The sequence below is a fragment of the Phaseolus vulgaris genome, chromosome 1 (assembly GCF_000499845.2).
Source record: "Phaseolus vulgaris cultivar G19833 chromosome 1, P. vulgaris v2.0, whole genome shotgun sequence".
NCBI lineage: Eukaryota > Viridiplantae > Streptophyta > Magnoliopsida > Fabales > Fabaceae > Phaseolus > Phaseolus vulgaris.
In genome coordinates, this window is record NC_023759.2 from 40,748,201 (window position 1) to 40,855,671 (window position 107,471).

The following is a 107,471-nucleotide window of genomic DNA, read 5'->3' on the forward strand; positions in this document are numbered from 1 at the left end:
ACTCACCCTCACCCATCTACAGATCCAAACGGGGGTGGCACCCAACATCCATCTGCGCCTACAGTGCCACCCCCAAAAGCAAACAAGCCCTAAGGGTGTGTTTGGATTAGAGGGTGTGGGGGAGTGGAAAGTTGAGGGTGAGTGGGAGTGGAAGTGTGAAGAAAGTTGAGGTTGTTTGGATTGGGGTATGTTAGAGTGGATGTGTGAGGAAAGTTTATTGGAAATTGTGAGTGATGTGATAGTTGTAAGAATATTATAAATTATTTTGAATAGTAAAGTTTGTGAGATTACAATTTTACCCTTGTATATAAAAAAAGAATAAATAATGATTAATCCTATTTCATATTTTAGTTAATTATAATTTAAAATTAAAGTATAATTATATTATTTAACATTTTATTAATTAAGAATTATTTTTTATTTAAGTTAATTTATTTACATAATTTTAATATTATAAATGATTTTATAAATTATGTTATGTTATATATATACAAATATATATAAAATTAATTTTAATAATAATTTCCATTATTATGAATAGCAAAATGAATATATTTTAAAAAGAAAATAGAAATTTAGAATATAACATGAATATTAAGTAGGTGTCAAAATATATAATATAAAGTCATTACATGAAGAACATAATAATGTTAATTAGAAAAAGAAAAGACATTCCCAGTAATAACATTTGAATCCTTCTTGTGGAGACCTTCAAACGGTTTTCTAGAAGACATATCTTATTCCGTTTAATGATAATAATTTCATCTTTTTCATCGGCAACGTCTTCAATGCACCATTTGAAAAAATTACAGCCTAGAACCATGCCACTTCTAATCTGTTTTGAAGAAAACAATAAAATTGAACAATGAATAAGTTTAAAATAACCTTCTTAAGTTTGTTTGAAACCTAATTGAATAAATTTTACCTTGTAGTTGGGACAACCCCAAAAAAAATTTCCAGCATTTTTTTGTGTTGTCGCTATTCTCAAAACAGCAAATTGTCCACAATCACAAATAGGATCAACGAAGGCACTTGTGCTCCCAGTAGCATTGGTAAAAGTACCACGTTTTTGCACACTACAACCAGTACAACTAGATGACGACGTGTTGTGATACGCAGACATTAATGACACTTAACCAATGCTGTCGAAGTAATAAGATGGTAAAAAAGTTGCATTAAAAACAATATGATTATGTAAATAAGTAGCATGAAAAGTAGCATAAAACCTTAACAATAACAATGTCAACGTCAAAAATAACAAACACAATTCATCAATGTTCAACATGAAACTTAGAAATAAAAATAACAATGACAATAACATAATAATAACACACTCAATGGCCTTGATGACGTCGAATGTCAGCCAGAGTAACCTCCATTTTGTCCATTCGGGTATTCATGTTTTGTATGCCGGACAAAATTTGATTTAACAATTCCCTTTGAATGGGGTTTTCCTCCTCAGGTTGACCACCTTCAACATCTTGTGGTGGCAATTCATCCTCTTCATCATCTTCTTCGTTTGCATGTTGGGGTCTACCAAGTTGCCATATGCCATTGACCCGGAATATATTTAATTTTGTCATACTTTTTTTGCCAAAGTAATGATTCCAGTCTAGCATTATTGCTTGTTCATTGGACAAGTCAAAGCCATACACCTGCAAGATCCTCGTTATCAAATTTGCATATGGGAGAGGCATCTTGTTATCCTGGCATTTGATGATCTGTTGCATTATGTAATGAGGCCAACTAATGTGTACATTATTCTTGATTAACCACATCATGAAAATATCTTCATTCAGCAGTTGTGCATAGTTGCTTCCTCGAGGGCACAAGATATGCACCCATGTGTAATGCAACAGTCGGTCATTCATTTTCAGACTACCGACATTTTTCAGATTTTGACCTTCAACATCTTCACGAATCATGGACGATAATGCTAGACCTCGATCAAAATTCAGTTCCTCAGGTATCGTCCCAGGGGTTAACTTAAGACTGTCATACTGTAGATGAGCAATGGTCATCCAATCTATTTCTTTAATGTGTATCATTTTTCCGCAAATCTCAATGGCAAGGTGACCAGCAGGTGTGAATTTTGCATTTGTATAAAATACTCTTACCAAATCCTCATTATACGGAAGATTAATTCCAAGGAAAGGTTGTAAACCTTGCCAATTCAGAAGATTTTGGAATTCAAATCCTGGACCAACAAAAAATGGAGTATGCATCACTTTTGGTGGTAATACTTCTCTTGCGTGAAAGTTCTTTTCAAAAACCACCATTTGACGCCTGGTACTGAAGTATCTTGAATAATCAAGAACTTCTGGAATCCTCGTTGGTGGAGGAGGAATGTCAACATCTTCTGCTGGAGATTTACCCTTACGGGTTCTGTTACGTTTGTGGGATGATGATGCCATCTATAATGCAATTACTACAATAAATAACTAAACAGAAGTTAACATAATATCATAAAGCAATAATGCAAGTTCAAAAACCAAAATATTACATTGCTAATGAAAGTAGAAGTTCACAAAGCAAAATATTACATGTCCAATAACTAACACAGACAGTCAAATATTACATGCCCAATAACTAAGAAAGACAGTCAAATATTACATGTCCAGCTACTAACAAAGACAGTCAAATATTAGATTAATAATAATTATAGGTAACCCCCACGTAGAGATATGAAATCAATGCCTAGTCATAAATCCAAACAATTTTGTCATTCGACGCTCATATGGCATCCCAAATAGTTGCTTAACTCTTCCGGGATGGTCACATAAAAACTTATAGCATTGATCCATGAGTTGTTCATCTTGAATGTTTAGCTCCACGAGCATTGCCCAAATATCAGACTCTGAGTACTGGTATGAGGCATGGCGTCGATGGTGGTGTACATGCTCAGCATATAGGTCGTTTCTTCGTCTAATTTCGGCAGCTATATCTTGAGTTGTCGTTGCCTGTGCATGAGCAATATTAACCAACTGAGAGGCATTTTCATTTCCATCCTTCATTGATGACACGCATTGTTGAAGATTAGTATTCAACATTGCAAATTGTTCATCAATGCCGTACATAGTGGGGCCTTTTCTCTTTGATCCTCGGGATGAGGATGTGCCCGCAGAGCCAGCAGACGACATAGAAGGAGTGTTTGATGGTGTGTCTGAAGGAGTGTCACTAGATTGGAATTGAGCAGCAGGTGATCGTGGGACGTAGTCATCCGCCTCCTCAAAGTTCGGTTGTTCGGGGATATAATCCATATTATTCTCCCCAAGGTTGACACTGAAATTGGTCATGTCAGGAGGTGAATTCATGTCACGGGCTGTCCTCACCCGACTTCCCGTGGCTCTATCATTAGACCACAACTCCTCCATGAGGTCATAATGGCGAATGGGATTGAAACGCCATTTTGCCGCAGATGGTTTGGCCTGCATACATTTCACATATTAGTATATCATTCGAAATGTGAAGTTAAATGTTCATGTTACGTAAAAGAGTACTTATCATTGTACCTTAATCAGCTCACTCCAAACTTCGTCCTCGGCTTCAAAAAGTTTGGTGGTCTAGTTCCATGCAAAACCACTCAATCCACCAAACAAATCATGGATTTCCCTCCACCTATCCTTCAGGCTTTTCTGCCGGTTCTTCACATTATTTTTCTTAAGACCCGATAAACCAGCCTCATTTAAAGCCATAACTATGTTAGTGTATCCTTGAGTGGTCCAGCTACCATCAATTCTACACCCTTTTCGTACCTCATCAATCATTGCATTGAGCAAAATTAGGTTCATCTCCGCCGTCCACTTGGTGAACTCTCGATAAGAACCTGATGAATTTGAAGCCACATTTCTTCCGCGATCCATCTAATTAACTTAAATAAAGTTAGGATGACAAACATTGAAAAATGGTAGAAAATATATTATTTCATTAAATTAATTGTTTACATAATCTTGCCACATTTTGTTTGCTATAACGTCCCTAATATCACACCCTATCCTGTAATCATGTTCACGAGCATGGGTGGTGCTTGGTTGGACATCTTGTTCTAACAATTCATTATCTACTTCTTCAAGCAGAGACTCATCATTGTCGATCCCGCGTAGAAAGTTATGCAGAATACAACAAGCTAAAACAATTTTTGTCATACTATCCACATCATAATGTGGCTCAGTCCCACTGGCTATAATTGAAAAACATTTTTTAAGCACCCCAAAGGTTCTCTCAATTACGTTCCTAAGTGATGAATGTCGATGATTAAACAACTCTTTTGCATTTTGTGGCCCTCTTCGCGAATATTCTTTCAAATGGTATCTCACCCCGCGATAAGGTGTTATTATATTTCGTTTTAACATAAAACCTGCATCACCAAGATAGTATTTTCCTACAAAGATTGTGGAAAACTGGGTTAGTATATATTACTACAACCTTTTAATTTTTCTGCACACCCAATCCCCTATAACTAACCTTTTGGAATAACCAAAGGATCGCCTCGTACCAAAGCATCTTTCAATATCCTTGAATCGGAGGCAGTTCCTTCCCAACCGGCTAAGACATATGTGAACTTCATGTCAAAGTCACAGGCTGCAAATATGTTTTGGGTTGGCCAATCTTTTCTCCCTCGAAAACAAGGCGCATCAGCACGTGCAACCTTAGCACGTACATGACTCCCATCTATGGCCCCTAAACAATCCTAATGTAAACAAAAATTCATAACTTTAATTAACCACAAACTAAAGAAGACATTACACATAATTTCAAGTAATGTTTTTATCAACAAACCTTAAAGTAGGGGAAAAATCGACTGTTGTTAAGGATGTGTGGTTCTACAACCGTTCCATTTGGTTGAATTAAGAATTCCCCCTCAAACCTTAAAATTGCACTCAAAACATTATGAAAATGACGGGAAACTGTTTCTCCAGACCGATGGAAAAAGAATGACACACTTCGATTCTTCACATTATGCCCAATAATGAGCAGAAATTTCGCTACTTGTTCTTCCACGGTTGATCAATATGCATCTTTAACAAGTCCAGTTCCCCGTATTCGTTCACATAATTTAATGAAAGCTTCCGGTCCCATGTGAATAATGTGACGAGATTGTTCAGTGTGAACCAAGTACTCCATCAATTCTTGTCTACGACGCTCTTTTTGTGGTTGAGACTCACTGATACAGTTGCTTGTAGTAGGCACCGTGCGTAACAATTTCAATCCAAAAGCAATCATACAAAGAATCATGACTGATGCACCTTCATTATTTTTTTTTATTTGTTCTTCGATTTGTGAAATTAAATTCATGTTCCCCGCAACAAAATCGTCATAAATTGCAATTGTTTCCTCAAAATGTACCATCTCTGCCTCGTCATAATGTATGAATGCAGTTACCGTATCGGTATAAAAGTACACCAATACAGTTACCCTAAAACGTACTTTTAATTAATTTTAATAAAAAAATTCATAAAAAGTACTATATCATTCAATAACATAATTTAATCAAACAACAAATAAATATAAACAAACCAAATAATTTATGTACAATCTCAAAAAATATACTCAACACTTTGACTATTTTTTTAAATTACTACAAATCTTTTTTAATGTTTTTAATTATAACATTAATAAATTATGTTAAATCTACAAAAATGAAAATCCTATAAAAATATTTTTAAAATTTTTAATTTCATTCTGTCTAAATTAAATTTTGTAAATCTTTATGAACAATTTATTTTTAAAAAAATAATAACTTTGTAAATTTATTATTAAAATATAAATTAAAAATACAACTTCTAAAATATCAATTACTTTTTAAAAAACCTACGAATTACAAATTCCTATTTCAAATTGTAAAAATATTCATTCTACCTTAATCATTAATTTTATTCTTTAATCTCTACAACATTCTATAAAAATATTATTTCTTATAAACAATTTAATTTTGAAACACTAATAACTATCTAAAATTATTATTAAAAATTCATATTTCTTATGTAATGTTTTTCTGACTTTTTAAATTACTATAACATTTTTTTTTATAACATTTAATTCTAACACCAATAATTAATGTGAAATACAAATTAAAACAAATTAAGTCAAAATTATATTTTTACTCACCACTTTCACTGTTTTTTTTAATTACTACAACATTTTATTTATTTATTTAATTAGAATATTAATAAATTATGTTAAATCTAAAAAATGAAAACCCTATAAAAATATTTTTAAAATTTTGAATTTTATTCTGTCTAAATTAAATTTTGTAAATCTTCTTTATGAACAATTCATTTTTAAATAAATAATAACTTTGTAAATTTATTATTAAAATATGAATTCAAAATACAACTTCTAAAATATCAATTATTTTTTAAAAAACCTACGAATTACAAATTCCTATTTCAAATTGTAAAAATATTCATTTTAAAAACATTAATTTTATTCTTATAAACAATTAAATCTTATAACAAAAATTACTAAAACAATTTTTTTAATACTTTTAATGATAATATTAATAATTTTGTCCAATCATTTTAAATAAATAAATATATTCTCTTATAAACAATATTTAACTAAATTTTTGTTTCCATTCTGGAAATCATTCATTTCATACAAATAAATATTTTTTTAAAATCTTACAAAAATTATAACTATCTACAAAAATTAAAACAATAAATCAAATAATAACATTAATTTACTAACTCCTTAACATAATTAACTAAACTAAAGTCTAAACAAATTATATTACAACCAACATTAATTTACTAACTCCTTAATATAATTAACTAAACTAAATTCTAAAGAAATTATATTACAAAACCATAATCATCCAAACATAAATATAAAACAGAAATAAAAAAAAAAATAACTTTACATAAAAAAAATTAAAAACCTGAAGATAAGCAAGAACACCACAATTTAGGATGACTGATAGGATGAAGAACAGTGCCTGAAAATCACATAAAAAATTAAGAAACGCAGAATTCCAAAAAAATTTAGAACATAATCGATTATGCTCTTAGTTATACACAGATGATAATCGATTATTCATGGATAATCGATTATGTTGGTAGGCAAAAATACAGCATAATCGATTATGGCACTCAATAATCGATTATGGCCCTTTTTCAACACTCCAGATAATCGATTATGGCTGTAAATTTTTTTACAGATAATCGATTACCAACTTTGAAAAATCGATTATCTGCACCATAATTGATTATCTGACTGGTTCTAATTGAGGCATAATCGATTATGCACCATTCCAAAAAAAGCTCTCACCTCAGACGAACCCAGATGAACCCAAATGAATCACACAGATCAACCCCAAGACGTGAGATGAACAAGGTATCCTAACACAAACTATGATGGCTTATAGGAATCTCTCCAACCACACTACAATGCACTCTCTGATGGCTCGGTTTCTTTGGTTTTCTGTGAATGGAGGAACTACCTTCATGCTCTTAATATAGCCAGCTTCACGCCCACCTACCTCACCCACTGCATTCACTCTCCTTTCCCACTTTCACACAGATTCACACAGAGTCAAACGATTCCTGAGCCAAGTCAAGAATCTCATGGCTTCATGTGGCATGCATGCAGAGCCATTGTTGCTCTTGATTCCGGTGAAATTAAGGGCAACGTTGTAACTTCCTTCGGATGACTTGGCACTCCCACTCTACAGTGCAACTTTCTCTTCATCTTTGCGCAGAAAGAGAATTCACTCAAATTGATCCTTCCTTCCACACTCACCCGCAAGCATGCATGGATCCAAACGGGGTGCTGTTGTGACTTCCGTCGTCGACAACAGTGGCACCCCTGGATCCAAACAAAGCCTAAAGGTTTGTAATTTTTGTCTTTCTCTTTTCATTGTTTATCAATATTAACTTTTACTTTTTATTGAATTATAGTGTAATAGACAACCAGGAAGCTATGAGTGTGGCTATTAGATTATGTAATGGATGGTTACCATTGTAAGACTAGGCCTTAAAAGTGATTGGGATGAGGTAACATGATGGTAAATGATTTTTATAATTCTTTAACATATATGCATCATAACACTAATTTATGTGAACATTATTTTGTAATGCAGTTCTTCACGGATGAGTGACCAATGTCTTCGGAAGCCATAACATATGCGAGACATTCTTGATTCACATATTTCCTAAATTTTTATAACTCGAGGATAGTTGTGGAATAGTATAGGAATTAGATAGATAGATAGACATATATTATTAGTGTTTGTAATACAATATATATAATTTGATTCGTATTTGTATGGTTGGGTTATAATTGAACAAGTCAATTTAGATGAGAATTAGCATTAAATAGAATGTACTAAAAAAATAATCATTTACAACGCGCGACTATTTACCATAGTTGCATTCTTATATCCATCGCAAAGATTTATAAGGGCGACTATGGTAAATAGTCACATTCTTAAATGCGATTTATAAATGTGGCTATGGTAAATAACCGTATTCTTAAATGCATTACTCCTCCCTTTTTAAAAATCATTAAGAAGTATATAAGAATGTGATTATTTACCATAGTCGCATTTATAAATCGCATTTATAAATCGCATTTATAAATGCTACTAAATAACCGCCTTCTTATCTGTTGGATTTAAGACTACATGTACATCAAATGTGGCTAGAAAGCCGCCATTTTAAATTGAAAATAGCGTAGTCTTTTAACCTTTCTGCACCAGTGACTTCAAAAAACCTACATTTGAAGTTTCTGTATGAAAAGGTGAAAGGGGCCAAAAGACATGACCTCGGCTACCTAATAAGGGACAACCCTACCTATAAAAATGTAAGAACATCTTAGGTGCCAGCCTTGACTTTAAAAATCAACACAACAGCCAAAAAGTCTGCATCGACACCCAACTATTCAAATGTAACGGTTTCGGTGAGACGTTTAAAACTCGTAGCATCCCCATCAAGAACTCGTCCAACAGGAACTAGACATGAAAGTATGTTATTAAGCAATAATAAAAGTAAAAAAAAATTCGTAGACAAACCTTCTCATCCATGACATTCAATATCAAAAGACTTGCCTTTACGCAATAATATGATACCATCTGACACATTGTCCTCTAAAATATCGACACTTGCGGCGAATGATTGGAGCATGGATGACCACTGATACTTCGAGAAGTGCTTACGGACTCTGTCATCCACCCAACCATAGTCAACCTCGTCGGCGTGATTATCGCCTGACTTCTCAACCTTGACTATGGATGTCACTCGGGGATGCTCAATCTCGGCACTGATAGTCCCCTTAACACCTATCGCCGACTAATCCGAGAAGACACGATTGTGTTCCTGAAATCACTATAATCAAAACTAAACAAATCTACAAAATAGTCAAGCACCCCCTTGTGACACCTTGTAAAGCACCCAAAACCAAACTACTATCGGAGGAGTAGGAAGAAATGGTTACCTTTAAGAAGATCTTCAATCAATACACTTTCGGACACTAAAAAAATTATAGGAAAATAAAATGAGGTGTGGAACCCACACCCCATGCTATTTATAGGCACAAAAAATAGGTGAATATGAATTGTCATAACAACCTTAATCGTCAGATCACTCCATCACCAACGACCTAGATCGCGTGATCTTTCACATCCTCTAACACATGTCACATCTGAGAGACTTCACATTCTAAACCCTTTGCAGGTCATACCTACTCAGTCTGGAGGCCAATATACAGAACCTTCTCGACGACATGTCAACATGTCAACAAAACGTCGACAAAGAAATGAACTCTTCTTTCATACCCAAATATTAACAACATGCCTCATATTATCTTTTGATTCAGACTCTTCGCTTCCCGTTTGACACTAGGGGTCAGTGTGTTGTTGAGTCACTGAGATGCCATCTTGACTGAATGCATTACTAATCCAAGATGAATGCCTTAACGATGTAATGAACAAATGTTGAACACTAAACCACCTACAAAAATTTTATTAAAGACACTTGAGTTTGTGTGGACCTAACTTAATTATTCGTACAATAGGGGTCTAATACAATAATTATAAATAGGCGAGCACCCTAAGGTTAAAAGGTAATAAATCTTTGACTTTTTACTGATATATACATCATTTACTCAAACCAAAAACTAACTTGAATGTCAAAGTATAATCGTACTTCTGCTACAAGACCAAGGGATCGAGAATCCAAAGACCATGAAGATCGAGAACCAAAAGACCAAAAACTGGAACCAAATATCTGAAAACAAAAATGTCAAATGTTTAATTCTACAGAAACAATAAAAATCTTCTCAATCAGTCATGTATTTTTTTTAACTTTTAAAGTAAATGAAGAAAAAATTTATAATTTATTTAAAGAATTAGTGCAAAATCTTTTAAGTAATGTAAAGTTTCTTTAGCACATTTAGACTTAAAAATAAATGAAACTTTCTTTAGCATAGACCTTAAAAGTAAATGAAAGTTTCTTTAGCACATTTAGACCTTAAAGTAAATGAAGACTTTTTTTAAGCCATTCCAAAATTTGCTTTGTAAGAAAATAAAAAATATTTACTTTTATTATTTTAAATGTTACATTTGAATTTTTTTTAAGAAAAAAAATGTTAATTTCTATAATTTTTAAGTGCTACATAATACAATTTTCTACAAGTTTAAAAAAAAGTTAGATGAAAAGTACTTTTTAACTAAAACACAAGATTTAAGTTCACGGATAAAATATAATTTTTTCCTTTAAAAATAATAATTTATCTTTAATGTTTTGTTTGGATTAGAGGTTGTGGGTGTGTGGAAAGTTGAGGGTGTGGGTGAGTGGAAGTGTGAAGAAAGTTGAGGGTGTGGGTGAGTGGAAGTGTGAAGAAAGTTGAGGTTGTTTGGATTAGAGTATGTTAGAGTGGATGTGTGAGGAAAGTTTATTGAAATTTATGAGTAATGTGATAGTTGTAAGAATATTATAAATTATTTTGAATAGTAAAGTTTGTAAGATACAAACCCTTGTATATAAAAAACAATAAATAATGATTAATCCTATTTCATATTTTAGTTAATTATAATTTAAAATTAAAGTATAATTTTATTATTTAACATTTTATTAATTAAAATTTATTTTTTATTTAAGTTAATTTATTTACATAATTTTAATATTATATATGATTTTTTAAATTATGTTATGTTATATATATAGAAATATATATAAAATTAATTTTAATAATAATTACACAAACAAACAAGTTATCACAATAATTAATTTACTAATATAATTAATAAATTTCTCCTAAATATTCAGATCTAAAATTACAAAGTAATTAACATGAATAATTACTTTCAAATAATTTAAACAAATTCAATTCCAAAGAAAATTTAAACATAAATAAAACATACATTTTTAAAAAAATTACATACCTCAAGAGAGCATAACAAAATCACCACACAATGCAAGTACCAGCAAGATCAAAGTCTCCCTGGAAAAATATTAAAAAAAATATCAAAAATTCATAAATATGAAAACTATGAACATTATCGATTATTACTTCCCTTCAAAAAGCCACATAATCGATTATCCATAGACATAATCGATTATGCTTGTAGTGCAAAAACTAACATAATTAATTATGGTCAAAATAACACATGACCCATAATCGATTATGGTTGCCAAAAATTTCCAGATAACTGATTATGTGAGCAAACATGAAACTGAAATAATCGATTAGGGTTCAAACTGAAATAAAAAAACGTAACCCAGGGCACACATGAACCACCAATGCAAAAAGAGTTATTGTGCGTAATGTGAATAAGGGCAACATGATAAATGAAGGAATCCTACGTGCCTTTCCACCCATCTCACCCTCCTATCTTCTCATATTACAGATGAACCAAAAACTACTCTCATTTTCACTCATCCTCACCCTCACCCTCTCCCAAAACCAAACGGGGTGGCCACCCTATGAGCCGTCCCCGCTACACTAAATGAAGACTTTTTTAAGCCATTCCAAAATTTGCTTCGTAAGAAAATAAAAAATATTTACTTTTATTATTTTAGATGTTACATGAGAATTTTTTTTAAGAAAAAAAAAATTAATTTCTATAATTTTTAAGTGCTACATAATACAATTTTCTACAAGTTTAAAAAAAAGTTAGATGAAAAGTACTTTTTAACTAAAACACAAGATTTAAGTTCACGGATAAAAAATAATATAATATATATATATATATAATTTTTTCCTTTAAAAATAATAATTTATCTTTATCATGCTTATATGTCATGTAGGTCCGTTAAATTTTTTAAAAATTTAAAACGTTATTTAGTGTTCTTACAAAAATGTAGGGAAGAGTGGGTTCAGATAATGCTTCTCCGGTTACTTGTTCTTTCTTCTCGGCTACTTAATATCTGTAGTGATATTTTGGTATAACATACAACGGAGGTATCTGTAAGAATTCTTCAAAACTTAAATTAATTTTAGTTTTTAAATATTTATTAATTGTTTAATTATTAAATTAAATATATTATTATTATACTAATCATTAATAAACATAATAAATATTAACTACTTTTTTTAGTTAATTAGTATCACTAACAATGTTGTGTCGGAATAGGTCCACTACTTTTTTTAATATTAATTAATTAACATTTGTAATTAAACTTTATTTTAATTTTTTAATTTAATTAATAATTAATCTTTTTTTGTTATATTTACGTGTTACTACCTTAAGAAACACAATTGCATTAGGCATTATTTAATAAACGATCCTAAAAGTCATTACCAGTTCATTTTGTTTCTTTAATTATCGATGCGAATCACATTATTTTTTTAATGCAATACTAATTAAGTGTTATCAAATATATTTATGAAAAGTATTAAAGGTTTTTAATGAGAGTACTTTTAATATCAACACTAAAAGCTTTCCTTAAGAAAACATTAAAAACTGAAATCATAAAGTGGATGAAAGAATGCAATCAATAGGACAAATAGAAAGAGTTTTCGCACATTTATTATTAAATTTTATTTAACTTTAGGCAACTAATTAAAAAAAACTATGAATTTAGTTCCAAAAAAAGTTTATTCCCCAACAACTCAAAATTTAATTAGGGATAATAAATATTTTAGTTTTCAAAATAAAAATTGTTATGAATAAAAGGGAACGTTACTCCCTAAATTATAAGTTTACAATTAATTAAATTCTTTTTTCAACTAATTTAGAAAAAAAATTGTTATAATTACTCTGAACCCAAGTCTTTCCAATACTCAGGAAAAAGTTAATCACTAAACCAGACAAGTTCTTTAATCATATTATCATTTTTATTATACTTATTATTATTAACATAATTTATACATATTAATATAATTATTATTAATAATAATAAAATAAATTATATTCATATTTTTAATATTTATTATTATTATTATTAACATTATTATTAATATTATTACTATAATTAATATTATATTCATATTATTAATATTATTAATACTAGCGGGAACACAGGCACTCACGTGCTTGTATATCCGCATTTTTCATTTTTACTATTTATATATTCATATAATTTTAATAAATATTAAATTATATGAGAAGATATGTAAATTATCTAAATGCACCATTGATAATAGTTTCATTAAGATTTTATGTTAATTTTTTTATATTTTTATTTTATTATTTTTGAATATTAAATTTTGATTTAACTTGGGTGTAATCTTGAACTTTGTAAGGTTATCAAGATTAAAATTAAGGTTTAAAAAAAATGGACCAGCAAACAATGTCAAAACATAATTCAAATGGTTGTATGTTGGAAGTTGTAGAATCTATCACCATATCAATTGAATCCACATCTTCCATGGCAAAGAAGTTGAAAAAAATAAAATAATAAACTAAATACAAATTACCAAACTTCCAACTTATGTAATATCTAATAGATCAAAGCATCAGTAGACATAAAAACTTTGCCCGCAAAGCTGACTTAGGATTCATACAAAAATATAAAAAAAATTAAGAAAGCAATAGAAACAAAAATGTTCAAATCCTATAACAATGAGACACATATCTGCTTCGAACGCTTTGGGAAGTGCGAGAAGGAGGAAGCAATGGTGGCTGCTATTGTACAGTGGTGATTGAAGAGGGACTAAGATGGGTGAGAGTAGGAGAAGAACATGGAACGTGAAGGAAGAGAGTTCAAAATGTGTCAAAATTTATGAGCATTTTTTTTCTTTGGAGGCAATTGGTGAAAACTACTCCTTATAAGGGAGTGGAAGAAAGTGATAACCGCTCAACTACTCCTTATAAGGGAGTGGATGTAACTGGTGAAAACTACTCCTTCGTAAGAAAGTTGATGTAAATGGTGACGGTGAAAACTAGTGAAGAAAGTGATAACCGCTCAGTAATAATCAAATTGTTCACGTTTGACCACTACTCACATCTCCTAATATTTATTTCTCTCTCATAAAACGGACACTCTCTCTCATTATGCAATTAATTTTCAAAATAAATTATCTCTTTCAATTCAAACGGTTGCTCCATTTATTTCAAATATTTTATTAAATTTATTTCTCTCTCATACAACATACACTATCTCATTATGCAATTAATTTTCTAAATAAATTATCTCTTTCAATTCATAACCACTCCTCCACCTCTCTTTCAATTCGTTCATCCACCTCTCTTTCAATTCATAACCGTTCATCCACCTCTCTTTCGATCATAATTGTTCCTCCACTTCTCTTTCAATTCAAACCCGCTTTTCAACCTCTCTTTCAATTCAAAACTGCCCCACTACGTATACCAAATATTGTAGAAAAAATAAGAAAGGGCACAATGACCATAATACAATAATAAAATTAAATATTAATATAAGGATAAAATGGGAAAAAAATTGAGAGCAGTTAAGAGGGGAATAAGAAATGACACAATGACCATAATACAATAATAAAATTAAATATTAATATAAGGATAAAATAAGAAAAAAAAATTAAGAGCAGTTAAGAGGGAATCCCCTTTATATATAGGTATAGATTATTCATATTATTAATATTTATTAATATTATTCATATTATTATTATTATTATTATTATTAATATTATTAATATTATTATTAATATTATTAATATTATTATTAATATTATTATTAGTATTATTATTAATATTATTATTAGTATTATTATTAATATTATTATTAATATTATTATTAGTATTATTATTAATATTATTAGTATTATTATTCATATTATTAGTATTATATTCATATTATTAATATTATATTCATATTATTAATATTATATTAATATTATATTCATATTATTAATATTATATTCATATTATTAATATTATATTCATATTATTAATATTATATTCATATTATTAATATTAATAATGTTAATAATAATAAGTATAATAAAAATCATAATAATACTAAAGCATTTGCTTGGTGTAGTGGTTCCCGCTCCATGGTACCAAAAGTAATTCGTATGTAATGTTCCGTATGTAATTCGCGTTTTTCTTGTAGTGTGTTGTAACAACATTCTTTCACAAATTTCACTAGTCAGAGATCTACATTTTGATTTTGCAGTACTCCTTATTACCATTGACTGTTTTTTACTTCTCCAAGTGAGTATATTACCACAAAAAATTTGTTTTGTACTTAGACTCATTTCAGCACCCTCTCTAATTGTTCGCTTAATGTGGAATGGATATTGTGGGCTCGTTCTCGCCCAGCCAAGGACAAAATAATTTTTTGCTGGTAGCCATTAATTACTTCACCAAAAATGGATAGAAGTCAAGCCGTTGACCGAAATCACAACTAGACAAGTCCATAATTTTGTGAGAAAGAACATCATATGTCATTTTAGAATTCCTCATCCCATCATTATTGATAATGGAAGACAACTTACTGATAAGAGGTTGGCCGAGTTTTATACCAATTTAGGCATTAAGCATGCCACGAGTTCATTCGAGTACCCCCAAACCAACAGGCAAGCGAAGTGATCAACAAAGTTATACTTACTCAGTTGAAGCAAAGATTGAGAGTTGCAGATGGTAAATGGATCGAAGAACTACAAGAGGTATTATGGCTTATTGGTGTACTCCACAAACTTCAACAAGAGAGTCATCGTTCAACTTAACATATGACATTAATGCCATCATCCCAATGGAGATTGGGGAGCCAAACTTGTGGCAACAATTGGTAAATGAGGACTAAAGTATGTAAAGACTCGACCAAAGGAAAGTTTGCGACTAACTAGGAGGAACCTTTCCATATCAAAGAAAATCTCGACAACGGAGCATACCACTTGCAACATCTTGGTGAGGAGGACATACCCTAAACATGGAATGCAAGTCACATAAAGTTTTATTTTAGCTAGAGTTGCATGTCTCATTGTAAATTCTTGTGAAAATGAAATGAGAAATCAACTTCTGCCACTATCAAATCTTATACAACTCAAACCAGGACGCTTTCACAAAGTGGAATCCTTCTTAAGAAGACTCAATCTTATACGACTTCTTGACCCATGACGTTTTCATGATCACTCTTACACAACTTCTCGACTTAGGACATTTTCACGAAGAGTGAATCCCTCTCGAGAATTTATATCCTATACAACTCCTTGACTCGAAAAAAGATTTTATGAAATTAACATACAAAATTGGACGACTTATAAAGATGAACAATTTATTTAACTACCAAACTAAATATGAATCTTACACAAACACCCCTCGAAAGTCACACATTACAACTTAGGATGTTATGAACTTTGGCATAACCTAAAACTAGGTCATCATTCTATCTGACGATAGACAAAAGTGGACAATAAAAGGGATAAATAAATGCTAAAACCAAATTAAATTGTATTAGAAGACAAACTTTACATCACTAATAGTCGTCATATACAAAAATATATAATTGAGACAAAGAGTCAAAAAAATTGCAATTAAAATCACTCGATTTGGATAGCTTGATCAACGTCACCCTCCTCGAAACCTCCTCGTGTGGGAACCTTGACACTATCCTCATTTGGGATATCCTCAATCGACACAAGCTCTCCCTTATAAAAGTCATTACCAACATCAAAGTTGCCCTGATCAAAAGGAATCTTGTAAAAATAGGTAGCATGGTGAAAAGCCTTTGTGAAATCCAACTCATGTTGATCAAGCACGAATTGTTGAGCCTCCTCCAACTCCTTCTCTAGCCTTTCCTGCCAATTTTACACAGATTGATTGGAGAGAGTCATGTTAGTTAGGATTTGACGTAGCCCTTCTATCTCTTCTTGAAGTCTCTCCTCTTCATTCAACATTTGGGACACCTTCTCGCCTGATTCCTTCTTCTCGATGTCACACCGAGACTGAGCATCAGTCGAAGCCTTTAGTTGGCTACCCAAAGAAGCATTAGCATCTACGACAATTTAGAGGGAATGACCCGAGCCTACAAGCTCATTCTTGAGTTTCTCAACCTTGATAAGAGAGACACATTTGTCGACCTCTTCCAACCTCTTGCACAACAAGATCGTTCAGGTTGAGAGCTTCACCTTAGCATTAACTAAGGCACTGGAAGATTTCAATCAGTACAACTCCCATTCAGATTTGTTCAAGCTGAATGAGAACTTCTCTGGCAACTTCATCTTTGTGTCGAAGAAGCCCCCAAGGAAAGGAGTGGAGGAACCTCCAAGACCGTGTTGACTCCTTTTCAACGAAAAAGTAGACAAATACTTCACACCATGGGACCGACTAAAGGTTTTCCTTCCTTTTGTTCTTCCTAATGCATGTCGAGGATATGAAGTTTGTCAGGCACCAACTCCGGGAGACATACAGGTGTAAGAGCATCGACCACCACTTTGCCTTTCTTGGGGGCTAACCCTTATCTCTTCAGGCAGAGGTCACAAAATTACGCCTTCCTTTTTAATAAAAGATATGGTGTCTACATTAGAAGGAAAAATTCAAACGATGTTAAATTGGGTAAGAAACGGAAAAAATGTCGAAAATTATTTGTAACGTTTAATCACCCCACTGAGACGAAGACAGGTAGGCTCATGAGAATTTTTAAGTTGAGAGTTGTCAGGGGAGTTTCTCGAGGACCGATAACGTTTTTAGGTCCTCAACGTTCATCTTAGATTGAGGCCACAAGTTGTACCTCAAAAAGTTTCTCGTCTGGTAGAAAGGGAACTTGGGTTCTCCACCCTTATATTTTTTCCCTAGCATCCTCCACTAGGACCTTGAAAAATTATCTTTTGAAGTTTTTGTAAGAGAAAATAAAAGGAATCAACAAACAAAAGCTTTGACTTATTGATAAGCGATATCCAACCCACTTACTTCTTAGGATGAATGTTAAAATAATGGAGGAACACTTGAGGAGTCTTTCGCGAGTTTAGTGTCCCTCACAAGAGCTGAGCCTAAAGAAAACTATTAGAATAAAATTGTCTCAGGTCCACATTCAAAACTTGAAACATGCCTATTGTGAATTCATCAAACGGGAACCAGACATGCACGCCATTCAACAAGCATGTGTAAAAGTAGAAGAAGTCTTCATCTAATCCCTTTTGGCCATGATAAACATTGTCAATAGCCCGACATCATCAAAATGCAATTACTTCCTCTGTGGCGCTAGGATCGTATACATCCACATTGGAAACAAATGAATGTAACATTGACGACCACCGATACTTTGAAAAATATTTCCAAACATTGTAATTGGTACACTTATATCCCTTTCTCAGGCTATAGCTTTCCTCGACCTTCTTGACTGCCTCTTCAACAACAAGATCAGGGGCATCATGAACCCTCTCATGAGGACATATAATGGACTCAAAGTTGATCTCACTCATTATTTATAGGCTCAAGTATAAGCAAGGTGAACCAACCGTCACAAACCTCTAATAGTTAGATGTCTTGGCATCTAATAGTTTAGAGAACGTGACGTTTAATATTGTTCGTACCACTTGACATTTTTTACACGCTACTCAAGAAAGATACGAATCTTTGCAAATGACAAAAATTCTTGTTGCTTAAGCCTAAGGTCCATAGGGATATATATGATGATCTGAATCGAGAAGATCTCGTTGTGCCAACAATGCCAAAAGAAATGAATTTTTATGTCAAACAACTTTGCATCCTCATAACATTCAAGCTCAGGGGGTTAGTGTATCGTTCGACATCTCAACCTCCCGGGATGGGTCCCCAAATAAAGAAGCCTTGGCATAAAACGGATTCTTGACCTCTCAACCAGATTGGCTCGGTGGACGACCATCAAATCACCATTCCTGTCACTTTGACCTTAAACTAAATCAATTATTCACGAAGATAAGATCACAACAATAAGAATTCAATTAAAAATCTTAATCGGAAACCAGATCAATAAACAAGTTGTAAGCATGGATTAACAAGGATTGACCTGAACAAGGCTCACAACAACAAAGACCCATCGCAAAAATAATATAAAATAAGTACGAGTAAAGGTTATGTTTAATAACATTTATGACTCATTAATACACTATACTGACTTCTGTGTTATGGGACCTTTGTAGGTAGGTAGTCCCATCTTGTTAAACACTACGAGGCCTGGAAGACCGAAAGCAGAAACTCAAGAACTAGAGGATCAAGTGTTGTAGATTGAGAAATGAAAGATCGAGAGTAAGAGGAACAACAAGCGTGTAGGTAGTGGTGTACTTAGACTCATTTCGACTTGTATAAATGTTTATTTTTATATAATTTGTATTTTTTACATGTATTAACTTAAATAGTGGTTTTTATGTATTTTTATATCTTAAAATCAAAAAATTTTAATCAAATTTTAAACCTAAATTTTATTATTTTTAAAATTTACATAGAAAAAGTATTATATACGTTTTAATTTATATTTATTAATTATTTCAGCAGATAACATTTGATGTATATTTACTTATCATCACACAAACACATAAAAAAATGGAAAATAGAGTTAGCGGAATCACATATGTAACTTTTGAAAGTATAAAATAATGCATGTAATAGGTTCTTAGTTTTTGACAAGTTTATACAACTCTTAGAACTTTGAAAATTATATGGATTCATATCTTATTTATGACATGGACTAATTTCAACTTTTAAGAATGATTGAGAACATATATTTTCTACTTAATACTATTATCAATATTGTCACATTATCACTAAATTAGGTTATTAAACCATCTCCAAAGATATTTATTCAAATGTTTAAATAAAGTAAACAGCTGTTTGAAACAGCCTTTTATTCTAACAATTGTTTTAAAAAAATATTATTTTAATAAGAAACAATTGTTTATAAATAAAACAATATTTATTTTCAGCATGATATATAGAAAGAAGATAGGAGAGTAAAAGAGAAAGAAAAAAAAGTAATAAATATAGTAATGAATTACTTAGAATTTTAAAAAAATAAATTTGATTATAGTTTGCCTAAATTGTGATATATCTCATGCCTTTTTAATTGAATCATTAGATCTCAATTATAGTAAATAGGTCTCAGAATTATGGAATTGATTACATGATTATCCAATTGAATCCGTTTTATTCTAATCATATTGATCGAGATAAAATATTCACACCATGTACCAAATAATCATTCCAAGTTTATAAAACACACTAATTTTTTAATCAATAATAAATAAATTGTAACATTTAAAGTATGCTTTTAAAACACAATACATATTTTAGTCTCTCTTTAGGTAGACTCAAGGCTTATGTATAACTTACACAACGCTTCTTTCTCTATTGTTCTAATTATATGCCATGATTAATAGACAATAATAAGAGCAATTTTGTTTTTGTTTTACATTTTTAATCTCTTCAAGATATTTCTCTTTTGCTTTAATTTCAATTTTTAAATATTCTTGGTCACTTCTATAATTGAAAAATTATTAATTTAGTTTTTTAAATTATAATAGTCTATCAAGTAGGTTTTTCAAATTAACAAAACAGGAATATAGTCTCTCAAATTGTACATCTTTAATAAATTTAGTTCTTGAAATTATGATGGGTAGTCAAATATATTAATGAAATAAATCAAATAACAAAATATTCTTAAAATTATAATTTTTTAATCAGGTTTAAAATTATAATAAAAAAAAATGCTGTACATAATTATAAAGGCTTAATTTTATGCACACATATGAAAATTTTTGGATTTAGAATATCAATCAACAAGTAACATTGTGAATGAGCCAACTATAATTATATTAATAGTTTAACCTATTAATAGAAATAATGACATATGACTAGTTTAGATAAATAAGTCTCATTAAATCTTCCTTCAATTTTACTGATTAAAAGCACATTTAAGTTAAATCTAACGGATTGAAATCAAAATTGATCAATTCAGAACTCTTAAATCATGATTAAAAGTTAACTTAACCTTCCAAATTATCAAATGTTAATCATACTTACCATGCATGCATGAATTATAACCCTATAATAACAAAATAATAATAATAAAGAACCAATAGATCATACACAAAATTTGCAACTAATGAATTAAGTGACCAATCTAATCCAGTAATACATGCAAGTGATGATAATATTAAAGTCCTTCACTTCTCCCTTTTCCTTAAATGAGAAAAAAAAAATGATTTAGTTTCTTCAAGCTTGTTTAATGGTAGTAGAAAAAGTTTATAATTTTTGTGGGCTAATATGGATTGGTTTAAGTGGGTAGAAAAATGAAAAAAAAAAAAAAGATAGAGGGAGAGGAGAGTGCTGTTGATGTTTCTAGTTAGTAATACAGAAAGAAAATTAACAAAGTGTTTGTTTTGTATAAAAATTATTATGTACATAAATAAATTATTAAAGGTTAAATCAATTCATTTTAATTCAAAATGGTTACTATTATCTGTATATTTACCAACTCTGAGTTTTATGCTACTAAAATGGACTTTTGGGCTAAATGCACGTCCAGGCCCATATGTGTCCGAAGAAAAAAAATATATTTAATATTAGTTTGTCATAATTATTTATAAAATTATATATATTTTGTATAAAATATTTAAATAATCCATTTTATTTTACGTTGATTATAATTTCCAAATTTGATTTTTCTATTTCAAATTATCATGTAAAATAAATAAAAAAACAAGTAAATTATACAAATTAACCTATACATAAAGTAATTTTAGTTTATAGAAAAATTAATATAAGTTTTCCTTCCTATTTTTTGTTTTGTTTTAGAAATATTTAACAAACAACTTGAGGTTGCTTAAGCTAGGTCTCTTCTTGCCAAACAATATATCAACACCTGAAATTCTTCAATTAAGACTTTCCTTACTGTACACTGTAGTGTTGGATTTGCACAAGTGATGCCTTTTATAGGCAAAAATTTAATAATAATAGAATAGTAGGAACTTAGCAAACACGTCAAATAAATTGATTACAACATATTTGTTTCTTGGGTACAATAGTAACATAATTAATTCATTTCATAAACATCTCAACCTTTTATTTCACATTAAAGTAACTTGTTATATCTTAGAAATTATAAATGTTTAGAGAAATATAAACAAAGATATGAGCGGAATTTTTCTTAGACGTGTTGTTCTCAGTTTTTAAGGCATAGGCTTCTTGATCTTCAATTTCTCTCGACTTTTCGGTCTTCGAGTCCTCGACAGGGACACTTGTGTTTATATTTTCACGCTTAAGTCAATTCTTAGTCTGAGTAAAGTATGTTAGTTTAAAATTAATATTACCTTTAGCCTTAGGTGTTTTTCTATTTATACTAGTTGTGTTAGACCTTTGGTTGTATGGATGATTAGGTCGGACTCAATAGAATTCAATTGTCTTTCAATCATGATTTGTATGTTACCACCATGAAGTACTTGTTAATGACGCTTATATGTTGTTCAGGATACCGAGATGACGGATAGTTCTCGATACTCGACAATACATTAGTACTTGACAATACACTAAAATCTCACAATTTTGATATTTGATTGTACACTGATACTTCATCATCATCTTAGCATTCAGTAGTACATTGATGTCAAATAATTTTCAATACTCAAATACTTACATCAATTTTCAATACTCAATTACTTAAGAGTACAATATAACATTAACATTCATAACGAACGTGTATGGATAATAGTGTTGAATAAAACAAAAATAAAAAATAAAGAATTGTACCTTAACTATAACTATAATATTTATTTGGTGATGTACTCACAAGAAATGGTTCCAATTTTACTGTACAGATTATACCTGAATGGTCTCATTAAACTAATAATTGTTACAAAATAACAGAGAAACAAAAACAAAGGGTAAATGAAAAATATAAATTGGCAAACATAATAATTGTTGGATCTTGGATGGTTGCAATTGGACAGTAGGAGGCAAAGAACATAATATATTAAAGGTGTGTAAAGATAAGTTTGTTGATTTTTTTTTTATATAATTTTTATTTCTTTTTTCAAACCAGTGAAATGACTGGTGTTCTAAGTATATGTAATATGCATTACGGTTGGCATTGGGATGCAGAGTTAATATTGTTTGGCTTTACTAGTATGGAAGGAAAAGATTGATAATTTAGAATAGTAATGACTAATAATAATTAACAAAAATTCTAAAAGAAGGTGAGTGTATATAAATACTTGGATTTAGATTAGTAGTAAGATGTGACTGATTAAAATTTTATTATTTTAAAAATATTTAAATTAGAATGTAGTGCAGAAATAGATTGAATAGTTGTATAAAGAAGATGTGGGAAGGAAAGATGCTTGATATGAATTAGAGGTTGTTTCCAGGACGTAATTGATATTTAGATAGTTATGGATGGTGTTAATAAGAAATAAATCAAGGAAAGAAGGAGAAAAGAAGTGTGTAGTAGAAGTTCCGTAGTGAGTAATAGGAACAGAAATAGTTGGAAAAGGGGAGCAAGAATGTAAATACCAAAAATAGAGCCCCTTTTAAAAAAAAGAAAGAAGCTTTTTGTAAGCAGGATAAAGGCACCCACATTGTGCAAAGTGGGAAGCTAACTACCCAGCAGAGAAAAAAAGCAGAGTTAAGTGAGTGCAAGCTCGCCAATTTCACTTTCCGCTTCATGTAGTTTCTGAGTCGCCCGATTCAACTTCACTCGTCCCAGTCCAAGCTCAAACTCCTGCTCATGGCTAATAACCCTTCCGACGCTCCCGCCGACGATTTCCTTGAACAAATTCTCGGCCTCCCGACCTTCGCTTCTGCCGACTCAGGCCTCTCTGCCGCCGATGTTGGCCTCTCCGGTACTACTTCTCCGACTTCGATGATGCTGCAGCTCAACTCTGCCGACGCCAACGCTCACCTCACCGGCGCCGCCTTCCACGCGCCGGTGTATCAGTTAGGTCTTAGCTTGGACCAAGGCAAAGGAGGGTTCATGAAGCCCGAGGAAGCCTCCGCTAGCGGAAAGCGGTATCGTGACGACGTCGTTGATGGTAGAGCTAAGAATGTAAACCTCCACCTTTTTCGATTCTCTTCTTTTTGGATATGATTTTAAATTCAGACTGAGTTCTGTGCTTTGCATCAATTAATTGTTTCGGTCTAATATGAGAGTTTGTTTCAGGGGAGGTTTTATATGCTTAAGATTACTTTACTTTGATTGCCATGTTCGAATTACCTCCATTGCATTTACATCAAGCAAAGAAACGGTTTTAAAGGTCGATGAAAAAAGTACCTAGGAGTGGAATGGTGTTTTCCTTCCAAATTAAAGTATATAAAAAATTAAACTTATTGGAGTTTCATGTTGACGGATTTGTTAGGTGCGCAGTTGTTTTTTAGGGTAGTCAACTTGGTATAGACGCGGCAATAACATGGCTGTTGGGTATATTGTTAGATTTCTTAGGTTTGCATATGATTTATTGAGTTAGGTTATCTATACCTTTTGTAGGCACTTATGGTTACCTTCTGTAATCTTTAAACCTCTTAAATCATGTAGAATGTTTATGTTTGACTTTGAGTAATCCTTGAATGATTGTTTTCTTGTGAGAATCTTCTTTTTCTTTTCCCTGTTCTTATTCTTACTGGATCAAGTAGCATTTGTTATCCGGTTGGTAATTCATAACCCTCTTGTAGGTTTTTCATGGGCAACCCATGCCTCCTACTATGCCCGCTGCTCCACATCCTCCAGCAATACGCCCTAGGGTGCGGGCCAGGAGAGGACAGGCTACAGATCCACACAGCATAGCTGAACGGGTGAGCTTTTAGATGCTTGAATACAGACTGTTTGCTGGTTATGATACTTAACCTTTAAACTGTGGGTTAAGGTGGTAGCTCATTCTGTCTTCCATGTTACCTTTTGATTACAGTTGCGCAGAGAAAGAATAGCAGAAAGAATCAGGGCGTTGCAAGAACTTGTTCCTAGTGTCAACAAGGTATGTGATTTCTCTTGCGTATCTTCTTATTACTAAATGTGGTCTTGCATTTGTCATTAGCAAGTGGAATAGACTTTGGTAAAGTAAAGTGTATTAGCATGCTGTTAGAAATGATAAAGAATATCAAGTTAACATTTACATAAGATGTGTATTTGTTATTATTCCCTTTAATTTCTAGCTTGTTGATTTTATAATAACACAGTTTATGATCAATTTCAATTTGTGTTTAAGTAGATTCATCTCTTGCTAATAAAAATGATATTTGTAAAAAAATATTGCAAAAATTAAAAAACAGTGCCAAAAGTGGACCCTTTTTCCAGGTTTGCTTGTGACTTATCTGTCTTCTTTCTTGGGGGATATTGTTCATTACATACTTGTTTTGTACTTAACCATCTCCACTTACACTGTTGACTTTCACACATTCTGTCTTCCTTTTACAATACACCTTAGAAAAAGATGCCATTACTTTCATACTTTATTGTGAACATTTAACTTTTACAAAATAGGAAGCTTTTGCATGTAAAATTGCTTCAATTTATTGAATATTTATGGCTTTTCAAGAGCTTTTTTTTGCACAAATAAAGCAATGAGTTTGTTAAAGCTGAACATTTTTGTAAATTCTGCTGAGCTTGCCCGAATGCAATGTGTTAAGTGTAAACTACATGATCTCCCTTTCCTGTTTGGGAATTTTAAAGTAGGCATTATTGTTCAATGGGAGGAATTTAATCCAGGATAACTTTAAAAAATTGGAATAGCATCTGCATAGTGTGCATGAAAATTGAAATTTTAAGAATACTTAGTATAATAGTATCAAATAATTGAACTAGATTTCAGCCATGGTTTTGTATGATATGTGTGATATGATAGCTCTGTTTTGCTGCATGGCTGCTGAGTGTTTGTAGAAAAAGAGAAAATTCCTGAATTATTTTATTTTTTCTAATATTATGGTGCATTTCTACTATGTTCAGACGGATAGAGCTGCCATGTTAGATGAAATTGTGGATTATGTCAAGTTCCTAAGGCTTCAAGTGAAGGTAAAATGCTATTGTTCTCCTCAGCCATTCTGCTTTAATTTTTCAAGTTAGGTCTCAATTTGTAATTAATGACAGTTTATAATGATCTATCATAATTTGCTGGGTATTACCTGTTAAATCTATTAACCTTCACGGTTTTATCCCCATCTCAATGAGGTCAATTAGTTAGGATTCAACTCATTATCATGAATCCCACAATACTGTGGTTGCCACTTGCCACTTTGGATGAGAACTTGTTGGCCAATTAAGACTGGAAAATATCTAAATACAGTCAAATGGTAACATTTTCCGGCTGCTTAATGCGCTGTAGTTATTTTAAACCGTCCAATAACTTTTAAGGGTTTTTTGTTGGAATGCCATTATTATTTGAACCATGATATCAATATAAAAGCAGAAGGCTTTTCTCTCTAGCCAAATTTAGATTTGTAGCAGTGTGAAATTGAGACTGCAAAGGACTTCCAATGACTTGATTCATCTACCTTTCAGGTTTTGAGCATGAGTAGATTGGGTGGAGCGGGTGCAGTGGCACCACTGGTAACTGACATACCATTATCATCAGTTGAGGTGATTATTGTGAAGAAATAGTTGAAATAATTTTGTTTTTAATATCTTCAAGAGATATAACGAATTTGGTGATGATCAGGAAGAAGGTGGTGAAGGTGCAAGAAACCGACCAGCTTGGGACAAGTGCTCAAATGATGGCACAGAAAGACAGGTAGCTAAGCTTATGGAAGAAAACGTTGGGGCTGCCATGCAGTTTCTTCAATCAAAGGCTCTCTGTATAATGCCCATCTCACTAGCATCGGCAATTTACCAGTCACAGCCACCGGACTCTTCTAGTATAGTCAAGCCTGAAACTAATCCTCCTTCTTAGACCTGAGGCACATTTTTAGCAATCTATTATTGGTCCCCTCATGGGGCTCACCTAATACTGCTGGGACCCACGGCTAACGCGTTATTTGTCTGTTCCAAAACCCATAAATAAGTCACTGGAAAGCATCAAGTTGCAATCAAAGTCAGATGCCATAATTCTTCCTTTTTCGCCTTTGTTTCAGCTTTTGTCAATACAGGGTTCGATGTCAATGCCTTGGAAAATACAAACAAACCCCTATCTTGTCTTACCGAATTTCAAGTAAAGAGGAAGAAATTGTCAAAAGTTGAATTGATATGCTTCTCTTTTTGTTTGTGTCAAATGGTGGGTAGTGGACCATGATGTAAGCGCTTTTGTAGTGGGCTGTGGGACCTTTTGAAAGGTTAGGGTGGTGTGTATACTTTTAATAGGGAAGCTGAAATGGACACTAGCTGCTTTAACAATGTTGGGCTATGGCCAGTCCTGCAAAAAAATGATGGTGCTTTTTGTTTGTTTAGGGCGTGTGTGAGTTGTTTACTCAAAATTAATTGGCAGCTTTTCTCTATTCATCTGAATCATCATTAAATTTTGATTCATCAGACGGAAATGGAAGCAGAAATGTGGGTGCTCCTTTCACCCAATCCTTGTCAATGTATAAACTATAACCTTATTCAAGTGACTGGAAGCCTTGACTTAACTCATCAATAGGTAAAGAAAGGCAAACAATTTTGATTTAAGGGGATATTCAGTTGAGTTTTCCAAGTCTTTTTCTACCTGAGCAAAATTCTTGCAGATTTTTGAAGTTTTTTTTTTCTTTTTGGAAGAATGTAATGGGTTTTTTAAGTTTTTTTGAAAGATTTTTCTGATTATATTTGTAATTTAGATTTTAAAAGATTTATAAAATACAAAAGAATTTCATATGTTGTATAAGAGAATTATAAGTATTATGTATATTTGACTTTTTTCATGGTGAAATAAAAATCACCTATCTTATTTATTAAATTATATCTTATGTTTTTTTTTATTAGAGACTCGGGAAAAAGTATATGATGTTGAGGTTATTTGGTTGAAATTTTAATTTTTTTAATTGATAAAAAAGTAAAATTATAAATTTGTTTTTATATTTAAAAATAGTTGAAAAAGTTAATTTATTAAATTGTGCATTTTAGTTGTTTTTAATTAAAACAATATTTTCAATACTGTCTAAGAACTAATTTTGAATAAAATATAAATTACGTAAAAATATCAAAACATGACTTTAAATAAAATATGAATTAGTAAAAATGTTGAAATATGAAAAGTTATCATAAATTATTATTATTATTATTATTTTAATATTTGTAATCGTTAAAGATATGTGCTAAAATTTAGAAATACATTAAATTTTAATAAGTTAAAGTAATTTAGAAATACATTAAATTTTATAAGTTAAAGTAAAATTATCTATAACAAATATTAAATGCGCATGGTACAATTCATAATATGAATAGAAGAAAAAAAGTTATAATATTTCAGTTAAAAAAAGTCAAATATTTCAGTTAAAAAAATATTACTTTTTATTATATGAAAATTTATTAAATAAATATAAATTACTATGTTCTATTAAATTTAAATAATATTACTATTTTCTATTAATTTTTTATAATTAATATTATTATTACATAAATTTATTTTTATAATTCATAGTTATATTTATTTATTATTATTCATGCTACCATATTATTGATAATGAATCAATATTAAATAAAAAAATAATATTAAAATATTTGTAATTATAAAAAAATTTAATAAAAAAATAATTTTTATATTATATTCAACACGTCAGTCACTGACCCATTTCTGGCTCCCACTTGCAAGAACTGTCGGACCCTGGAACAACCTGAGAACAAACACTCTCCATATTCAAAAAGAAGAAATTTTCTGGAGAAGTTTCAACAGCTGGAATACTGGTTCTCCTAACCCACTGTCGTTTAGGAACCTCAGTAGCATGACCCGTGCTCCCACTGCCATAAGTACCTCTGACTGGTCTACCTTCATTCTGAATCTGACCTATGGCTCTGGGTTTCTCTCTTGTAAAGACAACCCTCTTCTGCCCACGAGATTCTGTAAACCGGACTTTGTTTATCTTCTGAACTGAGATGGTCACTCCCTCAAACGGTAATCCGACCATATACAACGAACCTCTCTTTCTTCCGCAGGCTATGACAAGATTTCCCTTGACAACCTTCCACTGTTGATTTTCGAACTTCACTTCATGTACCTGTTAGTCCAACTGCCTAACACAAATCAAACTTTTCGTCAAGCTTGGAACAACTCTGACATCCTTCAAAGTCCAGAAACCAACTGGTGTCTTCAACACTATGTCACTCATGCCCGTAACATCAAGAGTTCTGTTGTCCGCTAATCTTACATTTCCAAAGTCTCCAATAACTAGATTCTGCAATGCTTCAAAATCCATGACCCAGGAATCCACACTGCTATCCGCGCAACAGACTAAAAGGTCCTCATCTGCGAAGTCTTTTGCAATGTTGACTTATTTATCATTTGGGCATTGATTCCTGAAATGTCCCACCTCCTTGCAGTTCCAACATGTTACACTTGAGCAATCCCGAGTCTTTGACTGACTTTTTCTTTTGTTCTGGCTCCCACTATCTCTTCTATTTTTCTTACCTCTGATGACATATAGCGATTCACTACATAATTCCCCAAAACTCCTTCTTCGGACATCATCGCCAAGAATGAGATCACGAATCTTCTCAAAAGTGAATCCATCGGATCTCGCTGAACTAGTAAATGTTGTAATCGTTCCGGACCAACTGTTAGGAAAAGACAATAGCAGTAGTAAAGCTTGAACTTCATCATCGAACTTAATGTCCACTGACATAAGTCTGGCTAAGATCAAATTCATTTTATTAATGTGCTCAGTAACTGAACTGTCTTAACTTCGTGCCACAGCGAAAAACAGTCACACCCCGCGCCTAACACCGCACCGTCACTGCTACACCAGCAGAAAAAAGCACGCACCACCCTGCGTCTTCCGTCATTGCCATTGCAATGCACCTTCGTGCCGTCTTGCTCACCACACGCACCTGCACCTGTTCGCCGCGAAACGCGATCCGTCGCCGCATTGACTGGACATGACCATATTACGAGCAAGCCATCTGCACAAAGTCGCGAGCCGCCACCACTTCTGTTGCGACCCACACCACTACACGTTGCACCGCCTACTGCGTGCACCTGTCGCGAGTCGCAGGTTTGGGTTGTTGCGAGTCTTGGGCCACCGTGAAACCCTAACTTTGGGACACCGCTGAAACCCTTGTGAAACCCTAGCTTTGGGACGCTGCTGTCGCCGCTGCGAAACCCTAACTTTGTGACGCTATTGCAGCCCCTGCAAAACCTTAGCTTTGGGACGCTGCTGCCGCCTTTGCGAAACCCTAGCTTTGGGATGCTACTGCCGCCTCTACGAAACCCTAACTTTGGGACGTTGCTACCACCTCTGCGAAACTCTAGTTTTGGGACGATACTGCAGCCACAATTTTGATGTCTCGTAGATTAATTTTGCTGATCGGATCTCTAGTGTGTAAACGAACCAAGCTCTGATGCCACTTGATGGGAAAAACGCACACGTAAGCAACACACACAATCATGAATCAACTGCAGACAAATAAACGACACAAGATTTAACGTGTTTCGGTCGCCAATTGCAACCTACATCCACACAGACAACTATTAGGTTTTCATTCTATCTTATTGCACACAAAATTACAAGCACAATGATATTTTAAATAGAGATAATAAAGTGGACACAATGATTAAGCTCACTTACTAAACATAGTGTCTAGTCAGCTCATCGCAATTTGTCATGTCTTCATACCCAACAAAATATACTCAAATTTTATATTGAGTTTCATTAATGAAGTGAAGCTAGTTCAAGCTTTGCAAAAGCGATATTAACAACTCGTGAATAATTTGTTTATATAAATTAATAAAAATATTTTCGTAACCTTTGTTATTTATATATTTATGATCAAAATATGTAGATTTTGTTCAGAACCTTAAAATTCGTTTTGCAGTTCTTTTTACTGGTCAATAGTTATGAAACAAATTATTTACTGGATCATGACAATGTAATAGTTTAGAATGTTTCAATTCCACATGCCAAATGTACATGTTGAACACATATTTATCGTAAATTGTCATCTTGAATTAAAATGTGTATTAAATATTGAATTGATAACTTGTTAAAAATAATTTTAAACTTTCGTAAAGGGGTGTGTTCAAAAGAGTGTAAATGCATTATTTGCTCATATATAATATTAAACAAGCTATTTCTAAGCTCAATTTAAATTTTCTCCGCACCAATCATAATTCTAAAGTTATAATCTATTTAGTTAAAGTTTAGGAGGCCAATAATAATTAACCAAACTTAATTAACTATTATTTTGGGTCACTAGTTAATAACTAATGTGTAATTTCTTTTATAAATATTAGATTAAAATTGAAGATTTTACAACTAAACTTCCGTTTAATTTTTGGGGACCATATGTTAAAAGGTAATTTTGGTATTTTTGAAAAATGTAAGGGTGCAGGAAGAAAAATGTAGAGGTGCAGACCCAAATCTCTATATCATATAAAAAATTTGAGTAATTCACCAAGGGTACAGGCCCAACACACAATACGCACTTCGTTGTCCGATTTGACCCAAATCCAAATAATACGTGGGGGAGGACCTCAAATTGAATGAAAAAAGTTTATAATTAAAAAAAAAAAAACATTAAATTTGAATATTTTTAACTAATTTTTTTTTTAATGAAGATAATAATATGCATGCAACACATTATAAACTAAGATATCCCAACAAAATTGAGGTATCAAACTCTCTCAATCAGTTATATCATGTTAAAAATTGTTTAAAAAAATATACATTAAATCCAACCTACTTTATTTTTCTAGCATGACCGTTTGCGTTAATAAACTTCAGGATTGAAAAATCTAACAAAGAATTATTCATATAACCCTTGACAAAGAACGAGCGTGAGTAATTAGTACTTTAGTCATATTAATAGCTTTTGTTTATATTACGTAACTGCCAAATAGTACAGAAGAAAAAAAGAATTAATAACAACACAAAGTAACATGTCATAAACACTGTTTACCATACATAATTTTTCTTAGAATATAATAAAAGAAAGTGAAGTCTAATTTTAATTAAAACGAATGTTGCACCCAATGCCATGCTGGTATCAAGCAGCGCAAGAATAGATTGTACTACCTCAAATGCCGACAACCACAAAGTTAAGAAAATCATGTTATATCTCAGCACTTCGGTTTTATGTTCAAGATATCACTATATCATTTGATGTATATAATTGTGATCTAATCAAGTGATTAAAGCTAAACAAAGCTCAACCTTTAAATATAGGCATATGTAGGTCTCTCCTAACAACTTGGAATAGGAGTTGTGTAGGTTAATTAGGTTATACAAGATAATATATGATCCAGAGTCTCACATGAAAACATGCAAAATTTGCAATGTGTTGTTGAAATTGTATTATATAGGTCCATTGTTGGTCCTTTTCAATATATCACATTTTCTACACTCGAGATTAGTTATACTCTTAATAAAGTCAGTCCATTCATGAAACAACTTTTATTAGAGTATTGGAAATTTATAAAACGCGTATTTCGCTAATTAATAGGCACAATCTCATAGTGCATCTCCTCCTAACTGTGGTTACAATTTACATGTTTACTGTAATGCATATTGAACCTTTGAAGTTGATGACCAATTATCTATTTCTGTTGCTGCATCTTCTTCGGCCATAATTTGTTCTATTGGTGGTACAAAAGCAAACTCAAAATGCTTATTAAGTGGTGTCACGAAATATAATCATTAAATAAAAATTAATTTAAAAAAAAAATTTAGAAAAGTCCAAAACTTCATTACAGTTTTGTTTTTTTTAAATCTTCAATTGTAAGAGAATATTTTTGTCCTCACATACAACACCTAATATTTCAATCTTAAATTCATGGAGATAGCATTATTAGAATTATGTTAAACATCTTCTTTGTTGACGAGAAAGTGCTAAATCATGAATTTTGTTATTCACATCTTTTCATGCGAACAAATATTTGACAATTTTACCAAAACTTTCTCAAAAGCTCGATTTTGTCTCTTGCATCATAGACTCAATAAACTTAATGTTATCAATAACGTTAAGTTTGAGGGGACTATTAGTGTATATGTATTTATGTTATTCTTAGCATAATATTGTTAGAATATGATTGGTTACTTTGTTATTTATCTCGTACCAACTTTCTCTAGTAATAAACCTCGTTCTTACAACGAGACTTCCAAACATTCTTGTTGGCAACAAGCCATGCAAGATGAGCTTTCTGCTCTTGCTTCCAATAATACTTGGCAACTCGCCCTTCTTCCTCTCGAGAAGTGACCTATTGGTTGCAAGTGGGTATACAAGAGTGAACACAAATTTAATGGCATTCTTGAGCGCCACAAAACCTGCTTAGTTTTTCACGAGATTGAGGGTCTAGATTTTCTAGATACCTTTGCCCTTGTTGCTAAATTAACTACTTTACGCTTATTACTTGTTGTTGTCACTTCCCAAAACTGGTTTTTAAAACAACTTGATATTAATAACTCTTTCCTCCATGGTGATCTTAACAAGGAAGTTTACATCACTCCTCCTCTTGACCTCTCTATCCCTTCTCCTCAACATGTTTGTAAACTCCAACACTCTCTTTATGGCCTATGTCAATTAGGTAGACAATGGTATTCCAAACTTTCTCAATTCCTCTTAGATAACAATTTTGTTTTATCTTCGATTAATCACTTATTATTTTTTAAATATAATGTTCACTCTATTACCAATGCTCTGGATCACAACTTCTAAATAAAAAATTTGGGCAATCTCACCTACTTCCTCAGGTTTGAGGTTGCTAAAAATAGCATTGGCATGCACCTCAACCAGTGAAGATATACCCTTGATCTCTTACAAGAAACCGGGATGCTCAACTCAGCACCAGTACCAACTCCAATGCCTCTGTCTTCCAAACTCACATCTTCAGATGGTACAATCCTCTCACTCGAACACACTTTAGCATACCGACAACTCATTGGACGCCTCATCTACCTCACCAACACTCGTCTTGGCATCGCCTTCACTGTCAACACTCTTAACTAGGCCATCTCTGCCCCATAAACATTACACCAACAAGTTGTCTCACGACTCCTACGCTATTTAAAAGCCAACCCTGGTGATGGTCTCTTTCTGCCCAGCACAAGCTCTCTTCATCTTCGTGGTTTTAGCGACTCAGAATGTGCCACATGTCCTGACACCTGCAAGTCCATAATCAGTTACTCATTTTTCTTGGCAATTCCTTCATCCCTTGGAAGTTCAAGAAGCGGCAAACTATCTGTTGTAGCTCTTCTGAAGCTGAATACAGAGCGCTTGCCACCACCACTTGTGAGTTACAATGGTTGACTTATCTTCTCATAGACCTCCGCATCACCTTTGCCCAGCCAACCACTTTATACTGTGATAACCAATCTGCCATACAAATTGCTTCCAACCAAGTTTTTCACGAACGAACCAAGCACATCAAAATTGATTGCCACCTTGTTCGGGAAAAGCTCATTGTTGACCTCATCAAACTACTTCCCATCACTTCCGCAAAACATATAACATACATTTTCATCAAACCCCTTCCTCCACTGCAGTTCCAAACCCTCAAATCCATGCAGTTCCAAACCCTCAAATCCAAGCTGGGAATGCGCAACCTATACTCCCAGTTTAAGGGAGTGTTAAAGGCCCGTTTTTATTTTACTATTGGGTCTGGCCTGTCTTTTATTTTTTCTTTTGTTGTCTTTATGCCAACTGCTTTTAGGCTTTTGCTTTTTTCTATATATATGCACCTCTCTGTTTTACTTTTCAATAAACAAAATACATTTTACGCTTTACTGATTCAGAATCTCTCTTTCCCTTTTCCCACTATCTTTCTTCCTCTGTTCTTCGTTCTCACTAGTTAGCTATTATCCTCTTTGCACACACAACTTTTCACCATTGCAATTTTGCTTCTCAAACTCCAATAAATCATTAAACTTAAACTCAGTTTTTTTTTTTAAATTTAAATAATTAATAATTTTTATTTTTAATTCTAGTTTTAAATGTTATTTATACTATAATTTTAAATATAATTTATAGTATAAATATTATCAATAACATTTAAAAATTAAAAAGTTTATTATGAGACTATTTAAAAAGATTGTATTGAAAATGTGAAATGGAGCATTTAGGATCTAAACAATTTTAAGATAAACCTTGTTAGTTAATTAGATAGCAGATCAAAAATTACTTATTAATAATAAAAATTAATTTAGATAGTAAAAAAATTATAGTCTCTAAAACAATATTTAATTTAGTAAATATAACAATTACTTTTTTTCTTTAAATTTAATTTATATTTAATAATTTCTTAGTAGTAAAAAATTCTAAATGTTCTATTTAATTTAATTTATTCTTCACCGATAAAAAAATGTGTTAAATATTTTGTAATTTTGTCAGTTTATTATTCAATATATTTATGAGAGTAACTTATTTTTATAATTATAATTTAATTTAAAAGATAGAAAGAATAAATCTTAAATAAAAAAATTAGAATTAAAAATTTTGCAAAAATCAATTTAAATCAAACTGTACTAATTGGTTTGGTTCGATTTTTTTTTCTTTTAAACTATATATCATACATTTTATGTTTAATTTAAATATATTTTTAACTAAAAATGGAATCAATTGTACATCAAATACGGTTATATATTTAAAAGTGTTCTATCATAACTAATACGTATTTTTTAATTTTAAAAAGTAAGGTGATTTGAGATAAGTTAACAATAAAGGATACAAATATTATTATTTTATTATATGTTCTAATTTTGTAAAATAACACAAAAGTGTACGTATAACATTTTCTTGGTTATTAAGTTGTTAAGTATGATTGTCCCATATTCCTCGTGTTTGATAGGGTGATATTCTTTAATAATGAATAAAAAGTGCTTCATTGTGAAAAATTGAATGATGAGAAGTCCTCTATTATTCTTTTACAACATTATTTAGATAGATTAGGTGTATTTCTAAATCCTCTAATAATATTCTCTATTCTCTATGATTTCTTCTATTCTTTTGGATAAGAATTAAATAAATTTATATTTATAAAAATAAACATATTTGCTTTTCATTTAATATCTTTCTGTAAAATAGTTGAAAATTTTGTAGGACAAATTATTAAAAGTTATAACATTATCATAATTAAATGAAGTTACTAGTTTTCGTTTTAAACTGTAAATCTGATGTGTTCATTTTCCCATATCAGAAACATTTCCCACTTTATTCAGGTGTTGAAAAAAAGCGTAGCTTTTAGCTTCTTCACCAAGCTGGGTAGCACGCATCATATTTATATAAATATTAAATTATTGAATAAAATCTATACCTATTTATATACTATAACCGCTTTTTTTATGTACATAAATTGTTTTCAATCATAAAAAGAGAGTATATACTTTCATATATTTTTAATGCAAAATCTCACATATATAATAAAATAATATTTATTTTCAATCACGGCACTATTTAAAACTATTTTTGTATTTATATTAAATTTCTATTATCATAAAAATTAAATAAAAAAGAAAAATACGGATAAATAGGCTTGCGTGTTTCTGGTAGTATTAATAAAGGTAGTTGTATGATGGTTTGATGGATGTGAAATATTATATCTAGTTAATTAATCGTATAAGAATTAGTTAAGGTCCTAAAAACATAGCATTTTTAACTATATAACAATTTCTTCGTTTATAATAAGAAATCTCCATATGTAATATTTCGTTGTAAGTATGGATCCATTTTCATTAGCCAGCTGCCTAACAGATCAAAAGTATATGTCTATATATATGCATCTAGCGCAAGAGAACATCTTGCTTTTCTGTTCATAATTAATCAAAATATACACGAAACCAAGCTTCTGAAAATTTCTTTCAATGAAAATCCAAAATCATAGCAGAAGTTAAGATATTGAAATTTTTAAGGTGGCACTAGCTTTCGAATAATTAGTGCCGTTAACTAAGCTTATAGAAAAGTATGGGGTTAAGTAATACACATATTGGACAAAGAATTATCATCTTTTGACTTGATATCTATCTGTTGGTGCTCATCCACTCACATGGTGGTGGAATTCTCAATATTCTTATGGGATATTTGACTCCTGTTTAAAGAGCACCTTTTTCCTTTCTTTCGTTTCATCCCTTGATTGTTCCAAGATCGAGTAGTTATTAATTAACATCAAATTTTCTAAAATCAAACGGAAAGATATATATGATCAAAAGAAGAACTTCTCCCCATAAGCATATTTTGCGAGGACAAAATGGATTCTTATTATATTCTTGATCTGTACAATACAGCATTAGCTTTTCTTATATTTCTTTCTCTTTCAATTTTTTTTTTCCAGTTCTGTTGATTTTTTTAGAAGACTACATATATAAAGAAGCAGACCTCAAAGCCGCCTCTGTTGAAATCAATAAAGGAAAAATAATGTATACATATAACATCAATCTATTTTTCTGATAAACTATGTATGAGGTCTCTTCTCATAATCACCTTGCACTTAACAGAAAGGATTTTGTCTTTGAAGACCTCTTCACTATCCTCGGTCATAAACAACCCAACCCCTTTGCTTCTGATCCTTTGATTATTCTCAGCCTCTTGCAGGAGGATACAAACATGCTGCAATTAATAAAACACAGCTCTATGAGATGGAGAATATACAACAAATATGATAAAAACTATTCAATTATATAAATATAAAGTGAAAGAAAGAAATAGAACAAAAGACTTACTTCCATGGAACATCTCCAACCAGCATCCAGTCACCATCCTTGTCTTCATAAGTAGGGGCGAATTCAGATCCGTTGTATCCTTCTCTTTCTGAATATTCACCTGGATAAAAATTAACCATTGATCATTATTCATTTGCTCAACCTTCCACATATCTCATCAAGTTCTATTTTTCATTTTTCTAAATCAATTGCCAAACTAAAACAAAGTTACGTACCAAATGTGCACTTGAACAAATTTTGCAAGGCCATGAGGAGTTCTGGGTAGCTTTGGTAAACCTTTAGATCTATCTTCCTCAAGTAAGGTGCACCAGCCATGCTGACTTTTACGTACATTCCAGTTCCATCGCCCTGCTCCACCTTCTTCTGTTGTAGACTGTTCTTCCTAAAAGATCTAATTGGTGGCCACCCCACTACTTGTACCCTGTAATCCATTCATTTTATTCACCATTAATTTTCATTCGTTATATATATACATACATAAAAAATAAATATAAATATATAAGTGGCTTACTTTGCAGGCTGGACAGTGTCTTGGTCGTGATCACTTGTGGTTGTGGAGTCAGAAGTGTCAGAGTTAGTGTTGGTTTTGCACCTGGATTCTTCCACACTGGATTCTGGTGAAGATCTCTTGTTGCTGCTTCTAACAACAGAGCCACTGCATGAACGTATCTCTTGAGGCTCATCACTCCCAGGCAATCCCAACCTCAACTCTGTGGCCTTAAGATTGAGCTCAGTTTGATAGCTCCCCATATTGAATTCGATCTCAATTATTTGACGAGTTCACACAATATATGAATTAAATAGGTAGATGAACACCTTCAATTCCGAATCCAAAGGTTGATGGAAAATTCTGATTTATGGGAAGGAGAGAGAGATATATAAATACAGGTAGGAAGAGATTGATAGAAGATAGGAAAAAGATGTGGTGGCTCGTCAATTTTATAGAAACGTGTTAGTGAGGGACGATAAATGTAGCTCACATATGCTCAGGGTGCATGAATTGCGCATAGCGAGGGAGGGATAACCTAACCGACCATGTCTCGTCTGTGACACGCGCTTTTCACCAACCAATCAAAGATTGACAAGGCGTCAGTGGGGCGTGGGGCCCACTCCACACGGTGGAGGCGTATGACAGATGTGACTGTCTGTCACATGAAGGACAGGAAAAAGCAGGTTGTCGAAATGGGAGGGCACAGCGGGGCAACAAACACAGCCAATGACAGTGACAAACGTGGACCAGAAACCAACGGTTTCGATGGTGTGAGCTTTTGGGAGTCGATACAGGAGCGTTGGATCTGTATGCGAACAAATCCATGTGACAGGGGTGTGGGACCCACTTGGGTGTCCTTGATGGGATGGGCATGACCATGTGGATGTTGGCCAGTGGGTGCTTGCCACGTGGATTTGCATGTGCTATGCTCAACTCCTCCTTCCTTCCATCCTATCTCTACATTCTCCAACTGCTCTTTTTTCTTTTAATATTAATTATATAATACACTTTTAATCTACAATATATAGCATTCATTGAAATTCCTGTGGATTAGGTCCTTTCTCAACAATGCATCTTCGTTTCATATATATGCTGCCAAGTAATCCAATCCTAATCCTCACCATAATCAAATATGTCTATTTAATTACATAAATTGATTTATAACTATAAGCAGATATCCGATTTTTCTTTTAATTAATGCAATTCCAGAATTTATTTATATGTATTGTATAAAAAAATATGAGTTACTAATCTATCATTATCCTTACAACAAAAAGAACAATGAGATCTTAACTCTTACACTCCTAAAGTCTCAAACTGCTCTAGACTTGCACAATTAAGCAAAACTCTAGCACAAAACTAGTTCTTTGCACGCATACTAGCAGAACCTATAGTATCTCTTACAACCAAACAAAAGATCACAGCAAAAATTAAGGTCTTATCTTACCATTCATGAAAAAAACGTTGGTTCTCATATTGCCTAACTCCCTTACAAGATTACCCTGCCCATTCTGCTCCCACAGAGTAAGTTTAGCAGTTGACCACACTTTAAGCCCAAATTAATCGTGATTTGTCACCTAAAAACCAAGAAATGAAACAGAGGGAGGAGCTTGATCTTATAGGAAGAAAAATAATAAGTATTAAATCAGGTGTTTAAAAAGATGGTGTTTAATCATCAAGACGTTTTAAAAAATAATACTTTGAATATAGTGAAACATGGAATCTTAAAATTTGTTCCTCGTACTTTATAAAGGGAGGACTCGTGAAAATTTGTGTATTTTGATTACATATCCAATAGATTCTACTTTGTCGAAGTTAAAACATAGTTCGTATTGGAAGTAAATTTTCGGAGGGAATAAAAGGAAGAACAACAAAGTTTATTAAAACAGTATGATGCCGTTTATACCAATTAAGTGTGTGCTTGAAACTTGATTCCATCGAACACTTTTCACGTCTCCAAAAGCAAATATTTATAGTTTCTATAAATCTTTTGGCCTATATATATCTGATATAGATACCAAACACAGTTAGTGAATAAGTTTATAGAGTCCACAAAAAAGATACAGTAAAAGGACGTTAAATTTTATTACTTTGATTAATGGGCAATTAGATGTTCACTCAGCCAATAGCTATATATTTTAACATGTTACTTTATGTAATTATACACGTGTAGTATGAAGTACACTTTTTTTGGTGATTATAACTCACGTACACAAACAATATTTAACTACATTAATTGGTTTCTTATGTATTTATTAGGGTTTGATCAGACTTCATGAGAAATCTATCTAGTTCAATGATAGACGTACCCAAGTCCTACCAACAGGGAGGATATTAGGGTTCCTCATGAGTTCCCTTTTTTCACATTAATTCTGCACATTCACCAAAACGCTACACACAACACGAGCCAATTATTGTTTGGGCCACGCCACAAATTAAAGCATAATGAAACGTCTCCAAAGCCCCCACTCGCATACTCGCATGCATGATAGATGTTAGGTTTGTAAGCAAAACGGTTAAACATTGGGCAACGGCGATATGAAAAAGTGTGACGTTTACATGCAGAACCATTTTTTAAAACGAAATCACAGGGGCATCCTTTTCTTGACCCAACTCATGCACTTCCCTTCGGATGCAAATACTCTCATGAAGCTAAGTAGTATCAATTGGTTTCATTGTTTGTCACCTATCACTACCAATGTCTGTTATATAAGTTAGGTTCAACACTTGAAAAACGAACTACATGGCTTGGAAAATGGAATCGGTTCATCGAAATTAGAATGGTGAGGGATTTAACTCTAAACCAAATTTAGAAAAGTGTGTGTTGTTTTGTTGAGTAGCCTAGGTACAGGGATGGAAAAGAAAAATATATAGGCACGTAATAGAGGAAGAAAGAAGGGAAATGAGATGATAAATAGGGTTGTGGAAATGGAAAAAGGCGGTGATTAAAGTAATGTAGTGTTTAATTTGGAAGCAGGGTAGTGGCAGGTAGCGTGGGTATGTGGCGTTTTATGAAAACACACACGAGCGATGTATTTAATTTTGATGGTGATACAATGTGGGCCTTGAGGCACACGTGGGTGATAAGATTGAAGCCTTTTTGTTTTGATGTTGCAGGAGGTAGTGAGGAAGGCCCAAGTTAAGTTAAATTGAAATGAAATGAAATTAGATTAGATTAAATGAAATGAAATAAAATTTTGTTGGGGAGTCCCCACTCCCACACCCTTGTTGCTTCCTTGTTCCCCAGGATGCGAAAGCATTGAATATGATTGATTGTTTGGGCCACACATAGGGCATGAAAGGGTGTGAATGCACCTTCATTTATCATATCTCATCAACACCTAGCACAGACAATTAAGCAACGATGTAATACAACTCTATCTCTCATTGCCGCTCAACTCTTCAACTTAACGTCCACTTTTTAATCATTCACAAATCATATTTAATAGCTAATCGTTTTACCATTTCTATGGATAACTTTTCATGCATGGTTCGTTACCTTTGTCTTCAACTTTTCATATGTTCTTTTCTAAATTTCCTTTGGAGTTCTTTTTTTTGGATTTAACACATATTTTATTACTACTTAGGATTGTATTTGGGTTTCATTGATATTGTTAATGATTCTTAAATATTCTCATCAGATAATTCAATTTAAACAGTATTAAGACTCTAGATGAGGGGATCATTCAAGTGTATTTGTTTGGCTAACTAATATCGGAGAAGTTAACCTGAAGCTACTTCACAGTTATTCAGATTACAAACATCTCTCGTTATAATTGAACTTATCTTCTCCACTAATCAAAATTTCTTGCCGATCAAAAAAACATCCTTCATGGGTCCACATTTATAAATTAGAAAATGACTTAATATCTATGATCATTTGGTTTAACAATACAAATCCAAAATACATATAGTTCAATCCATCCCTGAGCCAAAACAAGCTAAACTGAGTATAAAATATATTTATATTAATTGATAAAAAATTCAACCATTGGAAATGGGAAAAAGTCAAACCCATGTATAAAACAAAATTTAAATTTTATTACAATTTTTGCTAATTTTTTAACTCAAAGTATTATTGTTTGTTTTTATATAAATCTACACTAACAAATTTTACAGAAAAAAAAGAGCCTTTCTAAATATATTTTTCTTACATAAAATTCAAACTCAAAATTAAAAAAAAACTGCAAACTTCAGATATTGTCCTATATAGAAAAATCATTAAATAAAAATCAATCTTATAGACAAAAAATAATTAGTTCCTATATTGACAAGATTAGATACTATTTTAGAGACTAAAAAAATTATTGGTATCTAAATTAGTTTTTATTATTGATAAATATTTTCTAAATTGGTATCTAATTAGATACCAACTTTAGAATTTAAATAGTTGATAGCTAAATGTAGGTAGCTAATTAGATATCAATTTAGAAACTATTTATCAATAATATAAACTAATTTAGAAACTAATAATTTTTTAGTATCTAATTTAGTCAATATAGAAACTAATAATTTTTTGTCTCTAAATTTGGTTTCTAATTAATGATTTTATAATAGTGATAGTTAACTTCATGTTTGAGTTGTCATGAAACATAAGTTGTCACTTTTTTTTTCTTGCATTTTTTTCTAATTTATATATATATATATATATATATATATATATATATTCAGAAAAAACTAAAATTGATATGTTAATTTTTTTCTCGAACTCTTAAAAACTAAACTCAAACATGCTGCAATATTATACTGAAAAGGTTAATCCTTATGCGCTACACTACAAGAAATCATGAAATAGAAATTAATTTTTAAAAATAAAAAATAATTAGTTACTATAATAACTAAATTATAAACTATTTTAGAGACTAAAAAAATTTAGTTTCTATTATTGTTAAATAATTTATAAATTAGTATCCAATTATCTACTAAGATTTGGTAGTTAAAACCTTAGTAGCTAATTAGATACTAATTTAGAAACTATTTAACAATAATATAAACTAATTTAAAAACTAAATTTTTTTAGTCTCTAAAATAGTCTATAATTTAGTCACTATAGCAACTAATTATTTTTTATTTCTAAAAATTGGTTACTATTTCATGATTTTTTTTTTGTAGTTTTGGCTAATTTAGAAAATCTTCTAATAAACTTTCTATAGTAGCTTCACTAAGAAATTATGTAACTCTGATATTTTTTTATAGTTTCCAATGAAAACACTTGAATCTTTGAGAGGTCAATTGCAATGTCACTTTAAGATATCACATATCCTAAAAATTGAACTTGTTCTAACTATAACTCACACTTTGATCATTTCCTATACAATTATCTTTTTGTGAGAATTTGTAACACAATCCTCAAATGTATCTCATACTCCTCATTATTTTTTTGAATAAATTAAAATGTCAACAAAGAAAATTACCACAAATTTATCCAAAAATTCATGAAAAATACAGTTCATATAGTTTATGAAAATGGCAAGAGCATTAGTCACACCCAAAGGTATTACCAAGTATTTGTAATGATGACATCTTATCCTAAATGTTGTCTTTTAAATATTTTCTGGCTAGACTTGAATTTGATAAAAACCAAATTTTAAGTCAATTTTGGAGTATACACAACACCTCTCAGTTTACCCATCAAATCATCAATCAATATCCATGATATTTGTACTTAATGGTGATTTTGTTAAGCTGATGGTAATCCACACATAACCTCATAGTTTCATCCTTTTCTATTAACTAGCAACATTGGAGCTCCCCAATGAGAATCACTAGGTTTGATGAACTGTTTGTCCAATAGTTCCCCTATTTGTTTTTTCAACTTTGCTAATTCTAGAGGTGACATCGTATAGGGATTACACACATAAGTTCTAATCCTGGTACCAAATTTATCGTAAATTCTATCTCTCTTTCTGAAGGTAATCCAGGAACATCTTCAAGAAAAATGTCAATGTACTAAGAAACAACATGAAACTCACTAATGAATGAAATTTTCTTGACTTTTAAAGACATTAAGATCATGTATACTTGAGATTCTTTTTGGAACTTCATCTTGGTTGATAGTATAGTCTCTTTAATTCTTTTGAGTCATAAACTTCACCAATGTTTAATTTGAAACATTAAGATTTTATCATGACAATTTAGAAGAACATGATTGGAAGATAACAAACCCATTCCTAGAACACTATCCAAATGAGATAATGGTAGACATATAAGATTTATATAAAAATACCTATTGTCTATAGAAATACAAGAATTGCAAGCAAGTGAAGTGATGAGTGGGACATTGGTATGAGTATATACACTAAAATCACATGGTAATAAATAGGGAGATAATTTTAGATGTTTCACACAATTATGGAATATAAAAGAATGAGTAGCACTTTAATCACATAGTACATTGACGAGATGACCATTTATGATGCATTTACGTTGGATTAGGTCTTTAGATTGAATGAATAATACCATTCAAAGTGAACACTCTTTCAGCTATCTTAGTTCTTCCATCCTGATTTTTTCTTCCACCGTTACTTCCTCCATTTTTTTATTTTTTATTTATCAGCAAGAAACAACTAAATTAAATCAGCCCACTTAAGGGGTGGTTCAACCCTCATACAGAGTAAGAATGAACAAAAGGACCTTTCCACCTACACATTTAAATCATAAAGAATCTCCTACTGCCTTCCCCTACACTACCAGTCACAGAACGAAAAATTCACTGACGGTATCTTTGAAACATTCCACCTTAAGCTGTGCTAGGGAGAAAACTTTAGAATGATCAACCACACCACCTTTAAATAAGCAATTATTCTTGTGTCTCCAAATTTCACTAACCAATGTTATCCAAACATTACCCATAATAAGATTAACTGAAGTAGATGCATCTAAGATTTTGAAATGTTCAAAATGTGACCCAGGGATGTTATGATCAACCGAACTCAGTCCTAACCAATCATAACAAAGATTCCAAATTTGTCAAGCAACTCTACACCCAAAGAATAAATTATTTGTTGACTCCTCTAACTGCCTGCAAAAGCAACAAAGATTGCTCTCGATCCCTATCCCTCGTCTCTCTAGATTTACCTTGGATGCAACCTTGTTTTCAATCACCCTCCAAGTTGTAACATGAGCTGAAGGAAGCGCCTTAATCCTTCAGAAAAAATTGTACAGTCTCAAAACTTCCTCTCCTCCGTCTCTCCTTAAAGACCTATAAGCCGACTTGACTGAAAACGTTGTTGTCTCACTATCCTTCCAAACCCAGCTGTCCTCTGACTCCACCTCGAGCTTCTTGTTAGAAATTATCTCAAGGAGCTGACTTACTCGATCCTCCTCCCAAGCAAAAAAAAAACCCTTCTCCACTTTAAGTTCCACTTCTAGACCCCGTTAACCCAACTTCCAAAATCACGTAGATTTGTCTCCTTAAGAATAAACAAAGAATATAATCTCGAAAATTTGTTTTTCAAGACTCCATAGGCTACCCAATTGTCTGACCAAAATAGAATATCTCTCCCATTTCCAACCTCCCAATTAAAACGATCTTCAAACTTCCCTCCTCACTCCTCTGAATTCCATACCTTCATCAAATCTCTCCACCACAAAGAGGCCTTGCAATTATTAGAAAGTTTATCCTTCAGGCCTCTCCATCCACCATACTTGGAATCGATGACTTTCCTCCACTACCCCTCTTGTCCAAGTTACCTTGCTCCTTCTTTAACTCTCTGCATTCGTTCTGATAATGACCCAATTTGTCACAAAGTAAGTTACACTCTTATGGTGCAATTCCTTAATAGATAGAGTCTTTCAGTAAAAATATAAAATATTTAATAGGATTAGTTATGTCCAAAGTGTTCACAAGAAAGCAAATTCTAACATAAATTTAGAACTTTACTAATATCAGAGTCTCATAATTTTTTTTTTATTTCTTTTATACTACTATTATACTCTCATAAAGAAAAAGAAAATGTACTTTACATATATAGATTTTTTAAATAAATTTATCATCCGTTCATTCTATTTATTTATTTTGTTTAGATATATGTTACCCATTATTATTCGATATGATTATAAGCACGTGAAAGCAATCACAACTAAGTTACCATTAAGATTATACAACTTTCTTAATAGTTATATATTTAAAAGTTGAAAGTTCAGACAATTAGATAAATTTACTAGAACAATCTAATACTATTTAATTTGTACACACTGCATTCAATATTAAAATATTTTATTTTTAATAAGGGGATTAAAGATTGAGAATCTCAAAATTAATACACCAAATCTTAGTGCGTAACCACCAAGTTATTTTCTTTAACTTGTAACATGGGTTAACGTAATGTTCTTGGTGGATGTTGGCTTTGACCACCACCCCAACTTACATGGTTTTGTTGGGGTTGAAATCACATATTTTGTCAAACCGACAACCAAAATGTGGCAGTTTCTGATCCATGTAGAAGTAGGATATTGAAGTTGACGATACATTAATAAAGAAATAAAATCACTTTCAGAGACAGAGAAATTAAAAATGTTGGCACTCATTAGTTCATTTCCTTGACAGTTTCTGCACGAAAGAGGGTTAGGTTGGTCCCCCAGTTTCACAGCCATGGTCAAGGGCGGCCATGCCAGGGGTACGTCACTGCGTCTATCATTCACACCTATACTTCACCTGTCCTTCAAACTTTTACTTCTTTTACTGATGTACTGTCATCACCTTCATTCTATTTTTCTACTGTAAAAAATACTGTTCATCTTCAATACACTATATTTTAATTCTATATTAAAAAAAAGTTTGTTGAGAAATGAAACCAACTAAAATAAATTTTATGAGAATGATTATTTATAAGTGAAACTCCTAACTTGGTGATTTTTTTTTATCTTAACTGTTTTGGTTATTGAATTTTATAAAATTATACATATTATTGAATAAACATAAAAGATGAGTCTTACTAGTTTATAATTTGAGTGTGATTCTATTTTGGTTTGGAGTGCATTTTCTGCTACGATTAATGTTCCTTAGATGCTTTATAATAGGTGAAACACTTGTCCTAACTTTTTTTATCAGCAAGAAAAAATAAAATAAATATGAGTCACTTTAGGGGTGATCCAACTCTTATATAGAATTCAACACGCAAGACCCATTTATCCCCTTCCAATTATCTATACCATACACGACTTACATAAAATCAAACTACCCAACCAAAAGAGTTAATAAAACCCTTCTTACAAAAACAAACTACCGCAAAAATCAAAGTGACTTAATCAAATACATACATGCCAGAGGGTCGATGCACCACTCAGAGTAAGAAAAACAAGCAGGAGCAGATTTAGACGTTATCCAAGACCATACCTTTAGTTGAGCCAATGTGAATATTTCTGAATGATTTATCACTCCACCTTTGAAAATATGCTTATTCATGCGTTTCCAAATTTCACCAACAACTACAATCAATGCTTCCCCAAACCACGTTTACCTGATTAGGGACATTTATTAATTTGAAATGTGAGAAATGTGATACAGGATTTCGATGATCTATAGACGTTAACCCCAACCAAGCATAACACTTATTCCAAACCAGCCAAGTGACCCTACATTCGAAAAACAAATGTCTTGTTGACTCCACTTCCACCCTACAGAAACAACACAGGTTACTAACAATTGCAACCCCTTGTCTTTCCAAGTTGTCTTTAGAAGTAATCGAATTGAGCAACACTCTCCAAGTAGTGAACTGGGCTGAAGGCAGAGCAAAAGTCTTCCACAGAGAAACAAACAAACTATCTCCCTCATAAGTACCTCTTAAAATATGATAAGCAAATTTTACTGTGAACACACTATCCTTCCAATCAAACAGACCTCTCCTTCAGACGAGCTTCCACTCTCATCTACCATTAACCAACTCCCCCACAGGACTCTAACTTACCTTCTTTGTTACTACACTAGGAAAACAATCTTGGGAATCTACTCTTCAAGTCTTCAATACCCACCCAAACGCCTTTCCAAAAAAAGACTTCCTTCCCATTTCCCACTCCCAACTCGAAACAATCATCACATTTCCTACCTCAATCCTCCATCCTCCAAACTCCCTTCAGATCTCTCAACCAAATAGAATCCTTATTATTAATCTTCTGCTCTCTCAAACTCCTCCAACCTCCATACTTAGACTCGAGTATCTCCTTACACAACCCACTCTTTTCAGATCCCAAATACCAAATCCATTTCCTGAGCAAAGCCACGTTGAACAACCTTAAATTCAAAATACCAAGATCGCCCGCTTCTCGTGGCTCACAAGCCTTCTTCCAGGAAACCCACACGATCTTCCTCCCTTCCGCACCCCAGCCCCACATAAACCTTCTCTGAATTTTCTCAATCTCCTTCAACACTGAAGAGGGCAACTTATACAAAGAAATGTAAAACAACGGAATATAAGAGAGAACCGACTTAATCAGATAAACCCTCCCAGCCAGCGAAAGAAATCTACATTTCCACCTTCCCAATCTACTTTTGATTCTCTCTATCACACCATCCCAAAACGAAACTCTCTTGTGACACCCCCCCATCCCCCCCCCCCCCCCCCCCCCCACACACACACACAAGCATCCCCAAATATTTAAAAGGAGCTTTCATCACTTCACAATTAAGAATAGCTGCAAACTGTTGTACTGTAATGTGATCAACCCCCACCCCACCAATTCTATTCTTTGAGAAGTTCACCTTATGGCGAGAGGCTAATTCAAAGTAGTGCAAGATGGCTTTCATATTAAACACGCTTCTTGTATTGGCTTTACAAAAAAACAAAGTATCATCCGCATATTGAAGCATATTTACCTTAACCTTCTTAGCCCCTATCTTCACACTCTCAATCTGGTTCTTCTCAACTTCTTCCCTAACAGCACCTGCCAAACCTTCCGCCACTATAAGAAATAGAAAAGGCGCTAAAGGATCGCCTTGGCACACACCCCTTTGATAAGTGTCTAATTTCAGTAATATTTCATATTAAAATATAGACACTTATGAGGATTTATTGCTAATTTACATATAAAATAATCCCTAATTTATGAATTTATACCTTTTTACATTTTTTATGATCTTTATTTGAATAAGAGTATTTTATTCCCAAATTTGGTGTTAATTGCAGATTTCTAAGGAAGATTGGAGATTTGGATTAAAGATGAATGATTTGAGCTTAAAAGATAAAGATAAGAAGGTCCCAGAATGGAAAAGATGCAAAGAAAGATTGGACCTTTTTTATGTTTTATCATTTAGCCCATTAGCGCGACACAATAAACAACCTAACCCTAGAAAACTAGGATAAATAGAGGGCTAGAGGCTCAACCTTAGGGTGCCAGATTGAGAGGAAAACATCATAGAGTGAATTGTAACCAATTGGGAGAATGGAAGGTGCTAGAAGTATGCGTGGCTAATTCTACCCTTTGGGATTGGGAGTAATCTACTCAAACTCTTATGTATTGAGGTGATATTTTATATATTAATATTCAGTTCTTGATTGATTATTGGTATTGTTGTTTTACTTTTAATTTTCCGTGACAAATTGAGAATCTTAAATCTGACCGGGAGGTATTTTTAGGGTTCGGACCTAAACAACAATACTTAACATATTTGAGTGCTAGGAATAGACTTGAAATGTTAATTGCTATTAAACGTCTGAGTTTCGTTCTAAGTTGTTCTTATAATTATGCGAGGGATCGATAGTTAGGGGACATTCTTAAGGATTTTATATGCGAGGAATCGATATAAATGATTTTTATACGGGCATCAATCTCAATTAAAGAACTTAATATTAACATGCTAATCAAAATACATGAGAGTGAGAGAGATGAAACTTAATCCCAATTTTTCCAATTGAAGCAACTAATTCTTTGTTTGTTTTCTTATTGATCAGTGCCAACATAATCACTTCAAACTCTTTTTTATTGTTCTGTTGTTATATTTAGCGAATATTGTACTCGATGATTCACTGTTCTTTGTGGGATCGATATCCGTCCTTAGGGACAATTATTACTTCTGACAAAAGCGGTGCACTTGCCAAACCTTCCGCCACTATAAGAAACAGAAAAGGCGCTAAAGGATCGCCTTGGCACACACCCCTTTTCGGGTGAAACTCCGTAGTTGAACTCTCATTCACTAGCACGGACACAAAAACCTAACCTTCCCAGCATGTAGTATAAGAACTCCCAATTAACATAATCGTATGCCTTCTCGTAATCAACTTTTAAAAACAATACAATTTTTCTTCTTCCTCTTCACGTCCTCTAAAACCTCATTGGCCACTAGGACGCTATCCAATAATCCCCTTCCTTCGAGCAAAGTTGATTGCCTATAATCAATTAACTTACTAATCACCTTTTTCAATCTCAGTGATAAGACCTTCGAGATTATTTTGTATAAGCAACCAACCAAAGATATAGGTCTGAAGTCATCCAGCTGCTGTGGATTATCAACCTTGGGAATCAAACAAATGAACGAAGCATTTGACCCCCTAGGTCTACTACCTCTAATCGTAAACTCGTTCACAACCTTCAAGATTAGGGTTTCTCTTATTTTTCGTGAAGGAAATGCATGTGCTAATAAACTTGCTAACTTAGGTTTTATTCATAAAGAATATTTTCATCGGTATAATAGATTTTCATTTAGTCTTTTCTTATAGTTCTTTATTAATATGTATAAATTACCTATATACCATTTTTGTTAATATATGAGTTTTGGTATAATCCATGTATTTTCTTATATTTCCTTTTTTTTAATAATATTTTTTTCATATAGTGGTAGATAATTATTGTTATTTGAGATGTCAGTATAACTGAGATGTCAAATTTCATAATAATATTTAATGTAAGAGTTTTTATAAAAAAAATAATTGAAACTAATTGGTTCTCTTCATCAATATTATGGTGACTTGAAAAAAATTATATTTATGTAGTATTCGGTAGCATAGAAATAAGAAAGGCAAGTAGAAACAACCTTTGTTTATTTTTGGTTGAATGAAAATAAAGTAAAAACAAAAGGTGAGTACATCAACACTTTTTTGTACTTTATTGCACATCATTTATCATTCTCTTATTTTATTTTTTTTTATTTTTTTGAATGAATTACTTTAGCTACCGATTCATAAACTTACACGCACTTTTTTCTTACAAAAATCTCTTATAATAAAATTGGTCTATTTTTTTAAAAAATAATTAAGAGAGGGCAGTGTAATTTTTTCAAACACTTCAGAAGTATTAACACAAGATAGAAAAAGATCAAACATTTTTATGTAATATATCAGGAAACTTGAGAACTATTTATGTAATTTAATTCCTTTTCTATTTTTCATTAAAAATTTAATTTTCACTTTATCTTTTATTTACTTCTATTAATTAACTTATTATTTTCACTTATTCCATAGTCATGTTTTCTAGCAGAACACCATTCATATTTTGGTTATCTTTGCCAATTCTAAAGTTTATATATATATATATATATATATATATATATATATATATTCACAACATTATAGAAACATCAATATATGTATATGTGTAATTGAATGAATTTACTTGTATTAGACAGAGCGATCCACTATAACATTCTCTAATTACAAATATATTATTTAACATTTATTTATAATATTCACCATATTATATTTATTATTTTGAAAATTTCAAAATAAATTTTCTTTTTCGTAGGAAATCAAAATACATATATACATAAACATATTTTAAGAAAACAAAAAACATTCCCTTTCTCTTTTTGCATGTATGATTTCTTGGTCGGTCGCTTCCTTTCGCTTTCATGCGGAAGGCCCGTAGGGTGATATCCTTCCTTTGATGCTTGGCTCTGGACAGGGAAGAACCCGGATAAGACTTCAAAGTGAAAGGGCAGTAAGCGATACAAAACATAATAAAATTATTTTCAAAATTCTTGACTTATATTGTAACATATTTTCCTCTCATCCAACACACGATCATCTTGATAAACAAAATGCAAATAAGAAAACATCTTATATTTAAAAAAAAGCAATGTATGCATACCTAAATTCAATCATATACTCATATGTCATCCATATATTCTAATGGATAGAATTTCAATTCAAAATATTAACATTTATCAATTTATCAAAATCAAATGTCAAAATCTCAACCCAATTCACTATCTCTTAAGTCATAACTCAAAAACATTAAAATTCAAACAAAAAATTATTGATTTACCGACACAAAATTACTGATATAAATGCATTTTATCGACAGATTTAGGATCATTAGTAATTACGAAAACTATTTTTTTTAGTGCAAATCAATATTCGTCAGTAAACTTACCAACAAACACAAATTTATCGGTAATTGAACGCAAATCAAAATTCATTGATAATATTCGTCGATAAATGAATATTATGCGTCGATAAAATTCATCGTAATTTTCACAATATTAATATTTTTATAATAATAATATTAAATAAGATAATAATAACAATAATATTTATAATAATAAAAATAATATTATATTATTATATTATAAATAATAATGATATTAGTAATAATAAATAACATTAAAAATGTAAATACAAATTAATACTATTATTAATTACATATTTATGTGCATCGATAATTACCAAAAGATCTAAATCGTTGATAAATTTACACAGAAACATATTAGTGAGGTATTTTTGAATGTCGCTTTTGCGTCGATGATTTTCATTTATCGATTCATTTTGACCGTTTGTAAAATCATATTTTCATATAGTGATCATAAACACTTGAGTCTAATTCTGGAAGACTCTTACAATTAATTCGATTCAAAATAATTGCACATGTGATACTATGTTCACTAAGTTATCACTACAACAAATTTCTATAATAGAAAATAGTCTCATAAGACAAGGTAAATTTATTATGACCTACCATACAGTTTTTGCACATTGCAGACTAGGTCATAGGAACATCCTTCAACTCTCACCACTTAATATTTGTCTGAATGTGAGTCCAATATTAATAGATGTAGGAATATCTCTTTAAAATTTCCAAAATTAATACACAACCTAAACATTTCAACATAATATTTCATCCTTGAAAATAAGTATATTCACAATACATTGCATGTTATATCACAACCAAATCATCATAAATTTTGATTTACACAAACACATCCAACTCAATTCAAATGCTAATAAATTAAAAGTTCATCATCCATTATATTATAAAAATGTTCAAATACAATATATTGGTCAAATATAACAATATAATTAAAGATAAACATTTTAAATTTTATAAACATTTAAAAACATGTTTTTTCAAAGTTTAGGAAACCTCCTATCACTCAATCAACATTTGGCTCACCCAGTAAATTAAGCACGTGTTGCAATTTGCCAAGCCACCATTCTGCTCACCTACCAACCGACATCATAACGTCCAATAACCTTTAGCCGTCCAACAACTACACCATTGGAAATTTTTCATAAAAAACCTCTCGCCTACAAACCAAAGCTCTCAAGTTTTCAGTTAAATGAATTTTGTTCATCAAGAATTGGCTTACCTAACGACCAAATCATTAGGAGTTTTCATTTCAACTACTCTTCTAGCGAATTTGGCTTGCCTAGTGAATTTGGTTTTCCCAACGGTCAAAGCTCTCATGTTCTTAATTAAATGAATTTTATCTCGCCCAATGACCAATCCACTTGTAACTTGTATTATATAGCTCATCCAACGACCAAAGTTCTCGGGTTTTTGAGAAAACAAATTTCGTCGAGCGAGCACGTATCTTGTCGAACAAATTTGCATGAAAAATATGTTTTTTTAGAACCTAATAGGTTCATTATGATTGAAGCTAGTTTTTCAATTCCATTTCATCCTATCTTTGAATAAGTTGATTAAAAAATATCAACTTGAATCACTTGTCTATGTTCAATATTATAACATAAAATTGACAGATGCACACAATATTTCAAAAGCATTCAAAACAAAATAGGGTTTCATTTCAATCAAACTAATATCACAATTTCAAGTGAACTTATTCAAATCACAAATCAACCAATATATAATTCAAAATAAATCTGATTTAAATCACAAATAAACAAATACGCCAATTCATGCGAGAATTTTAAAATAATATGATCACACCACATTCACATCCAAATCATCTAACCTAAGGTAGTATTAAACATTAAACTAGTATCCCTTACATTTTTAACTTTCTCAACACAAAATCCATCACCAACTTCACAAAACTCACAGGAAGCCTAAACATGTACACAGAAAATCCTGATCAATAATTTGAACACACCCCTATGATCCTAACATGCAAAACTTCTCAAAATTAACTCAAATGAAAAAGGGACTAAGAATAATTTACTCTAAAGAAGATTCTAATCAATAATTTTCATCTAGAATTCCTATGGCAGGTCTTGATCTTCAAAAAGATGAACACGTTAGTCAAAATCTGAGAGAAAAGTCAGGAAAAAACAAAAAAGAGTTCGAAAGATGATTATTCATTTTAAAATAAAATTTAAATAACTAACTCTTACTATTTATAAATTTTACACTTTAATAATAAAATATTCATAATTAATCTGAGTTATATATTTTTATTTTTTTAAAAAGTTTTATGTTCTTACAATTTCTAATTCAAACTAAACATTATAATTTGAATATATATTGTCATTCTATAAAAAGATAATTGGAATTTATTGAACTTTTCAAGAAGCGTCAAACTTACAAGAAAGTCAATTCGGAAAAACAATTTATTTGAAATCGTTGTCTCTTACTTCTATCCTTCATCTTGTCTCACCATTTAAGACCTTGTAGTTAAAGCATAAGACGCACTTTTCTCCATCTTATTTCATTTGCAATGTTAAAGTAACATAAGTTTTCAAAAAATACTATAACAAATAATTGTTTATAATTTGCTTACTAAAAATGTAGAGTTAAGTGTAAATTAATGCAAGTGTTAGGATGTAAAGAATGATTTTTTTTAAAACAAACATATAAATAATGCATTTTTACTTTTTACGAGATGATAAATAATTTGAGACAGACTATAGTTAAATAATAATGTATTATTATGATCGAGATATAGACATATTTAGATAGTTTATACAAGTTCTTTTATCAAATTTTGTTATCTTACATGTATATGAAACAAGTGACAAAGTAATAAAAATCATGAAGTGTCTTTTTTCTTACATGTGTTTTTTGAAAAATGATTCAAGACCCCATCATAATGGTTGACAACACTTGGGGAGAGGAAGACAGAAAACATGGAAATTTGTATTATATGAGAAATAAAATTGATAAAAAGGATAAGTATTAGCAATTAGAGTGTTTGTAATATTGAGTTGTGTGTTAATATTCTTCTTTTTAGTTGAAGGATATAGGGAATGTGATTCAAATTAATGTGATTTATGTCTGTGAAATATTGGGTCTACCTAAGCTAGTGAACCATGAAACGCACATTAAACCTAAATTCACGCAACACGTTCAAGACGACCGTAGATAGCTAAGCCTACGCCATTGTCATGTGCAGAACTGACACAAACTGAATGTGAAACATTGACAAAACAAAAATCTCAGATTCTTAGTACCAAGGGGGTTCAGATGTTGAAAATGGCTAAGGTGGTGCCTACACTTTTTGTTAAAAGAGAAATCATGTTTTCACATAACTCATTTTTAAGAATAATATGATTATTAAAAAAAAGAATTTTTGTATTTGTAGAAGAAAAGAAAAAATAAAGGATTAAAGTAATAGAAGTGTAAAAATTTATTGGTATAAAAATATATAATAATGAGTTTTGGTAAACATAGAATCGAATTTGCACTTGGTCATGGAGCTCAAGAAAGCACAACATTGGATCTGAGATCACGCAAGATCCAAGAAAAAGGAACAACTTTTTACGCATTGAAAAGAAAGTTTAATTATATATCACCAAAATGATGATGGCTTAGGATCTCTCTGCACCACCAAATGCCAATAATTTTTAATGTAATGTCTTGATTGCAATCTCTTTTTGATTTTTTTTTTTCTGTTCCTGGATAGCCCTCGACCCCCTGAAACGAGACCCTATCTGGGTCTAATCTCTGTTTCTTTAAAAAAATATTTTTTAAAAATTAGGTATCATACATGTTATATAAATGTTAACCACCGCCCATTGTTATGCTTGCTTAAGCAGATTATGTTGTCATAGAATATTTTGACATAAGAATCATGATTTAATTTATAATTAAAGATTTTTATGCTAGCTTACACTTTTTAGATGATGTATACAAAAGAGGATCATACTTGTTATTAGGATTAAAGATTTTTATGTTAGCTTACACTTTTTAGAGGATGTATAAAGAGGAGGATCATACTTGCAACTGAATATTCTGTATAAAAATTAAAACATTTTTGTACGTATCCGTGTCTTAAGATCGGAATATTAAAGAATTTGCGACGATTATGTTTTTAACTGAATTTTTATTGTATCCTAAGTAAAATAGTTTAATAATGAGTCTTAAATAATGAAGGATTATTTATTGAATAATGAATAGTAGATATATGACTAATCTAAATGATTCATAAGGATCCATTCCAAAGATACTACCTGATCAATTTATAAATATCCATTTTTCAGGAAGTACAATTTATATTGTCACATACTCTTAGCTTAACTTTGATACTGTTAAAAAACTTATTATCTTTATACTTCTACTGACTTAATTATCGAAAAGTCTTTTTCAGGTGGATTTCTCCCATTTAGTGGAGACCAATTGAAAGTTCTTTCATCCTAATCGAAGTTCCTCCGAAATTATTTCGTCAAAACTGTTTCATTTATTATTTTTTACTAATAAAAAACACTAATAAATATATTAAACTAGCATATCTCTCATATATAATCATTACAAACTTATTTCAACAAAACAAAAAATAAAAAGGAAAATAAATTATTTCTCTATAATGACCACTTATGGTACGATGTAACTCTTACCCTCCAAATTAAATGCCATATCAAAATCATATGAATTTATTCAAACAGTTTAATACATTATTGATTCTCGAATATAAATGATAATACAAATATAGAAATATGAATTCTGTATATATGTAAACTATTGTTTATATACTAACTTCTTTCTCCGAGTAAGTTCGATTGTATACAATACATATGCGGTTATAAGAAAACGCGGTATGATTTCTTAAAGAATTTAATTTTTTTTTATTTCTGTAAGTATTTTAAATATTTTGGTGGGTTAATTTTTTGTGTCAATTTTTTTAGAAAATAATTCTAAATTAATATAAGGTATAGTTTTTGATACAGGTTGTGTGAGAATGTCCATAATATTAGATTCTGTTTTGGGAAGTTATATAAGAGAATTTTTTGTATAAAAGTTTAAGTAAATATCTTTATTTATTATTTTATTATTTGCTAATAAAAAAAATTCTCTTATTCGATAGTTTGGCAATGTGAAAAATTCCAATGGCTTGCAAGGGTGCAGGAACACGAATATGGAATTGTTGTCAGAATTAAATGGGTAAATTGATGGTAAAAGGTTGTGAGATATGAAAATTTAGTGTAAGGGATAATAGGGCTTTTGAGGGTACATAATTGGGATGGTGAAGGCCTATAATTTTGAGAATAAGAAGTTATAATGTAAGGGAAATGTTTGACAATAGTGCAACTCTTTTCCCCATTTACATGAAGCATTACTATTGTCCCTATATTGTTGTGTCTCTTACTTGTAAATGGTAAAATAAGAAAATGTAAGATAAGAATAAAAAGAAGAGTTAAAAGGTAAAGGAGAGGGAGAGAGAGAGAGAGAGAGAGTGAGTGGGGTGCCCTCCAGCGGCGCACATGGGATAGGGTTTGACACCTAGGACTACATAAGGCCAACAAACCCACATGGCCACTTCCGTGGGACCTAACAATTCTTTCCAATGAATCTTACCACATGACTCTGTGACATATATTGGTCCCACCCTTATGCCTATACCCAATTAGACCGAAGTGGGAAAAGGGCAAACTCAACTCAAATCACCTCCTACACCATTTTTGGTATTCATATTCTTCCATTTTCATCAAACTTCACATGTTTGACCATCACCTCCCATTTTCCTATATTCTAGACTCTACAATTCTGGATGTGCCGTTTTAAGGACTTGTCAATTAACTTCTTTTAGTATTCATTCTCACCTTTAAGATTTTTATTTATTATATATATCCTTCATATACCTATTTTTTTATGCCACTTTCTTGCACATCTTCAAATAATTAAAACAATTTTTTTATAACTTTGTAGTTTTAAATGCTATTTCTTTCTTTCTTTTAAATATCATCTCACGGAGTTTGATCTATGAAATGCAAATAAATATCTTTCGATAGTGAGTTTCTATACATATTAATATCTCATGCATGATTTTAAGCCTTCTAAAAAGGAATCGAGTTTCTTCTGCTCAACCCGAAACATGCATTTTGATGCTTTGAATTTTAAATTTGTTTCTCTATCATGATAAGATAAATTTCGGATTAAAACATTTTTAAGTTTGTAGAGATTCAATAATGATTACCAAACTATACAAACATTCGAACTCTTAAAAGCAATATACGAAATGCAACGGGAAAAAAGAGAGAAACCTAAAAACAGTTCAGACTTTTTGTTTTAATCAAATATTAAAGCTTACATGTTTAGTACAATAAGCCTATGTATAGGTGTGGTGCATAGAGGGATTTTTAAATAAAATATTATAAATTATAAATCATCTATATATATAATTGATTACCATTAATTTAAGAGTATACATACAGTAGCATGTTAGGTTGCACATAATAAAGAAAAGTTTGTGTAGAAAGATATAAGTTTTGAAATTATGATTATGAAGTTGATAAGCTGGAAGACTGTTGATAAGAAAATGGATTTTCTTTGAAATGATGTCTCTCAACTTGCGTGAATGAGGATCACAGTCATCCCACAAATTAAAAGCCATTGCGAAAACAAGATTTGGATGTCTGAAACTTAACCTGACTCGAATATCAACCACGATGAGAAGGTCTTAACATAATCTTGGACACAATCTTTTCAGTTTCTTTTCTCACTGTCTAGTTTGACAATCCCAGATGTTGAAGGGAGAGGACAATTGGGGCAACATGAACGTGGCCACCATGTGTGCGTGCAATTCTCAAGTAACGCCTCACGGATCATACCTCAAATCTTTATGTGTATGTACACAGTAACAACAAACAGTTAAGTGTTCCTGTCAAATAATTGCACACCTTCATTTATATATGCTTTTTTTCACCACAACTTCCACTGTCAACCTCCTTTAGCACATCATCCCAACAAAAATTTAGTCTGTCTATAAAGTGCGCTCAGTACTTTTATTTGTAATAATTATGTACAGTAAACAACGTATTAAGTGAGCATTACCTACTACAATTAAAAAGAAAACCACACTCATGTCTTTCATTTTTTTTATATGCTTTATTTTTGTTTCTGTGCCACTGAACAGTATGGTTATCTCATAGGCAACATGCCTGCCTCACAGAGAACCAAGGGGTTAAGTTTGACAATTACAGAGCTATAGATATTGATGGACAGAAATGAAAGGGTTTAGCTTATATAGTCATGTATACGCACACTGAGCAAAATGTTGGAAACAAAAAATCTTCTTGTCATCAGAGATCAAGTATCGTCACTTTCAGTAATGTATGTTGATTGAACACGTACGATATGTGTTAATTATATATGTATGGCTACTCTGATTGACAGCTCTAGCTAAATAGTGAATAACTTTCTATTACGGTGAAACATTTTTTGAAATTATTAATTACACTGTATGGATTAACTGTATAAAAACAATTGATGCAGAAACTAGGGAGTTAGTATATGTCTATTCCTGATTATTAATGGTAAAATATATTAGAAGACCTTTCTCTAACGCATGCATCCACGTAAGAGTCCACTTGGGAAACGAGTACTTCTTGAGTTTGGAATCTTTTTTATCGATCCTAGGTGGATTATCTATCTAAGACCAATAATAATGGTGGCTAAACCCAAAGATGAATAGTGGTGTTCACCTCTAACGATGATCTTTGTTTAAGAAAGGGCATCACAGTTCAATGAATGCAATTGAATTTGAATATATATCATTACATAAAAGTCGCAAAAGGTACACTTTTGAAAATTTTGCTTTGGACCATAACATGAACAGTTACTGGTGTATGGAATAATCGATCTTGCGTGTGCATGCAAAGAAGTGTATTATAAAAGTTATAGTTGTGAGATAATAGACATGAGTTGAGAAGGGAAACAGGAATAAAAGTAGAAGAATAATTTAGAATGAAAAAGGCATGAATGCAGTGAGTGAGTTACCCTTGTGTGTGAAATGACGAAACCCTAGGATGAATAAAGAAATGAAGTGGTGTAAGCAAGCAACATGGGGTGTCCACTTCCGCTTCTTCCACTCAACAATCATAGGAAGATAACATCACCTTGTCGTCACCAAGGCCAGCATGCACAGAAAAGTCCAGCTCACACATTCCTCCACGTGTCAGAAACCCATTCCCTCTAAAAAATTTCGATTAAAAAGACAGGACGCACCATGCGTCCTTGTATTAATGCCCACCACGCCCAAACGCTACCCTCCTTAAACGTCCCCTTGTCCTGCCCCTGCCCCTATACCATAGTACATTAGTACCCCCACCTCCTATCTTTCACTATTATTGCCACATACCAAACAAATAACTGAATGCTTAGAGAGAGAAAGAGTGATAAAGTGATAGAGCATATAAGAGACTGAAAACTCATGGAGGTTGGCCTGAAGAAGGAGAACATGGGGTTTGAAGAAACTGAGCTAAGGCTTGGACTGCCTGGAAACGCTGCCTCAGCCACTGAAGAAGTGCTAAGGAAGAGAGGATTCTCTGAGACTGAAACTCAGGATGACACTGCCACAGTGGATTTGATGCTTAATCTTTCATCCAAGGAACCAACCACTGGAGCAGATCCAACTCATAAGCACAACACCTTGCCTAAGGAGAAGACCCTTCTGCCTGCAGATCCTGCTAAGCCTCCAGCCAAGTAAGTTTTTCATTATCACAGCCAAACAGTTACAAATTTTCCATGCTTTTATTTTATATTTATATAACAGAGATTATTTAACTTCTTCTTTCTTTTCTAGCTAGTTGTACCTTTCATGATACAATATATATAAAAAGAGAGAGAGAGAGAGAGAGAGAGAGAGAGAGTGTTAATAAGCTTGTAAAGAAGGCTTATAGTATTTATATACTAATTCATGGTATGGTCTAGGGCTAATAAGCAAGTAATTTTTTATATATGACGCTTGGTGTGGAAAAGATAGAAACGGTGGGAAGAGATGAGATCGTGGTGGATGGAATAAAGAAATGAAAGAGACTGAAACATAAACTTGTGATAGAGAGAGGGGGTGAGAGTGATTAAAAAATATGCTTTTGTGAGTTTTGTCCAAAAGATATATTTTTATTTCCTGTATAAATAAATAAAATGCAATGAAAAATAAGACGTTCTCAACTCTCGTACAACATAAATATGGAATCACGTACGGGTTCATGCCAAAACCGTGTTCTACTTGTCTAGCCAGTTATGGAGAAAAGTGCAATAATTTACAATTATGTCTGAAAGTTTTGATGATATGTAGTACACCAGAAAAAAGTTACACCTTTCTTGTCCTGATCAGCCATAGCATAATTTCTTCTTCTGCCGATTCATTTACGCAGTGATGTAAAACACTGTATGGGTTATTAAAGGGTAAAACTACACCAGTAAATATAAAGGAAAAGGAGGGTTGGATTATAATATAATAAAACAGAAACATAAATTTTTACGTGCTTAATTAATCTATTTTTTATGCAAAGTTATATGGCTCCCAGCCTCTCAGTCACCACCAACTCTATTTTTCTAATTTGCTTATATACATTAATTAAATCTTCAAAGAAACCTGAAACGCTTCGCTGTAGAATTGACTTATTTAATAACTTGGTTATATAATTAACCTTATTATTATGTGTTGATGATGCGTTGTATTGTATTGATCGTAACAAAGTGATGGATTGAAATGAAATGCGTAGGGCACAGGTGGTGGGTTGGCCACCTGTGCGGTCCTTCCGGAAGAACATGTTAGCTGTACAGAAGAGTGTTGGAGAAGAGAGTGAAAAGAACAGCAGCCCTAATGCAAGCTTTGTGAAAGTTAGCATGGATGGAGCACCTTATCTGCGCAAAGTGGACTTGAAGATGTATCAGAGTTACCGCGAGCTCTCTGATTCTTTAGGCAAAATGTTCAGCTCCTTCACCATTGGTAAGTAAACACAATCTTTTTTTTATATTTCAAATGGAATGAAATCTTTGCATGCATGTAAATAGTTAGAAGCTTAATTTGGTTGATGATTAGGGTTGTAATGATTACCAATTAATGCTGCATGATGTGTGCAATGGCAGGCAATTGTGAATCCCAAGGAATGAAGGATTTCATGAATGAGAGCAAACTGATGGATCTTTTGAACAGCTCTGATTATGTCCCAACCTACGAGGACAAGGATGGTGACTGGATGCTTGTCGGTGATGTCCCATGGGAGTAAGTCTTTCACCTCTGCTCTATATCACCTCAAATCAATTCACCACCATAATTGAACTTTGTATTATAACTTCAAAGAAGACTCTATTTAGCAAACTAATTTACGTAGAAAATCATATCATTTGTAGGAATTAAAAAGATTTTTCCCATAATCTTTTAGCATTTCTCCTCGGCATCAGAAGAAATGCCTCCTTATATAACTGCCAATTTATATTATTTGTATATTATTAATTATATCATCATTACTATTATATCACCATTGATGCACCTATTGAATGTGACTTTTGGTGATAATGAAGTCATTTTGGTATAAAATCTTAGACAAAATAATAAATAGTATAACATGGATTTTGTTCATGTAAACCAGGATGTTTGTTGAATCATGCAAGCGTTTACGCATTATGAAAGGAAAGGAGGCTATTGGCCTTGGTCTTGGTAAGTGCCTGGTCTTTAAACTACTATCTTTTCAAGAGAGAGTTTCTGTAAATTACTAATTATTTTAGGTGTATCATTTATAAACCTTGTATTCACTCACGAAAGTGTTTAACTAATTTATGCATGCAAAGTCTAGAGATCTTATTTCGATACACATTATAAAAAAAGTTGTTTAAATTTTATTATTTCAGCACCAAGAGCCATGGCAAAAAGCAAGAACAGGAGCTAGAGTAGTGGCACATTGATGACCTGCTCCATCCTTTGTAATTGTGGTGCCCAAGTTGGGTTAGTAACTAAAGTAAGGATAAGCAGCAGCAGACAGGGATGGACATTGCAGGGTGTTGAATTATAGTTAATTTGTGTATGATTATGGTTTGTTATATGATATTTCAAACAAAACAATGAGATGCATGTCTAATTAAGTACTAATGATGAACAGAAACATAATGACTCTGAATTATGTTGTTGTTAGAGTTGGCTTTCTTATATATCTTTGGTTGTGTTGTGTGAGTGGTTGCTTAATAATAATTTTAAGATGTGTTTGTCTGTTGTAGTTGTAGCGACATATTATCATGCTTTACATTTAAAATTGTCTTGTAAAGTTTTCCCTTATCATTATGAGATTCCTTGCTATTAATCATATTTCATATAATAACAAAACTGTATTTATTGCATTTACGTTAGTTTTTGTTTTGATCATCAAGAGCCGAATAGATAGTACCGGAAATGTTCCCTGAACATAGTGGATGGGAAACAACAACATGTGCGTGTGCATGGAGCATTTATGCATGCCCATTTCAAATACCTTCTTTAATTTATTATTATATTCCTTCAAGATATTGCTGTCTAATTTTCCCTATAGAGAGAGAGAGTGTGTTAGTGTGTGTGTGAGTGAGTGTGGTTTCTTGGTCAAACTTAATTTTATAGATTGACGAGAGGGGGGAAACATCAATATGCGTAAATAATCCCTCGTTTAACTTTTCGTGGCATTTACAAATGAAATTTAATTTGGTCGTACTTTTTTTGTTGGATGATTTGGTGATGTTTTTTTTTTTTTTTTTGTTTGGTTTAACTCGTGATATTGAATTTCAAATTTAATATTATTTTTGTATTTACAATACATTCATAAATCCTTTTATGTATATCCTTAATTGCCAAAATTTTACGGGAAATCCAATATGTCAAGCAAGAAAATTTAGATGAATATTTCTCACTAAAATTGATAGAAAATCGTAAAATTATTTATTACATGTCTTAATTATAAGATTAATTTCATTATTGAGTTAAGAAAAATATTCTTGAACGTGCATATTTTTTTGAGACATGACTCAATTTTAAAGTATTTTTTTTATCAACAATAGAAAATGAAATAAATAGAAGTACTAGGGGTACTCCAACCTATATACAAAAGACTTCTATCAAGGTATAGAAATAGATGTAACCCCAAAAAAATTATACAAGACATCAACCATGACAGGAAGAAGAACATCCTAGCCACAAAACACACTACATTCACCTATGAACACTAGTGTAGAAAAGTTCTTAGACAACAATTTTTAAACGTCTTAAACAGCGGTTTTGACACCGTAGTCTATCAACACGTAGTTTATACTTTCAACTTATAAATGACGGTTCACAACTATAGTCAATAAGGCCTTATAGACGACGGTTATTTTAACCAACCGACAACTATAGTTCACAACAAATAAGGTCAAAGTATACTAGAGAATGGTATAGACTGCGGTTGTTTTCAAAACCGTTATCTATACGACACTATAGAAGACAGTTGTAGACACAATCATTTAAGGTTTAAGGTATAGGGTATTTTATTTTTTTTTAGTTCAGATTGTTATATGTGTTTTCTCCTCTTATTAACGTATTCATTTGAAAATCCAAATACAGATTTAGACAGATACACATTTTTCAAATAATAAAATTATATATATTGATAAATTAATTACAACCACCAATATATATTTCTTTCTATCTAATTTTCTACACATTAGAATCATGATATATTACTCAAACCTATATACTCTTAATTAGCTATCCTAGAGTTATAGAAATTAATGAAGTATGTAGCTCAAGCATTTCTCACATAGTTCATTGCTTTGAATGTGATACTTGAACATCCGTAAAATACTACAATACAAAATAAGTTCAAATTACTGTTAAAGTATATATACTTTTATTATAAAGAATAATTTAAATATTGTCACATGTTTCCAATTTCTTTGAATTCCTATCCTTATGTAGTGGTAGTCATCCATTTCATAATATAGTAGTCATACTCATACCCTCATGGTTGTTTATTACACTACAATTCAATTAAAAATTAATATTGATATTTTGACAAGCAATAAAGAGAGGAAGACAAAAAATTACAAACTTTTAGGTTTAACCATGTCAGCTTTTGATAATTTGCATTGGGTTGACTTCTGAGTATGCTCTATCTACATCATGCCCTAATTAATAGAAAAAACTTTGATAGTAAACGTTTAAGTATTATACGTAGGTTTGATCGTGCGATGGTCGTACTTTATTAATACTAATTAAATACCCTCATATTAATTATTATATTTTATTAATATTAATTATATCATTAACTAAATATTAATTATAAATTCTAATTTTTTTATATAATCATATTACTTTATTTATAAACCCTAATACTAATTATAAAACTTTAATCATCGTAATTATATAACTAAAATAACATTAGCTAAAATAATTTTAATTATAAATCCTAAAATTACTTATTATTATTTTTTTACTCTAATAATTTATATATTAATGTACTCATAAAAAATAATAACCCCAAAAAAATAAAGAAAAATATTTAACAATAAATAAATAAAAACTTGACCAACCTGGTGGTGGTGGACAGCGATAGCTCGAAGGAGCAAGGTAGAAGAGACCAAAACGCAACTAAGAATATGTCCTGCATAGTGGAGAACCTAAAAAATCAATGATGAACACTGCAAGAATTGAGGAACAACATACAAGTAATATAATAAGAAATTACATAGAGAAAAGCAACATGCAAAGAAGCAAAGTGCAAAGAGAGCAAGGCTCTAGGGAGAGGAGAGCGCAAGAGAGTATGAAAACGAAAGTGATAAGAGCGTAAGTAAGGTGAGCTCTAGTTAGGGTAAAATAAAAAGCAAATAAACGACGGTTCTTACTAATAACCGTTGTTTATGCTGAAATTCAAAAAAAAAATTACAGTTTTATGATAAATGTTATCTATGTGAGGCTCATAGACAATGGTTGTTGATAGGAGTCGTTGTCTATGTGTTGGGTCATAACTATAGACAGCAGTTTTATCATGAATCGGTGTTTATAAGTTCTTTTTAATTTTAAAAATGTCACTGCGTTTTAATGCAAGACTTTTGATTTTGAACCGATGTTGTAAGGATGTCATTAAATAGCTTTTATGCATTAGTGAAAACTCATTACATAAAGAAAGATAGTCACAAATCCATAGATTACAAAATTGCACTTCCAAATCTCCTGCAAACCCAAAAAACGAATCCCAACCAACAAAGATGATCAGTTGGCTTTACAAATCACCTTTGCATCTGATATCCGAGGAATACTAATTGGAATGCACCACCCCTGATATATATTCCAACACTACAGGGTGTTCCAACTAATTCTTCAACTTGTGAGCCATATCCATCTTCTTCTAACATCTTCACTTCCCCTGTTGAGCTTACATTACTGCTACATTGACAACTTGTCCGCACCTGCAACCAAAAACCTTCCTCACCCCTAAGCCAGGATAAGAGATACATATCATGAAAACATGTCAACAATTAAAGCATACACATCATCTAGTATACTAATGTACACTTTTTACCCCTTATAGACTACCAACATTGATGTTGAGAACAGAGGAGGAACTGCATATCGTGATATAAAGTTGCAAAAAACTTAATAGTAAAAGTGTGCATGACCAAACCATTAGGGTCACATGTGACACTACTACAAGAAAATCATTAAATAACCACTAAATTAGAGATAAAAAATAATTAGTCACTATATTGACTAAATTATATACTATTTTAGAGACTAAAAAATTATTGATATCTAAAGTGGTTTCTATTATTAATAAAAAATTATAAAATGGTTTCAAAATTGATTCTAAATTAGCTACCAAGATTTTAACAACTAATGTTTTATATTCTAAATTAGTCTTTAAAAGACTAATAGAGACTAATTTAGAATATAAAGTAGTAAGTAACTAAAATCTTGGTAATTAATGATTAGATACTAATTTATAAACTATTTTATAAAAAAAAATAATAAAAACTATTTTAGATGCCAATAAACATTTTTAGTTTATAAAATAGTCTTTAATTTAGTCAAATAATAATTAATTATTTTGATCTCTAAATATAATTTCTATTTGATGATTTTTTTTTTTATAGTGTGAAAAGCAATAGACCAATGGCAGTGGCAAAAAAACACAGTTGGAAACTTCAAACAGGAGACATGATCTCACATATCTTCGGATAAGAAGAATCATGATAGTCTCCTCATACATTTCATATATGTGAGATACATTACATAACCCATCTAAACCCAAAATACAAACCTCATAAAACCCAAAAGCAGTCCTCTAACACTACTCTTATGTTTTACTTAAACATTTTTAAACCGTAATTATGAGATTAAGGTACTATTCAGAATAGGAAAAGGATAATATGGAATATTTATGATCAATCCAGGTCAAGACTTTAATTTGTGCATAACGAATATTTCATCCACCACAGTTCCTTTATGTCCTGTTTGCTTCTGCGAATGAGGTTGGAGCGAGGATTGACGAACGAGTGACTACCTTGTTTGTTTCCACTGTTTTGGAGGTGCATGTGCGGATGGAGGAGCGAGTAGGTAGCAAATTGTCATCTTCACACAAATGTGCGGATTTGAGAGGATTACACGTAGGAGCATACGTTTTTACGTTGATACCATTGCCCTATCTTGTGCATGAATCACAATTTTCTCAGATTGGGCACTGTTCAAGGAAACAAAGCATTCTGGAAAAGGTAAAATCAATTTTGCATGCAATATGTAGAGAACGAAAATCGATTTTGTCATACAGGAAAGTTGATTTTGGAGATTTTGTATGGAAAGAAGAATCTATTATTGTTTAGCTTTTAGTCATGAAAATCGATTTTGGAAACTTTGTACTCATGAGAGAATCGATTTTCATATCTTTGTAAAACACTCACAATTGATTTTGCTCTCTTTGGTGTCATTGAGAATCGATTCTCCTTACATTTGAACTGCATAGAGAATCGATTCTCTTACTGTGTTTCTTTTTTTTCGTTTTTTTAATTTTTAAAAATTTATATTTATATTTTCTCTTTCTTTTCGGGTTAGATCTTGAGTGCTTGGAGTTGTGTAGTTGAAACCTAAAAAAAAATTGATAGTACTTCAAACCTAAAAAAAAAAATATCATAACTCATTATTTAAATATTTTTAATAATAGAGTTAAATTTGAAACTTACATTCTACACCTTTAAAAAAAATTATAAATTCTATTTCAACTATCACATCACTCACAAATTTCAAATAAATCATCATCACAAATCTACTGTATTATCCTCAATCCAAACAACCTCACACATTCTCACACATCCTCTTTAATCTTCACAAATTAACTCTCTCTTATCCTCACAAATCTTTTCTCCAATCTAAACATACACAAAAATTACATTATTTCTCTGATTTCATATTCTCAGTTCTAAAGTGTGATCTTACTTTATAGGTTGTATATTCAGTCAATGTGACCAAATAAGTAGGTGTCTCTTTAATATGTCAAATTATTGCTTTCATTTTCTGTGAAATTATCATAAGCATAAATATTTGGAATTTGTTTTGAAAATATTATATGTATGCATGTGGTTGGATCGGAATTGGGAAGTAGATTGGAGCTACCTCATCCATGGGATCTTAACTAATTGCCAAATGATAATCTAGTTGGTGGTTTAGCTATTTTCATTTATTTGGTGTCCCTCTTTTTTTGTGGTGATTGATGAAACTAACATGCAAATGCAATAAACCGATGATGACAACTAACTACTATCACATATGGTTGGGAAACTAACATTTTCCCGTGGTCTCCACCGGAACACTTGAGAGGTAGTGTTGCGGATCCAAGTCAAGTTCATTACGGAACTTCAATCACTGCGATTAGATTTGTCGCTAAATTGGTGAAATACGCATAAAGAAAGTCTATATATAGATAAAGTTATGAACAACAAATAAAACTAACATCAGAAACGAAGGACGCAACTTTTATTTCCTATCCTCAAGTTTGCAGATAAAAATATTCTCTTTTAAAATTGATTATCAACTTTATTTACTATTTTGCATAAAATTATTTAGTTAGTGTTGCATTTCATTTATTTAATTTGAAAATATAGAGATTATTAATCTAAATTAAAAAAAAACCTCACAATTGCTAAATGTTTCAAGGTTAAGTAAATTATATATTTTTTAAAATTAAAATAGTTAAATATTTATATGATTTAGAAATAAATTTTCATCTTATGTAATGTATATATCTAGAATATTTAGCAAACTTCACAAGTATTAAAAAAATCATTAAATAAAAATTAATTTTAAAAATAAAAAATAATTAATTACTATATTAACTAAAATAAATAATATTTTATAAATTAAAAAATTATTGATATTTAAAGTAATTTTTATTAAACTATTTTTTAAATTAATATCTAATTAACTATCAATATTTTACCTATCAATTATTTTAACTATAAAAAAAACATACAATGCCTTTAAACTTTGCACATGCCACTTTGATACTATATTGCATCAGTTGAATTTCTACAAAACATATACATTGTTCCTTTTTTTTCTACTACTTTCTCTCCTTTTATCAATACTAAAAGTGAAAAATTCAATTGGAGGAAGTAGTTGATTTTCTTTAAATAATTTCTCGAAATCTTCTCTCATTTGTTAGTCATGGTGCAAGGTACAACGTTGTCCTATGAGATAATAATGTTTTCAATCTCATTCATTTGCGTGGGATGTTCTTGAAGTACATGTTCAATCACCATTGTGGTTGCTAGAAAATAAAATAAGTGATAATTTATTTCAGAAAATAATTATTGAGTAAATAAATTATTGAGTAGAAAAGAAGAAAAAGTTAAGGCGTTGATTGGAGTGATGCTAAACGAAAAGGAAATTGAAAGGGAAAAAAGAAGAGTTGCAATCAGCAGTAACGCGTCAACAGTGGTGGCAGGAGTGACAACGAGTGTGTGACGGCGGCAGCACTACACAACAACGCAAGTTGGACGAATAGGTTCAAGTTGAGTAGGGTGCCTAGGTTAAAGTTTTGTTCTAATTGTTTGGTTTGGGTCGGGTTATATGGAACAACCCCTTTCTTCAAAAAAATAAAAGCACAATATTGGAACCCCCAGGAAAATAAAAAGCGAAGAAGATTAGGATTGACTAGTATTTTAACTCGTCGTTAAGTCGGGTCTCGCATGAGAGCACCAAGCCAACACGGCAGCCATGAGCCACCGTGCAAAACCTGATTCACCACCGTCATGTTGTGGCGGCCGACGAAAAGTCGACCACCAAAATCTACATCCGCAATGACAGTCATGACTGCTTTTCAATGACGCTGCTTCTGAGAAAAATATTATTGCAAACCACAAGTTATGTGTAACTTGTAATGCATGATTATCCACATCCCGTAGGTAATCATCTCAGCCATTCTTTCACAATTTTTATTTTTATTTTTTCTGTTGAGGTTATATATTTTTAGTCGAAGGGACAGAACACGAGAGCAGTTATTTGAGATCCCCCGACACACCCAAAATCAGAGCCAGCATTGGCTTTCATGTCATGTCTAACAGGTACTTGGACCCACTGCCAAAATATGTCAGGTAGGCTATGGATAATTTTTAGGAACGGTTAAGATAATTTTAGTAAGGCTGAGGAAAAAAATTAAAAATGCACTAAAATCTGTTGTGTAATAATAATTAAAAAAAATCAGTTTGTTTGACTCTGAAAAATCAATTCTTTTATTAAAGAAAGCCCTTCGAAGGTTTTTCATAATACTCTCCTTGGGCTTGACTTGGCGCAAAACAGATTCCTCAGAAATCAACTGACTTGATAACTATATCAGCATTTTTCTTGGACTTCATTATAAGTTCTGCGTTGAGCCTGTCGTTGTTCTCTATCTGCATCATGAGATTTAGTGATGCATGCAAGTGTGTCACTCAGTGCCAACAAAATAAATCAAATATAAACAGAAAAATTAACATCACAAGTTGATGAGTAGTTTACCCGTTGTTTAGCAATATCTGGAGGTTTGCCTATAGATGGAGAAGGAGACATTAATCACAAGTACATTCAAATGCCCTCCTTACGGAGGAAACTGATATAGTATATTGGGGAAAAGTACAAGGTAAATACCAGTTGAAATATGCCTCTTTAAAACTCGCTGCATAGCTTTGTCAATGTCAATATCAATAAACCTAGAAAAGAATAAGAACAAACAAATTATAAAAAAAAGGATATCCTTGACAATTCTCTTAAGTTCAAAAGCAGAAATCGCTATCAGATTAGGTTGCAGCTTTCTTGATTCATGTAAAGCCATTTTCTACAGATCTTGAAATTGCCCAACTGTCATTCTAGAACATAAACCACCAGTCCCAGTCTTATAGATTATGTAGATCTGAAACAAAATGCAGAAAAATGAACAGCATAAAACAGTGACCGGGACTAGAATTCGCTACTTAAAGATTTTAGTGAACTCTTTCAACAAATGGTGCAGCTAGAAAGGCAAATAGTCATGCCAAAACAATTATACTAAACTATGTATCCCAATTAATTTCTATCCCAAGGCATTTGTATCTTCATGGGCTTCGGAAACCAAAGATCTAGCTAGTAACAATAATGACATGCATGAAACAAGCACAATTAATGATCGGCTGAATATTGTGGTTCAGTAACATACAATTGTCTTTCACAAGAACAATTTTCACAAAAGAATTTTCAAGCAGTAATTTTCAACACCTGAACATACAAGTTTCAAACCTATAAAGATCAACGGGAAGTATACGAAGACATATGTGCCTTGGTAAAATCAATACTTGCCATTTCTCGTCAAACAAAGATGATATCTCCTTCCATACCCCATCTTCCAAGAGCAAATAGTTACCTTCTACAATAACAACCTTGTGCCTAAACAAAGGAAGAATATAAAGAAATATGTTCATGCAGTATATCAACATATCCGAAATAACAGACAATGTAAAGTAGTAACAACTTTTAAATCAATAACCTTGATTTGTGAAAAGACGTCTAATTGGGGATTTGGGGATAAGCAAAGAAATAAGAGTACAAGTCTTACAGAAAAACTTCCCAATACAAGATATTGTTGCCTTTAGCATTAATATTACAAGTTATCAATAACATAATGATCAACAAAACTATTGAAACTAAAGACTGCCCGAGGCTTAATCTGTCAGAATTGTTATACATGTAGTACACTATCATAAAGTTAAATTATATTTGGTACATTTTCTCAACAGAAAGTTCTTGAATATGTAGACTTTCACTTGATCTTCTGCTTAAAAAATAGTTACTATATCTTGGACTTCGTAAAAAATTCAAACATAGACACAATTATGTCATCCGGTGGAGAATCTGATTATTCCCTGTCAAACTTTATCCTCTAACCTCATTAATGACGACAATTTCTCTCTAAATGTTAGCTTTAAAATATTTATCTTTCATCATTTGCTTTTGTTCAATATAAAATTATAATGTGTCAAATTATTAAAATAACCACATTTCAATATTAAAATACTCACTGAAGGTTCACAAAGATATCATCTTCCACTGGGTCCCCAACACCATGGTCAAATGATGGTACAGAAACTGATCCCTAAAGATTTTGTTTCACCAAAATGCAAAAGAAAAAAGGAGATTAGAACTCCATCATGTCAAGGAATTGATGCTAACTGTTCTTTCTGTGTATCCCAATTTTCCCACAGAATTAGCCCATAGAGATAATCCACATAATTTGAGCTAGAAAAAGGTTATGGTCATGAACCAATTCTAAAGTTTCCAAACCTGCTGATAATAATGCCACTAATAATGATAAATCTTACATCAATTTTTAGATTCTTGAGACATGTGAGAAGTCGCAATGGATTGAATGTCCAGGGAGCTGATATACCAATTGAAAGATCAGTGATTTTCTGATGAATACAATTTCTGGAACTAACGACTAATAAAAAAGTACCATACCTCCCCTTCTGGCATGTGCTTCCTCAGGATTCTATTATCAAAAAATCAGTCAGAATGTCAGAATTATAATTCCTCATGCTATCGACAATAAATAAGGACCTCATTTCACATGTATTTATACAGTTTACTACATGTAGTTAACTCTAGAACTTTTATTTTTATTTTTTTGTAAGGTGACTAGTTCATGGTCTAATCTTCCAATAATGTGTAAGTAGCATCACAACCCCAAAGGAAAGAGATCAATAAGAAAAATACATGACATGTGCACATCCCACAACCTTTTGAATACTTTGTCAAATGGAAAATGACAAAAGATCACCCACTTATTGCCCTTTCAAGTACAACTGGTTTGACTGTACGCTCTAACTAGTCAACTCTAGATCATCACTAAAACAATGAAATGAACCTGGTATAACATTTCACATGGATAACAACAAAAAATGTTGAGCAGCAGAAGGACACTAACCTCCATTGCATCTAGTTCAGAACGATAAAGATGAAAACCATCCATAGGAACCACAATCGCAACATCTGGAGGTTGCACCTTAGAGTCAAAGGAAGAAGCTTTCTCTAGCCAAAGTTTGTTTATGCGTCTGGCTACTTCATGTGCTACAGTGCTTTTTCCAGCACCCGGAGGACCGGCCAGGCCAACTAAAAGCCTATGCAAGTATCACAGAAAGCATGACTATCATGATTAAAAAAGGAGGGCACAAAAGGATGGCATAATTATTTGATGCTTGATTATATCTTCTACTTCACAAACTTCACCATTCCCACCCCCACGACCCATAAAAAAATATAGTAGAGGAGGGCGCTGTAACCAGTTCATTAGATTTAATATAATAAATAAATTGCCAAATATAGGATAGCACAAGACACACATTTAATTGAAGATAACATCTAGTGCAGAATGGCAATCAGATAAGTAATATAGCAGTTTGCACAACCTAACCAAGGCTTTCACAATGACAGAATTTGGTGATTCATGAGTTAAAGGTTAAGGTATAAATGGCAGTATGGCTACGACAGTCACATAATACTTCAAAATCATGCAGTGAATAGTAAGATACGACAGAAAATTGGTGGAGTGTACACATTTAATGATGCAACATGATGAAGGATATACATCATTCTGTACAATCGCAGCATCACTCAGAATAACTTCTGTTTATGTAATTCCACAAACAATAACTTACTTGTGATTAGGATTTGGTGACAGTAGCACCAAAGGCAGAAGTCTTGCAACCAATGCATCATATAACTCATCAACACGACTGCACAGTACAAGAACCAGAAGTAACAAAATTAACTCAATTCAGACAATCTATCCATAGCTTTTTCTACCACAAAAAAACTACGTAGCCAAATTTTAATGCTATGTTCATCTTTGTGTACTGCCTTTTACGGGTTCACCCAAGCAGTTTTCCCTGAGAAATCAACTGCTCTGTATATTGTAATTAAGCTCAACATGCTTGATGAATATGCAAGAGAACTTGATAGAGAGCTTAATGAATAAACAACTTTTGTTATTGATCAGCAAAAAACTGCTATAAAAAAATGGAAAGTTCATTTACATACAAAGATAAAATACAGAATGAGAAAGAATAACTAACTGATTATGTTTTACTATCAATGATTGAGAACTAACAATAGAAAAACTACCTCATTCTGTTTTACTATGGATGATTGAAAACTAACTTTAGATAAGATCCCCCCACAAGCTGGGAATTGATGTTTGACATTCCCAGATTGGAGTGAAATGTGCAAAATCAGCAGGTAATAAAGCCTTTATGTGGACACCAGTTAACTGAAGATATGAAGAAACTGATAACAGTTTGAGTAAACCCGAGTTGACCTTTTTTTGAACAATATGACAATAAGTTTCAATGTGCTTTGTTCTTTCATGAAAAATGAGATTGGCAGTGATATAGAGAGGAGAATACATCAGCCACTAAAAATTCACATGTTGTGGTAGCAAGGACACAATATTTGGCCTCATAGGAACTACCAGAAACTGTTTCTTGTTTCTTGGACCACCATGAAACGAGGGATGATCCTAGATACACCGCAAAACCAATCACTGATCCGCAAGTGTCATGGCACCCAGACCAGTCTAAAAGACTTGAACTGAGTATGATTGTCGTTAGAGAAATATATATACCTAAACCAGGAGCATTCTTGAGATACGATAATATGAAAAGCTGCTTGTTGATGAGCAGAAATGGGGGAGTCAATGAATGACTTAGATATGTTGCACTATATAGGAAATACGAGGTCAAGTAGTGATAAGGTAAAACATTCTATCAATCATACAACAATATGGAGATGGATCAGCGAGAGCACTGCCGGAAGCTTGATGTAGCAATAGTCAATTTGGGAGCTCAAAGGTTTAGCACCAAGAAGCCAGTATCAATGAGAATTTCTAGTGCACACTTGCATTGATAAATATGAAGATTAAAAAACATCAAAGTATATCACGAAAGACGTTATACCTTCCCTCGACAACGTGAATGTGTTCTTTTTCAGCGGATAAAACCTGGCAGAGCAAACAACGGTACCAAACATATTAACAAGGAATGCAGCGCCAACACTCTAATGAAAACTTGCGTGCTTTTGAAATCTCCGACAAACAAACATCTTATTTTTAAATGACATGAAAACTCGGTTTAATAAATCAATTCTCATTTGCAAATCATTCTGGTGGTGTATTTGAAGTTTTCGATTGCAAAACTGAATTCTGAACCTTATAGAGAGAGCTCTTCCTCGTTGGAAGTGACAGCTGCACAAACTGGCTAGAGCGTGCGATGGACAGTGAACACGGATTCCGATCGCGATTCTCCACTACTCTCAGTAGCAAAGGTTCAGCGTGATGCGAAATAAGAAGGAAGATTGAAGTAGTGCGCGGTTAGAGTAAAACGAGGAGGGAATGTGATGGGAAATTTCCGTTACGAAATCAGAATCGTATAAGGATTACATAGAAGCATACCTGCCGAAGCACGAGCCTGGGTCCAATACCCTCTTGCCGTCGTTGAAGAGAAAGTTGCTTCCATTTACGGATTTCAAACGCCTTCAACCGTATAGCAATCACACTACATCACAGTTTTCATATGAGTACTTGATTATAAGTTAACTAAGTTTTGTTTGAAAATCTTAACATCAAGTCGTTGTAGTATAGTGGTAAGTATTTCCGCCTGTCACGCGGACGACCCGGGTTCGATCCCCGGCAACGGCGTTTATTTTTAAATGAGTTAGACTTTTTTAAATATGGTGTTTTGTCAAACTAATACATAATTTGACATCAAATAACATACATTTTACAATCCATTATAATAATATTTTTAATTAATTAAAACAATAATTTATTAGTGTATTTATTTGTGGTGTTAAAGTATCACCATCTTAAATATTAATCAAAATATTATTTTTGCTTTTATCATATCAAATCCTTTTAAACTTTTTTACTTATCTTTAAAAAACTATTTCATTTTAATCTCAACAAAATTTTAAAAACGAGTTTAATATACTTTGGAAGACAAGGAACTCAACAAGTAATACAATTTTATATAAACTAAAATTGTAACATCACCAAATAAAATAATTATGAAATTTTAAAATTAACAAAAAATAACCTTATATAATAAAGATAGAAATCAAATCATATACATTTTTAGTGATAGATACATATATATATATATATATATATATATATATATGACCAGTTATACCACAGCTATATTGGCAGCAGCTCCAGATGAATAGAGGGTAATTTTATTTGAAAAAATTAACGGAAATTAATGACAGACCTCTGAGGTGACTAATCATAAGCGATAACAACAACTAGTGAAAATTCACAGCTCTCGCCTTCTATAATAACATAGGTACAATTCAACAGTCAAACTTGAACTGTTTCGTGCCTACTAGAGTTTAAATAACATACAAATACATGCACAAGTAAATTATGTATACGCTAAAATCAGTCTAAAAGGGTGTCATTAATCCAATAAGCAATCCTCGACTCTCCATTTTATTTATCTACATCCTGTCTTCTCAATCCAGGAGCACGTTACAAAGTCGTCCCTTTTTTCTACTTCGCTTCGTTTCTTCATCGGGCGACTGCACATTTTTAAAAAATTATGTTAGAAAAATGAACTATAAGCTGAGGTATTCAAGTCCAAAATAAAATCATCCTATGCAACAGTACAACGCATAGCACAAGTTAAAAAATCCAAGCAAGTTTGAATCCCATTTCCATTATGTGGGATGAAGAAAAAAAACGAATGACTTTGCGTAACGTGACAAAAGGTCACTGGCCACTGGCCACTGTGCGTGAAGGGGATAGCTTCCTAGTTAGCATTCATCTATTTAGCAGAATAACAAATGACACCAAATTATTCTAAAACATGATCTGCTATTTCTTTCAGCTTTACCTCAGTATTGTCTAAATGAGGGACCCGAACCCTTTTGGAGCCATTAGGTAAACGCTTACAAGTTGAAGGGTTTTCCAAATCAGTAAAAGCATTGCAAACCTGCATACAAATCACAACCACGAATACAAAGGTACATTTGAGTTAGAAAATGAAGAATTTCAGAAACCCGGGTAAGCATGTTTTATTCATTTAGGGAATTTATTTCTTCACATTTACTGACAACTGAAGCTTCCATCTTAAAAGGCCAATGGAACTATAAAATTATGTAGAAAATATCCTAGCTGTTTCGATACCTGACTTTGGATAGCCCCTGTTAACATGTCGTGACAACCAGATGCATGCACATTTTCTAAACTAGGGCACTGAAGCAACAGTCTCTCTGTACAAAAGAAAATGGTAAAAAAGGATGAAACAACTTTTTAAGGAAATCCCTAATGTTGCATCAATTTTTCAGCTGATAATGGCAATAGAACGGGGTGTGAAAATATTACCTGGATGCAAATTTCTACAAGAATTTAGATTCAAATCCTTGAGTTGAGTGCAGTTTAAATATAAGGCCTGTATATTAATTCAAAATAAGAAATTCCAATATTAGAAGCGTGAGAAACATGCTCAATAAACTTGCTCAGTTAAATAAAACTTACATCCAAGCCCGAACATCCCCATAAACTAAGTTTCTTTAAACAGCTGTGTTTGATGATTAGCTTTTGGTTTGTAAGGTGTAGATTAGTAATAGATGTCTTCTGTGGTTTGTGGTTATTTTCATCAGCAATTGGATTGTGAGAATCGGGTTCACATATTGTCATGCCACAGTCCATAATTTCAATATGTGGCAATTGAGCCGTAGCAAATTGAATGCCACCTGGAACGTAAGATAAAACAGTTAAGGTAGAAATAAACCAAATGAAAGTTGGTAAATCAATTGAGTATAAAACAGTGATTACTTGAAGTCACATTAGGGCAAACAGCTAGAAGGAGTCTTGTCAATGTTTCAGAGAACACATTGCAAATCATGCTAATGCCACTGTCACTGACGCTGGATCTGTTATACAAGTTAAACCGTTAAAACAAACTTCTTGAACAGGCAACACAGTCACATGCTCAACATCCAATAACATTGGTCACTTCTATGTCAATTGACTAATTTCAAAAACATTGACCAATCTAAAGACTAGTTTATACTGTAACATCAATCATTCTCCATTACCAATAACCAATCTAACAACTAATTGACCAGTGGTTGTACACATTTAGACTAAAGACAGGAGTTGGCCGAAGAGGATCCATTTTGGTCACTCCTCCCCTATTCAAGCATGCAGTACTATTCACTTCTATATAAAATGTACTGTATCGAGTTGCAACAGACCTTTAAGTTTTTTCCATTTTCTAAGGCGTATGCACTTTCAGGACATTGAAGGAAACTAGAATGGAAGCACACATACCCACTGAGATCAAGCAATTCCAGATTTGGATAGCTTGAGGCAATGGCAGCGACAGATGCATCAGTAACTTCAGATCCAAAAACGAGTGAAAGCATTCGCAGGCCCCTAATTAACAGAACCAAGAAAACTTTGTCAAGGCAAATATTGCGACAGCTACTATTCAAATATAACCTATGACGCATAGATATGATACATTTATCAAATATCATACACGTCTGATATGACAATATGATTATCGTAAAAAGGCATAGCATATTATATACACATATAATGTCTTTAAATATGTATAAAAAATTATGAAACATAATAAATAAATATATAATTTTAATTTTGCAAATTCAAATTAAAAGCATTTCTATACATTAGTCTATAACTTAGAAAAAATAAAAATTACAAATCACTATCATCATAAATTACTTCCTATTCTCTACAAATAGGAATAGTACCACGTTCATTCCTTTCTTGAGATCGAGAGGGGAGTTACTGCTTTTGAATCAATGGAGAGTAATGGTTCAATGTTTTTTATATTATACATGCTTTTATATCTTGCATGTAGCTAGCTACCAGATTTTCATACCTTTTTTAAGGGCTGCGAGATACTTAACAAATATGTATCAGTAAAACATCCAAAAATATTAGTATCGGACACATTGAATTCATATATATATAACAGATTAAAGTGCTAGTCATTCATAGAATATACCAAACAAAAAATAAATGAGGATAGCAATTCCTCCTATAAATAGCGGGTGCTTATTAAAGAAACTTTTGGGGAAACAAAAATATATATTTCATAAAAATTATTAACTACGTATGTTTATAATGCAAAAAAACATGACAACAACTACAGATGAAATAAACCAGTGCTCATTCTCAGCATGTCTAATACAAACTTAAGGTGACATTAACATTGGCGATACTTATGGATTATGGTATAAAGGTTAAATCCACTTAAACAATTGGAAAAGGAGGCCAGCAATCCTAGACTTAAACAAACCTCAACTGAGCAGCAGTAAGAGCGAGCACAGCAGCATGAGAAAGTTGCATTGAATATATACGTATGTTTTGCAACCTAGGGCAACTTCTTCCCAAACCTTCAACCATGGTTGCAAGATCAGTGCTGTCCTTTTCTCGTTGAGAAAACATCAATGAAATCTCTCTCAACTGAGGACAATTAAAAACCTACCATTTCAGAGCATCAGTTAGTAACCAGAATTCACTCTAAGGCTAAGATCAAAGGGATATATCAAATTCAGAAATTGAGCATATCGCACAGAATTAAAAGATAGAAAAGTAATATTACCATCTTAGAAAGAGAGTACAGATCCGACAGCCAAATGGTAGAAAGACTAGAAGAACAAAGAAGGAAGCCTCCAAGGTTAGAACAACCTTCCATCTTAAGGCTTTTGAGACTCTTTTTATCGGCAACAAATCGACCTAACTCACTCCTGCATTGTTAAAGTTGCAGGACAGGCAAAGTTAATCGGTAAAGAGAAGCATCATATAGTTAAGTTTGCATATTTCCATATTACTACAAATTGTTTATAGCCTGTTTCGATACCTTTCAAAACTATCGTTCTAAAATGTATTTAAAGCTCAGTTTTTTATATTATTTCTTTCAATGTCGCTCCTCTCGATCAACCAAATCTAAAACAAAAGAACCTTAAGGATTTACAAACACAAACTTAATTAATCAATCCACTACTAATACCAAATCTACAATTGTTAACTTTAATAAAACTCAAAATCTGATTCCAAAACCCTATTTAGAATTCAAGTTATATATAATTTTGTCTCATTGAACCAAGCCAGAATCACGTGTTCACCACTTGTAAAATTTCACCTTACACAAGCTGAAAAATCTACTGTTCAACAACTAAAAAAAAACACTTTTCATGGAAAACAAAGAACATATAAATAAAAGGGTTAGAAAGTTAAAAATACCCGGTGATTCGATTGACTGCAGAATCAGAAACCGAAATCTCCAAGAATGCCAAATTAGGGCACGAAAATGCAATGCAAGCCAGCATCGTCGAATCCACATCACTGCAACATCAAAAAACACAGTTTACAATATCAAGTTAATACAAATTATTTTACATTTTGTTAATTATAAGCACGATACTCTTTGATAGTTGTCCAAATTATAGTATGGTGTCCTTTGGAACAGACATTTTCTTCCGATTAATAAAATCACAACTTATGGATTCCAAAAGATCTTGCAACTCAGTGCAGACATAAATGAATCGATATTTCAAATTACACTGATCGATTTTCATTACTTCAGATAAGTTAAAGAAATAAATAGAACTCAGACCTTTCCATTACAAGAGAGAGATTTACAATCCCCGGACACTTCTGCAACATCGACGCCACGAAACCCACCTGAACACTCGCCGGAACCCTAAGATTTAACTCCTCCGCTGCCTTCCACAAACTCCTCGTCATATCCCTCCAGCCTCTGGACACCTTAGCCGCCGTTAGGAGCCCCGACGGCGGAAGCCTCCTAAGTATGTCCCAAAGAACATTCCCCGGCAACCCAGACGAATCAAGATCATCCTCTTGGGACCACACAGAGGTGCACTCCGATGGATCGAGTCCGCAGGCTTCTTCGTGATCAAAGGAGAGAGCGCGACGGGGCTGGAGAGCAGAGCGGCGGGCGGCGGAGACAGATATAGAGGAAGGAGCGGATGCCACCACGGAGAGAGAGGAGTGGGAAGGGGTGGCGGAGGAGGAAGTGGCGGGGTTCCCGACGGTGCAGACATGGCCCTTCTTAGGGAGACCGCAACGACCGCAATTGTAGCTACCGCGTTTCTTGCCGAACTTTGCTTGGGAAGAGGCGGCGTGGGAAGGTGTGGGGTGAAATTGTTGCATGGTGTGAATTCTGTGAAGTAAGGTATCTTGGGAGAGACAGACACAGTGGAGGTCTTGAGATGTTAACATAAAAACAATGGTTTAGAGCGGGAGAGTTCGCGCCATATTTATTTCCCTCCTCTTCTTTGTTTTACTTTTTCTAAGGGGTATTCAGTCTAGTTCCAAAAATAATAAAAAATCTTATCTGTATTTAAATCCGATTATGTTTCTTATTACTGTATTTATAGTTTTAACATTCTCTCCTATAAAAAAATTACATAATTTTATATCTAAATATTATAATACAGATTTTTATTATATTTTGTGCGAACAAAAATATATTATAAAATACAATACAATCACATAATATTAAAATAATATAATATAAGATATGTATATTTACTTTTTTGCAAAAATAATGTTAAAAGAATTATGTGGTAGTTATTTTTTAAAGATAAATTATTTATTTGTTTTTGAAATAAAAAAGTTTTTCAATTACTTATCTTATTAAAAAAAATATAGTTATGAAAGCATAAAATTATTTAATTCAAAGATAATATTAAAAGAAAATATCAAATAATGTATATTTTTATATTATAAATGTAATTTTATATTTATTATAATTTTTTAAATATAGAGTTAAGTTAATTTATATTTATATTTTCATATTTACATTACACTATAACATCTTCTCTCTTTTTTCTTTTTAAGATAATCATTCTCGTAGTCACTTTCAATACTTTCTTATGTATATTTTAAATTGGTATCAATTTCATAAATTCTAAATTTTCTTTTAATTACTCTCCCCTTAATAAAACTTTATATAATCATAAAAAAGTTTTTAAATCTAGTTTTGTACTCTTTTTCCATTTATTCTAAATGTCTTTTTAAGACTTATTTATAGGAACTAATAAATATAATACAAATATTTTTAATAACATAATTATAGTATTTCCTAACTTTTACTGTTTTTAATCTTATTTGGTATAAATTCATAAGTATAAATTAATTCAATATTAAATAAAAAATAAATATAGGTATTGATAACAGTTGACTTTAATTAAACTCAATTTTTAATTTAATTTTATAAAGATATATATTACATATTAAAGATATTTACTGCATAACTATTATTATAGCACTTTATTGTATTATTGTATTTATTATTATTATAGCACTTTTTTAAACAGAGTATTAATTATTGTATTTATTAAATATAATATATTAATTAAATTTAATAACTAAAATGTAAATAGATTAAATATATAACATTTTTTCATAAACTCAATATATAAATATACTGAGGTTAAAAAAGACCAAATCATTTTTTAATGCTTCAAATTATTACACATTTACTCGTTGAAACGATATAAACTAATATACAACTATATATCTATTAACATTTTAATATAAAATATATTACATCATATTCATAAATTGAATTTATTTATTGTTTAATTCCTTTCAAGGATACTTTTTAGGTCTTGACCAATATTCTTAAATTTATTTAAAAATTCTTTGTGTCTAAAATGTTGAAAGTTACAGACAAAGAAAAGTATTAGTAAGTAAAATAATATATAGATCGCTTTTAAGTTTTTATTTCGTTTTTATATTAGATAATTAAGATTTTTTTTTTTTCATTCTTTATTTTAAGCTCTTTTTTTTTAAGTTTTGTATCTGTTGATATCAATTCTCTTCTTTTTAATGATAAAGACCGGAAGAAAAAAAACATTTTGATTTCAAGTGTATATATTGATTGTTAGTTAGATCATTATATAACATATTGTTATGATCTTTCAAACAAGATATGACCTATTTCATTCTAATCACATCACAAATCATGATTATACTTGTTAAAGTTAGAGGATACCAACACTTCTTTGTTTACAAGTATATCAATGTCTTCACTTAATTATTATATTTTGTAGGAGTTAAAGTGAACTATGGTAGTTTGTTGAACCTTCCTTGTCATTCGTTAACGAGAAACACTCTTGCAACTTTGAAGGTGAAATTTTGCTATTAATAAGATATATTGCATAAAATATATTTTATCTTTTGAGTTTCATCAAAATCTGTTTGTATAAGGTCAAACATATGTCTGGACATCAACAAATCTCCTTTCATGGGAACTAATTCACGCTCATTGTCACTAGAAGAATATTCACGTGAAGAAGACGAAAAAGAATGTCCCAAACACACATCCACATTATCCATAATCATCATAGACCTTTTGTTTGGATATGCACAAGCAATATTTCTAAAATTAAAGCACTTAAAACATTTTCTCCCTTAATTTTTTCTGGAATTTTGGGAGACAATGAAGAAAACGATGGATTAAAGGGTCTAGAACAAGAAGAATATTTATGAGGTCTTGTAATATTATTTATCATGTCCTTAAAAAGAAGTTACTTCATTGATTGTTTTGTTTTTCCATGAGGACAAGTGAGATGTTCACTTGTTGTAGGAACTTCACCTCTTAAGTTGTAATTCCACCATAGTATCTTGGTTTATGTTTTCCTTTGTAGTCTTATGTTTATGAAGTTCTATTATGTGTTAAATATATTCATTTAAGGCATTCAAAAACATTTCCATGTTATGCTTCATTTTTTTTTTCTCAATTTCGCATGTAATGAAGAGAACTTTCATCTCTTCGTGGTACTTTACACGTTGTGACTTCCTTGACAACCTTTGGAGTTGAAGGATTAATTTTGTATGTAATAAGAGGGCACAAACATTTTTCTCAATCAAGCCTTCAAGGAAAACCAAGTGACAATTTTTAGTTTCATACTTTTAACCATATCACTTATGATTTGGTTCTGCCTTATTAAAGCATAACTTTTAAAATTTAAAGTAGCAATTTTAATTATATTAGGTCTACTAGGCCTATAAACAAATAAAATAGTTTAGGTAACGTGTCTAATTGCAAACATCTTCCTCCTTTTGCTCTTATTGTTTCCCTCCATAGTTATCATAGTCTCTCTTACTTTCACAATAGGAGAAAGTTATTGAATATCTTTTAATCACTCCATCTCTTATTTGATGCAATCCTAGCTTGCATCTTCATTTGTAGATCCTCTTTTTCATTGTTTTGATTTTAATATTTTCTACGGATAATGAAGACTATTGCGGAAACATGAAGAATTGTAGAAATTTGGAAGAGTTGAAAATTATGACGGTGAATCTAAGTGAGGTTAGGCCAACACTTAGTTTCTAGAGTGGGGTTAGGCCAACACTACTAGGAGGAGTCTAGAAATTTGTCTAGCAAGAAGACAATTATAAAGAGAACTTTGAACAAGTAAAAGTGTCTTAATTGGACAACATTTCATTACTCAAATTAAAGATAAAAATCATGTACAAGAGACTACTATTTATAGGAGAAAGTCTCTCAAAACCTCTCAAATGAGAGTGTGACAAGTGTCACCACCTTATTGGTGCAAATCCTATCCATTAAGGAGAAGACATGTGGAGCTTCATGTCTTCCTTGCCTACATTTCTATTGCACCCCTCTTTTGCTATTTTACAATCTACTTTCTTTTTTATTTACATCCATATCTACTTTGGCCCAAAATACAAGACCCAAAACTTTCTAACTACTCTACACAATTTTTACAAGGCTAAGAAGAATAAAAGACTTTACAATCTCTTTAATAAGTCTAAATTTTCGTCTATCATCTTAGCCGAAAGTTTCGAGGCCAGATGATTTTCATCATTATTTCTCTTTATCAGTCAGTTCTTTATATTCTTTCTTCTTGGTCAAGCCATTTTATTTTTTCTTTATGATCAAGTCTTTCTCTCATTTCTTTTTCTTCACAATTCAATCTATATCTTTCTTGGTATTCTTGATTCATCTTTTTGTATCTCTCTAGCTCAAGTTTAATATCTTTTATTTAGATACTAATTTTAACTTTTTTAGGATTCAAATGAGAACTACAAAACACCTACAAAAGAAAGAAGATGCAAAGAAAAATAGTTGTTGGTTCAATAAAAAAACACTCCGTTCTTAAAAGATGACGACACACTTTTATAAAGACACTAAATTAAGAGAACATACATTCAAATGAAATACATAGACAAACCACCAAAGCGGAGCGGGCTGGTCCGCATAACCCATATATATTAAAAATCTATAAATTTCTTTTTGTACCTCATAATTTTTTCACATAGCCTCATATTTTCAAAAATTATTCATTCCAAATTCTACAATTCAGAATATAAATTTGTATTATAGATTGTGTAAAATGGAATATTGTACAATCTAAAACACAAATTTTAACTTTCACATTCCGAAATTCAAGAAAAAATGTTCAATGAAAAGTGTCAAATGATGATTTGAGTATTTTTTTTTAGGTGTGGAGTGCAATAAAAAAAACATGGAGGTGCAAAAAGAAACCCCCCTCAATCCGTAATTCATAACACCTTCACAAAATTTGATAATGATTTTTTTAATATTTGATAGTATTTTTTTGTCTTTCCAACATAGATTGTATGGTTTTAATACTCATATGCAATAGTCAAATTTTGGTCTTTTTATAATAAAACTTAAGTATAATATTATATTATATATATATATATATATATATAATTCTATACTATTTTTCAAATTATAATAGTAATAATGTGTAAATTACCTTAAAAAAATAGTGACTTCTTTATTTTTGTTTTTAACACTTTAAGGTATTGATTTTCAATTTTTTCGTTGTCATATGAATTGTAAAGTATTCGCCAATTGGTTTTATAATTATTTCTTGTATTCTTATTTTATTTTCTACTATTTTATGCATATCCAGATTGAATTTCTAAAAGGTAATGAAATTAAAAGACGTGAACATTTATGTTTCGAAGTTTCAAATTAATTCAATAACAAGCTTATTTCAATACAATTCTTTCACGAAATTTTAACATTTTTGTTACTAAGAAAACTAAATAGCAAAGACATATACCTAAATGTAAGAACTCTTCAAGCATCCTTGGAAGACTTGAAAGAACTTCAAGTGTAACAGAATGACTGAAAAAAACTTCAAATTTTTTTTCAAGCTTTAAAAGAGAAATTTGAGAGGTACCAACTTCCAATAAAAGTTCCTTGGCGGAGAATATAGGAGAAGAATACTCCCATTTTTAAGTGACTTTGAAAAACAAGAAGACAAACTTTTAAGCGAGTTCAATTCTTATTCATTTTCAAAGTGTTTAGTATTCTTTCTTAAATCTTCGCTTGTTTGTTCCCTATGTGAGCACTTCCTTTTTTTGTCTTTGCCATAATTAATCAAGGAAAGCTTAACTTCAACTCAACAAGACCAAAACTCCACAATTGAATTCACCTTAAGAGGCCAACAAGTAACATCAACAAAGCTCAATTTAAATTGGTAAACTCAAATGGATTAAAATTGAAAAACTTCAAAGAGTAATTTTAAGGACTCAAGGCAAGAAATTAAAGATGCAAAAATAGTTGGCACTCAAATTTGGAAACCTAAAGAAAAGCACTAAAATAGATTGAATGAAACAATTTTTTTTTACTAAGAATGGTTATGGCAACACTGATTCAAGAATTCATTTAAATTTTTCTATATTGAATTCTTCTCCCAAATTTTTACCACATATTGCTAACACAATAGGTAATATTCTCACAAAATTTCATCTCAAAATATGCACTGAATCAAATGCAGTAATTCAAAATTTGAGAGCTATTTTTCACACTTCTTTCAAACTTTTTCAATATTGACATCTAGGCTTTTAACATTTATCATTTTTTTGCACTACGATTTTCGAATGTGCCTCTTTAACAGGATATTATCAATATATTGAAGTTCTCACGTAATATTTCACACCATTTTAACGTGTATATAGCTTGCAATAAATGTTCCAACTTGTATAAAAAATCAACAAACTACAAAGGGAAGGAAACATGTGAAATTGAAAGAAGATTATGATAACTCAAGACATAATGAAAATCTAACTCTAAAGAACTTGTTAATGGTATAATAACAAGCTAAGAGACTCAAATTCATAAATGTAAAAACATGCAAAGAGCCAAAATAAATCGGATTACACAATATTTTGTGGTAGACTCACAAAATAAAAAATAAAAACTAAAATGAAACAAAGTACTATTAAAAGTTTACGACATATATGGAATGAAAATGACTTAAAAGACATGGATTAGATTTAAAACTCAAATTAATAATACTAAAACAAATATTGAGCCAAATAAAATGAAACAAAAACAAAAACACACATAGTAGCATAAGTATGAAACCTAAAACACATGTTTTGGTGATTCAAGATAGAATGAATGATTAAATACGGAATGAATGTTTTGAACCAATTAAAAGCATAATGAACACAACATATTTGGTGAAATAACCCAAAACATATTCAAGATATGTAAAACAAAATGAAGATAACACAAAAAAATTTAAGAAGAAAACAAAGGTGAATAACACTTAGCTTAGACCAAAACCTTGCTCTAGATACCAAATGATTTAAACCTGGTCTTGAATCCTTACATGTTTTAGAGTTTATAATTTTGAATGGGTTTTGTGAAGGCAATGCGAAAGCTGGATGAAGGTAGAATTCATATTAGAAAGATGAATTTGATACCAGAAATTTGTATAGAATAGACAAAATTTGTATGTAAAACATAGTTACATATAAAATACATACGGGAAAAAAATTGTATGTAAAATTATCGTAGATAGCTGTTACATATGAATTTTAAAATCCATATGTAAATTACACATGAATATATTCATATGTAATTACATACAAAAAATTGTGTATGTAAAGTCTGATGTATTTACTACGGAAAAAACCGTATGTAATATCCAATTTCAATTTTTTCCAAGTCAACTTTATCAAGATATTTTTTATTTTACAAACCTGAACATGTATATTCAAAATTTTCTTTTTACAAACCTAAACATATATATTCAAAATCATGATAAAATATTTTTTAGATTGTAAACGATTATAAAAAAATAATAATGAATGTGGAAAAAGTTTGATCTAAGTTTATCGATGTGATAATATAAATATTCAAAATATCCAAAATATCCAAATATAGTTCATTTGAACCAAAGAAAACATCTAAGAAAAGAAATCCAATGTCAATACAAAGCTTCTTAACAAACTAATAATTATTATAATCACTAGTGGGTGAATTGTGTTGTTGGTTATAATTGTTGTCGTGTTGCACTTGGTCATTATATTGCATCTGATTTTGTTGTTGTTGAGTATTTGGTTGTTGAAAAATATTTTGTTTAGTCATTGTTGCTTGAGTTGGTATATATTGAAGGATTAAACTATGAAATAATTGAAACTGGAACCTGTTCCTCACTAGTTGTTAGTCGTTGTCTAAGTTCAATAATTTCCCTTTTAGACAAATTCTTTCTTATTGGAATGGAGGATGAAACAATTGTCATATAAAGAATATTATTTATTTTTATAGATGAAGCTTCAAAGTATATGTCAAAGCAAAAGTTAAAGGTTTTCCAAAGTCTTGTCTCGGAGGAAGGAATGAAGGGAAAGACACACAAGTTTAAGGATTGCTAGATCTAACTAATATATATTGAACAACACTGATAAAGTTCTTCCTTACATAGCAGTACATAAAATGTTAAAATGTTGTTGAAGTCAATTGCTTGCAAATAAAAACTGATTATTGACTTAGTATAGCAATACCTTTTTAAAATGGTTTAAAGACAAAATTAATATATAAGATTATAATGTTGCTAAATTAATATGGTTAGCATGATGACTATGATGACAACAAAAAACATACCCGCAAATATCCACGGGTAAAATTCATAATCTAAACTTAATGAATACTAACACGTAATGGTTAGGGTTATTTTAATTGTTCGCTTGTTCATAGGACGGGTATATATGCATATAATGATATCCAACCTTTCAATACAATCATGGTTAATGAATTCTATTTGAATATTTTTTTTTAAATCAAGTGATTAAAATAAAGTTATTGGTGAGAGAAATATTAACCATTGAACAATTGTTTTGAATTTAATTTCATATGCATATTTTTTTTATTTAGACATGTGAACTTGAAGTTGTTTTTAAGACAAATAAATTTTTAAAATATATACTTTATGTTATAACATTAATTTTTTAAAAAAAGTTATTTGCACTGATATTTTAATATGCATTTTATTTGAGTTATACTTTAAAATTATTATTTTTTATTTAAGTTTATATTTTAAATAATTGGATAAAGAGCTAGTTTAGTACAACATATATTAATATATTTCGTTTTTAATACAATAATAAAAAAATACAATCTTAGTATAACAAATAATAATTTTGATAATTTTGTTGAACACGTGTTTGGTTTTTTAATAATTATGAAATGGGTGCACATCTTTTATGGGCTATAAATTTTAATATTCCATGGACATGGTTATTGACAAGGATTAATTGAATCCATTGTTAGCAAATCCTTCATTCACCAACATACCTTCCCCTTTCACCTTCATGTTAATTACTGAAAAAAATTGATTTTAATATTTTTAAAATTTTAAATAATCTTAAATGAAGCATAACCTCACATTTTTTAATAACCTCAGTTGCACCTTCGCAAACTCGTACCTTCCTTCCAACCGCATCACTTCCATTTTCCTCCAACTGCAGCATTTGAGATAACAGATCTATCATTTGAGTGTGTGAGAGAGAATTGACGAAAACATTCATTGTATTTGACGTTCTCAGTGCGAAGATATTTTTTTTTAGTTTTGTACTCCATTTTTGTACCTCGCTAATTTTTTTATGATTTTTGTATTTTTGCACCTCGCTATTTTTTTGTGGGTTGTTTAATATGAATTTAAATATGGATGTTTGTTCTGTCAGTCTAGCTGCATTTTTTCACCTTACAATGATATAATTTCCAATTGTATACAACAAGAATGGATGCACGAGAAGAAAAACTGAATAGGGGACAATGAGAGCGTGCATTTGGGAGTGACCAGATTAAAATTAATTCCAGTTACATTATCAACTAAGTAAAAGTTAAAAATCAATACTCGCTAAAACCATGATTCATGTTAGATATCGCGGAAGATATTATTAACATTATGAGATATCTCAAAAATAAATAATATCATCATAATTCGAACATGTGCATTGTTTTATCCAAAATTTAGTTCATAAATAAAATAAAATTACACAAAGAATAAATAGGAAAAAGGTAGGTTTTTGTTCTATTTCCAATGGAGTAAGAAGGAACATCAAACTTTTATTTCTATATGGATAAGAATATGTTAATGGATAATTTTGAAATGTGAGATGAGTGTTGTCATACTTTTGAATCAATAGTTATCAGAGTCATCACAAACAACCATCAGCACTTGAAAATGAAGAAAAAAATATCACACTTTCTATCATATTTTTAAAAATATTGTTGGAATTAAGAAAAATGTATGAAGTTAGAACCAATATGAAGATGCAAGAAGAATTTGGCTCCATTGTTTGAGTTAAAATAAATTAAAAATTGATCTGCTAATCAGTTCAAAGCGTTGAGCACCATACACGACTAACACATTACTTTCTAGGTGTAATTGCCAGAATATGAACATCCTTCCTAACAAAAATTATTGCACCATGATATATATATTAGTTAGGAGAATTTGAGAAACATTAAGACTATAGTACTCGTCGTATTTGATTTGATATTGTTACATTTCGAAAAGTCATGATAAAACACACCTGATAATTATTAAAAATAATGTACTTAATTATATTAATTGTTATTGAAATTTAAATAAAACTATCAAAAATAAAATTACTGTAAAATATTTTGTTATTATATTAAAAACATATATCAATACTTATAGTAATAAACTGACTATTTGTCCTAAATAATTTTATTTAAAATTGAAAAATAAAAATAAAATATCCGCAGGTATTTATATATGTATATATAGGTATAAAAATATCTACATTCACATACATCCAATAGATAACGGGACAAATAATGAAAGAGATTTTTTTTAAATGTGGGTTGGAACTGGTACTAGCACTGGTGCAAAAAGTTTAAAGATAACAGCTATAGCTATTTCAATTTATAATGGCATCTATATAGCCGCATTTGGTCTACATACGGTCTTAAATCCAACACATAAGAATGCTGCTATTTAGTCGCATTCGTAAATGAGATTTATAAATGCGATTATGGTAAATAGCTGCATTACGAATACGATTATGGTAATAGCCGCATTTATAAATATTTCTGCTGGATTTAAGAATGCAGCTATGGTAAATAGCCCCATTTATAAATCTTTGCACGGGATATAAGAATGTGGTTATGGTAAATAGTCGTTGTTGTATATGGTTGTTGTTTTTTTTCTAGTACAATCTGTTTAATGCTTATACCCATCTAAATTGATTTGTTCAATTATAATCAAGCCAGACAAATACATAAATTCAGATAATCAAATTTTATATATTGATAAAAATGTATTACAAACACTAATAATATATCTTTATCTATTTAATTCATACACTATTCATCGGCTAACCTAGAGTTATAAAAATTTATGAAATATGAAAACCAATAATGTTTCACATATGATATGGCTTCCGAAGACATTTTGAAGAATTACTTTTCAAAATGTGGTTGACATAAATTAGTTTTAAGAAACATATATGGTAAAGAATTATAAAATTAATTTACCATCATGTTACCTTATGCCAATCACTTTTAAGGTTCAGTCTTACAATGGTAACCATCAATTGCATAATGTAATAACCACACTCATAGCTTATTGGTTGTTTATTACACTATAATTCAATAAAAAGTAAAAGTTAATATTGATAAACAATTAAAAGAGAAAGAAAAAAAATTACAAAACCTTTAGTTTTATCCAGTTCAGATTTTGAAAATTTGAACTGGATCGACCTTTTAGGATGTTATATCCACACCGTGAACTGATTAATACGGAGTTAAGTTTTTAGTGTACTTACCTATCAATGATATTCTTAAAACTTGTGGATGACTTTTTGTGTAGGAACATAATCACACAATAGTTTTATAAACCATTGATAAGACAAGTAACTGTCAATGACTTCTATATCATCCATGAAAAGAGTTAATAAATATTTAAAACATGAAATAATAATAATTGACGACATATAATTAAACTTACTTATTAGAAAACCATTATATCATTAAGACTATAGTTATCGTCATATTTGATTTGATATTGTTACATTTAGAAAAGTCATTATAAAACACACCTCATAATTATTGGAAATCATGTAATTAATTATATTAATTGTTATTGAAATTTAAATAAAACTATAAAAAATAAAATTACTTAAAAATATTTTTTTTATTATATTAAAAAAACATATCAATACATATAGTAATAAATTGACTATTTATCCTAAATAATTTTATTTAAAATTGAATAAAAAATATCCTAAATAGTTATATTTTATATATGCATATAGGTATAAAAGTATCTACATTCACATACATCGAATAGATAACGGGACAAATAATGAAGGGGATTTTTTTAAGAGTACTTCTATTTTACAAAAATATTCCTTTCACATAAATAATTCAGGTACTTAAAAAAGTTGTATTCAAACGCACGGAAAAATTGATTGTACAAGGCATTTTCTTTTTTAAAATGTGAGTTGCAGCTAGGTACTAGCAATGCATGTCCTGTTTTGTTAGTCACACAAAATAGAACGTATTATCTTCCGTATTAATAATGAACAAAACTTTCCAAAAATAATCATTTCTATATATATATATATATAAATAATATTGAATTGATAAACGAGTTAGATAAATTTAGTTGATGTAAAGCTTTGAATGATTATTTATTTTTCATACACCGGTTATTTTTAGTTTGTTTTTACTTTATATGTATTTTTATCATGTTATATTTTAAAGTAATACAATTGTGTTTTAACATTAAAACATGCCATGTCAAAGAGTATGGACATCTTATGTTTATATATTTATATTTTTAAATGCTTTGAAAAACTTTTTTTTGTTCAGTAAAATATTTGGAGAATTATATAAACATTATTGAGAATAAATTGGTATATTTGCAACTGCTTATTTTAAGATGTTACAAAATTCGTCTAAATAGTATAGAAATATTTAATTTAATTTTCTTCACATAATATTATTAAAAGTTATAATTAATTTTTCTAATTTTAAATTAATTTGGTTCCTTTTCTCGTGATATAAGAAACTAAATTGATGTTAATTTAAAAATGGAGGAATTTGATTCAAGTTTTTTTCAATAATAAAAAAATCAAATTGAATAAATTATATAAATGCTACAAATATTTTTCAAAAAACTAATACAATAATAAATAATTAGATTTAAATACTAAATAAAAATAATTAAATATAGATATTTAAATAAATAAAAAAATTGAAATCAAGTCCCAAAATCCGAATTACAATGAATGAATTTAATTCCCTCACGCATCTTAACAAATTATTAGTGACGTGGACGATAATACCCTTAAAAATATCTAGATCAGAGGGTTTATCGTTTATAGTTATAAATTGTCCACGTGAAGCACGCCTTCCATTATCTTACCATTATCTTAATTTTATTATAATAATGTTACAAGTTCCAGAATCTCTTTACCTGCTTTCATCTTGCAACATTTTAATATGTTTTAGTTAGAGAAAAAATAAATGAAACAAGGAAAAGGAAAATGAAGATAATTAGTAAGATATTTATGAGTTGATTAATAGAAAAAAAAGAGTTCAGTAGATAGGAAATAACATAAATACCTATAATAATAATAAAAAAAAAACATAAGAGTACTTTAATCCTTTATTCTATAAAATGACCTTCCTCTCTCCCTCATTCAATGAATTATCATAATAACGTTGAACGAGGGTTTTAAATAATAGACGTTTTTGTATTCTTATTATTTATTAATTAATTTCAGATTGATTTTTTTTTTGAGGTGAGAACGTGAAGATTAGATATGTGGATTTCTTGACCTTATGAAGGGCGGTGGTCCTACTAACGAAGGGCATTGTTTTAAACGTGTACCAGTTTTTCGTCCTATATCACTTTCCACCTACGTCGTTTTATGGTTGAAACTGGATCCACCCACGTGCTATTGCATTTGTTTATTACTTCATGGATAAATATCGACTGGTAAAAATATCCACCTCACATCTATTTTGTAATAAAATATTATATTTAAATAAAATAATATTTTTGTTGAGTTATAGAGAAAGAGGAATTTCAACATACATTATTTAGTCACTCTTAATGCTCATATCACATAATGTTAATATAATAAGATTTTTTTTTTTACTTTTACAATAATTATTTTAAAACATTTACTGAAAATAATTTTAATTAAATAACTATATACAAATGTTTATAATTAAATAATTTACATTTATATAACATGTATTCAAATTTTATTGTTTATAATATTTTATGTGATTACTAACATAACTAGCCAACAATTTACTCAACAAGACTTTGAGCATCTCTAATGTAATGAGTTATCTGCGTTGTTTCATTTTAAAAGCGTTATTTATATTTAATAAAAAACATCATTATAGAGTGAACAACATATCATTGTTCATGGAATAGTAACTTTTAATTAAATGAAAGCAATATGTATTATTGAAAGAAGATAAGAGAGTAGAATTATTGTTTTTCGGATGGGGGTATTGTTTATGAAATGAAACTCATGCACGTATCTATGATTAAGGAAGGAAAATTATAGTTTAACACCCACTCTTTCTATAAAAAAAAAAAAGATAGTGTGAAAGTAAGATCTAGAAACGAATGATTGCGATGGAAATGGTCCATGAGTCACAGTAGGTATCTGGGAAATAGAGTCTGAAATACAGACGCAACGACCCATTTTCTTGTCCCAAAATCTCCATAAGAAAGCAAGTATCCTTTGCTTCTTCAGTTGAACCTCGAGATGGCTTCATCAATGGGAACCATGGTGGTGGCTTTGCCAAAAACACAGAAGAACCAAGCTCACACCTTCCTATCCCAACTACCAAACACCCTAAAACCCAAACCCACCAAAACTTTAAAAACTTACACCACCAACTTTACATGCAGTGCCACGCTTTCATCTACTCTGCAGAGCACTCAGAAGCAAGAAGAAGAGAAGAAACAAAAACCACTAGCGGAGGTGTGGCGCAAGATCCACGGGGAGGACAACTGGGCCGGCCTTCTGGATCCCATGGATCCCGTAATGCGGGCCGAGCTTATCCACTACGGGGAGATGGCCCAGGCCTGCTACGACGCCTTCGACTACGATCCCTACTCCAAATACTGCGGCAGCTGCAGGTTCTCCGTACCGGAATTCTTCCAATCCCTGGACATGCCCAACGTCGGATACACCATCACACGTTATCTCTACGCGACGGCCAACATCAAGCTCCCTAAATTATTCCGCAAATCGCGGTGGCCCGACAAGAGGTGGAGCAAGCACGCGAACTGGGCAGGGTTCATTGCGGTGTCGGACGACGCCACGAGCAAGCGTCTAGGGCGGAGGGACATCACGATCGCATGGAGAGGGACAGTGACGAACGTGGAGTGGGTGGCCGACCTCACGAATTACCTTAGACCGATCACTCCCCACGTACCCTGTTCCGTGGAGGGTGTAAAGGTGGAGGCTGGTTTCTTGGATCTCTACACGGACAAGGAAACGGAGTGCGGGTTTTGTAAGTACTCGGCGAGGGAACAGGTTCTCGGGGAGGTGAGGCGGTTGATGAAAGTTTATGAGAACGAAGAGGTGAGTATTACGACGACGGGGCATAGTCTTGGAAGTGCGATGGCGACACTGAGTGCTTTCGATGTTGTGGAAAATGGGGTGAACGTGGGAAAGGATGGGAGAAAAGCGCATGTTTCGGTGTTTTCGTTTTCGGGGCCGAGGGTGGGGAATGTGAGGTTCAAGGAGAGGTTGGAGAAGGAGCTGGGGATAAAGGTGCTGAGGGTGCTGAACAAGCATGACCTTGTATCGCAGTCGCCGGGGTTGTTCTTCAATGAGGACTCGCCGCGGTGGTTGGTGAAGCTGGTGGAGTGGTTGCCCTGGTGTTATTTGCACGTTGGGGAGCAGTTGGAGTTGGATCACAAGAAATCACCTTTCTTGAACCCTGATGCGGATGTTGCCTGCGCCCATAACTTGGAGGCTCAATTGCACTTGCTCGACGGGTACTTTCTTACACTTTCTTCTTCATTCTTCACTCTTCACTTCAACAACCACACAAAACTCATCTTCAACAACTCTGCGTCTACACAAAACTCACTTCACCCACTCATGCAAAATTTGTGTTTTCAACAGTTTTTACTCATAAATCATCGGTTAGGTTAAATAAATTAGAGTGCTAATATCTTCAGAAAAAAATACAGTTAATACCTTAATAAATCAATATTTTTCTATAAGATATACTGATAATTTGTAATTTTTTTATATAATCATATTATAACTCTTAATAATATTATTTTAATATTTTTATATCATTTAATTATAAATTTATATATCATTTTATATGTTTATTAATAAACTTATTATTTGTTTTTTATATTTTTTTTTATAAATGGTATACAACTTTAAAAATTATACAATTATATATATATTTTTTTTACTTTTGACTGTATCCAATAAACTTTTCTCAATAAATTATGACAGCTAGAAATTAAAAAGACATCACCCTGCTACCTACTTTAGGAACCAAAAGACATCTTTCAGCGAAACACTTTATAACCTCAAGAAATAGTATAATAATATTTTATATTAAAAATGAAAAATAAATTAAATATAATTAAAATATTAATTTAATGGATTATGTTTATGTGAAGAATGTGAATGTATAGTACTCTCTTTTTACTATATTATATTTCTTTCTCTTCCTTTGCAGGGTTGGAAACAAGAAAGTTTACAATTTAATTAATTGAAAAATAATGAAATATTTTCAATAATTAAATATAAATTAATTGAGTCTCAATCCAACCAATCAGTTTTTCTAAAGATTGACTGTTTTTTAGTGATGTATGGGTCTATTAGAGGATGTGAGTAATAGATAGAGAATATTTAAAAGATGTGAAGAATCCATATAACGATAAAATGATATTTTCAAAGATGTGATGTCTTGTTTTTGTCTTGTTTGTGTCGTCATACACATGCCAACAGCTGTTAATATTCTGAGTTATGGAGGGTGTCAGCAGGACCATGCCTCGTGACTAATTCAGAAGATATGTTTTATTATCTATATTTCTATCATCGTTCTATTTATTCCACATAATAAACAAAATTATTTTATTATTCTATTATTTATCACATACATATTATTTACTCTCTTTTTTTCTGTAGCCGTTTCTTCCACGTCTGGTTAGATGAAAATGATTTAGGAAGATATTTTATAAATAAAAATATTAAATATGATGATCTGATAAGAAAGGTTTGATCATGCGCAGATACCATGGAAAGAATGATGCATTCAAGAGAACGAGTTTGAGGGACATTGCTTTGGTGAACAAGGCTTGCGACTTCTTGAAGGACGAGCATTCGGTGCCACCATACTGGAGGCAAGACCTGAACAAGAACATGACCAAGACTGAAGAAGGAACGTGGGTGTTCAGTGAGCGTCCAATATCTCTAGATTCACACCATGATATTGATCCCCATCTCGGCGAACTAGGCATCCTTTCTTCTGATCAATCAATCAATCAGCAGTGATTAAGGATCACACTCTATCTTATGGACTATATCATTGCACCACCACCACCATAAAAAAAATGTCTGTGCCTGGCTAGTCACAGACACATTACTCTGCATGAAAACGTTACAGATATGGGACTTCTGGAATTAAGATAGTTAATTATTAAATATGTACGTGGACTATGCATTGCCATTTTCCTTATGCAGTTGCATGAGCACTAAAAATTTCAAAAATATCTCTCTGTATTTCAGATCATACTACCAGAATTATTTTGTTTACATTGTTGTTTAGTGTGCTGGAGTCTTTAATCGATCCAAACCTCACAAACATATACTTGAAAAGGCATTCTCGTAAGTATGATCTTGAACGGGAATTCGAAAGCTCTTGTATGGAGTCTTGGTAGGGTCCAAGTTCCGAAGAAGGCAGAGTTGGGATTACCCCTTTGAGCGTGAGGTTTGGAAGGTTTATGGTTAAAAAAGCAAACTCAACAGAAGAGAATATGAAAGTGTGAAGATAGATAGCAGAGTAAAGTTAATAGTTGTGTGCAGTATTACCAGCTCGCTTTGCCATTGCCAACCATAACCACCATCTTATCCACAAAATAGAGTTTACTACTAATAAACTGAAAAGTTCTCACTTTATTATCCTACTTCCCATTTAATCAATGAAGCTATTTCGGATAGAAATTAAGAATGGTCAATCTAACTCATAAACAACTACCAAAATAAATCATTTTAGATAGTTAATTTATAATATTATACTTAATGTTTTAAGTTTTACATGGTGTAATTTAGATGCTTTTTAGATCATTCAATCAGACATTTTTCCAACAAAATTACATGAGAAATATGCATGAAGAAATCATGAAAATGAAATGTACCAATACGATCCGCATAACCGATATTCTGACTTGGCATTCGGTCTAAGACCGATCGATACAACCAAAACCGTTATGTCTAAACAGGATTAACGAGACTAATCAATGTTTAAGCGCTAGGTAATGCATTCTTAAGCATGACCCAACTTTCTAATTCGGCCAAAGAACAGAGGGCTCATGGTAATTGTATAAGTAAGCATAGATTTCAAGCATAGATTTCGTACAATATTAATAGCGTCAAGTGTCGAATACCAAATTCTTACTTGAGCGTCAGAGTGTCTTTTCCAGGTGCCATCCGAGCTTGTAGTTCACGAAGACGAGGAGTAGAGCAGCGAAATAAGAGTGAGGAGTTTGTTTTAGGAGGAAGGGAGGAAGAGCTGACCGACTGACCGAAGGAGTGATCAAATCGTTCTCTTAGTTCCAACCCCGTTCGAGAATAATTAACGTGAAGAAGAAAGTAGATGGTGCCAACCAGAAGTATGATGAACGAGAAGATGTTTGATGCTGAGCAGATGGTGCTCTTGATGTCTCTGCAGAAAGAGATGGCTGAGATGAAGAGAAGGAATGAGAAGACTAAGCGAAAGCATAAGGCTGAGATTCTAGCTCTCCGAAAGGAGAAAGAAGAGATGAAAAGGAAGTTTGTGGAAAGGGGGTCCATCTGTCGAGCTGACCAACCCTGTTGGGAGGTCCTTCACCACCCCCGCCGACCCCAGAATTATTGAGGAGCCGAACGATAAGATCCACACCCAAGAGGCTGACGACGAATCCTATCTGAATAGGTCGGTCACTACAATCGGTACTTTGGACCCAACCCGCCGACATCCATCTATAATCGGAGTACCCCTACCGGCTAGGTGGAAGGACTTTAACAGGGACCACTATGACGGTACGACCGGCCCCGACGAGAACATAGACGTGTACACCACACACATGAGCTTGTACACCTCGAACAATGCAGTCATGTGTCGAGTTTTCCCCACCTTGCTAAAAGGAGGAGCTTTAAGTTGGTTTATGAAGCTTCCTCCAAACTCTATCAACTGTTTTGAGATGCTGGTGTCCAAGTTTGAGACACAATTCGCTACCAGCCGACCGCATCACCTAACTTCTATCGCCCTGGTCAACATTCGCCAAAGCCCTGAACGTAGTCATGCATCACATGGTCACAACCCTACGACCGGGATCGTTTGCTGACAGCTTGTGCATGGAGCCAGCTGAGAGCCTGGAAGAGCTTAGGCGGAAGGCCGCTAAGTTCATTCAGCTGGAGGAGCTAAGGGAGTTTAAGAACCAGGCTCGAACCGAGACAGGTGGGGATTAGAGGAAAGAAAAGATGGAGGAGTGCCAAAACCTGGTTGGACAAGGAGATAGGCACAGAGACAACTGGGGGCACTGGTTCAAAAGATACACCCCCTTAAGCGCCGACAGGGGAAAGGTCCTAGATAAGGCCTTAAGCGTCGATCTAATTCCGCCACCAAGAAGGGTTGCAAGTCCTCATAATGCTGACCAAACTCGTAGATGTCGGTACCATAGAAATAGTGGAGATACCATAGAGGACTGTCAGACGCTGAAGGATAAGATTGAGAAACTTATCCAAGTCGAGCACCTTCAGCAATTTGGGAATGGGGATTGGGAATCGAAGCGATCCCCACGATGGGAAGAGGCGACAAGGCAAAGGGACTACTCCCCTCAGAGGACGAGAGAAGACGACCGTCGACCTACAAGAAGGGAAAGAGGAAGGGGTGAGTGAGAGGTCATCAACACGATTGTTGGGGGTGGTAGCTCCAACAATGCTAGGAAGAAGCACGTGAGAGCAGTGTATCAAGTGAACACCATTTCTTTCCAACCGAGAATGCCCCCAATCACCTTCATCGATGAGGATTTCAAGGGTGTCGACCTTCGCAGGACGACCCCATGGTGATATCAGTCAATATTGACAAGTTCACTGTCATGAAAACTCTGGTGGACCAAGGGAGTTTTGTGGATATCCTCTACTGGAAGACGTTCAAACAAATAAGGATAGCCGAGAAGGAGATGAAATCGTATGATGATCACGTGGTCAGCTTCTCGGGCCAAAGAGTGGTCACTCAAGGACATATCGAACTTTATACCACCTTCGACGAAGGTGAGGCGAGCAAGACCACTAAAATCCGATATCTGGTAATATATGTCAACACCTCTTATAACATCCTACTGGGATGACAGTCCATCAATAGGCTGAGGGCGCTCATCTCCACACCTCATCTGGCCATGAAGTTCCTGTCGGTGTCGGGAAACATTGTCACAGTGCACGTGGATCAGAAATTGGCACAAGAGTTGGTAGAAGTCTTATGGGCGTACCGCTGCACGTCCCAAATCTCAACACAAGAAACACCCCACAATCTAACCTACGACGTCAAAGCCATGATTACGGTCGAGGTAGGTGAGCCTTCCCACAAAAGGCAACTCTTCGATTTATCCCTAAATCAAGAGAGTCTGTCGGTCAGACTTGACCTACTAAACGAGCTTCGTGACAATAGCAAGATCCATGAAACTGCATACAAGCTCCAAGCGGCCAAGTGGTATAACAACAAGGTCCGATCGAGAAGCTTTCAGAAAGGAGACCTTGTTTGGAGGATGCTAAGTGAGGCTAGGAAGACGGACGAAAAATTCTCATTCATCTTGGAAAGCCCTTTTCTGATCCAAGATGTTACAACCGAGGGGGCATATCACCTAAAATAGAATGTCACGCACCTCAAATTTTATTATAGTTAAAGATTAATAAAATCATGCACTCTTTCCTCGCCAAAGCGTTTTTTCTCTAAGGAGGTTTTTCGGTCGGGAAGGTTTTAATGAGGCATTTCTCTTCCATCATGTGCATAAGCATATAAATTCACTCACTTTAAAGCGCTCGACTCGATTAAAGATGTAACCTTAATCAGCATACCCCGCTGATACCTAAAGACTTAGTTCGGTCAAGGATGTAACCTTCAACGGTATACTCTCATGACACCTAAAGACCACTCGGTCAAGGACGTAACCTTAACCGGTATAGCTTGTCAATACTTAAAGGCTCGGTTCGGTCAATGATGTAGTCTTAACTTGTATACCCTATCGATACCAAAAGACTTAGATCAGTCAAGGATGAAACCTAATCGATATACCCTCCTGATACATTAAAGACTTGGTTCAAACAATCATGCTCAACCTCATCAGTCATACCGTCCGAGACTCAACAACTAACAACTTAAGCAAGATAATTCTTATCCACGATTATAACGACTAATTAGCTATTAAAATTTTAACTTATAACTTGTGCATTATGAAAAAGAGGAACGAAGAGAAGGCAATCGATATATTCATAAAAGAAAAGAAGAAGGAGGTCACACCCTGAACTCGAAGGAACAAAACTAAAGGCCACACCCCGACTCGAGAAAACAAAAATCATTAAAGACTAAACGTCCTCGGCAGAAGTGATCAGCGTCACATTCTTCAAGGCCTCCACCTCGTCAAAGGGCACCAGTCGACCCTCACAGACGTCTTTAGTGGCGTTAAAGGTACCGATCAATGGTGGCCCGTTGTAGAACAGGTGGACTTGTTGGACGACCTGGTCGAAGCTTTTGCCCAACATCACCAAGGTATCATCTTGGATCTTGTTAAGCTTGGCTTCCACCGAGGCTTTCTCCATCCTGCACCGAGATCTTGGCCTTAGACTCCTTAAGGGCTTTCTTCAGTTCGGTCACATTGGTCGTCTTCTCCCTTTCCCTCCTTTCCAGCTCGGCTGCACTAGCCTCGGCCAATTCAAGTTCGACCTCGACTTTAGCCATTCTGGACTTGAAGGTTGAGACTGTCTTCAAAGATGACTTCAGCAAGCTGGAGGTCTCGGTCAGCTCATGTTCAAGTCGCGAGATCTACTCGACCCTCCGGCCTCAAACGTCAGCGGCCAGTCGGTTCAAGGCGAGATCCCGACATTGCATCTTAATGTTGGTCAAGAGTAGATCCTCCTCAGGGACGCCGACGATAAGGTTTTCAACACAGACCGACTAGGGCACCCTTCGAGAATTGGAAATCGCCGCCAAGAAGAGCCAAGGGGGTCATAGGAGCTTCGGGAGTAGGGGCGACAATAACAACAGGACCGACACCAGCAACAAGATCGACAACACCGACCGATGAAGTAGACTCCAGCCGAATGGGGGAGCGAGGTGGCGGACGCCTCAGACTACCACCCGTAGATCGAGTGGTCCTAGCAGTGTTGGAGCCCTCCTTCCTTTTTCTTTTTCTTCCCCTGTCGGCATTAGTTGAAGGACCGACTCCAAAATATGAAAGGTTGCCGGCCGCAACCGATTCAATACTGCCTCAGCCCCTCTCAAGGGCTTGGGAAAGAAAGACGGTCATAGTACTGCTTGACAGAGGAGTCTCTTTAGTCATAATATCTGCATCAAGAAAAAATGCATAAGTTTATGACCATTGACTAATTGAGACAAAAAACAAGGTAAACATACCTCGAAAGTCTGTTCATCACAGAGACGACTTGTACTCGATTAACAACTTCCGTGTGGGGAGTCTTCGAGGGAGCTTGTTAAAGAGAGAATAAATCTCCTGCTCCTTGACATTCGGAGTCAAACGAGACCACTCCTTATACCGGGTAGGGTTCCTAGTCTAATATAAAGGAAACTAGAACTTACTGACTTCATCAAAGAAAAGCCCCATGCCCTCGGGCTCAACAAAAAATATGAAAAACTTTCCTTTGAAATTTTGGTATGAGGTGGTGTAAGGATTAAACAAAATATTAACTGACCGACTGATAAGCGACAACTAGCTAACATGCTCGGTCGGGTGAGAGGTATAATAACTCAAAAAGATAGAAGGAGTCGAAGAGAGGTGAAACACGTCGCATACAAGGCGGAAGGTCTGAAGCGAAGCCCAAGTGTTTGGGTGGAGTTGAGAAGGGGCCACATTGAGCGTCTGATGGACGCCCATGGTCAAATCATCAAAAGGGAGGACGACGTGTAGGTCAGAAAAAATATAGGAATAGACGAAGAAGAAGGGACCTTCTAAGGGAGATCGACCCATACATATGGTATCAGTCAGTTGACAATAATCAATAGCCAAAATATCATCGTCGGCATCCGACTTCAGAATGATGTGCTTTCCTATAAAAGAAGAAATGGAAGGCCCATCCAAGAAGACAAAGATGAATCTAGTTACCTTAGGGTCTACCCAATTAAGCCCCAAGAGGTGGGACGACTGCGCAAAGGTAACTGAACACCTTTCAGGTCATTGGCCCTTACAACATCCTCCACAAGGGGCAATACCTGAATCGCCCTGACCGACAGGGGTTCGGTCATAGAAGAGCCAGAAGAAGAAGAAGACGAGGACGAAGAAGAGAACAAGGAAGACATGACTAACCTCTCAGGTAAGGAAGACAACGTGCTAGGACGAGTAGGTTTCGGATGTCGGAGTAAGAAAATAGTGACTCGGAACAGTGAGGGAACCACTATTTATAACCTTTGGAGAGGCCGGAAGACGAAGCGTCAATCCCATCTCAATTGTTAGATATCTCCCTTGATCCAACGGTTCATGACGAATGATGCCAAAAACCCCCGTCATTAATACGCGTCACATCACGTGTTCGGCGCCGCCAACGTCACGTCCAACCTTGGGAAGCCCAACCGTCACTACGACCTCAGATAAAGACTCTTTGGATTAACCATCCTCGAGCCTAGGGGGCAAGTGTATCGATACGGTCCGCACGACTGACACTCTGACTCGACATCAGGTCATAGACCGACCGACTTAACCAAAACCATTACGCATAAACAGGATTAACGAGACTAATCAATGTTCAAGCGCTAGGTAATGCATTCCTAAGCATGTCCTAACTCCCTAATTCGACCCAAGAACAAATGGCCCATGGTAATTGTATAAATAGGCACAAATTCCAAGAATCAGGTATGTCATCATACAATATTAATAATGTCGAGTGCCGAATATCGTATTCTCACTTGAGCGTCGGAGTGTCTTTTGTAGGTATCACATCCGAGCTTGGAGTTCACAAAGACAAGGAGTAGAGCAGCGAAAAGAGAATGAGGAGTTGTTTCAAGAGAAAGGGAGGAAAAACTGATCATCCGACTAAAGGAGTGCTCTTTTGATTCCAAACAGAAAAAAAAAATTAAATAAACAAAAGGATCTGCATTTATGATTCTCAAACTTCAATGGTATAAATTCTGTTTTGAAATTGATTTGGTGACCACTCCTAAATAATAATGTTATATATAATATTAAATTATATTTATTATATCACTAAAAAAAGGATGATTCGTTATAATGACTTGTCATATAGAAAGTGTAATGCTGAATATTAAACTTATTATATTTATAAAAAAATAAAATTAATAAAATAAGTAATTAATATATCGGGACAATTTAGAATTATCATAGAAAATTAAATTTTAATCTTAATTGACATAATAATCTATTTAGTTTTTCACACACACTTCAAATTTCATTCTTCAATTCCAAACCCCTTTGTTTCTTCTTCAAGAACAAATTTCCTTCTTTAAACCCTAATCTTATTTCGTGGTCTTGCTTCGTGATTACTCTTTTATGGTTGTAGTTGCGGTTTGTGGTTTTGTCTTGTAGTACCTGTTTTTGTGGTTTTATTTCAGTGTCGTTTTCGTGGGTTTTTCATCAAAATGGTGTATTTTTTTTTCATATTTATGTAAATGGGCAAAAGCAGAAAAAATTACAGAAATTGGCAATTCTTGGTCAAAGTTGCCAATGGTGTAGGCAACATCAATTAAATTTGTTAATCTCCTCACCTTTTATTTTTTAATTAAAGTTTCTAACTGGGTTGGCAACTTCAGTGTAAATAAAATTGATACTAGGTTGACAATTTCACTCCATTGAAGTTGCCAACCGTATTAGCAAGTTCAGTTCATTTTTTTAAAATAATTAATTTTGTTAAAAATTAAAAAATTTATATAATAATAATTTTTAAAATTAAAACTATTAAAACTAAATTTTTGTTTTCACAAGAAACAAAGTTACCCAAGATTAAGTTGGATTAAAAATAAGTTGTGTAATAAATGTAAAATATTTAGTATTTTTTAAATGTTAAAATTAAAAATACTTTTGTTTTTAAAAAATTGAAATTATATTCATGAAGTAGCATTTATAGTTGATATAGTTATAAATAAATAGGCTAGTGTTTAACAATATTTAATAAATAATAAATAAGTACAATTCATACATGATTATAAAATAGAGATGTAGGAAAAGTTGTCATTTATGTGAAGCTGTGCCGCATGGTGGTCTTCTTCGTTGTCTTCGTGGTCGTTGTTGTGGCT

At 32.2% G+C, this 107,471-nt stretch overlaps 6 protein-coding genes and 1 non-coding gene across 9 annotated transcripts; 4 read left to right on the top strand and 3 right to left on the bottom strand.

Annotated features, from left to right (window-relative positions):
• Nucleotides 1–23,864: 23,864 nt before the first annotated feature.
• On the top strand, nt 23,865–27,855 carry LOC137814259 (transcription factor UNE12-like). Its single transcript, XM_068616885.1, has 6 exons — nt 23,865–24,374; nt 24,998–25,117; nt 25,231–25,296; nt 26,265–26,330; nt 26,817–26,894; nt 26,974–27,855. The coding sequence occupies exons 1-6, from the start codon at nt 24,057–24,059 to the stop codon at nt 27,202–27,204; spliced, it is 879 nt and encodes a 292-aa protein (XP_068472986.1). The 5' UTR covers nt 23,865–24,056; the 3' UTR covers nt 27,205–27,855.
• Nucleotides 27,856–37,599: 9,744 nt separating this feature from the next.
• On the bottom strand, nt 37,600–40,519 carry LOC137814260 (auxin-induced protein 22E). The gene is made up of 4 exons (XM_068616886.1): nt 38,598–40,519; nt 38,302–38,507; nt 38,087–38,186; nt 37,600–37,973 (listed from the first exon to the last, which is right to left on the bottom strand). The coding sequence occupies exons 1-4, from the start codon at nt 38,834–38,836 to the stop codon at nt 37,901–37,903; spliced, it is 618 nt and encodes a 205-aa protein (XP_068472987.1). The 5' UTR covers nt 38,837–40,519; the 3' UTR covers nt 37,600–37,900.
• Nucleotides 40,520–61,138: 20,619 nt separating this feature from the next.
• LOC137814261 (auxin-induced protein AUX28-like) lies at nt 61,139–64,120 on the top strand. Its single transcript, XM_068616887.1, has 5 exons — nt 61,139–61,604; nt 62,630–62,856; nt 62,997–63,132; nt 63,500–63,567; nt 63,759–64,120. Exons 1-5 carry the CDS (start codon nt 61,333–61,335, stop codon nt 63,794–63,796), a joined length of 741 nt encoding a protein of 246 aa, XP_068472988.1. The 5' UTR covers nt 61,139–61,332; the 3' UTR covers nt 63,797–64,120.
• A 7,437-nt stretch (nt 64,121–71,557) lies between these two features.
• On the bottom strand, nt 71,558–77,006 carry LOC137814262 (putative uridine kinase C227.14). 3 transcript variants are annotated; one of them, XR_011081627.1, is made up of 12 exons: nt 76,850–77,006; nt 76,607–76,704; nt 76,356–76,399; nt 75,060–75,137; nt 74,330–74,522; nt 73,864–73,894; nt 73,725–73,783; nt 73,425–73,498; nt 72,706–72,792; nt 72,022–72,283; nt 71,893–71,921; nt 71,558–71,786 (listed from the first exon to the last, which is right to left on the bottom strand). XR_011081627.1 is itself a non-coding variant. In XM_068616888.1 (12 exons), the coding sequence occupies exons 1-12, from the start codon at nt 76,911–76,913 to the stop codon at nt 71,700–71,702; spliced, it is 906 nt and encodes a 301-aa protein (XP_068472989.1). In that variant the 5' UTR covers nt 76,914–76,980; the 3' UTR covers nt 71,558–71,699. The 3 variants fall into 3 exon arrangements, 1 of the variants encoding a protein (XP_068472989.1); XR_011081626.1 differs by having other exon boundaries at nt 72,646–72,792; nt 76,850–76,980; XM_068616888.1 differs by having other exon boundaries at nt 72,022–72,083; nt 76,850–76,980.
• A 17-nt stretch (nt 77,007–77,023) lies between these two features.
• TRNAD-GUC (transfer RNA aspartic acid (anticodon GUC)) lies at nt 77,024–77,095 on the top strand. Its single transcript has one exon. It is a non-coding gene; the product is annotated as a tRNA-Asp (tRNA).
• A 514-nt stretch (nt 77,096–77,609) lies between these two features.
• On the bottom strand, nt 77,610–82,718 carry LOC137814263 (F-box/LRR-repeat protein 17-like). Its single transcript, XM_068616889.1, has 11 exons — nt 82,050–82,718; nt 81,677–81,778; nt 81,036–81,180; nt 80,730–80,914; nt 79,733–79,837; nt 79,235–79,332; nt 78,935–79,152; nt 78,782–78,848; nt 78,584–78,669; nt 78,291–78,389; nt 77,610–77,976 (listed from the first exon to the last, which is right to left on the bottom strand). The coding sequence occupies exons 1-11, from the start codon at nt 82,673–82,675 to the stop codon at nt 77,911–77,913; spliced, it is 1,797 nt and encodes a 598-aa protein (XP_068472990.1). The 5' UTR covers nt 82,676–82,718; the 3' UTR covers nt 77,610–77,910.
• Nucleotides 82,719–96,225: 13,507 nt separating this feature from the next.
• LOC137814266 (phospholipase A1-Igamma1, chloroplastic-like) lies at nt 96,226–99,550 on the top strand. The gene is made up of 2 exons (XM_068616892.1): nt 96,226–97,764; nt 99,028–99,550. Exons 1-2 carry the CDS (start codon nt 96,521–96,523, stop codon nt 99,287–99,289), a joined length of 1,506 nt encoding a protein of 501 aa, XP_068472993.1. The 5' UTR covers nt 96,226–96,520; the 3' UTR covers nt 99,290–99,550.
• Nucleotides 99,551–107,471: the final 7,921 nt, after the last annotated feature.

Bases quoted from the DNA above. Each gene is read 5' to 3' on its own strand.
- LOC137814259 (XM_068616885.1), top strand. From the start codon at position 24,057: ATGGCTAATAACCCTTCCGACGCTCCCGCCGACGATTTCCTTGAACAA. The intron at 24,375-24,997 runs GTAAACCTCCAC...ACCCTCTTGTAG, and splicing joins TTGATGGTAGAGCTAAGAAT to GTTTTTCATGGGCAACCCAT. The intron at 25,118-25,230 runs GTGAGCTTTTAG...TTTTGATTACAG, and splicing joins CACACAGCATAGCTGAACGG to TTGCGCAGAGAAAGAATAGC.
- LOC137814260 (XM_068616886.1), bottom strand. From the start codon at position 38,836: ATGGGGAGCTATCAAACTGAGCTCAATCTTAAGGCCACAGAGTTGAGG. The intron at 38,508-38,597 runs GTAAGCCACTTA...AATGGATTACAG, and splicing joins GACACTGTCCAGCCTGCAAA to GGTACAAGTAGTGGGGTGGC. The intron at 38,187-38,301 runs GTACGTAACTTT...ATTTTTATCCAG, and splicing joins TTTGTTCAAGTGCACATTTG to GTGAATATTCAGAAAGAGAA.
- LOC137814261 (XM_068616887.1), top strand. From the start codon at position 61,333: ATGGAGGTTGGCCTGAAGAAGGAGAACATGGGGTTTGAAGAAACTGAG. The intron at 63,133-63,499 runs GTAAGTCTTTCA...CATGTAAACCAG, and splicing joins GTCGGTGATGTCCCATGGGA to GATGTTTGTTGAATCATGCA. The intron at 63,568-63,758 runs GTAAGTGCCTGG...TTATTATTTCAG, and splicing joins GGCTATTGGCCTTGGTCTTG to CACCAAGAGCCATGGCAAAA.
- LOC137814262 (XM_068616888.1), bottom strand. From the start codon at position 76,913: ATGGAAGCAACTTTCTCTTCAACGACGGCAAGAGGGTATTGGACCCAG. The intron at 74,523-75,059 runs GTAAGTTATTGT...ATACTTGCATAG, and splicing joins TCACCAAATCCTAATCACAA to GCTTTTAGTTGGCCTGGCCG. The intron at 71,787-71,892 runs GTAAACTACTCA...CTCATGATGCAG, and splicing joins CAGATATTGCTAAACAACGG to ATAGAGAACAACGACAGGCT.
- LOC137814263 (XM_068616889.1), bottom strand. From the start codon at position 82,675: ATGTTAACATCTCAAGACCTCCACTGTGTCTGTCTCTCCCAAGATACC. The intron at 80,915-81,035 runs GTAATATTACTT...CTGAAATGGTAG, and splicing joins TGTACTCTCTTTCTAAGATG to GTTTTTAATTGTCCTCAGTT. The intron at 79,153-79,234 runs GTAATCACTGTT...CTTACGTTCCAG, and splicing joins TTGCCCTAATGTGACTTCAA to GTGGCATTCAATTTGCTACG.
- LOC137814266 (XM_068616892.1), top strand. From the start codon at position 96,521: ATGGCTTCATCAATGGGAACCATGGTGGTGGCTTTGCCAAAAACACAG. The intron at 97,765-99,027 runs GTACTTTCTTAC...GATCATGCGCAG, and splicing joins CAATTGCACTTGCTCGACGG to ATACCATGGAAAGAATGATG.